Source organism: Peromyscus californicus, unplaced genomic scaffold (assembly GCF_007827085.1).
Source record: "Peromyscus californicus insignis strain IS unplaced genomic scaffold, ASM782708v3 Scaffold_11__1_contigs__length_118956290, whole genome shotgun sequence".
In the NCBI taxonomy this organism is placed as follows: domain Eukaryota; kingdom Metazoa; phylum Chordata; class Mammalia; order Rodentia; family Cricetidae; genus Peromyscus; species Peromyscus californicus.
This window is the reverse complement of record NW_026294402.1, coordinates 39,123,659-39,263,238: the sequence shown is the minus strand read 5'-3', so window position 1 is coordinate 39,263,238 and position 139,580 is coordinate 39,123,659. Positions and strand designations below refer to the sequence as shown.

Here is a 139,580-nt window from a genome sequence, read left to right as displayed (position 1 = left end):
CCTGGCTCCTTCACCAGCCTCTAGGTCTTTCTGAGCAGCCCAAACCGAAAACTCCGGGATGCTGAGTGGCCTTTACATGGTGGTAAAATGCAGTCTTTCCCGTATGTAGGTCAGAAGAAGTTAGCTCCTGGAACATGCTGGAGAAAAAAAGTTAAAGGAAACGTCATCTTGGTCGACGTTAAGCTTTGTGGAGAAACGCAGTTCCAGAAGGAGAGAGAGGAGCAGGCAGAGGTTAAGTTGACAGCAAATTGCAAAATTCAGTGGGAGGTGGAGTTAGCTGGAGGACGCAGAGGCACAGCAGGTGAGGAATCAGGGCAGGGCCACTGAACAGAATGGAAAGCCTGTTGTCCGAGCAGAGGAATCTCCCCAGCCGCCAGATGCCCTGAGAGCTGGCAGCCAGCCCCCGCTCTGAGGGGCACAGCTGCCCGGATCCCATTCCTCAGTTCAGGTCAAGTTCTTGGCGGTGTGCTTGGCAACGCCCAGTTCCTTCCAGTCAACAGGAGAGGCTCCAAGTCACTCACTGTTCCCCACCCTGGGTGAGGAAGGCGGCCAAGAACTGAATCTGTTATGAGAAACAAGTAAAAAAGACCATCGCCCCTCGGTATTCCAGAGATACCGGCGTGCAGGGCTTCAATCCAAACTAGAGGTACCTGAGAACAGCTGAGGAATAGTTTGCGTCTTGGCAAATGAAACAACAAACGAAAGAAAGAAAGAAAGAAAGAAAGAAAGAAAGAAAGAAAGAAAGAAAGAAAGAAAGAAAGAAAGAAAGAAAGAAAGAAAGAAAGAAAGAAAGAAATCCTGAAGAATACAAGGAAATATTCAAAGACCCTGCTTTTCCCCTTAAACTTATGCAGAGAAGAGTCTTGATTGACATTAAAATGTGTACCATAACCTCAGGGTACCATCTGTCCCAACTGTCTGCACAGGTAGCTGGAGGATATTAGACCTCCGCAGGCAGGAAACTCACCAGAGGCTCAGAAGACTTAAAGACACTGCTTGCACCAATTATTTGTAAAACTTGCATTTCCCAGCATCCTAGGCAAAAAAAAAAAAAAAAAAAGCACCTGCTATTTCCAACATTAGATGAAGTCAGCATTCTGTGCAGCAAGAAAAAACATAAAATTTAGCTTTTAGGGTTGTTCAAATAAAGCTTTTGTTTACTCGAAAGTTTCTGTCAGGGTCCTACTAAGAGGAAAAAATGTATTAGATGCTTTCTATGGACTAGGAATGTAGCTCAGGGATGCACTCACCACCGAGCATGCAGGAGGCCCTAGGCTCCATCCTCAGCACTGTGGAAAGCTGGGCATGGTAAGACACACCTATAATCCCAGCTCTCAGGAGGTGGGGGCCAGAAGAGCAGGTCAAAGTCAGCCTCAGCTTTGTATTTGAGGCTAAGCATTTTAAGAGAGCCTAGACTGTGTGAGAGCCTGTCCATACATAGAGAGGGAGGGCAAAGGGAGAGGGTAAGGGAAGAGAGCGTGTTAAAATGCTTCTCATATGCTGATCTAGACGTGCAAAGTAGAAAAAAACATTTGGATCTGGCACCATCTGAAGAGTATTCAGAGGGTCATCTGGGTTATCAATTACATTTGAATTTGATCCTTAAAAAAATAAGTAGGAATTCCGGGCTGGAGAGAGGGCTTAGCGGTTAAGAGCACTGACTGCTCTTCCAGAGGACCCGGGTTCAATTCCCAGCACCCACATGGCGGCTCATAACTGTCTGTAACTCCATGGGACCCTCACACAGACATACACACAGGCAAAACACCAATGCACATAAAATAAAAATAAATCAATTTTTTTTAAAAAAAAAAAAAGTAAGAATTCTGGGAAGAAACAGGGTTTTCCTGTCGGAACAGATGGAGAGGATGTGGCAGCTACAGAGATCAGGGGCCACCACCTCTCAAACCTTGACTGCTGGGAGGAGCAGTAGACCAGGTGAGAAGCTTAGACCTCCTTGGGCAGCATCCTCACTGGTCATCCAAGGAGTATGGGCTTGATACAGGCTAACCTGTAACTTAATAGCACAGCCAAAGAGAGCATGGGAGATCCCCAGGCCCTCCCATTCATCTTGCCATAGGCATCTCTTCATGACATCCTTTGTAGCATCCTTCACACTAAAGCAGTAGGGTGTGTGTGTGTGTGTGTGTGTGTGTGTGTTCAGAAGAGTCTCTCTAGGGTGGAATTACTTTGCTATTTCTCAGAACCATTAAAAATAAAAATATTGGGGGCTGGAGAGATGGCTCCGTGTTTAGGAGTGCTTGCTGCTCGTATAGAGGACTGGAGTTCTGTTCCTAGTGGCCCCATCAAACAGCTCACAACCACCTGCTACTGCAGGGATCCAACATCATCATCTTCTGGCTTCTGCAGGCACTGCACTCACGTGCACAAAACCACACAGAGACATATGTAGACATGTATATCATAATTTTAAAAGAAAAATTAAAAATCTTTAAAAAAAAAACAAAAACAAAAACCAGGCTTAGGCTGCAGCTCAGTGGTAAAGTACATGCCTCACATGCTTGACATCTTGGGTTCCCACCTCAGCTTGCAGTGAAAAAGGAAGAAGAATGGGCTGAGGAGGCCAAGGAAGAAGGAAACTGAAACACCAGCCAACACTGCGTCTCCTGGCTTTCTCGTGGACTCTGGCCTAGAAGCCAGGATGAAAGTATCTATTTTTAGAAGACTCGAAGATTCCCAGCCTTCCCAATAACTGCCAGCTGCAGCATCCTTTTTAACATTCCTCGGCTTTAGAGAGCACGTTCAAGGTAAGAAAGAGAGCTGAAGATGGCGACGTACCAGCTGAGAGGTGGCCTCCGTGTCCCAAAGAAGAGTGTGTTCCCTTTCGTCCTCTACTTTGCCTTGGATGTCCTAGACATAATCCAAATAGAGTCTGGGCCTGAGGGTGGGCTCTCTGTGTCCATGGAAACCAGAGGACGAGAACTCTATCCTATAACTTTGCCGCACATAGTTTATCCTCTCCGTAAAGCCTCGGGCTCCTCTTTTGATTATAGAGGAGAGACATAATTCCCTCATTAATCAGCACAAAGAAGAGACTTGGAAGTTTAACCTTTCACTTACTCCTGAGGGAAGCCAGATGCATGCACAGGGTGGAGAGAAAGGACATCTTTGAAGAGACTTGGAAGAGGCTCTCCGAGCACTTGTCCCCACACTGACAGCCATCCACACTACATTGAAACGATGAGGAAGAGTTTACTGTCATTTTACAGCTTCACTATTCTCTCTGTTAGTTACTGTATTACAGTTGGTTACTGTGATCAACTTTCATTCTTAAGAAACCCATTCATGGGGCTGGAGAGATGGCTCAGAGGTTAAGAGCACTGACTGCTCTTCCAGAGGTCCTGAGTTCAATTCCCAGCAACCACATGGTGGCTCACAACCATCTACAATGAGAGATCTGGCACCCTCTTCTGGCCTGCAGTCATACATGCTGTATACATAATAAATAAATAAATCTTTAAAAAAAAAAAAAAGAAACCCATTCATTCAACTACTTTCCCCCCTACTGAATTATGGGAGGCATGATCATCAAAGCTGGGGTCAAATGGAAGCTCAGTCACTTATTCACTGTGTGACTTCAAGCAGTCGTTTCATTCTCTGTTCCTCATTTATCTCAGGTAGACAATGGGGAGAAAAGAAAAAAAAAAACCAGTATGTGCCCACATAGGCAGATCTAAGAATAAACTGATACGTTCTATGCTCAGTGCACACAGAAAATATTCAGAAAATTTTAGCCATTTGTGGTTTTACTTAGGTAAGATGCTGAAAAACCATTCCACACAGCCTCTTTGGGGAAACGCCTAACTTATATAGATCTGCAACTACCCTAGCAATTCTATCCCAAGGTATTTATTTACCCAAGAGAAATGGAATCTTATACTAGAAGGAGATCTCCCAGGAGAATATTCATGGCAGCTTTGTTCATTAATATCCCAAGCCAGAAACACCCCAGGGGACCATCAACACAAGATAGCTAAGTATGTTATCAAATGTTCCTACAATAAATACTATTCAGCAATAAAAATACTACAACCATTTGGATGAATCTCAAAAATATGCTGAGCAAAATTAGCAAGATATACAGCAGTGTGTAACTCTTCGATTCCATTTATATGAGATTATAGAATAGTTCTAGAATCTTTGGTGAAAGTCAGAGTTGATGAGAAGAGGTCTGCAACTCCAGCACATGGAAAACAGAGGCAGGGGGGTCACAAGTTAGAGGCCTGCTTGGACTATAGAGCGTTCAAGGCCAACCTGGGTACATAGCAAGTTTAAGCCTAGACCAGATACATAGAAGAAGAAAAACAAAAAATGTTTTTGGTAGGGAAAATCCTGTGTCAAATATTTGTTCTTGGAGGAATGGGAGGTAAGGATTGATCGGAGAGGCAGGAAAGGCATGAGAACTTTCTAGAGTGATATTAATCTTCTATATTTTGATAAGCATTTGAGTTACTATACTGGTCACTTTTTTTTTTTTTTTTTTTTAGGTTTTTCGAGACAGGGTTTCTCTGTGCAGCTTTGCGCCTTTCCTGGATCTCGCTCATCTAGACCAGGCTGGCCTTGAACTCACAAAGATCCGCCTGCCTCTCCCTCCCAAGTGCTGGGATTAAAGGCGTGCGCCACCACCGCCCGGCACTGGTCACTTTTTATCACTTTTAGAAAACATCTGAGGAGAGCCAGGAAGATGGCTCAGCCAGTAAAAGCACTTGCCGCACAGCCCGATGACCTAAGTTCGAGCCCCAGAACCCACATAAGAAGCAGGATGCAGTAGTACAAATCTGTGATCCCAGAAAATCTGCAGGAACGTTGAAGGCAAAGACATGGTCAGAAGCTCACAGGTAGTCTGGAGTATGCTATACAGCAGCAGAAACAGGAGAGGCGGCCGGGCAGTGGTGGCACACACCTTTAATCCCAGCACTTGGGAGGCAGAGGCAGGCAGATCTCAGAGAGTTCGAGGCCAGCCTGGTCTACAAAGAAACAAGAGAAGCCTCGCCTCAAAAAAAAAAGATAGACAGTAAGAACTGACTCCCAAAAGCTGTCCTCTGACCTACACACACACACACACACACATACACACACACACACACACACACACACACACACACACACACACACACACACATACACACACAAATTAATTAATTAAGAAATACTAAGGAAAAAAAACCCTCAGGAAACAAAAGAGGGTTTTATTGGACTTGAAGTTTAAGAAGTTTCCGTTTATGATCACTCAGGCCAGTACCAGGCAGATACACCACAGTGAACAGGCATGGAAAGCCGCTCACCTCATAGCCAAGGAAACTGAGCATGCCCCCTTTCCTCTAACTAAATTCCACCTCCTGCTTTCTACCACCTCCCAACTATAGTACCCAGTTATGAATGCATCCACGGGTTAATCCACCAGGTAGGCCAGAAGCTCCGTGAGCTAGTCATCTCTCGTGGGGACCACAGCTGCAGCATTTATGCCTCCATGAGAAATGGGAGCACTTCTCATCAAAACCACAATAGCTACATAGCATTATACCCTTGTCAAAACTCTTTAAAAATCATGCATTTGGTTAAACATAAGGTTTACTGACATTCAAAAACAGATTATAACAGGGCATGATTGCACACACCTTTAGTTCCAGCACTCAGGAGGCAGAGGCAGGCGGATCTCTGAAAGTTCGAGGTCTGCCTGGTCTGCATAGTGAGTTCCAGGACGGCTAAGTTGACATAGAAAGACCCTGTTTTTAAAAAAACAGGATTATAAACAAACACAGAGTTCTCATTCATTCTGAATTATCTGGGGGGAACATGTTGATTTCTGTGAGTTAGTGCTAAAATGCATTCAAAGAAATGAGATAGATGGGTAAATCGATTTGTGGTAGCAAGCACAACAGAATGGTCTTTGAAGAACCTACGTGGGGTGAGCAGGTAGGTGTTCACTGTAAAATTTCTACTTTCGTGCTTGTTTGAAATTTTTTTCCACCATAAAATATTGATAAGCAATTGCCTTCATTCACTAAATTTTTTAGCATTAAGTAAATGTCTGAGGTTCTTTATCTTACATCATTCAAATTAGAATGCTGATAGTTTTTTTAACAAAAATTATCACTCACAATTGAAAACTACTAGTTAGAAAGCACTTACTATGCAGCCAGCTCCATGGGAAGCATTTTCAAACACTGTGTCTTGTGTCTTGAACTGTGAGGTGAGCAGGTCCTCTCCATTTTATAGACGAGAAAATCGAGGCTCAGAGAGATTTAGTCACTCCAGTTCCCACTATTGTCTGTCGCCAGGCACTGTGCTAGCTGTTGAACAAGAAGTTGGGTTCTGCCCTCAAGTTGAAAAACACAGTCAAATAAATAGTTACCACACAACGAGACTACTGAGTTGTGATGAGAGAAGTCCTTAGGCCTCGGAGGCCCAAGGAAGGCTTCGAAATGGAGAGTGTTTAAAGAAAAGAAAGGAGCGGGCGGTGCACGCCTTTAATCCCAGCACTCAGGAGGCAGAGCCCGGCGGATCTCTGTGAGTTCGAGGCCAGCCTGGTCTACAGAACGAGATCCAGGACAGGCACCAAAAACTACACAGAAAAACCCTGTCTCAAAAAAAAACAAAAAAAGCTACCGTGGCTGCGGCAGGGAAAAGCAGTGGCCAGGAAACCCTGACGAGGGAAGAGCAGACTACACAGGACCGTGTGGACCTCACAAAAGACTGCCTTAAAGTGGCCATGGCAGCACAAGCCTTCGATCCCAGCATTCAAGGGGCAGAGGCAGGATGATCTCTGTGAGTCTCAGGCCAGCCTGGTCTACATAGTGAGTTAGTTCCAGACCAACAAGGGCTATATAGTGAGATCCTGTTGAAAAAATAATAATAATAATAAATTTTTTTTAAAATGCCAGGCGGTGCCGGGCGGTTGGTGGCGCACGCCTTTAATCCCAGCACTCGGGAGGCAGAGCCAGGCGGATCTCTGTGAGTTTGAGGCCAGCCTGGGCTACCAAGTGAGTTCCAGGAAAGGTGCAAAGCTACACAGAGAAACCCTGTCTCGAAAAACCAAAAAAAATAAAAAATAAAAAATAAAAAAAATAAAAATAAAATAAAATGCCAGGCGGTGGTGGCGCATGCCTTTAATCCCAGCATGCGGGGTGGGAGGGCTGGGCAGAGGCAGGCAGATCTCTGTGAGTTTGAGGCCAGCATGGTCTTACAGAGTGAGTTCACGAAAGGCGCCAAAGCTACACAGAGAAACCATGTCAAAAAAAAAAAAGAAAGAAAGAAAGAAAAAGAAAAAAGACTGCCTTTATCTTAGGCAGCCATTTAAAGGCCATGAGAAATATGTACAAGCTACATTAAATAAATTACAAACAACAAAGAAATTTTATCCAAAATACACACACACACACACACACACAAAAAAAAAAAAAACTCCTGTGATTTGCAACAAAAGTGACTTTAAAATGGTCAGAGGACTGGAGTAGACATTTCTCCGAATCAAATATAAAACAGCTAATAAGCATAGGAAATCATCAGAGAAACGAAAACCAAGGCCTCAATTAAAGACCACACCCATTTACAGGGCTATTATTTTAAAAACAAAAAGCTACTATTAACAAAAAAGGTGAAGAAATTGGAATCCTTGTCCATATCTGATGGAAATGTAAAATCACTTCTGTCACTGTGGGAAGCAGTTTGGCAGTTCCTCAAAGCAACAACAACAACAAGGTACACAGAGGTCTGGAGGTTCCGTTGGTGAGAGCCTGTCATGTTAACATGAAGACCTGAGTTTCAGTTCTCAGGACCTCTATACAAAACGAGGTCCTATGGTGTTTGCCTGCGCTTGTAGCTCTGGGCAGAAACAGTCAGCTCCCTGGAGTTCCTGGCCAGCTCCTAACTCAGTTGTGAGCCCCACACTTAGCGAGAGTCCCTATCTAAAAAAAAAAAACAAAGGTGGAGTGTGCCTGAGGGAAACACCCAGTGTTGACCCCTGGCTTACACACACACACACACACACACACACACACACACACACACACACACACACACACACATAACCTGACCGTCACAAAAGAACAGACTGTTTGATTCCACTTGTCAGGGAGGCACACCAAGAATAATCAAATTCACTGAGGAGCTGGGGCGGGAGGAAAGCGCACGGTGAGTGTTTAATGCTTACAGAGCTTCCATTTAGGAATGTGAAACAGCCCAGAAAAGGTCAGAGTCTAGACAGTGACCGTTGCCAAGCAATGTAATTATGTTTACTGCATTTAAATACCATGTTATGTGATGGTGATAGTTGTTGTTTACGTTTATTTACTTATTTTGGGGCTGTGAGGGTGAGGGCGTACACATGGCACGGTGCCCATGTGGAGGTCAGAGGACAGCTTGCAGGGGTCAGTTCTCCCTGCCTAACTTGTGAGTCCCAGGTCATCAAGCTTGGTGACTCCTTTACCTGCTGAACCACGCTATAGATTTTTTTTTTTTTACCTCCTCTTTAAAAAAGAAAGGAAGCCGGGCGGTGGTGGCACACGCCTTTAATCCCAGCACTCGGGAGGCAGAGCCAGGCGGATCTCTGTGAGTTCGAGGCCAGCCTGGTCTCCAAAGCGAGTTCCAGGAAAGGCGCAAAACTACACAGAGAAACCCTGTCTCGAAAAACCAAAAAAAATAAAAAAAGAAAAAAAAGAAAAAAGAAAAAAGAAAGGAAAAAAGCAGACCAGGTAAAATCACCCCAACTCGTGTGTAAAACAATGGCTGTGACTGCTCCGTGGCCGCTGTGTCTTTTCAAGTATCAGCGAGAGTAGTGAAGGGTTCCTACGGGGTCAGGACGCCGAAGGAGAGTCATCATTCAGTCACTCGACACGTAACATCAGAAATCAGGGCAGCTGTCCCGGTGTCCAGTTCTGAAGACCTGCACAAGGTAAGCAGCGCGGGTGGGTGTGTGAGAAGGGATCCCAAGTCGGGAACAGAATAGTTCCCGAGCCCAGGGAAGACGAACAGCAGCTGAAAGGGTTGGATGTGGGTGGAGGAAAGGAGATAAAGGGAGAGGACGGAAATCGAATCGCGAGTTGACCCTAAAGGCCTCTGGTAAGGTTCAGGAACTTGGGATGCACCGAAAATGTTTAAGGGGTCAGATTCGTGCATTAAAAAGGTCACTCAGCTGTGGCTGGAGAAAGGCATCGGGAAAAGGGAAGGTAAGGCAAGAGCCTGCTTTCAGCAGGCGGGGGATGATTCCACCTGGACCAGGGAAGCTAAGAAACTGCAAGATACTAGGGAGCTAGGGTGAAAGGTATTGGTACTCAATTACAGAAGAGCATACGGGAAAGCAAGTGCTGGAGGCGGATCCCCCAGTTCACAGCACAGGCCAAGGGTAGCTACCTGCTGAAATAAAGACTCTGAAGGGCAGCTGCATTTGATGTTCCCGAGGGACAGCCAGACAGAGATGCTCAAACAAAGCTTACAGGAGGCCATTGCTTGGCCTAGTCTCCTCTACCAGGCCTGGTAGACCAGTAGACTAGACCAGACCAGAATGCAGCAGCCAGGCCTGGTAGACCAGTAGACTAGACCAGAACAGAATGCAGCAGCCAGGCCTGGTAGACCAGTAGACTAGACCAGACCAGAATGGAGCAGCCACCACAAACAGCATTTATCCAACCTCAGGTCTGCAGTGGGCCAATTTAAACCACTGCAACAGCCAGGAGTCATCAGAACCAATTTGAAGAAATGCAACTGACCTGAGTCAGAGGCACCAGGACATCCCCTTCATCCCTGCCCTACAAGGAAAGTACCTCTGAGTTGGATAGTCTAGCTTTCCTTTCCTGTTTCTAGTTCCTTCCACCACTTTCTGCCTATAAAGCCCCCTTTTCTCTTTCATGCGTGAAAGCCTCCAAAAGTTGACCTCCACATTGTAGACTAGTGATTACGAGAGATGGGGTACAGAAGGTGTCCAGCAGATCTTTAAGTTGCTGAGCTGGGGAGAAGCCATTTCACTAGAAAAGTCAGGCTGTCCAGGCCATCTGCAGGCAGACTGGGAAAGGACCGGCCTCCCAGAGCAGCCCAGAGAGGGAGGTAGATGGAAGGGGACATGAGCTAGAAAAGCCTCCAGTTTGGGGCTTATTTGTTAATTTTGAGAGTAAAAGACCATAAGGTAGGTGGACACACACACCTGAAAGTACTCAGGAAACTGGAGAACAGGAGGATGGCTGAGGACAGACAGAAAGAAAGTGGGGAGGAGAGGGAAGGGGACGGAGAGGAGAGAGGAGGGGAGGGGAGGAGAGGAGGAAAGGAAAGACCAGGATTTAGCTTGTCCAAATGTTCACCATGATAATCCAGCAGCAGGAGAAAATGTAACCCTTTCATTGAAAGCAGTAAAGACTGTTCTGGTCGCTTAGGCTGTCCCTGGCCTATGATCCCACTGTGATGACTGACAGGAACCCCTGTCACAGAGCAGAAGGCAATTCAGATGGTCATTGTAGATGAAAGAAAATCCCAGGATGGCTGTGAATATGGATAACTTAGAAAGCAGTGGTAGCTCACACCTTTAATCCCAGCAATAGGGAGGCAGAGGCAGGTAAATCTCTATAAATTTGAGGCCAGTCTGGTCTAAAGAGTGAGTTCCTGGATGGCCAGGACTGTTACACAGAGAAACCCTGTGTAATAGAGGGGAAAAGAAGGACAGAGAGAGAGAGAGAGAGAGAGAGAGAGAGAGAGAGAGAGAGAGAGAGAGAGAGAGAAGAAAAAAGAAAGCAAGAAGGCTGGGGGAAAAAAGTACATGTGCTCCTGTGTTTGGTGGGGAGGATGCATCCTCCTAATTTAAGAAGTTCTCATTTGGACCTGGCGGTGGTGGGGCACACCTTTAATCCCAGGGAGGCAGAGGCAGAGGCAGGCAGATCTCTGTGAGTTTGAGGCCAGCCTGGTCTACAGAGTGAGATCCAGGACAGGCTCCAAAGCTACACGGAGAAACCCTGTCTCGAAAAACCAAAAAACAAAAGCTCTCATTTAATGATTTCTGTTCTATTTGTATCACAGGGAAGAAAGGTCACTGTTCTCGAGTGAGGGAAGGAGACTGGGACAGACAAGCCTCTTCAGGACAGAGAGTCTAACACAGTTGCTAACTGGAAGGTGAGCAGAAGCTGGCCAAAGTAGAAAACCTGGAGATCAAGTAGTGTAACCATGGTAACATAACTAATGACCCAGTCAGATTCAAAACCAGGTCTGCCTGACTGGCAAGTCAGCTCCTGAGCCAACTTCGCTGTCTACCACACCAATCTCCCTTCTCCTTAGAGTCCTGTGTGCCGTGGAATTCCCCTCACCCCACCCCCCACCTCCTCTGCTCTCTGGAGGACTCTCGATACCTAGGTAAGTGAAATAACATCAGGCTCCCCCTTCTTAACACCTCTCCCCAAAGAAAAAAGGCTTTAGGAAAACTCTTGGAAATTTTTGTTCATTCCTCTTCCTGTTACAAAAAAAAAACAAGCAACAACAACAAAAACAGCTTCGGAGCACCCATGAGGAGCAGCCGCCAGGTGTCCTGCACTCTCCTAGGAATTCAAGCAGGAAAATGATAAGATCTTAGCCCCCAAGGAGCTCTCAAGCAAAAAAACCCTGAGAAGCCACACTTCCAGGTGCAGAAAGTCCACAGGCAGGTAACAGCGCAAGAACTTTGAGAGACTCTGAAAAGGTTAGAGACCTCGGAATCCTGGGAAATAAGGACCAGTAACCAAAAGAGCAGGGTCCATGGGCCAAAGCCCTGGATTAGGTGAAGGCAGCCAGGCCCGGTGAGCGATCCCTGTAGTAGGTCCTGAGAATAGTTATAACTACCCACGTTACATAAATTCCCTCACTATCTTCCCATCTCACAACCTTCGAAAGCACTTTATCGGTCTCCTCCTTCTACTGGTCAGGAAGCGAAATAAGGAAACTCAATGATCTGCCTGTGATTCCACTGCAACCATGGAGTCCAGAGCTTTAAGTCTGGGTTCCAAGATCTTTCCTCTATAGATGGAGCTCAAGGGTTAAAGACACAACTCAGTGGCAGAGCGCTTGCCCAGCAGGAGCAAAGCCCTGGGTTCAACCCTGGCACAGCCAACAAACACAAATAAAACCAAGCCCGACAAATGTGAGATATGGCAAGGACATATGGAAGTGAGCCTCTGACCCCACTGCGTTCAAAGCTTTCCCTCAAATTCTAGTTATGTCGGGGACAGTCTACCAAGCAGTTGGCGTTTTAGGTGAGAGTGACTTATCAGAGAGGTAATGGACCATGGTGCTTTGCACACAGAGAAGGATTCAAGCGGAGCCAAGCAGCGCAAGCCCATGGAGCATTCACTGAACCCAGACAGTAGGCGAGGTGAAGGAGAATGTGTTGGTGGATTACAAGTTGAACTCTCCTTAAGCGCCTCACCCGGCTAGGCAAAGTGGAAGAAAAGATGTGCCTTCGAGTCTCTCGCTCCATAAACACCACCGAGACGGCACAGCATTTACCTTTGAGAACAGACATCAGCTTTTGGAAGAAAGCGGGGCTTGCAATTAGAGGGCTCACAGAATCACAAATCACAGCGCAAAGCGAGCTGGAGACGCTCACGGCAAGTCAGGTCTTGCCCACTCATCAGCAAGTTGATGTCTGCATCATCCTTCCCACCCCAGGCTCAGCCTCAGCAGCTTTCTGCCTAGGTCCCTAACTTGCAGGAACTCCTCTGATGAATGATGATATGGGTGTGTGTGTGTGTGTGTGTGTGTGTGTGTGTGTGTGTGTGTATTTCTTCCATGTAATCATTTCTGGAGAGAAGGGGAATGCAGACACACTGGGTCACAAGTGTCACCAGCAAGTGGATCATGGGTGGGAGAAGTAGGTTTCTGTATCTCAAATGATAGGAAGGAGGCCTGTTCCCAGGGCACGGTCAGGGGTCACGCCTATAAATTGCAGGAACCCTAGGAGACCTACTCTGCACTCTGAGGCATGAGTAGAGATTACAGGGAAGAAAGCCTTAGCACCCTCACTGTGCTACCAGGAACCAGTTTCTTAACACCTTGCTGTAACCGGCCTGGCAGGAATGAAGGCATTCTGAAGAGACACTTGTGTCCCTCCCTCGGGCTACCCAGATGTCTGACTACTCCAACAATGGTCCCCAAGAACTAGAATTCCCCCAGGAATCTCCAGCGGAGAGAAGGCTGAAGTCTGGTGCCAGCCCAAGTGGGAACTCGTTACCAGGAAAGAGACTGCACGTATTTCTGACTACTTGTCAGTCCAATTTACAGGAGGAACGGGAGCCAAGGAAATGCTGGGTTAGTCAGGCAGTGATGGCGCACACCTTTAGTCCCTGCAGAGGCAGAGGCAGGCAGATCTCTGCGTTTGGGGTCAGCCTGGTCTACAGAACAGCCAGGGGTACAGAGAAACCCTGTATCGAAAAACATAACAAACAAAGGAGCTGGGGGAAGGCTCAGAGGATCCTGTGTCTCCCCCTCCTAAGCACTGGGAATACAGGCAAGCCCACACAGCAGCCACATCTAGGGGGTCGAACTCGGGGCTTCGTACTTGTGCCGTGTGTAAAGCAACACCCCCAGTTGTTGTTGTTGTATCTAGGTTTCGATTTTATTTCATTTTTAATGAGTGTTTTGCCTTCATGTGAGTCTCTGTACTACAGGCATGCTACAGTACACGTCCCATGTACCCACGGGGGCCAGAAGAGCCATCATATGGGTGCTGGGAATTGAAACTGGATCCTCTGGAAAAGCAAACAGTGCTCTTAGCCATGTCTTCGGCCCTTCAAAGCTGGATTTTTATGTGAAATAGCCTCCACTACAAACATTGGCAATGAATTCACACGGTTGAAAATTCTTTATTACATTCACTATTTGTTTATTTGGAGGTGGAGGGTGGGGCGTGCCGTGGGACACACACGGAGGCCAGAGCACAACTTTCAGAGGTTGGTTCTTTCCCACCATGTGGGGGGTGCGGGGAGGGGGTGGGTAGCCACATCTCTGTACGCCAAGCACCAGCTTGCCCGAGAGACTGCAGGACTAGGAAGCCACATCTGGCTCCTTGTCCAGAACTTTTCTTAGCTTTCTCAGGCCCTATGTTTGGATAGTCAAGCCTCCACATTGGATGCCATATGCAGTTGGACTTTTTTCTTTGGGCCACCAGCTCTCACAAAACAGGGAGACATTATTTATGAAAGCTCGTCCTATAGTTTAGGTTTGCTCCTAACTAACTCTTATAACTTAAATTAACCCATTTATATTAGCCTACATTCTATCATGCGGCATTACCTCTCTTCCATCTTGCACCTCCTGTTTCCTCTGGGTATCTCCTGGCATCTCTCAAACGCCTAGACTCCTCCTCCTCTTCCTTTCTCTCCCCAGAAATCCCACCTATACCTCCTGCCTAGCTATTGGATGTTCAGCTTTTTATTACACAACAATCTATCTTCATACAGTGTATAAATATCTCACAACACCCTAGTGTTGGGTTTAAAGGTGTGCACCACCACTGCTCTATTGGTGAAATCATTAAGGCCACTCCACGTAGTTAAAAGGGAGGTTTATTTTGTGGGGTAACTTACAAGTGAAGGGATAGGTTACAGGGTCTGGGAAAGGTGTAGTGCAGTCCGGCGGTGTTCTCTGGAGAACTCTGCTCGGTCTAGTTCCAGCGTCCAGGGTCCAGGAACCAAGAGAGCCTGCGCATCCGGATCTCGGGTCTTCAGGGTCCTCTCTCTCGGCCCTGCCTTGTAGGCGTGACCATTACCGAAGCCTCAATGGGGGTTGGAACTTCCAGGTCAAAGCTAAAATGGCTACCCACTACACTGCCTAGCTATTTTTATTATTTTAAATTATATATGTTTGTGTGTCAGGGGGAGGGATATGTGCACATGAGTGCAGGGTGTCTTAGGAGGACAGAGGCATCAGATTTCCCTGAAGCCGGAGTTATAGGTGGTTATGAGCTGCTGATATGGGTGTTGGGAGCCAAACTCAGGTCTTCAGCAGCAAGAGCAGTATGTATTTTATGTGTATGGGTGTTTTGTTTGCATGCATGCATGCCTGTGCACCGCATACATTCTTGGTGCCCACAGAGGTCAGAAGAGGGCATCAGATCCCCCAGGACTGGAGTGACAGACGCTTGTGAGCTTGTGAGCCACCATTTAGGTGGTGGGACTCAAACCTGGGTGCTAAGGAAGAGCAGGAGCGGCCAGAGCTCTTCTTACTCGCTGAGTCATCTCTCCAACCCCGGGATGTGACTTTCTTATAAAATATTTGAAATCATTCACAGAACCAGTTGGTGAGATGATGTAGTGGGTAGCCGTTCCAGCTTTGACCTGGAAATACCCACCACACTCTTTGAGGCTTCGGTAACTGTCACGCCTATAAGGCAGAGCCGAGAGAGGACCCTGAAGACCCGAGATCCGGATAGGGGAGCTTTCTTGGTTCCTGGATCCTGGACGCTGGAGCTAGACCGAGCAGAGTTCTCCAGAGAACACCGCTGGACTGCACTACACCTTTCCCCGGACCCTGTAGCCTATCCCTTCACTTGTAAGTTACCCCACAAAATAAACCTCCTTTTTAACTACGTGGAGTTGCCTTAATATTTAAACCAATAAGACACCCCCTTCCTATGGACTGAACACCATACCTGACAGTGGTTAGTGTCCAGTGAGTGTCCATGTGAGAGGAAATTGAGTCCCAGCCAGCAAAAGTGACAACTTTTAGGATCACGGTGTGAACACACACTCGGCCTAAAAAATCCCTTCCTCTGACAGCACAAAGTCAAATGGCTTCACTGAAAACCCGCTGCCATTTTGTTCTTCCCGGCTGTGCATTCTCAGCATTTCCACATAAGTGATCTGTGGCCATCTGTTCATAACAGCCAGACAGAATTTAAGCATAGCACCACAAATTAATGGGAAAAAATTTTGTTTTAATCAACCAAGATTTTAAAATGTATTACTTTCTATAGCAAAAACCTGTGAAGCAAAAATGGAACCTAGAAACAGAATCATCAAAACTGCAGTCTAATGTGCGAGATCCGTCCTGGTTTTCATCGTTTTTCATCTTTTCTCTGGTTCCTCCACTCCCCACTTCTCACAGATCCAGTGGTTTTGCTCCTTCTTTTTCCTTAAGATACGGTATGAATGACCATATAGTCTACTGTCCAGCCCAGGACACTTTGAAAAGTCAAGTAGCATTTCTGGTGTTTTATACTGAGAAAAAATAAGTGTGACCAGGGCTGTCACAGGCATGCTGGGGTGGCAAGTTAACCTCATGTAAACTCTTAGGTCCTCGGTTCCATTTTTGTGACATAATGGGATTGAACCCAGGGGCTTCTAAGAGCCTGTGGGTCCCTTATTTTCTAAGAGTCCCAACATTGTTCTGATTAAAAGCGTGTCATTGACTAGGAACCCTTAAATTACCTATCATCCTTTTGAAAATGATTTTAAATATTTGTTTATTTGTTGATATCTATTGTATATTTATGTATTGTGTGTGTGTGCCCACATGACACTTTACACGTGTGGAGGTCAGAGGACACTTGTGAGAGTTGGTTCTCTACTTCCATCATTTGGATCCCAGGTGTTGAACACAGGTCTTTGGTTCGGCAACAGGCACTTACCCTCTGAGCCACCTGGCCTGCCGCTCCCCCTCCCCCCCCACCACACACACACACACACACACACACACACACACTACCCTTAAAAGCCGGTCTTACTTGATGAGCTCTGCCCTGCTTCGTGGTGGATCTGCTGAAGGCAGCAGGAAGCACCCTTGCTACCTCAGCCTTGCATTTTGGCCCAGCAGGCTCCCCTCCACTTCCCTTGGAGGCCTGGGAGCAAGCAGGTTGGACTGGTCAGCTCAGAAGTGCTTCTGTGTGGAAAGGATGCCCGATGTTTGTCCAAGCAGAGGGGATGAGTCTTCACCGTGAATCAGGGCAGAGTGAAAGCCTCGTTCGTGCCAGATCAGCCGAGAGCCACCCAGAGGTTCCGGTCATCTCAGCAGTGTTACTCCTTCCTTCCCATCGATTCGATGATGGTGACACATGCCCCTGGAGACTAAATGTCTGCCGAGCTGTGCCAATGGTAACCAAGGGGCTCAGAGTCAAGTAAAGACATCTACCACCAAGCCTAAGGACCTGAGTTTGATCCCTAGGACCCTCCTAGGGAAGGCAAAACCCAACTCTCTAGAGTTGTCTTCTGATCTCCACACTCATGTAGACACACCACACACACACACACACACACTAAATACAAATGAATTTGTAAACATTTTGTAAAGGGTCAGGGCTAAATGTGTTATTTAAAGTGGCCACCTTGGGTCTATACTTCCATTCTTTTTGTTTTGGTTTTGTTTGGTTTTTCAGAGACAGGGTTTCTCTGTGAAGTTCTGGCTGTCCTGGAACTAGCCCTATAGACCAGACTGGCCTCGAACTCACAGAGATCCATCTGGCTCTGCCTCTGAGTGCTGGGATTAAAGGCGTGTGCCACTGCCACCCGGCTCCATGCTTTCATTCTAACAATGCTGACATTATTTCAAACATTTCTAAAGTGACTCTGTTGGAATTGACTTAGAAGCTTGAATCACTTTTTTCTTTCTTTTTAATCTTTCACAACAGCAAATGCTTGTGTCTGTGTGGGGAGAGCTTGATTTGTGGGGCATTTAAAGTTACACGAATCAAATCCAAAAGAAACAGAAAATGAATGCTGGAACCAGGCACCGACTACAGAATCAGGACGAAGAAGACTTTGAAGATCCCCAGGGGACGCTGTGAAAGATAAAGTCCCTAAAGCTTTGCCAGACACCAGGACACATACCAATAAGCCCAGCACCTGAAATTCTGAGTCCAAAGGATTGCCATGAGTTTAAAGACCACTTGAGCTATATCTTGAGAGCCTGTTTCAAAAGGAAAACACACACACACACACACACACACACACACACACACACACACCACACACACACCTGACTAGGTGGACACACACATACCCCTGACTAGGTGGGCAACTGTAAAGGCACCCTCCACCCCAGAGTGACTTGAAGGCCTCTCACTGTAGTAAGTTGGACTCACCAGCTCTTTGCATTTTCGAGACTAAGCCTTTCATGCTGTGGCTCCAGCCTCTCCCAACTTCTTCACGGGCTCTTTAGGGCTTCTTTTCACAAAATCAAACTACTTTCTTGTGCCTCCCTCCACTTGTCTGCACTTACTGCTCTGTCTGATAAACCTTTATTCTCTTTCACAGTGAAGTTCACATTCCCTGGAGTCTTCCCTGACCCCTGGAGCCAGAGTTAATAGTCCCTTAGCACCCTGTGACACTTGATTACAGCCCTTGCTGACACTACACCGTCATTATTGTTTATATGTCGGCCTGCACGCCAGGCTGAGTTTCTTAAGGACAGAGACCGTGTCCCATCCATTTCTGTACCTCTAGCACCAAAAATTGTCAGCCACGGAGTAGGTATTTGCGCAGTGAAGGTGTAGGTATCCCGGCTGTTCCTCACCAAACACCCACGGTGTAGAGCTCCCTCTGGTGGAACTTAGAAGAACTACATGGTGAATACCTTAGCGCCTGATATTCACTGGCCTTGTCTCAAAGGCTGAGATATCCATGTTGGACAAGAGTTCCACTGTTTTTTGCCTAGGAGCAGCCACTAAAGTAAGGACTAAGTAGAATCTATAAATTTATATATATATAAAAATAAATCATTTCTGAACACGTTAACTAATTAACATGCTAATTAATATAGCATGTATTATTAATTAAATAACAGATAGCTATTAAGAATTAGATAGCTAATTAATAATTATTATATATTAATAATTATTATTAATTGGATATCTATAATATAATAATTATTAATTAGATATCTCTTACTTTCATTCATTCGTTTAAAATTTTAATTATTGAATGAATAATCAACAAGCCTCGAATTTGGGACATGCCCATTCATCTATGTAATAAATACTGTTTTAATTAGATGAGAAAACTGTGTCTAAACACTTAAAGAATACTCGTTACATGTTCAATGCTATACCAACGTTGTGTGTGTGTGTGTGTGTGTGTGTGTGTGTGTGTGTGTGTGTGGTTTTTTGAGACAGGGTTTCTCTGTGTAGTTTTGGAGCCTGTCCTGGATCTCACTCTGTAGACCAGACCGGTCTTGAACTCACAGAGATCCGCCTGGCTCTGCCTCCTGAGTGCTGGGATTAAAGGCGTGCGCCACCACTGCCTGGCCTATACCAACTTTTTTTTAAAATACCAAATTTGATTTCAAGGAACTCAAGTCTGAGTGTCAGAACCTTCTAACTGCAGAGAATCCGAATACATGGTGTCTTTTAGTCCTTGCAGAGGGGAAACAAGGGCGGCAGAGATAGCAAGTTACCCAGCTACCCCGCTCATTCCTGCCCAATCCCCTGATCCCACTTCTAAATCCAAAGCTCTCTGCACGAATTCACACAGGCCCCACAAAGTGAGAGACAGCTCATTTTTAGCTTCTTACTATGGAAAATTATGAACATATACGGAAATAAAACAGACATTGTTTTGTTCTGGTCCTCCCTGACCTCTGACCTCTGAATCTTTCTGTGCCCCCTCCACCTTTCTGCACTGGTCCCTGAGCTGCATGGAGGCAACAAAGACATATATTTATTATATATGCAGTGTGTCTGGTTATTATTCTAGGCTGTGTCATCCATTGGCTGGGACAGTTTGGTTCTGGAAGGACAAGGATTCAAGCTGACGAAAGGTCTGGGAATAGAAATTTGAAAGACAGAAAAAGCAAGAGTAGTGTGTCTACATGTACATGCTAAAATACGTGCGAATTCGGTTCATACTTACTGGGAAATTAGCACTGGTTTTCCTTTTCTTTTAAAATACTTGTCCTTATTTATATAAGTAATACATATTCATCGTGGAAATTTTTGAACATGTAGAAAAATATAGGATGAAAATTCAGATTGCTCTATTTATACCCAGGGACCATCTTTGTAGGCATTTTGCTGGTTTTCCTCCAATCATTTTCCTAAATATGCATTCATATTTCACATGGTAAAGATTATACTATGAAATTCATCCTTTAAATGTTTATTTTTTTAACTTATGAGTCATGTCTATGTCTTGATTTCCTCTAGGTAATATTTTTTGCAGGATTATATTTTCAAAGAATCAGCCCTTAAAAACATATATAATCTTTAAAAAATAAAATCCAGCATCTAGGTTCTGAAAAGTGAATACCAGTTGGTACTCCCCGGTAGTCATCAAGCTCTCTCTTTCTTTGTCAGATTGAACTGGTTTGGGCATTTATTTAGATTTAACTTGTAAATTCCCTTTGGTTTTGTAATGATATAAAAGGATAAACACAATAAACTCATGCCTGGTTTTATGTGTTTATCATTTTAAAAAGAATTCCTATGATGTCTCGTCCCTTCCAGAGCTAACCTCTGCTCTCCTTTCTGCCAACACTTCTCAGAAGAGTGGTTTGTCTCCTCACTCTTGCCTCTCACCCTTTTGTTATGCTTGCTAGTCTTTAGTAAAGAAACAGACAGACAACGCTCTCTTTAGATTTACTTATTTTTATTTTATGTATATGAGTATTTGCCTGCATATATGTGTGTAAGCCACATGCAAGCAAAACCCACAGAGACCAGAAGAAGACGTTAGCTCCCCTGAACCCGGAGTTACATACAGCAGTTAACGACTGTTTGGGCAGCTGGGAACCAAACCCAGGTCCTCTGCAAAAGCAGCAAGTGCCCTTAAATGTTCCTCCTTCCAGCCCCAAAACCTCATTGTACGTGTGTGTGTGTGTGTGTGTGTGTGTGTGTATGTGTGTGTGTGTGTGCGTGTGCGTGTGCGTGTGCGTGTGTGTGTGTGTGTGTGTGTGTTAGTTACAGATTCTTTGAAAATGGAAGTCTTTCTCCAGTAAATAAATAAACATACAGACAGAGAGAAAACTGCCTGATATAGGTGCTGGGAACTGAATCCAGGTCTTCCTTAGGAGTAGTAAGTGCTCTTAACTGCTGAGCCGTGTCTCCAGCCCGAGGACAACTTTTAAAAACCAACTGATGAGAGCTGAGCATGAAAAACACAAAACAAATGAAAAGCCTGCCCTTTTTGTTCACTCTTTTACTTCAATATTGTTGGATAGTTTTACAGTTGTCTTCCTTTATATATATTTGTCTATGCTTGTACATTTCTTTCATGAAGTATATCTTACAAAGAAAAAATGCATCCATTTCAACTATATTGTTTCTGGAATTTTGGCAAATGTGTACACTACCACAATTAAGATGTTAGACATTCCCATTACCTGTAAAGTTCCCACAAGACTCTTTGTGACCAGCCTTCCACCTTGCTCCAGCCCCAAGTGACTAATGATCTCCTGCCTGCACTCTAAATGTTGCAGAATTCCACCTACAAAGAATCACATAGCATATACTCTTGTGTCTGGCTTCTTTTGCCTAAAACAGTCTTTGAGATTGATTCTTGTTGCATGCATCTGTAGTTCCTTGCATTTTATTGCTTCGTGGTATTTCTATATGAGTGTGCCATGATTTATTTATTCCTTAGTCTATTGTTGGACAGTTGTTTTTTTTTTTCAGGTTTAGGAAATGATGATAAATGCTGAGCCAACTCCCCAGCTGTCTCAGGGTTTCTATTGATGTGAAGAGACACTATGACCATGGCAAGTTTTATGAAGGAAAACATTTCATTGGGGCTGGCTTACAGTCAGAGTTTTAGTCCATTATCTTCATGACAGGTGGCATGCAGGCAGACGTGCTGGAGAAGGAGGTGATAGTTCTACATCTTGATCCACAGGCACCAGGGAGAGACTGTAACATGAATTGCTAAATGGTCCTTTTTATTTAAAAAAAACAAAAACGGAGCCTGATATTGGGGTGAATGCTGAAAGATCAGAGAGACAAAGGAACAAGCCACCTCTTACCTCTGGGACTCTTCAGCCTGAAAAAGCTTTCCTCAGCTGAAAGACTTTGTTCCTATGTCCTCACGCCTTATATACCTTTCTCTGCCCACTCATATAATTTCCTGTCTCAACTTTCCTAATGCTAGGATTAAAGGCATGTGACTCCCAAGTATTGGGATTAAAGTTGTGTGCCATCACTGCCTGGCTTCTCTGTTTAATCTAGTGGCTTGTTCTGTTCTCTGATCTTCAGGCAAATTTATTAGAATACACAACGTATCACCACAAGAGACTGTCACACTGGGCGTGGCTAGAGCATATATGAGAACTCAAAGCCAGCCTCCACAGTGATACACTTCCTCCAACAAGGTCACACTTCCTAATAGTGCCATTTCCTATGGGCCAAACATGCACACACTTGAGTCTATGGGGGTCATACCTATTTAAATCACCACTCCAGCCCTTTTTATTAAGTTTTAATAGTTCTATATTTAGGATATAAGTCCTTGGTCATTTTTGTGTGTTATAGATCCTTTCTCCCATTCTGTGACTTACCTTTTTATTTTCATAGTCTTCCAAAATGCTATAATTCTGATCAAGTCTAACTTATTCTTTGCTTTTACATTACTATTTTTGTCTCCTATGATAACTTTGCCTACACCAATGTTACAGAGATGTTATCTTACGTTTTGTTCTGAAAGCTTCATAACTTTAGCTTCCACGTTTATGTTTGACTCATCTCAAGCAAATTTTTACATAAGGTTTGAGAGATATATTTAGTATTTTTTTAAAGATTTATTTATTTTTGTTTTATGTCTATGAGTGTTTTCCCTACATGTATATCTGTGCATTACTTGCTATCAGGAGCCTGCAGAGGCCAGAAGATGGCATGGATCTCTTGGAACTGAAGTTAAGAGAGTTGTGAACTGCCATGTAGGTGCTGGGAACTGAACCTGGGTCCTCTGCAAAAGGCAAGTGCTGGGATTAAAGGGGTGCAGCACTGTGCCCAGCTTCTGTTTAGTGTCTCCGGGGCCGTGTGTTAGGTCGACTCTCCTTCTTCTGTATTGTCCTGACCCCTGCACCAAAAATCAGCTGACCCTGTGTTGGGGTGTATTTCTGAACCCTGCATTCTGTTCTACTGAATTAAACATCTTTTCTCATACTAATTCCAGCAATACATTTCAAAATATTCCATAGGTCAAAGATAAATCAGCAGAAATGACAATATATGGTAACTGAATAGGTAAAATATGGCAAGTTAAAATGCATGGATGGAATGCAGCCAAAGGAGTATGTATTTATCGGTGCAAATGCACATACAGATGCCTCTCAACTCATGTTCCCGTAAGCTTACTCTAATTTAAAATACTAGTCATTAAACACACATTTGAAAACATCTGAGCCACCGAATGTGCTGGCTTGCCCTCGCTGACCTTGAACGTGTTCAGAGCACTGCCTACAGTTGGCTGTAATCATTTAACACGAAACCTCTGCTAAAATGGTGTGTTGGACATCTTGTATGCATGCACAGATGGGCATCTTGGGTGCATGATGGGATGTGAAAACAAACCAGTCTCCCGAAAACACTGACAGCCCCATCCACCGTAGACTATCAGTTCTTGACTTCTTCATCCTGGGGCTGGCACTGCCTACTGCTGGCTCAGGAAAGGATCAAAACTGAGAACTAAAGTGTGGTTTCCGCTAAATATGAATGGCTCTTGGTACCAGAGGAGTTCTTCATGGTGATTCTCTGCCCAGAGGAAAGAGTCGCCAACAGTTGAAGCAGGAATGACTTGAGGGCAACGAAACAAAGCAAAAACTCCAGAGAGTAACAGAGCACGCTCATCCAAGGGGGTGTGGAAGTTCTGTGCTGTGGGTTAAGAAATTTTAATAAATATGAATGAGGTGGATGGCAGGGGGTAAGGTGACTCTTCTCCCCAAAACATAGTGGACAAGATCACCCTCTTAGGGTGTTTCTATGATCCTCTTGAAATCCCATGAGGCCTGGGGGTGGGGGGCTTCAAAACAGCGATACTGTAATGGAGCAGTGGGGGCTGGAGAGAGGGCTCAGTAACAAAGAGCACCTCAAGGTCATAGGTGGAACAGGTACCCCCTCAGGAAGTGTTGAAGCTGTTAGGAGAAGAGAGAGGTTAGAGTGGACCTGGGTGACACTATCCTGGAACCCCCTTCAGGACTGCTCACACCCCCAACTGATAGGATTAATGTCCCCTGAGAGTCACAAGCAGCCCAGCCACAGGTACCACCCCAGGAGAACCTGCTGCCTCACCCAAGTCCACACCCCCTCCTAGGAACAACTTATGTTCACACTGGGTGATGTGCCCTTCGCCTTATTCAGGACGACACTGGGCTCCTATGGTGAGAACACAGTGGAGTTGACTGAGGCTGCCTCTCTGAAGTCGACCTTCTCTCTCCTTCATGAGGCTTCCCTCCCTGCCTTGCAGGTGCCCTACATTCCCATGAGCACCTGCGCACAGACCTCCACCTCAAGGTTTGTTTCCCAGAGAACTCAAAGGATGACAGTGCACATTTAGAGATATGAAGATAAGCCCAGAGGGAAGGGGTCCGTTATCGTGGTCCCACCCCTCGGGGAAAGGCAGAGGGGTGGGAGGGGGTGGGGGATGATGGTCTTGTTTTATAGCCCTCCTGTGCTCTTCGTTGTTTTTAATATGCACGTGTATTACTTCCATAATTAAACCTTTTCATATAAAAATCTTAAAAAATCAGGTTGGTGAGATGGCACAGTAGAAAAAAGGAACCTGCCACCAAGCCTCACAACATAAGTTCAACTCCCCCAGGACCCAGGGAACGTCGAGGAAGAGAGGTCAGAAAGAATGTAGGAGCCACAGATAGGGAGGTGTGCTGTGAGATGCTGGGTTCTGGGCTCCGCACGGCCACTGCACTCATGCACTCACACTGCAGCTGTGGTTACCTGCACAAGGCAAAGCCAGCAAGGACAGACGGCATCCCAACAGGCAGCATTAGTCAGACTCAGTGAGTTACAGGGGCCGAAAAAGCGGGGAGAGATGAATTGGAGGTGTCTGAAGGGAGCAGAAGGGGGAAATCAAGGTGGACATGATCAGGACAGATTGATTGTATACATGTATGAAATTGTCAAAGAATGAATAAAAGGTCATCTTCTTGGGAAAAGGAGCAAGAGCCAGAGAGTGAGATAGCAAGGTGGGAAGGTGGGGGGGATCCTGACTGAGAAAGAAAACTCAGCATCAACCTCTGGCCTCCACAAGCACCTCCACACATGTCCCCACACTCAAACTCACACACACGAAAAGAATTTTTTAAAAAACTGATACTATTACTTATCTGGGGCAGGCGGTGGGCAAAAATAATGTAAAAGCAGGAAAACAGGGACAAGCGCTGTGAAAAGCTGTCTTCTGGCCCAGGCACAGCCCACGCAGTCATGACCTTATATTGCAGTAGCTGTGGCTGCCAGCAATTGATCTACATGTGACTGGGCCTATCAACAATCATGGACTGGGGAGGTACTTATGGGGCCCTCAGCCTTCCTGCTGAACAGTGGGCTACTGATGGATTCTGGAAGAGGGGCCGTCATTTTCTTTAGTCCTGTACCAACTGAGGAGCTCATCAGGCGCCAGTGGACTGCTCCAAACCCACTGTCACACTGTGATAATCCTGGTTAAACTCAGTAGATAGCATTAAAAAAAAAAAGCCAGAGAGATACCTCAGCAGATAAACTTTTTTGTGGTTAAAAACCTAAAGACCTGAATTGAAACCTGGGACTCACATGGTGGAAAGAGAGGACTGAGTCCCTCAAGCTGTCCTCTGACTGCCACACACATTGTGGCATGCATATGCCCACCCACATACACATACAACAGATAAATAAGTAAATAAATAATGTAAAAAATTAATAGAGAACATTAATGTAGGGAGACTTGTTGAGAAAGGGAAATTAATAATCAGAAGGCACGTTGTCCATGTATGAAATTATCAAAGAGCAGACTCAATAAAAACGTGTTTTCAAAGAAAGATCATTGTTTATAACTCAGAAAGTACCTTGCTAGATTTTAAATAATAATAATAATAGCAGCTTCCTTAGCGGGTGTATGAGTAAAGCCCTTAACATGATGTCAGGGCGCAGAAAGGAAGCTGTGCAAGTACTCAGTGTTCAGTACCAGCTCAGCGTGTGCCATGAAGGGCCAGGAGGAGCTGTATGGCAAAATCCTGTCTCGAAGAAAGAAAGAAAAACAAAGGTCCTCTCAGATCTTGTTACTAAGATGGCTCCATCCTGCTGCTCAGCACCAAGGGCACCATAAAAGAAGACAGAGTCTTCCACGTCTTCCTGCCTCAGCTGGTGGGGTTATGCGTTAGGAAGGCGCCCTCAGTGTGGAGACTCTTTGCACAGGGCACACACATAGGTATTTTTCACAGAACCCAGAGGACGTGCCAGAGTCCCCTTGCTCATCTTTGTGGGAAGGCTGCGAGGCCCAGATTTCCTCAGACAACCGAGGCGGATCGGGGCTTCTGCCTGGAACATTTCGAACATTGCCAAGTGACGTGGAGCAGGCGGGCCCCGCGGGCCCTCTACACTTCCTGTGTGGGGTCCAGACACCTGCCTCCCCTGCCTGCTTCTGGTGCTTCTTCAGAAATGGTAAGTCTCTCCTGGTAAAGCGCCCTGGTTTCCATCCTGTGATTGCAAGCAGTGATCCAGAGTCTTTACAGGCAGCCAGCACGTTGAGAACTTCCTCTGGCTTCCTTTTCAGAAGTAATGAGCAGGCTGTCTCCGCCATCTTAGTAGAGCGTGCGTTCTGAGAAGGATGCAGTGGAACGCTTTCTGCAGAATACTGCTCCTCGGCCTCCTCCTCGTAGGTGAGTAGGCGGGAATGGAGAAGGGTGGTGCTTTTCCCGGCCATTGCAAGGCTCTCAGCCTTGCCTGGTGCGGCTGGTGCTTCACGGACTAAAAGGTTCAAGGAACTGTTGGTGATGCCGTTAGGGAGGGGGGAAGAGGGCTGGAGAGGGAAAAAAATGTGGCCCCAGGTGCCCGGGAGACAGTTCAGGAGACAGGCAAAGGAAACCAGTTGGGTTGATCATATCTACTGAGGGAAGGGGTCTGTCTGTCATCCAGAATGAACCCATCTGTCTGATCTGAACTCAGCAGTGCTTAAGGGAAGGAGCAGGGGTAGCTCTGCTTGGTTTTGGGGAGAGGGGAAAGGTAGACCCGGGCCCTGCCCTGCTTAGTGTCTTTGAGACAATCCCTTTGTGATTTCCGGTCTTTTGAAGGTGACCATGAGATTCCAATTAGTTTAGTCCTTTTTTCTGAAGCAAGGTGGGATATAAGTTGATAAACAGCTGAGCGCTCTCATGTGAGATAAATAGCGCGAGCGTGTGTACAAAAGCCGTTTGCGAAGTGTGTGTGCACTGCGTGAAGAAAGGACTTTACACGGCTTGACCCATTTGATTCTTACTTCTTCCCTGGAAGAAAGGTGGTCCAGCCCCTGACTTACAGATGAAGTCGTCACTGCAGGATTGAATAATTATTCAATGATAAAGAGTAAACCCAGCAGCTGATCTGGGAAACCAGGATGTCTGTCTACAAGGCCTGTGCTTGGAAGGGTTGCACTTTGTGAGCCAAAATGGCTCATGAGAGTTTTCCGTCAAAGACCTAGAAAATACTGTGTTGCCAGAGCTGGGCTCCTCTCTCAGAGCCACAGCCATTGTGCCTCCATTTCCTGCTTCACCTTGGGTTTCTCAAGCATGAGTATACACACATCTTCACTGGGGGTGCTGAGTGAGGTGGCTGGCTGCTTCTAACACAGAGGCTCATGATGCAGTCTAGGTCGGCTCTTCTTAAACTCAACATCCTTCTGCCTTAGCCTCTCGAGTCCTGGGATTGCAAGCTTGTGCCATCATCTCCCTCAACATTCCATATTTCTAAAAAGCTTTTATGTTTATTAATCTGTGACAGGTCCAAGGAATACACTTTAAGTCTCAAGGGGCAGAATATGACTCTTGCGTGGAATGGCCAGGCCTTTTCTTAGAGGTGTATGGTATAAATTGTACTCTCTCTTAAATTAAAGAGATGATAGTGATAGATAGATAGATAGATAGATAGATAAAAACACATAAATTAAAAAAGAAAAGAGGAAAGCCTCCGAGAAGGTTCAGTGGGTGAAGGTGTCTCCCACCAAGGCTGACAACCTGGGTTTCATCCCTAGGTCCCACAAGTGAAAGGCGAGAACTAATTCTTTTTTTTTTTTTCTTTTTTGGTTTTTCGAGGCAGGGTTTCTCTGTGTAGTTTTGGTGCCTTTCCTGGATCTCGCGCTGTAGACCAGGCTGGCCTCGAACTCACAGAGATCTGCCTGCCTCTGCCTCCCGAGTGCTGGGATTAAAGGCGTGTGCCACCACCGCCCGGCTCGAGAACTAATTCTTATAAGCTGCCCTCTGACCTCCACACATGTGCTGTAACATGCATATGCTCACATACCTACACACAAAATAAGTAAATGTAAACAAATGTAATAAAAGGAAGAATAAAGAGAAAGGGGGAGGGAAGGAGAATACTAAAGACTTAAGCACCCTAGTAATGTGCCTTGTCTGCTCTGGGGATGGGAGAACACCTCACCCTACACAGAGGCTGTTCATAAACAAAACGCTCAGGCAGTGCAGGGGAAACTGGTCACCGTAACAGACACAAGTCAGTGTTGAGCGAGGGGACCCAGGAGAGCCCGGATGCACAGGCTCTAGCTGAGGAGTAGTCGGGTTTCAAATATTCCCACCCCTGTCTCAAGCAGAAAACAAATGGAAAATGTGAGCTGTCCGGCTCTCAGGAGCCAGAGGCAGAAAGAGTCCCAACACCTGTAGCCGCCAAGGGCTTGTTTTTCTTCTGAAGTCGGAGAACGGTTTTCACAGTGGAGAGTCTGCTGCCACGCTCATTTGCTGTCTCCTGGGCCACCCAGAAAGGAGCCTCAGCATGCTCGACTTCTGCTTGTCAGGGCCACGAGTGCACCTGTGCCTCATGCTGGTTGTCTCCTGCTGTGGGATGTTCTGTATGTCAAATGTGTTGCTGATTAGTCAATAATTAAAACACTGATTGGCCATTGGCTAGGCAGGAAGTGTAGGCGGGACAAGGAGGAGAATAAAGCTGGGAAGTGGAAGGCTGAGTCAGAGAGACACTGCCAGCCGCCATGATGAGAAACAGCATGTGAAGATGCCGGTAAGCCACGAGCCACGTGGCAAGGTATAGATTAATGGAAATGGGTTAATTTAAGCTGTAAGAACAGTTAGCAAGAAGCCTGCCACGGCCATACAGTTTGTAAGCAAAATAAGCCTCTGTGTTTACTTGGTTGGGTTTGAAAGGCTGTGGGACTGGCAGGTGAGAGAGATTTGTCCTGACTGTGGGCCAGGCAGGAAAACTCTACCTACAGTCTCCCTGTTCAGCATCCTCCCGAATTGGCTGGGAACCCCTGCCCAATACCCTGCAGTAAACATCCTTTACTGGTGTAGAGAAACGGCTGATCTGGGGGGGGGGGGGGGTGGAAAGGCCTTTAGGTGCCAGTGACAGGAAGACAGGAACACAACCTTTTGTTTAGCATTTCAGGCATCCACAGCCCTTACTAACTCATTTCTTTATTGTTTGTTTTCTAGTTGGCACTCGGCAGGACGGTAAGATATGATTCCTTTCTTTGCTATGAGATCATGCCGGTATTCTTGGTTCAGCCGTCACACTAAATAACAATGTTCCAGTCTGTAACTGATGGGCGATGTATACCACAGTAGACCCACGTGATCATAATGGGACTGGGTCACTGTGTCTTTTCTGTGTGTACATACACAGATACATACCATTGTGATTGCCTGTTCAGTGTAATTACATGCTGCAGAGGTTTGTAGGCTAGGCACAACACTCTACAATATATAGTCTAGGTGAACAATGATCACAACACTCTACAATATATAGTCTAGGTGAACAATGATCACAACACTCTGCACTATATAGTCTAGGTGAACAATGATCACAACACTCTACAATATATAGTCTAGGTGAACAATGATCACAACACTCTACAGTATATAGTCTAGGTGAACAGTGGGCACAATACTCTGCAGTGTATAGCCTCGGTGAACAGTGGGCACAACACTCTACTGTATATGGTCTAGGTGAACAATGATCACAGCACTCTGCACTATATAGTCTAGGTGAACAATGATCACAACACTCTACAGTACATAGTCTAGGTGAACAATGATCACAACACTCTACACTCTAGTCTCTTGAACAGTGGGCTCTGCTGTCTAGGTTTGTGTACGTGTGTGCTATGATGTTCACTCAGTGACCAAGTCACTTTAGAGTGCATTTCTCAGAATTAACTGTGTTTAGAGTGCAGTTTTCTCAAGGCTTCCCACAGACAAACCGCAGGCAACAGTGAAAGAGATTTTTCTCCTCCTTTGCCTCATAGATGTACCCCAGTTTAGGGAACAAGGAGACTGCAGAAAATGATGAACAACTTAGAACTGTTGAACAGTTTACAGTAGAGCTGGGAAGGTGACTCAGTTGGTAAAATGTTTGCCTGACAAGAATGAGGACCTGAGTTCAATTCCCAAAACACACATAAAAAAGCCAAACACGCCAGGCGGTGGTGGCGCACGCCTTTAATCCCAGCACTCGGGAGGCAGAGGCAGGCGGATCTCTGTGAGTTCCAGGACAGCCTGTCTACAGCACGAGATCCAGGACAGGCACCAAAGCTACACAGAGAAACCCTGTCTCAAAAAACAAACAAACAAACAAAAAACCAAGCGCAGTCCAAGCACTGGGGAGGCGGAGACAGGAGGATCCCTGGGGCTTATTGTCCAGTCAGTCTAGGCGAGTCATCAAGCTCCGGGTTCAGTGAGACACCTTGTCTCAAAAGCAAGGAGATGGTGAACTATGGCAGAAGGCACCCAATGTCTGCCTGTACACACACACGCACACACACACACACACACACGCACACCATGCACACATGCACACACACACACACACCCAGGAACACTAACATACACACATACACAAAAAGTTAAAAGTACCAATGGTTTTCATTCTTCTGCTTTTCCTATTTGATGTGGGGTTGATAGAGGATGTGAGGCTGGCCAGAATGCATGTATAGGGTGACCCTGGTTAAGTTTTGGAGTGGCATTTGGGTGCACATTCATAACCATGGGCTTGGATAGTCTGAATGGGGGTGTCTTTGTGTGCACTAGCCGGAACTTTACTTTCTCAGTCAGAGCAGTCGAGTCAAGACTGTCCCAATCCTGTTTAGTCAGTGCCTCCAAACTGAGAGACGCAACACTGTATTCAAAAGCAGCAGCCGTGGCAGGCTCCGTTCCCTTCAGTGTGTCGCCAGTGTCCATGGCAGTCATTTCGTGCATAGCCAACAGACACAGAATGCAGAATGTAAGACTCCAGACAGCTTGTCGTACACAGCCAAAGAAACTTCAAGTCCAGTTGTGCTCTTAAGACTGAGGGGAGGGTCCTCACCCATGGGAGCAGGCTGGATCTTAGTCGCTAAGAATATAACTAACAGCTCTTACTGCTTCCCTTTCAGATACCGAGAACTCTGGTAAGAGGATTCACTCTACACAGCCTCTTCTCAGATGTTGAACAAACTGATCAGATGACACCGTGAGAGTCGTAGTAACAATGGGAACTGGAGCTAGTACAGGGAGACTGGGGTCAACTGTCTGAAATGTGTCTGGTTTGGCTGCTAGCTCCCATGTCTGCTTAGAGCTATGCATGGATGCTTCCCTGTGCTCGGGAAAGGCTTTCGCACAGGTGGCTGTGGGTCAGACAGACCCTCCATTGGTTTTTGTGTGAGCCATAAGTTCCTTGAAGGCCGAGGCAGAATTTCATTTCCCTGTCCTTGGTGCCTGGCCCATAGTGGGTGCTCAATGAAGTGTGTTTGAGTGAATAGATAAACAGAATGTTAATATTTTGCTAGTTCTTTGTCCTCAAGAAGCCAATTGTCTTTAAGAGACACAAATAGTTGATGCTACAGTGTGCTGCATGCAATGGGTGGGTGCAAAGAAAGTATGAAGTATGAAAAGAAAGGCAAACTCCGCAAAGTGTAGCTGAGGAAGGCTGGGGGGTTGTTTCCTGAGCTGAGTTTTCAAAGGTTTCACTTGTACTTTAGCACGGAGGATGCTTGAGGCAGAGGAGACAAAATCTAATCCTGAGACTTGTTTAAATCCCGATTCAGTTCCCTACTTGGGTGTTAATGGATAGCTGCTTAATACCTCTGCTATTTGATCATTGTGTGTAAAATGGAAACAACCTGTAGCACTGATGTGTAGACTTCATGATTGATTCATTGAAGATACTCACAACAGTACCTGCCGGTCAGAAGTCAGTAGGTGGCATTTAGCTATTCCATAGAAACTCATTGTTTTTAGAGAGCAAACGCTGAAGGTCTGGGGTGGAGGTAGAGCCATGGCTCGGCAGTTAAGACCACTTGCTGCTCTTTCAAAGGACCAACGTTCGGTTCCCAGCACCCAGTTCCAGGGAATCCGGCCTTCTCTTCTGGCCTCTGTGAGCACCCACACGTATGTGTGCATACTAACAAGCAAACATACACATAGAGTTTCTTTTAAATCTTTTTAAAAGGGATTAAATGAGTGTGGTGGTACACACCTTTAATCCCAGCACTCTGGAGGCAGAGGCAGATGGAGCTCTGTGAGTTAGAAGCCAGCCTGGTCTACATAGCAAGTTTCAGGTCAGCCAAGGCTACATACATAGTGAGACCCTGCCTCAGGGAGAGAGAGGTTGGGGAGATATATATCTTGGAAAGTAGATGCAGACAGACCTAGCCAGTACTTGAATAGAAGAATAGATGTTAAAGTTTGTTGAGCATATATGTTCTAGCTGTTGACCTGAATTAGGGGGGAAAGGCTTAGAAACAAATAGTCTAATCAATGAGGGATAAATAATTTATAGGAAACTCAATTTCTTAACCATTGTGAAATGCCATGGATATGTGTAAGAATGGATGTGTACAAACTCTTCGTGAACACATCTGTCTCTAAACATGGACATCCAGCCCTTGTAAATCAACATTCTGATGTTGAATTTAGACCAATAAAGTTGTAAGCAATTTTTTACATGTTTTCAGACAAATCTCCTAAACATAGTATAATGTCTGTTTACTTTTAGTTTATCTTATTTAAGATTTCTGATTCACAGCCGGGCGGTGGTGGCGCACGCCTTTAATCCCAGCACTCGGGAGGCAGAGCCAGGCGGATCTTTGTGAGTTCGAGGCCAGCCTGGGCTACCAAGTGAGTTCCAGGAAAGGCACAAAGCTACACAGAGAAACCCTGTCTCGAAAAACCAAAGAAAAAAAAAAAAAAGAAAGAAAAAGAAAAAGATTTCTGATTCACATAAACTTTCTAGGAAACATCAATGGTAAAAAAAAAAAATTATTAAATCAAAGCAGCCCTCTGTTATGATTATACCCAGCTCCTGGCTGCTGCCTGGGGAGCAGGTCGTGTGAAGTCCCAGCCAGATGTCTGGTGAGCAGCTGGGTCAGAGCTCAGCCGTTTTCTATGTTAGCAGGATGGCAGGAAGGAAGGGCAGGAAGAAGGCAGCATCTTTCACGAGCATCCGCTATGTGCATCCACTTTCACCTTTAGGATCCTTTTGATTCTTTCAAATACCCTCTGAAGTGGCCATTTTATCTCCACTTCCCTGATGAAGAGGCTTGAGGCTGGGAGCCATGGTACATGCCTGTAATCCCAGCACTCAAGAGACTGAGGCAGGAAGGTTGGAAATGTGAGGCCAGACCAGCAAGACTTTGTCTTAAATAATAAAGACTTTTTAAAAAGAGGAACACTGGAGCTCGGAGAAGTCAAGGACTTGTTCCTGCTCATACAGCCTGGTCATCTGTGTCTTTCCCCAGGAACACCTGTGTCTCAGCACTAGCCACCACCACTTTCTCTCTTCCAGCTCAGATTCTGTCATGTCAGGACTCTGGCATATCCCAGTAGCATCCAGGATGCAGCCACAAGTCTTCCAGAAAGACCACCAGCCCACCTCTTAGGGCAACGATGCCTGTTATAGGGAGTGTGGGTTTTATGAGTGGATTTCTCTCGCCCACAGCTGTGGCTCCTCCCTCCAACCAAACAACAGAGAGTTCCTTATACTCAGAGATAATCTAAAGCCAAGTCTCTCCTTACAGAAAGAGCCAGCATCCTCTTAATGTGTGCAGAGAGTCTTGGGTCACTCAGAGGCAATATGGAGGAAAGTGTGTTGAGTAGGACATTTGATCTTGATTACAAGCAGCTCCATTAGCTTTAAGGGAGAACATCAGAGGCTGAGGATGTGGCTTAGTTGGCAGAGTGCCTGCCTGGCATGCACGAAGCCCTGGATTCAATTCCCAGCACCACATTAACAGTCCATGGCGGTGTGTACCTAGAATCCCAGAGCTCAGGAGTTAGAGGCAGGAGGATCAGAAGTTGAAGATCACCCTCAACTTCATAACAATTATGTGGCCAGCCTTGACTGCACAAGACTTGTCTCAAAACAAAAAGAGAAAAATCATGGGAAATATATAGGCCAAGAGTCAGTCACTCAAATGTGTGGAGGTCTTTATCGTAGGACCCTGTGACAGCTAGCCGTAAGATGATTCTGGCTGAATGAGGAGAACAGCCCAAGAGTTTTCTGTCCTTTGACTAACACTCCAGTGTCCATAGTTCTGGCTTGGGAGCACATGTGCCCGTATTTTGAATTTGAAGTATCTGGATTATACATGAGCATATTTTGGGGCCTGAATCCAGACCTCACCTCTAGGGTTTACAGGACTTGGGGTGTTGGTACTTACGACTGCTAGAATATTTTTATCTTAAATGGAAGTGTACACCAGGATTATTTTCTTACTATTCTTTCCCTTTTTTTTTGTTTGCAGATAATGAGGCACAAAACTGTGAGTCTACAGTGCTTTATTTATGCCCCGTCAGAAGACACAGGCAGTGGGTGGAGGGGAGGAGACAGATTGAGAGAGAACAGCACCAAGAACTGAGAGCCTCCTATTATGTTCCCAGTGTCTGTGTTAGAAAGATTTCAAATGAGGACTTTTGTGGGCTTTTCTTTACTTCCCCGTTCCAGCTCCCTATGTGACTGCCTCCACTCTGAAGCCACCTTCCAGAGGGTTCTCTGCCCCTCCATCTATACACACACACACCCTCTCCCAATTGATCTAGTCAGGATACCTCCCTCTGCCAAGCAAACCTCAACCCCGGTGATAAAAATCTCCTGTACCTGGCTGCCTCTTACAGGACCAACTTGCCATTTGTGAAATTATCTTGTATTTCCCTTCCAACCTCCTTCCCTTTCCCCCTTTTCCTCAGATTATAAAGTCTCCATCTCAGGAACCAGGATAGAACTGACATGCCCTCTAGAGAGTGAAGTCGTTTCTTGGAAGAAAAAGGATGAACAATTAGCTAATGAGAATGATAAGATTCTGGTGCTGGAGAACTTTTCGGAAGTCCAGGACAGTGACTACTATGCCTGCTACGCAGAAACCCCACCAAACGCTTACCTCTACCTGAAAGCAAGAGGTAACTCGGGCTCCTCTCCAAACAGCTTTCTCAAGAACCCCCCCAAGCCTGCCACAGTCCCTGTCATCCCAAATCTCCTCCTGCACTCTGTCCCTGGCTCCTGGGGGCCACACAGTATCGGTATTTTCTGAAAAAACAGATGAAACAGTGGCCTGGGATTGTCTGGGTAACTTCAGTTCGTACCAGGTATAAAATAGCAAGTTCCCTCAGAGGCAGGCTTGGGTCACTTGCCTTGTAACATACTCAGAATCAAGGTTCACCAGCACCAGAGACACATTTCATTAGGAGGACTTGCAGAGAGACTCAATGCCACTACCTAAAAGTCCTAAACCAAGGCACCACAATACAAAATAAGAGCTGCATTTATCTAGTACTGTTCTTGGTCTGGGGTGGGGGTGGGGGTTGTTGTTCATTGTTTTGGTTTTGTTGTTGTTGTTTATACTTGTTTGTTTTTGTTTTTCTGGGACAGGGTTTCTCTGTGTTGCCCTGGCTGTCCTGGAACTCACTCTGTAGACCAGGCTAGCCTTGTACTCACAGAGATCTACCTGCCTCTGCCTCCCGAGTGCTGAGATTAAAGGCATGTGCTATCACTACCCAGCTAAGTAGTGTATTTCTAATCCCAACACATGCCTCAATTATCCAAAGGCACACTAGGCAAGCTCTATACCACTGAACTCCGCCCCCAAGGTCCATACCATGGGATTCTTTCCTGCTATCCCCACATCAGCCATATAGGTGAAGCACATTTTTTAATTACCATTTAGTTGATGAGAAAACAAAGTGGGCTGAAAATCCCCGCAACTGGTGAGTGATGGAGCTAACACTGTTTGTCTCCAGAGCCTCTGACTGTGATCAGCCATGTTGCCTGTCATTCTCACTGGACACTATTGTAGCCAGGACTCTGATGCTGGCAGGCATGCAGGTGTTGAAGGAAGACTTGTCTTCCTTTGTTTCTTCCTCTTCTCCCGAGTCCAGCTGGTTTCCTTTTTGGGTCACGTCTCTCCCTCCCCCACCCCTGCCCCCTGCAGTGTGTGAGAACTGCATGGAGGTGGACCTGACAGCAGTAGCCATCATCATCGTCGTTGACGTCTGCATCACCCTGGGCTTGCTGATGGTGGTTTATTACTGGAGCAAGAATAGGAAGGCCAAGGCCAAGCCTGTGACCCGAGGAACCGGTGCTGCGGGCAGGCCCCGAGGTAAAACCACAAAGCTGGGTCAAGGGAGATTGGGCCTGGAACCAGGATGGGCAAGTCTATAGCAGATTCCAAACAGCTTCTCTAGCACATTCTCTGTGATACCAAGGTCCCTTCAGAGGGCTCCCGATTCATGATCATTACTCCCTTCCACCCTAAAAAAACCTCTGAAAACCAACACTGACCAACCAATGCAGTGGGCTTCCTCAGATGCCCAGCAGTACTCTGCAGGAAGCAGATTCCACCCCCAAACTGGGGGCAGCGAGATCTCAGGATGTTAGTCCCCACCTCTTCTTCTCCCTTCCTCCTGCAGAAAGAATGGGAGGACCTGAGCTAGAGCAAAGTCACAAATGAAGAGACCAGTGTGGAGGCCTTAGGGATGGGGTGAAGGAAAGAAAGAAGGAAGAGTTGCTGGATGGGGAAAGGAGATTAGAAGAAAGGACAGAGAGGATTGGCCTCCCTTAGGTTGGATCCCCTGGCAGCCATCTTTACTGCAGGACTGGTGTTCAGCTTGGAAACAATGTTTTCCCCCCTCCCTCCTCTGCAGGGCAAAACAAGGAGCGGCCACCACCTGTTCCCAACCCAGACTATGAGGTAATGGGATATAGTGGGTGGGAAGTTGGAGGGGCTGCTTCTAGAGAGAAGGAGACTGCACGGGACTGCCCATCTCATCTGCCCGACACTTCAAGCTGCTCATCGGGTCTCCCAGGACAGGCTACCCGTGTGCCTTCTCTGCCTTCTTCATGTTATAACAGGACTGTCTCAAAGGCTGGCTTGGCTTCCACAACCATGTAGAGGCAGGGGTTGACTGAGATTCTATGCAAATGCTAACCTGATAGATAAGAAGGGTGCTCCAGCAGCATGCCAGTGCAGTCAACCAGTCGTCAAAATAGGGCAGTGCTTGATTAGTAAATAGCCCCTAGTTTTCCTCCATCATGCACACTCACACACACATGCACATACACACCACACACACACACACACACACACACACACACACACACACACACACACACACACACACACCACATGCATGCACAGTTGGGCACCACAGCTCCCCTCCCACCAGGCTGCCATTTGATTTCCCAACCGAAGACTTAATACCTGGCACCAGGACTGCCTTCATTGTGACCATGCACTATCACACTGGACAAATTGAACAAAATCTGAGCATCAAGAATGGGGGATCTAGTGTTCCCTCGGTAACTCCAGCTAACCTTGACAGAAGTGCTAGAGGCAAATCTTTCCAGTCTCCCTTGCTGGGTTAGGGGAGCTGAGGCTTCCAGAAGGAGGTAGCTGGCTCAAATCTGTGCCAAGTCACAACTGGACTCCTCCTGACTCCAAGCCCAGAGGTCTTACCCTGCACTGCAGCCAACACTCCAATGCCTTTCTTCCTTCATAGCTCCTTCCTCCCACCCTCCTAACCACCTTCCTGTTCCACCCTTAGCCCATCCGCAAAGGCCAGCGGGACCTGTATTCTGGCCTGAACCAGAGAGCAGTCTGACAGATGGGAGAGACACCGGCCCCCATGGACCCAGATCCAGCCCCCTGAGCACCGTGCTGTTCCTTGTCCTCTGGACAAATTGTGGACCCCAGAGGACTGATCTTCAGTCTTCTGGTGAACACACCTCCTGGAACCTTGCCTCTGCTTCCTCTCCTGCCACCTCTGCTAGTCTCCAGTACTAGAACATTACTATCTCAATATCCTCTGAAACATCATGAATGGTCCAGCCCTCAGCCAGCCATCTTGTCAGGATGCTTATTCCAGCCACTCACTCCCTGCCAGCTCCTTCCTTCTGCACAGATGTTATCTTTGCTGTCAATCCCCTCCTTTCCCTGCATATAAATTGGCCCTCTTCCCCAGCCCTTTCCTATAGCTTTCTGTTTTCCCACCTCTGTGTTTTACACCCTTCCCTGGGGATGGGCTCAGTGATCATTGGCAGAGGTCCTGGCCTGGCACCTGCTGCGAGTCCCTCTCCACGTTTCATCTTAAATCCTTGGATAGTCATCTGCATCTCCGTGAATATACCAGACTCCTCTCTGCTAATGGAAAAGCAATAAAGTATATTGGCTAGAAAAGTTACTGTCCCTTTTTTTCTGGAAGGTCCTCAGAAGCAGCCTGTGTCCTAAGGCGATTCAGACTCTCCCCAGGGACTCAATGCAGCACTTGCCTATTGGAGGGAGTGGGCACTAGCATCAAATCATCACATGCATCAAATCATCAAAGGTGCTGAGTGATGGCTGGTCCCTGATGGAGTGGTCGGTCCATAAAATGAATGAGACAAATGGGACCCGACAGGCAGGTGGTGATACCAGAAAAGAAGGGAGGAAACAGAGGGGGTTGGTGCTGAGACAAGGCTTCCACCAGCTGCCAGGAAACTGCTGAACAGAACAGCGGGAAGTGGAAAAAAGCCTCACAGTGCAGCTTGCTCCTGCCTGGGAGGCAGCTGCCTGAAGCCCCAGATGTGGTGGTTATGCAGCAGGATGTGGGCTGTGCTGGGAGTGAGGACGAGAGAGATACAGTGGCGGCCAGAAACCAGACATGGGAGGCCATCGGTGAGAGGGTTCAGTTCTCCGTCTCGCACACACTCAGCTTGCAGGAGAGAGGAATCCAGAGCCCAAGCAAGCTGTCCTAAGCCAGCTCAAACCAGCAGGCTCTCTTCTGTCCCTTTCTGCCCTCAGACACATCCCTGCGACATACTGTTCATGCTCAGCATCGGACTTGTGGCTACAGCTACTATTTGTTGGTCTCCACTAATATGTCACTTTTTTCTCTCTGGGCATCAAGTTTACATTAAAAGGAACCTTGGGGATTTTGCCCATCACCAATGGCTATTAAGCAGGCTGGCTCGGAGATGGCAGATTTTGTCCAGCATATATTTGATTGTGTTCAGTCATGGACATTCATAGTTCAGCATGGCATAAGCATTAGCAGTTGGTGTTTACTGAGTATTTACTATGCTCCACAAATTGTTATTAGCCCTGTATGTGTTATCTCCCTTAATCCTCATAGAGACTCCACAAGGTAGACAGATGTTTTCATCTTCCATCTACATGGGCTCAGAGAGGTTAAGTCATCTGTCCTCAAACTCACAGAGATCCTCGTGCCTCTGCCTCCCGAGTGCTGGGATTGGAAGTGTGCACTGCCAGCCAGGTGGTGGTGGTGCACGCCTTTAGTCCCAGCACTCAGGAGGCACAGACAGATGGATCTCTGAGTTTGAGGCTAGCCTGGTCTACAGAGTGAATTCCAGGATAGCAGAGAGGATTACACAGAGAAACCCTGTCTTGAAAAACAAAACAAAACAAAGCTACATCTGAAACCTGGTTATCCTTTACTATGAAACCTGTTAGCAGGCAAACCTGGGAGTTCTAAAGATAGAAAGACCTGACTTTTATATATGGAATGAACTAACAAGGGAGCTGCAGCCTTGAGGAAGGAGCTGGTTGCCCATTGCTGCCAAACTGACAATACTACAGTTAGCCACCAACGACATCAGAGATCTGAGAAGGATAAATTATAGCAGAGAGTATGGCACCCGTATCCATTAAAATGACAGAGACTTACAAGCTACCTGGATGATTACCCTAGTAGGCTTCCATAGTCTCGATAGCTTCGTTGGGGGACAGAAGTCATAGGTCTTTGGCTAGCACATAGAACAGCATTATATATTCATCTGCTGCACAGGACAGCATAGGCCTTCAGCTGCCAGACACAGAATGTCTGAGAGATTTTCCTGTGGATGAGGAACTTGGGAAAATTGTCCTGCCTTGACTTGGGCAGAGTAGGGCAGTAAACCGAATGCTGTCCACAGTGTGTGCAGGGCCCTGGAAACAGGTGAGGCATGGGGCAGTTCCGTCCAGTGGTTAGTGTCACCACAATCTAGGTCTGTGCCCCATCTGTCTTCCTTGGAGATCTTAGGGTCACTGCTAGGAGCTAGCATTTCTGTCCACCACAGGAAGCTTTTTCCATTAAACATTTTAGATGCCATATTCAGCAGATCTCTGAAGAGTGTGAGGACCATTAAGTATTTTAAACAAACTTTCCTTGTTTTTAGTTGTTTGCTTTAGGCTTAGCCTTGAAAACATATATAGGAGGCTAATGCATTTAGTTACATTAGTACTTAGTGTGACTACAAATATAGTTCTGAATACATGAAAGAATTTGATCATTTATAAGGTGACTGAGTATTAACTTCCATGTCTTAATCATCTCTAATAGTTTATAGTAAGTTAATAGCTTTTGTAACTAGATCTGCATTTTTATCCTGGTTAGGTTTAGCCTTAAAAAATAATAATTTTTTTTTTTTTTTTTTTTTTTTGGTTTTTCGAGACAGGGTTTCTCTGTGTAGCTTTGCGCCTCTCCTGGAACTCACTTGGTAGCCCAGGCTGGCCTCAAACTCACAGAGATCCGCCTGGCTCTGCCTCCCGAGTGCTGGGATTAAAGGCGTGCGCCACCACCGCCCGGCAAAAATAATAATTTTTTAATTGAAGCTCTTCTAGTATCAAAATAAAACTTTAAATCATAAATATAGTCAATAAAGAGACTGGCAACTTTACTTTCCTGGTCCTTTCATGATGCACCATTACAGAATATCAGAGTTTCTTATATGATTCAGTTTATCAAAGTATCTAAAGCTTAACAAAGTTAGCAAAGACAAGGAGGCTAGACATACTTTCTTAAGTCAGTCTCTATTAGCTAAGGAGAGACATTCCATAGGTCTTTGGCAGGCTGCTTAGGTCTGTCTTGCTGCATCATAAGATAGGAATACTCCAGCTTCTGATGTTTAGTGTTTGGTGTTCATAGCTATGGCCCTCTCTTTAGCCTTTTATTTACTTATTTTTTTAAGATTACACATCAATAAATACATCATAATATAAAATTTTATAAACTTAAAATGTCCCATAGCCTTAAAATTTAAATATCCAATTTTTAAAATTTAAATTTTTTTAAAACTCTAAAATATCATTTAAAAAAGTCTAAAATCTCTCAACTGTGGACTCCTACAATATCAAAAAATAAATCAAGTACCTTTTTTACTTCGAGAGGGAAGAAACAGGGTGCAACCACAATCTGAACAAAGCAAAATCAAAGTCCAACAGTGCAAACAATTCAATGCTCAGTATCTGGAATTCATTCACCATCCTCTGGACTTCCCCAAGAGGCCCAGGCCTCTCTGTCTCTACCCTTGGCAGCACATATAGCGTGTCTTCTAGGCTCCAGCCAGCTCCATTTCATTTTGGCTGTTGTTTCTGGAGGCCATCACATGACACAGGCGTCTCCAAAACTGCTGGGTCCCCCATTGCAGCTGAGTTGCGTTTTCACCAAGAGCCTCTCCTGGGCTCTTTTTAGGAACTCTGACCCTGACACATAGTGCCAGAACTCAGCTTCTCTCCATGACCCCTTCGTGCCTTTATAACCAATACCACCTGGGTAACTCTTACATTACAAAGTTTGGCTGCCAGCATGAGGTACATTCTTGTATATGAATGCATGAAGGTACAGCTTTAATATCTTATTAAAAAGTGTTATTTTTAAATCCTATCTTTCATAAACCTTGTTTTTATGACTTTGTTTCCAGGATAAGAATGACCATACAAACTCCATCCTAATCCAAAATATCTTGGAGACCCCCTGTCGCCCCCTCGGTTGGTTTATACCATGTGGTCACATTTAATCAAGGTATCAGGGAAGTCACATGTCAATCACCCTCTCCAGTCCTAGCAAAGATGACTGCTAGTGATGTAGCTGCCTCCATCCCAATGGTGGACAGCAACTAAGATGTCAAGTCACATATTGCTTCTATCGTAAGGTGGCACTGTGCCACGTGGTTCCTTTTAGAATACCTATGTAGCCAGGCGGTGGTGGCACACGCCTTTAACACCAGCATTTGGAAGGCAGAGGCAGGCAGATCTCTGTGAATACAAGGCCAGCCTGGTCTACAGAGTGAGTTCTAGGACAGCCAGGACTACACAGTGAAATCCTGTCTCAAAAAACCAAAACCAAAACCCAAATTTAAAAAAAAATAGATTATCTACGTACAGATTTTTAACTATCAATTCCCTTTGTTATGAGGTTTTTTGGTTTCTTTGGTTTGTAGGTTGTTTGGTTGGTTGGTTTGGTTTGGCTTAGTTTGGTTTTTCAAGACAGGGTTTCTCTGTGTAGCCTTGGTTGTTGTGGTAGTTTGAAAGAAAATGGCCCCCAAAGGGAGTGGCACTATTAGGAGGTGTGGCCTTGTTGGAGTAGGTGTGGTCTTGTTGGAGGAAGTATGTCACTGTGGAGGCAGGCTTTTGAGGTCTCAAGCCATGCCCAGTGTCCCAGACCACTTCCTATTGCCTGTAAGATGTAGAACTCTCAGCTACTTCTCCAGCACCATGTCCCACCATGATGATAATGGAATAAACCTCTGAACTGTAAGTGAGCCACTCCAATTAAATGTTTTCCTTTATAAGTGTTGCCATGGTGATGATATCTCTTCACAGCAATAGAAACCTTAACTAAGACAGCTGGCTATCCTAGATCTGGCTCCATAGACCAGGCTGGCCTCAAATTCAGACCCACCTGCCTCTGCCTCCCAAGTACTGGGATTAAAGCTGTGTGTCACCACCACCCATCTAGTTTTAAATTAACTTTTTTGTTACAGATTTTTACCAATTTTTAACTATACCAAGTAAACCTACAAATCTTGAAGTAAAAAAAGTTCACATAATAGTCTTACAAATCTTGAGATAAGGTTTTTTTTTGTTTGTTTGGTTTTTTTTTTTTTTTTTTTTTGGTTTTTCGAGACAGGGTTTCTCTGTGCAGCTTTGCGCCTTTCCTGGGACTCACTTGATAGCCCAGGCTGGCCTCGAACTCACAGAGATCCTCCTGGCTCTGCCTCCCGAGTGCTGGGATTAAAGGCGTGCGCCACCACCGCCCGGCGAGATAAGGTTTTTATCTTAGAAAAAGTTTTAGGCAGTTAAATGAAACCAATAGTCTAATTTTTTGGTTGTTGTGCTTTGCTCTCTTTTCCCTGTCACAAAATCAGTTGGCTTGCCTGACATAGGACAGAGAGGAAACTTTTAAATAAGCATACTTGGGTCTAGAAAAGGGAGAGCCTTAACCCAACTCCAGAGTCAACTTTTCAACGAAGTAGAATAACATCAAACAACTTTAATATTATCCACATCAAAAGACTTTTGAATTCCTGCTAAATTGAATCCACTGGCCAGAAGACTCAGAGATAAGGAATACTGAGCCCTGGCCATCAAAGCAGCCATGGCAAGCAGCAACAGTGGAGGCCAGTGGCTGGTGGTGGCAGAAACAGTCAGAAAAGCCAAAAAACATAGAACACAGAAAGCTCACACACTCAGGGGGACATAGAGATCATGATGGGGAAACGTGCAGAGATGACCGGCCACACTAGTGGAAGCCCATGAACTGTAGACTAGTGGCTGTGGAGCCCCCATGGGACTGGACTAGGCCCTCTGGATACGGAAGACGGTTGTTTGGCTTGAGCTGTTTTGGGGGCACCCAGGCAGGGGGATCAGGATCTGTCCCTGGTGCATGGGCAGGCTTTTGGGAGCCCAGTGCCGGTGGTGTGACGCCTTGCGTAGCCTTGGTGCAGTGGGAAGGGGCTTGGACCTGCCTAGGCTCAGTGTGCCGGGCTCTGCTGACTCCCCATGGGAGACCTTGATTTGGGAGATGTGGGGATGTGGGGTGGCTTAGGAGAGAGGGCTGGGGGGGAGGAAGGAGGTGGCATCTGTGGGTGGTATGTAGAGTGAGTAGAAAATTTCTTAAAGAAAAATGAAAAAAAATTAAATTAAAAAAAAAAGCTCACACACTCAAAGGAGACAAGTCAGAAACAAAACATGCGGTCCCACCGTCATTCACACATTCAACTGAGCCTGACTCATTCCCAGCTCAAGTCCCGTGTTTGCAACAAAGACCAGACAGACAAGACACAGAACCAGACCAAGAACCTCAGGTGGGGAGATGCGATGTCTCACTTTTTGCCCTGGATGGGAGAGTATTTGGATCCCATAGAATCCCTTCTTATCCCAAATCGGGATCCCGACAGAACCAGATGTCACAGAATGTTGCTATGACCTACCAGGGGGAGGCCTCTGTAGATCCTTGCTGCTTTTCTCAGCGTGGCAGTTCGTGATGATAGTCTGTAAAACCAAAAGCACACCTCGGAGCCTTGGAATGTCTCAAGGTGCCCACTTTCTGAGGTGGCCCTTCAGCCCTGGAGTCCCAGAGCAAGGGTCCAGCTTTAGCATTTGGATGAGTGGTTTGATCTCACTGGGGTTTCAAGAAAATGTTAATCCCACTAGGTGACAATAAAACCACTACCATAATTTTTAAGCCAAATTTGAAGCAAGTTTTATTAAATATTGGCCAGGTCCATACTCAGGATTCCTAGAATGTGGCCCCAAATTACATTAGTCAGGGACTTAAAACGCAAAACCCACAAGGCTACATACTTCCTACTCTCATCCAATCAAGGGCAAGCATACATCCTGACTACTTCCTGCCTATGTACCGCCTGCCTACGTGTCATCAAGTACATCTTGTACAGTTGGGCAACCATGCTTGTTTACAGAAGCAAAAACACAGGACTTGTTATCTTACATGAACAACATCCCCCAGCATTCCAGGAAGTTATCTGTCCTAGGGCAAGTGGGACTTACAGGTTGGACAAATTTTTGTTTTATAGATCTCTTAAGCACAGTAACTTAAACTTACAACATAATGTTAGCCCTTACATGACTCCCACATGTGTACCATGAAGTTCATTCATACACATGCACACACACACACACACACACACACACACACACACACACACACACACACAATTTCTTAAAATGGAAAGAAAATAAAAGGAGTGGACCTGGAGAGACAGCTTAGTAGTAAAGAGTACTTGCTGCTCTATCAGGGTATCTGAAGCCTATCCCAGCATCCTGTGAAGTCTCTCGCAACCACCTGAAACTTGCTCCAAAGGATCTGAAACCCCCTTCTGCCTCCTTGGGCACCTACACACATGCAGCATACACACCCGCTTCTGGGGCCCTGCACAAACTGTTCACACTGTTGGGTTGACTGCCCTACTCTGCCTAAGTCAAGGTAGGCCAATTTTTCCAAGTTCCCCATTCACAGGAAAATCTCTCAGACCTCTTTTAAAATGAAAATAAAAAATAAAAATAAAAGAGAAATCACTTATCCTGATCCAAATATGAGTGCCTCACCTGCAAACCCTGATCCAAGTTGCCCTGCACGTCATGTTCCACTCTGGAAACTGTGTGTGGGTGGGTATGTGCATTCATGGCATGAAGGCCGGAGCAGGACATCAAGTGTCTTCCTCTCTCACCCACCACCTAACTGCCTTCAGAGAGGCTGGCCAGACAGCTCTTGGGGTCCACCTGTCTCTGTCATAGCCATGCTCAGCTTTTCAAACTGATGCTAGGGATTTGAACTCAGGTTCTCAGGCTTGCAGAGCACACCATCTCCCCAACCCCTGGTAGTTGTTATTATTCCTTTGTAGTCACAAAACAAAAGAGTCATAAATGAATGCATTTACCAAATGCATTGGTGGGATCAGCAGGTAAGCAAGCTACAACAAAGGAATTTCTAGAATTCTGACCCAATCTGATGACATTCTTAGCTTTGGGGTTGGAGGAAGCTACTGGGCTATTGATAACCGTGATGCTAGTTCTGCAACATTCCAACTCTCCACAGTCACAGAGCACTAATCAGTCTGCCCAGTCTTCACCACAGATATGCCTTCTTCAGGGTATGCCTCTTCACAAGGATATCAGGCTGTAGATTAAGTGGGATTCAGGAGACAGGAAGAACGCACCTGACCTTACAGGGGACCAGAGAATTACAGTAGGTGCAATGTGTAGGTGGGACACAGTGGAAAGGAGGAATGTGGACTAAAGGAAAGACAAGAAGAGGGTGAGTAACAAGAATTGAATTTGCCCTCCTGTTTGGGACATACACACACACACACACACACACACACACACACACACACACACACACACACACAGATTAAAACTATAACGTGTAAGAAGTTGGGCAGTAGGCAATAATAGACAGTGTCCCTGAGATAGGAAACAAAGTGAACCCTGAGAAAGAGCTTCCCTGCTGTGGCACAGGGAGAGAGAACAAAGGCCAGAGTCCAGAGACCTCTGTGAAGGAAGTGGACAGAGACAGAAGGCAAGGCTTGTCGTGTTTTAGGAGAGCATAGGCGTCCAAAGACCTGAAGAGGAGCCCCCCCCCCACGCCATCTTTAGTTGAAGACTGAGCACCAGACACAGAGCACAGAGGAGTTACTTGGAAGGATCTGGTGGAAGGTTTGTGGCCACCAGGGCTGGAAATAGTTGCTACAACTTCACACGACAAGGCCCTGGGAAGAGCTGGAGGCTACATGGCAGAAGAGGCCAGCACTAACTCAGAAGCCTCTCTGGTGCCTAAGGCACCAATCCCATTTGGGAGGGCTCTGTCATCAACACCTAAGGCTCTTACAAAGGCTTCACCTGCTAATGCCATCGTCTGAACTGGGGGACAACCAAAGATGAAATGAGGCTGTGTGCAAGCAGTACGTTCTAGTAATCTCCATATTCAGGAGGGAGAGGCAGGAGGATTGCTGTAAGTTTAAGGCCAGCTTAGACCATGGGCAAGTTTCAAACCAGCCACAGAAAGAGAACTTGTCTCAAACAAATAAATAAACAAATAATGGGAGGGGCACAGATATGCAAGTCCATAACAGTATGACAACTTCGAGGTCAATAAATTTCACAGCCTAGATTAAACTGATACATTCCTTGAATAATATAATATAATGAAAAGAATATTTCAGGGCTTCTTGCATTTTTTTCTGCTTAAGGCCAATTTTTGCTTAAGAATTTTTTTTTTTTTTTGGTTTTTCCGAGACAGGGTCTCTCTGTGTAGCTTTGAGCCTTTGCTGGATCTCGCTCTGTAGACCAGACTGGCTTCGAACTCACAAAGATCCACCTGCCTCTGCCTCCTGAGTGCTGGGATTAAAGGCGTGCGCCACTACCACCACCTGGCTACTTAAGAATTTTTTACATGACTCTGCTAAATAGATATATAAAATAGGAGTACAAATCGAATATTTACCAACAATAAATCATGAGCGTTTTTATTTTAAAACAAGTTTTGGGAGCCAACTGGATGACTCAGCTTGTAAAATAGTGTACTACCGAGTCTGAAGATAGATTCTCCCAGAGCCCACATGATGGAAGGGAAGAACCAACTCCTGAAAGTTGTCCTCTGACCTCTACATGTGCACATGGCATGTGCAATTATTTTTTTAATTACAAAAATTAAAACAATTCTTTGGTCTGTGTGTCTGTGTGTGTGTGTTTACCATTTATTGAGGTGAAAGATGGGGGTCTGGAGAGATGAGTCAGTGATTAAGAACACTTATTGCTTTTATAGAGAAACTGAGTTTGGCTCCCAGCACCCTCTTCAAGCAACCCATTAACTCCAGTCTGGGAGATCAAACACCCTCTTCTGACCCCTGATGGTACTGCATTCATGTACACAAACCCCACACACACACTTAATTAAAAATAAAGATGTCTTTATCTTAAGATGAAAGATGAATATGCTTGTTTATTTCTGAATAAAGAACTAAATCTTGGTTGAATTTTTTGTTTGAGACAGGGTTTCTCTGTGTAGCTTTGGAGCCTTTCCTGGAACTCACTCTATAGCCCAGGCTGGACTCGAACTCACAGAGATCCGCCTGGCTCTGCCTCCCGGGTGCTGGGATTAAAGGCGAGCACCACCACCGCCCAGCTTTGGCTGAATATTTTATATCAAAGGACATAGAGTATTGTCAGTGTGTTTTAGAGTTGATCAGTATTTTTATTTTTCAGGGCTGGGCGTGTAGCTCAATTGGTAGAGTGCTTGACTAGCATGCATGAGGTCCTGTGTTTGATCCACACCATCGCAAAAACCAGATGTGGTGGTGTGTGCCTATGACCCCAACGCTTGAGAAGAGAAAGCTGCAGGTCACTCTTAGCTACATCATAGGTTTGAGACTACCCTGGGCTACATGAAACTCAATCTCCAATTTTTAAAAATGTTATTATTGTCAATGCTGAGAACACCACTTTACATACATATGTACTATAAACTAGCAAAATATGCTTAGGGTCATTCCAAAATGTGTTGGAAATTCTGTCCTGCTCTCAAGCCAAAATTCATTTACCTTGTCTTTTTGAAACTCAACCAGCAGCTCAAACAACTTGGAAATTAAGCATTCTAACACAGTGCTGATATGTGCTCATTTGATAGTTACATGCTGAGGGATGACAGTGGGAAAATATTAGAAGTGTTTGTTTCCATATGAGACCACTGTGTTTCTACAATGGCAGGAAACTGTATGCACAATAAGTACAGTGCATTCATAACATACAAGAGTCTCCCACTTGAGCCAAGGAGTTTCAGGAAATGTTTGTTGGTGCTGAGTAGTCTGACAGTGGACCAATGCCTAGTGCAAACGTTGTGTGTTCAGGACCAGAGCTGAATGAATTTGCACAGCGCAAGACAGACAAACACTGCCAGAAATAACCTGGATGCATTATGTTCTTTATTTTGAATTAATTTGGGTTTGCAGGTCTGGTAAGATAGCTCAGCAGTTAAAGGTGCTTGCCTGATAACGCTCTCTCGCTCGCTCTCCACCCCCCCTTGCTCACTCGCATGCACACACACTCACACACACACACACACACCCTCTGAGTCCCAGTACTCTTTGGTGTTCTGCCACCACCCCCACTCACGATGTCATGGAAACTTTTGTGGCTCAGCTTCTAAACACAGCAGCCTGCCCTCAGCTGTGGTAAGGCAGTAAAACCCCAAAGAGTTGTTATGACAGGGACTGGAACCAACATGCAGCTGAAGAAGAGTGGCTAGGCTGACCCTCCCCACAGGAAACTCTCAGGGTTAGAAACACCAGTGGGCCAGGATGGACCGGAAGCTGTCCATCGCACTGCCTGTGTGGGACTGAGGAAAGGAAACGCCAAAGGGAGACCACAGGTAGGCAAGATCCCAGCCAAGCGAGGACAACCGCCAACCCATGTCTTGTAAAACACAGGCAACTGCTGACTGAAAGAACACACCTTTATTGGTTGAGCACAGAGGGAAGGTACACTTGATAATAACACTCGGAGAAGCCCCAGTCTCGGGATCATTTGTTCCGGGGCCAGTTCCCTCCAAGACGACTGTACTGGGCATCATCACGATCTCGGAGAGGCTGGAATGAGAAGCATGACACCAAGTCAGCATCTGAGCCCTTCTCAGCACCCATGCCTGACTTCTCCAAACATCCAAGGATGAGCTACTGCCCTCCCCACCACCCAGGACTCTCCACACATCGCACACCCATCCTGTCAGGTCCCTTAGTTCTCACACCCTTCTCCCATTCTCGACTCCTCCCTCAGGGCTTACCTGATACAGCTGCTCGTTCTTCAACAGGGCTTGAATGTCAGAAACTAGAAGCAAGGAAAGAGGGTTACTGCAAGCTGGGGAAGATGAGACAATGAGACCTCAGCAGTCTGAGGAGTTCCTTTGAACACTGCGGGGGGACTCTGACCCAGTCACACCCTCCCTCAGTCTCAGAAGTCTGCATGAGTATCACAGGCAGATATGTTCTTTCAGCACCCTGTGGTACCCCTAGGGACTAGATGAAGCCAACCCTACCACCATCACCATCTTTCAGCCAGTTCATGAACTCATAGAGAGAGAGAGAGAGAGAGAGAGAGAGAGAGAGAGAGAGAGAGAGAGAGAGAGCCCTTCCACTAACCCCCAGAGAGCCTTCCAGTCTCATGTCCTGCAAAGCAGTAGACTCCCAAAGCCAGGAGCAGAGTGGCAATGAGGTCAGTGATGATGATGCCAGCCACGGTGGCTGAGTCCAGCTCCACACAGTTCTGGCACACTGTGGGGGAGAAGAGAAAGAAAAATTTCAAGGTCAGGGAACCATCGCCGATCCTAGAAAGACTCTAGGTTTCCCATTCCAAGACTCACACTTCAGTGAGATGGTGATGACCTTGCTACTTCCATCCCCACCCTCATCCCAAGGAACTGCTGAAGAGAAACATGACATAACTTCAACTTGATGGGGCCTTACCTGAGGAAAGGACTAAGCCCCTCTCCAAGCCAGCCCCTGCCTCCTGTCTGTCTTAGTCAAACCCTCTCCCATTCTAAAACACTCCCTGACAAATCTGGTCCATACCACCATGAGTGCCCTTGGTTTGTTTAGAGAATAAATCAGTTCACCACAGTCTGCTTTTAGACAGAATGTTCTCACATCCAGAGGGCCCATGATCTCATCCCAGTGGGTCCAGGAGGCACATACTTCGGTAATATACTTGTAAGGTAGACAGCTTCCCTGTCCCATTACACTTATAGATCCCTCGTGGGTCCAGGATGCCTTTTCCCAAGTTCAGTGTTGTATTTTTTGCAAGCCACACTTCTGCCGATCCCTCTAGATGCATGATGCTGGTATTGCAACTCACAAATACTTGATCCTCATATTCGGTCACTGAAACATTGAAGGAGCTCCCTAAGAGGGAAAACACCATAATCAGAGGCAGCTCTCTGCTGTGTGGCCGACCCGTCATTCAACTGAAGTGAATACTTATGGACCGACCACGTGTGTAGTAAGGGATACGATTCCTAGTGAAAGGAAGGGGCAGAATAGACTAGAGGAAGACTTCAGGAAGTTATCCAGAAACTGCAGAGCCATGAAGGACATGAGGCTGTAGTCCAAGCAGAAGACAGATTGTCCAAATTGACTTTAACTGCCAGCTTAACTCAGCCTAGAGTCACCGGAAAAGAGAGTCTCTAATTGATGGATCACCTACATCAAATTGGCCCTGTGCACATGTCTAGTATAAGGGATTGTCTCGATTGCCTTACTGATGCAGGAGAGTCCAGACCAGTGTGGGTGGCACCATTCCCTGGGCAGGTGGGTCTGGGCTGTATAAGAAAGCTAGCTGTACAAGCAAAGGAGCCAGAAAGAGCAATCTTCCATGGTTTCTACTTTGAGCTCCTGCTTGAGTTTCTGCCCTGACTTCCCTTAAAGATAGACTGACCTGGACTTGTAAGCCAAGTAAATCCTTCCCTCCCTTAAGTTGCTTTTGGTCAAAGAATTTTATTACATTAGAATTCAAACTAGGACACGGGTCCTGAGTGACTTGGGGCAAAAGAGAAAACCATGAAGCTGGGTTGATCCAAGAACCTTCCCGAAAATTAAGTTCAGACCACCGTTTAGACCGCTGGGGTTCCCCAAGAGACCTGGGAAGCAGAAGGATGTTCTTAGCCTGGAGACTGTTCCTTTTATACTAAAGACTTCTAATTCCTCTTCCTAGCCAATAATCTTCTCTCTTCAACTTCTCATCCTTTCCCTTCTCTGCTATCTCCACTCCAGTATCTGCCAGAGTACTGAGAGGCTCAGTGTGAAAGCCTTTTCCAAGGCCATTGACCTCTGGGACAGAGAGGAGCTGTGAACTACCAGCCCAGTGATCCAGATTTCCCAGGGCAAAGCCCATGTAAGAACATTCCCTGGGAACATAGCTCAATGGCAGAGGCATGTGCAATGCCCTAGATTCGATCTCCAGTACTGCCAATATACACTCTGGCACAGTGACTTGAATCTGTAATCTCAACACTCGGAAAGCTGAGAAAGGAGAAAGCCTGAGACAGCAAGGCCAGCCTGGGCTACAGAGTAAGTGAGATCCCATTAAAAAAAAAAAAGTAGTTCTATTAGTGTGTTAGTGGCAGCTGGGACCGAGACATAGGCACTGTCATCTGCAGCAGCCTGAGGAGTTCCTTTAATCTTGGAGGAAATTTAACTCAAGTAAAACCCAAATCTTCTCCTCCTTCAACAGAAAATTTTTAGGATGAACCAGTAATGAAGCAATTTTGGGTTTATCTTAATATAATTTCCTTATATTAATATAAGGACATTTTAATATAGATCTTAAACATGCATGTTAAGAGAAAGAGAGGCACACTCCTGAAGGTTTCCCAGAGAGAGATGTGCCGTGTCTTTGCAACAGCTGTGTACACCGTTCGGGTGGGTTTTGAAGTTCTTATCCACAGAGTTGCTAAGAAACCTAAATGAGTTCACAGAGTGGTTGGTACGGGCATCTGACAGGATTACAATTGCTTAAATAAAAGTCTAGATTTGGGGATGCCAGAAGGCACCTCACTATAAACAAAGTAAGCAGTCTTATTTGTGAGGGTCCTAGAAAATATTCTAGAGAGAAATGAGGCCCTACTCCCAAAGCCATATACACGCAGGCATTAAGCCTGTCTTGTTGCTATTTTAACACAAAACGCCTGTATAGGAAAAGACTAGCACACGGGCAACTTTCACAGCAAGTGTTAACGGTGCTGAAATTCTCAAGTCTCAGCTTAAGAGGCTTCAACTAGCTTCTGGGGTGAGAGGGTCCTTTCCCTTCTGTGTCTCTGTAATTTTTCCTGTCTTTCTAGCCTACCTCAGGGCCACACTTGCTTAAGGAGAAATGGCCACAAATAATAATAATAATATCAAATCAGTTTCTGAGGCTCCGTGTAGGGGGTGTAGGAGCCAGAGATGCGCACAGCGGGCCTTCCCAGACAGCCGGAGAACATCTCTCAGCCCACAGGGTACTGCAATGTCCACTGCCAGCAGCAGCAAAGATGGAGTCTGTGTGTCTCCAATGTGAACACAGGAGCGTCCTCCAGAAAGCTCCAAAATGGCTGCCCCTCCTGCCTCTGAAGCAGGAGTGTATGTGAGCATGCTAGAGAAGACATGGATGTGTACAGTTCTTCTCCTCTTGTAGACCTATCTTCTTTGGAGTTATTTGCAGCAGAAACCTCTGGTGGCCAGGACAGCTTTTAGAGTGGCCATTTGGCGGAGTTTTCCGGAGACTGCTGAGTTCCTGAGATGTGAGCTCTCCAGGGTTGTTTGGGGGTTAGTTTGGTTTGTACTCTTGTACTCTTAGAGATCTACCCCTGAGCTATATCCCCAGCCCAATTTTCTGTTTTAAAAGTGAACAAACTGAGAAGAGCTGCTACCTACTAACTTTAATAGAATATATCCCCATCTGTCCTTCCCACCCAGCTAAAGCTAACTTTTCCCAAGATGACTCCTGAATTCTGAACGGTGGCTCTGGGTGGTTACGTAACAATGGCCGATGCCCAAGAATCCTACTCCAGGAGGCCGTTTGCCTTAGAAGATGCAATGGGTGTAACTTCTTCCATTGCCAGCCTTAGGCCCAGGCACATGCAGTGTGAAACCGCTTCCTACAGACGTCTGGTCCAAGGCCGTGGATACCATTAAGACCAATGTGAGCCTTGACTGGAGGAGGTCAAAGCCAAAGGCTTGTTCCTATACCCCAACCCCGCCCTTCTGACCTGCCTGATGATAAACTGGAGCCAGCACTGAGATGCACTTCCCAGTAAATTTCTTCCAGTGATGATGTCCCTCTCAGGTCCCTTCCTCCACACAGCTGAAGAGGCCTCACTTACCTTGAGGGAAAAAAGCGGCCAGTATCAGACCAGCCAGAATCCCGCTATGTTCCATCTTCCGGAGGAATTCATCCAACAGACAGAGGCAAGCCACAGAACGATCGGCCAGGGTGGCACTCCCCTCCGCCAACGGACTCATGGGTATTCAGAAAAAGGAAGAGTGGGGGAGGAGCCAGAAGAAATCTGCCTCTCTGCCTTTGGTGATGGGGGGCTGTCAAGGCAAGAGTAGGTTAGGGATGGGGTAAGAAGGAACAGGTGCAAACCGCTCTTTCTGGGGCAGAGCTTGGGAGTAAAGGCAGAAGGCAGAGGAGAGACTATGAGGGAGGTTCATTCTGGCTTCTACGAGGTGAGAGGAGATTGAGAATAGCTTTTCCTGGGTCACTGGTAACAAATGAAGAAAACTTCGGGCGTCCTATTGACAACACGACTACATTTACTTACAAACAAGAGTCAACTCTTCAAATCCATTGAGAGAAGCTATGAGCCCCATTAGACAGGCCACATTAACAGTTCCTCCCATTTGTTTCTGGTCAGTTTCAGGACCCTTCCCAGGGCAGTCTGGGCACTACATCAAGCTGCTTCTAGCCAGATGGACTTCAGAAACACCCCAAGTCAGACATCTGAATCCTAGATCCAGTGTGTAGTACCCATGGCACCAAGCATGGAGTGTTTCAGAGCTTGTCTCCCTTGGTATCACCATAAGGATTTGGAGAGGGGTGTTTACATGGTGCCGCCACATCAAGTCTTCTCAGTATGAGATTCTACTTAACCATATAACCCACTCACTGTATAATCGAGCCTCCCCAGCAGACAATAGACTTTCTCTACCACAGGCTGTGGGGATCTGAAACTTTCCACACTGCCACAGTTAGAAGGTCATCTGCCTGGGGCCGAACTATAGGCTTGTGCCTGGTGTCACGTAGGAGGTCTGTGAATTTCTGTTACCCATTGACTGACTGAATGAGACAATGGCCTGAGACCCTGGAAGTAGCCCGGGGGTTGTGTGCCGAGAAATATGCTAGCTGTCCTGTTGGGATGGGCCTACCTATTTTCAGGTAGGTACCACTTTGATGTTCTCAAAAGAACAGGGACAAAATCGCTCAATGAAGGTCTACACTAAGATGCTTTTCCATTCTGAACTCCAGCCCTAGCCACCTAAAAGTCCTACCTAAATCCTTGCATTCTGGGGTCCAGTGAGAAACAAGTCTAGTCCTAGCAACAACTACAGACAGTCCTCGACCCATTATGCAAAGAGGTTCTAAGGATAAGGGGGTTTCCAAATGGGAGTCTAGACCCCTCACTCTCACTCCCCGCTACCTGACAAATGCAAGCCTCAGCAACAACAACAGGAGATATGCCTGCACAGAAGCATCCCTGCTGGGGCCCCTGCTGCCCACACTTTAAGGAGAGGGTGGGGACACTGGGTTTTGCCTCTGCTCAGAGCCCCAGCTCAAAGGATGCTGGGCGGAGCCAGGCTAGCTGTTGCACAGGCTGGCTGGCTGGCTGGCTGGCTGGCTGGCTGGCTGCTAGGGGACCTCCACAGCTCTGCGAGAGAAGGAAAGAGACTGACATGGAACAGGAGAAGGGTCTGACTGGCCTCGTCCTGGTGATCTTGCTTCTTCAAGGTAAGAGTTTACTTGAGGGTCTGACAGCCAGGGGAAGGCTCATGAGAAGAGGCCATGACCAGGAAGGCAGGGTTACTGGAATCCTAATTAACCTTGAGCCAACTTCATCTGTCATCTCAGAATTCAAAGAAGGAGAGGCAAAAATGAGGGCCCCAGCCGTCCTCTGCTGGAAAGAAGCACAGGGACCAGAGGGCTAAACTGGCTAGAGAGAGGACGGCACTACCGCCATCTTAGGCGTGAATGCAGTTCAGAAGGACCGTGCAGCCGGGTAATGACTCAGTCAGTAAGGTGCTTACCATGCAAGCATGGGAATCTGAATTCAACCCCCAGAACTCACTAAAAATGAGGGTGTGGTAGCACATTCTGGTCATCACAGTGCTGGGAAGGCAGAGACTGATGGATCCCTGGGGCTTTCTAGGAGGCCAGCCAGCCTTGACAAATCACCACCTTCAGGTCAGTTAGACAGACAGACAGACACACACACACACACACACACACACACACACACACACACACACACACACACATACACAGCTCAGATAAGGAAACTGAGAGAAAAGGGTATATTCAGTGGACCTATGGAACATTTGTCTACAAAGCTGTTTAACTAGTCAACAAGCATGGCAAGGTCCAGACATGTGAGACTCCAGAGAATAAAAAGATGAATAAAAACCTTCTGTTCTCAAGAGTTTAGAGCGTCATTAGAGAGATTGGTTTCACCAGACACACTGAGTACAAGGTGCAGCATGGGGACGCCTGTGTGAAATATCCAATAGGAAGTAGGTGAATTAGGCTGACACCTGGGTACCCCGGGGGGAAGCTAAAGTCATGAAAATTATCTTTTTATTTGTTTGTGTGATTGTCTGTTTTGTGTTTGAGTGTGAGGGTGTCTGCATGCCGTCATACATATATGGCAGTCAGAGGAGAACCCGAAGGAGCTGGTTCTCTCTCTACTGTGTGGGGCCTAGAATCACACTCAGGCCACCAGGCTGGACTTCGAGTCCTTTTACTTGCTGATCCATCACAGAGTCCCTCCCTCCTTTCCTTTTTAAGAGGGTTCTACTATGTAGCCCAGGTTGGCCTCCAACTCATAGACATTCCTCTTGCCTCAGCCTCCTGAGTGCTGGTGTTATAGGCATAAGCCACCACACCCAGCTAAAGGCCTGAAAATTCTTGAAACTACAAAACCTTCTTGTGATGTGTCAAAAACAAAGAACTGAAGATGGAGCTCTAAGGAAGCAAGAGGGTATGAAATATTTGCTGGATGTAGTGGCATCTAAACTCAGTACTCTGGAGGCAGAGGCAGGAAAACCAGGAGTTCCAGGGCAACCTGGGCTATACAGCAAACTCTAGGTCAGCCTAGACTGTGCAAAACCCTGTCTCAAAACAGCAACAACAGACAGGGTATAAAAGGTTGAACATAATCCACTACTGTAAGAATATATTTAAATTTTTAGTTTGTGGGATTTGATGAAATGAAGATCATGGCTGATTGGAACAGTTTCAGTAGGGTTGGTTTGAGTGGCTGCCAGACCGGTTTAAAAAAAAAAAAAGGTGGAGGGGGTGATAAAGAGTAACAAAGGTGGAGCTGTGCCGGGGCGGGATTTGAGTGAGAGGCAGAAGAGATGGCGCACGCCTTTAATCCCAGCACTCGGGAGGCAGAGGCTGGCGGATCTCTGTGAGCTGGAGGCCAGCCTGGTCTACAGAGTGACTTCTAGGACAGCCAGGACTGTTACACAGAGAAACCCCCGTCTTGAGAGAGGAAAAAAAAAAGAATTAAAAGATGGGCGAACACGTGGTTTAGCTAAAGGAGAAGGCGATGCGCGTAATGAAGGTCTAGAGTAGATATCGGAAAGACAGAGCTGAGGGCAGAGTCCAGGGCACGCGGGAAGGCAGCAGTACAGGTAAGAGGAGCAGGAAGCAGGTGCGGGGCTCTCAAGAGGCGGGCTCAGACAGGAAGCAGGACCCAGCAGCACCGCTGCTCTCCACACGGGGAGGGAGGGAGTCACTGTGGTGACACTATGTAGACCACAGCCGAGTGGGAGCCGTGGAGAAGCTGGCGAGAGTGGAGAAGCCTCCCTGAGAGAAAATGGAGGAAGCCACAGACAACACGGGCTAAAAGACAATACTGAGAGCCCGAGGGAGGCTTCTGGAAGGAATACCAGGTTAAGCAACAGAAAAGCTAAGCCCTGAGTCCAGCTCAGTCACCAGGAAGTTGTGGACACTTGAACACCACTGCCCTCTGAACTCGGTTCTCACACCGGTCAGTTGGATATTTGGCTACCGGGGTTCTTGAGTCTCAGGAGACCACACTTAGATATGCAAATGTCAACAATGTCAGCAGTCACTGCCATCTCCTTTCCTGTTGACTCTGAGTAGCATGGAGAGTCTCCTTGCTCTCCTATGATACAGCCAGGTGATTAGAGATCAGGGCCAGTAAAAATATTTTTAGGGGCCATAGAGATGGCTCAGCGTTTAAGAGCACGCTTACTGCTCTGGTAGAGGACCAGGGTTCGAGTCCCAGCACCCACAAGGTGGCTCACAACTGTCTGTAGCTCCAGTTCCGGGAGATTGGGACATTCTCTTCTGGCTTCCACCAGCACCAGGCATGCACCCAGTACACATGTACACACCAAGCAAAACACTCATACACATAAAGTAAATCTTTAGAATAATAATATATTCAACTGTTGTGTCCATTTACCCCATTCACTCCCATAACCACTCATCTGAAAAGTAGGCTCCTCCCATGTTCTAGGCACTGCGCTGGTGTCATTCATAAACAGCATCAGCCTGCAGAAGTTGTAAGGCAGTTGATGCTTCCAGCTGCTTCTGTTAAACTTGGACTAATGACTAGCTCCCCCATCACTAACTCTACATCTAGCCCCACCTCTTCCAAATCTGTATCTTTAATGAGCTATTTATTTTCCTATCCAAAATGCCTTTCCCTATTCAGTGAGCTTTTCCTTGTTCTTCAATATAGGCCAAATGTCATTTCCTTCACTAAGCTTTTTTCTTGAGCAGAATTAATTATTTCTCTTTTCCTCTCCTCTCCTCTTCTTTCCACCGCTCTGTTTTTCTCTCCTATCTCTCTCTCTCTTTCTCTCTCTCTCTCCCTCATTTTTTAAGACAGGGTATCACTATGAATCATTGCATCCTGGAACTCAATATGTAGACTTTCAGAAATCTGTGCACCTTGCCTCCCAAGTGTTAGGATTAAAGGTGTGCACCATCACACCCCTCTCTCTGTCATATTTTATGTTTTATTAATTTTTTTTTGGTTTTTCGAGACAGGATTTCTCTGCGTAGCCACTGCTGTTCTAGAACTCGCTCTGTAGACTAGGTTGGTCTCACAGAGATCCACCTGCCTCTGCCTCCCGAGTGCTGGGATTAAAGGTGTGGGCCACCACCGCCTGGCTGAGTTTTATTAAATCCTTAAGACAGCCATCCCAGGATATGCCCTGTTGACAGTCTACTCTCTGATGGTCCAGTCTTAGTTATGTCTTACTATCTGTAGTAAGGTCCATGAAACTGCCACCATAGTAAAAATGGCATATCACTCTATTCCACATGGGGGAAGGGACAGCCATATTGGAATGGTTTCCATGATGCCCCATCTTCAGATGGCTTAGCCTCAGTTGCATACCTTGCTACCCAAAGCAAGAGCCATGAAATTATTCCTCCCGAGACCTTTGGTTCTGCCATGCCCATGTTTGAGCACCAATTTGTTATGCTAACTTTTTCCTGGAGAGACATGAACATCTATTCACTTCAGGTAGGACACTGATGCAGATCAAAGTAATAATTCTACCAAAGTCCAGCTTAGTGAATTCCTTTAGTTGGCTTACTTACAGAGAAAGGGTGAGGGGTTAAGTGCAGGATTGTGGGTAGCCTCAAAACAGCTACATCGCTGCAAAGTTCCGCCCCATTACAGATAACAAACTTATAGAAACTGCAGCGTGGAGTCTTCTATTATCTTTCATATACATTTGTAGAAGCACCGGAGTTAGAAGCAGCTTCAAAATCCTCATTCTCTAGAAAGTAAAACTTGACCAGCCCCATCTCAAATCATCTCTTTAGCATAAAGTCAGGATAGCCAAGAGTCTACTATGAACAACAAAGGCACACTTATCATTCAAGAAATCCCAAAGATTTAGAAACTCCCACCCAGAGGGGCCAGAAAGATGGCTAAGTGGTTAAGAGCATGCTGTTCTTGCAGAGGACCAGAGTTTGGTTCCCAGCATCTACCCCAGGCAGCTCACAACTGCCTATAACTCCAGCTCCAGATATCTGATGCCTCTGGCCTCCAGAAGCAGCTGAACTCTCATGCATATATGGACTTGTTCTGATGTTCATATTCAGCTACACACAACTAAAAATAAGATAAATATTAGAGAAAGAAAGAAAGTCCGACCCAAAAAGGTAGAGCAAAGACCAAACACAGTAATGTTTAATTCAGTTTGGTGATTTAGGCTACAGCCAGTAAAGAAACACAGATACAGCCATTGCCGTGGACTAGTATCTCTCTTGATCTTGACCGCAAGTAACCATGCAAATACCTTGGCACGTCAGAACCAGCCCATGCCCAACTGATTCTTTATCTTTCTTTTGTCTTGCCAGGTACTGTGACCCAGGCAAAACAAGGTAAGAGAAATGATTTCTCTCTATTCTCAAATTCTGAGGCACTCCATAGAAGTATGGCTTCCTACAACAGTAGTCTCAGGGGTTGAGGAGATAGCTCAGCAGTCAAGAGGACGTCCAGAGGACATAAGTCCAGCTTCTAGCACCCACATGGGATGGCTCACAACTGTCTGTAACTCCAGCTCTAGGACACCCAACACCCTCTTCTTGCCTCTGTGAGTACCTGTACATACATGACATATACTCATACACACACATACACACACACACACACACACACACACACACACACACACACACACACACTCGTTTTTTAAAAACCAGTAGTCTCATAATTTAGAAAGGGAATAGTTTTGAACAGATGAGGTGGTAAAAATCAGAGAGCTGACATTTCTGTTATCAACCAAATCAGTGTGTCCTGCTGGGACCCATTCTGGGCAGTTTCCCTAGACCCAAGCAATTAATTGTCTGATTCTTGCAGTAGAAACAAGATCCTAGTAACTAAGCATGTCTTGAAATATGACTGAATCAGCAGCATTAGCATCATCTAGGAGCATGTTAGTAACAGATCTCACCTCCACAGAACTACTAAATAAGACCAGAAATTCTAACATGATCCACATGTGATTTGCATGCACTGTAACAAGGTAGAGAGAGTGTTGGAATGGTCTTCTGGTTCAATTACAAAGACCTTTCACAGAACTATGACTTTTTCCTTTCCAGAAAACCAAGACCATTTGATAAAAGTGGATGACAATCGAGGGGATGGCTCTGTATTTCTGACATGTGGCTTGAAAGACCAGACCATCATGTGGCTTAAAGACGGGCACACAATAAGTCCGAATGTAACTAAACACACGTGGAATCTAGGAAGTAGTGCCAAAGACCCCCGGGGCATGTATTGGTGTCAAGGACCAACGGGCAAGTCAAAGCCACTCCAAGTGTATTACAGAAGTATGTAACCCCTTCACAATGTCTGTTGGGAATTCAGCAGTACTTACTGTTCTGGTGGGTTTACCATCTAGGACGAGGTGTGAATGGATGCTAAGCAGTGATTTATGGTAATAATAATAGCTAGTTCTCTTTGTCTGGGGTTACTACTCTTTAAATTGACACTTCCCATGGCTTCTTGAGAAAGCACAGCCCTGTACAACCTGTTTAACCTTTGGGTGGACCTCATGGATAAAGCAGTTCAGCAAATAAATCAGTTGGGAGGAGGGAACCTGGGATTGGTGTGCAGTGGTGAGGAGAGGAGGGTCGTTGAGACTGGAGACCAGGTCCTCCTTCTTCTTCACCTAGTTCCTGATTGTAGGACTGGTTAGACTTCCCTGGCACTTCTCAGAGAGGAACACTGAGAAGCAACAGTTCTTGGGGCGAGGGTCCTCCATTGCCATACCACACATAAAGGGAGGAGCCTGCTGCCTAGGGCAGAGGCATTGGTGCTGGTGGGCAGGAGAAAAGAAAAATGCAAGAATGCCTTATGTCCTGAAAGAGGTCTGTCGCTCCCTTTGTCTTGTTCCCCACAGTGTGTGAGAACTGCATTGAGCTGAATACAGGCACCGTATTCGGTTTTATCTTGGCGGAAATCATCAGCATTTTCTTCCTGGCTGTTGGTGTATACTTCATTGCCGGGCAGGATGGAGTTCGACAGTCAAGAGGTAAAAGAAACGAGATGTGGTGGTGCATGCTTGTAATCCTAGGTACTTAGGAGGCTGAGACCGGAGGGCCCTGAGTTCAAGGCCTGCCAGGGCAACAGAGCAATACCCTGTCTTAAAATAAAATTTGTAAAGGGCTCAGGGGTGGGAGATAAACCTCAGTTAGTAGACTGCTTACCTAGTTTGCACAATGCCTAAGGTTCAGCCCCTAGAATACACAGACCAGATGTGGTAGCATGTGCCTATGATCCCACTCAGAGATGGAGGCTAGAGAATTTTCATTTTCAGCTACATAGAGTTTGAGGCCAGCCTGGTCTACATAAGACCCTGTCTCAAAATGAAGAGGGAGCAGCTGGAGATACGGTTCAGTTAGTAGAGCACCTGCTTAGCTTACTTCAAACTCTGAATTGATTCAGTCTCTATCACTGCATAAAACTGGGTATGGTGACACAAGCCTGTAATCCCAGTATTTAGGAGGTAGAGACAGGAGGATCCAAAGGTCAAGGCTACATAGTGAGTTCAAGGCCAGTCTAGGCTACATGAGACCCTGTCTCAAAACAAAACAAACAAAACACATAAATAAATAATTGAGGGATGTAGCTCAGTATAAAACACTTATGCAGCATGTGTGAAGTCCTGAGATCATTCCTATGTTCCGGAAGGAAAAAGAAGTAAAAGAGCCAGGCAGTGGTGGTGCACACCTTTGATCCCAGAGCTAAGGAGTCAGAGGCAGGTGGATCTCTGTAAGTTCGAGGCCAGCCTGGTCTACAGAGTGAGTTCCAGGACAGCCAGTACTGCTATACAGAGAAATTCTGTCTCACCGGGGAGGGGAGGGGGAAAGAAGTAAAAGAATGTCCTGAGTTAAGAGATGGGACCAACTAAGACCCTGGACTTCCCTCTTATCAAAATAGACCCAGCGGGGAGACCAAGTTGGTGCATATTACTAATGTGCATAACTGGTGACCCTATGTCTCTGTGGGGCAGGGAAGAATGACATTTCTTATTATCCCAGCATATTTGACCAGCCTAAGATTTGGCCTCTTTTTTTTTCCTTTCTTTTTTTTTTTTCTGTTGTTGTTTTATTAAGGCAGGGTCTTGTATGGTAGCTCTGGCTGGAACTCATTATGTAGCTCAGGCTAGCTCAAATCCCTGGAGTTCCTCACAAGGAGTGAGATTACAGGCATCAGTTACCATGCTTGATCTCTCTCTCTCTCTCTCTCTCTCTCTCTCTCTCTCTCTCTCTCTCTCTCTCTGTTTTAATACTTTATTGAAGACAGGTATAATGGCACATGCCTTTAATCCCAGCACTCCAGAGGTAGAGGCATGTGAATCTCTATAAGTTTAAGCCTAGTGTCTATATATCGAGCTCCAGGCTAGCTAAGGGTTATTGCATAGTGAGATGCTGTCACACACACACACACACACACACACACACACACACACACACACACACAGAATTAATTATTGAAGCCAAGTGTAGTGGCTCACATCTGCAGTCCTAGCATGAAGGAAGCTGAGATAGGGGGATCACCTCAAGTTTGAGGTTAGCCTGGTCTACATAGAGAGCTCTAGGCCAGCCAGAGCTACATTGTGAAATCCTGTCCTGAAGGAAGAAAAAAGAAAGGAAAGAAAACATTCTTTAAAAAAAAAAAAGTCTTATGTAACTGTACCTTGTGCTTCTGGTCCGCTTGCTTCTACCTCCCAAGTGTTGGAATCATGGCATATGCTGCAACACCTGGTACATGCAGTGTTGGAGATCAAACTCACCGCCTCACACATGCTAAGCACTCAACCAACCGAGCTACAACCCCAGTCCCTCAAGAAGAAGCCTTTTATTGAAGTAAAACCAACATATAGAAAAGTGAATCACAAGAATACAACTAAAAAAAAGTTAACAAAACAAACATATTTGTGCATCGGGCACTCAGTTTAAGAAACAGAGTATTACCAACCCCATAAAAGCCCTACTGATGGTTACTTCTGGCCACTCCCTGTGCCTAAGCATGAGCACTATCCTGACCTCTGACCATAGAGATGTTTTGCTTGGTTCTAGTTTTGTAGAAATGTACTTGTGCGGTACACAGTCTTGTGTGTAGCATTTTTGCTCACTAATGTGCTTTGAGAAGGATCCATATTCTTCTGTGCTGATGATTCTTATACTACTTAGAATTCCATTATGTGAATAATTGAATTTATCATTCTGTCTTTGAATGTATTTTTTGTCTATTTTTTTTTGTGCAGCTTCAGACAAGCAGACTCTGTTGCCAAATGAACAGCTCTACCAGGTAAAGTGCCAGGGATGAGGACAAACAGTGCTACATTTGGTTGGGGTGGACCTTCAGGATTGGGGGCAAGTTCTTTGGAAGCTACTGTAGGGATAAAGAGCTACTTATGGCATGCCCCCATAATGGAATGGTTGCTGTGTTGGATAGCATGGAAAACATAAAGGAAAAGACTAAGATAGACCAAGGTAAAGATCTGGTCAGAAAAAGCTGAAGAACACACTGACTGAGACACACGAAGAAACTCCACAGGGACCTTCCGTCTCCTCATTCTCTTTTGGCTCCTAGAGCTGTGAAGCACTGAAGTTCTGTTCATAAAAATAGCCAATGAATGTGCTTCATGTTAATTAATAAAAGATAGAAACATGAGTTGATGATGCTGTCCTCTTCAGCCCCTCAAGGATCGGGACGATGATCAATACAGCCATCTCCAAGGAAATCAACGGAGGAAGAAGTGAGCTCAACAAGACTCGAGCAGGTGGGTCCCTCACCATTCATCCTGGGGCCGTGCCTCTGCATGGTTGGCATGCTTCCTAGCCCCTGCTGAACCCCTTTTTCCAATGAGGATGAGAAATGGGGTGTGCATGGTTGACGATGGAGTCTCTTTTCTAAAGTCACTAGTACCAGGACTGATTGACTGCATGGGTGACAGAAGCATCTGTAAATCCTCTGAGAGCAGAGTCTCAAGCCACAGAGATGCTGAACATTAACCTTAGCCTCATTAAATTTTCTCAACAGCCACAGTTTTTCTTTGTGATGAGGGACTTCCTAGCCATTACAGGAACATCCTTGGCCTCTATCTGCCTGATGGCACTGGTACCCCCTCTCCCACGCTGTATGATGAGCAAAAATGTGTTAGACACTACCTAGTGTCCCCTCTAAGGCAAAATTGCTGTTAAGACCCAAAGACCAGGGCTGGAGAGATGGCTCAGGGGTTAAGAGCACTGGCTGCTCTTCCAGAGGTCCCGAGTTCAATTCCCAGCACCCACATGATGGCTCCCAACCATCTCTAATGATATCCGGTTCCTTCTTCTGGTGTACAGGCATACTATATATGTGGTAAATAAATAAATCTTTTAAAAAAAAAAAAAAGACCAAACTGGGCCTGGTGATGTATGCCTTTAATCCCCAGTCCTCCAAAAACCGATTGTCTGTGAGTTCCTAGCTATCTTGGTCTAGTAAAATTAATTGATTGATTGATTGATTAATTAATTGATTAATTAAATGGAGAAAGGAGAGGGAGAGAGAGGGAAAAAAACAAAACCTAAAAACCTTTATTAACTTTTTAAATAAGCCTAGCAACCAAGCCCTTCCCCAGTGTCAATCAAGAAGACAGATTTGAGACACATCAGTTGGTTTTCTGACCAGTTGCAAATTTTCTTTCTCATTGCAGGTGTTGCCCCTCCCATCTAGAACCCAGGATCGAAGCAATGTGTTTCAGAGAGGGCCCAGTACAGAGTTTTCCAGCCCTGCCGTTAATCTGCAGAGGTGGCAAGCAGAGAGGACGAACCATCTGAGAAAGTTTGGGTTTTTCTCAAAATAAAATAAAAGTCCAAGCTTGGGGGAGCTGGTGATGTAACTCGGTAGTGGAGCATTTGTCCAGCTTGCTTGAGGTTCTGTGTTAGATTCTCGGCACCCTACCCTCAGACCCCCCAAAAAACAGTGAAGGGAGAACAAGCAGTGTGGTGTCTGCAGAGCGCCACCTACTGGGGAAAATCGTAAAAGACAAAATTAAAAGATCAGGCATAACCCACATCTCTGTCCAAATAGACATTTCCTTCTTTTTAATTTTCATCAGGTTCTTACATCATTCATAATTCAGTGGACCAATATGGCAGTGTGGTGGCTCATCAGGTAAAAGTGTTTGCCACACAAGCCTAAAGGCTTGAGCTCAATCCTCCAAAAAGTCAAAAAAGAGAACCACGTCGTTCTCAGATCTCCACACACATGTGAAGCGTACACACATCCCATACATACATATCACACCCACTTTAATAATAAATAAAAACATAATAATAATAATAATAACTCAGTGAATTATATATGTAGTATGTAGTGAAAGGTCTCCTTCCCCTGGATCCTTAGCCACAGGGTAACCTTCCCCACTGGCAAGTGAGCTTCTTACACATGCTCTTGGGTATACTCTAAGCATGTAAGAGCAAGTTCTCAAGTATGCTTTATTCTCCCCTCCCCTATTCTTCACACCAATGATATAGCACTACATAGCTTGCATTTTCTCCTAATCCAACCTGAAGATTATGAAGCAGAATAAGGTAGAAAAGATCAATTACTGGCCATTGACTTATTTAGTGACTTACTTACTACTTGTACTGCCTATTTGCCAAACACGATTTCACTTGCTCCCTGGAACAGAATAACATGGAGAAATAGCTAAAAGAATGAGTCGTTGCCCCTAACAACCTGTTGCTGGCTGCCACATAAGCCTCTGTCAGAAGTTGCTTGCTTGCCCACCCCACCTTGTGGTTCTCAAGTATAAGATGAGAATACAAACTGGACCCAGGATCGAAGCCACTCAGGAGCTGTCCTGGCTTCAATCCACTGGTGACATCACCTCTCTTCCATTGTGTTCTCATTGCTGTTGGAGTGCTCACTCCAGAAAGATATCAGCAACATTTCTGGAGGTCCCCTGGTGAGATCTCCTTCACCTTGACCCCAGTTGGTCCAGAAAGTGGCTACTCTTGGGTCTCTGAGCCCACCAAAAGTCTCTGGAACTGGGAAGCATGCACCCCTGATGGGATTCTAGGGTCCCATTCCAGTGGCCAAGGGGACTGAGAGACCCAGGACTGGAGTCTCCAAGTGGGAGAAGGTTGAGATTAGGTGGGACATCCAGACCCCAGGGAGACAGGCAGGAAAGCCAGCGTGGGGTTGATCACCCCATGGATTTTGCATCCATAGCCTTGATGGGATACTAAGGTGGCACTGGTCTCTAAGGAAAAGTTAGATTGGTCTCCAGGGAAATGGATAGACTGAGAATTTGAAATGAGAATGTATAATTTCTGAATGAATGATGAATGCTTGTAATGGTCCTGCAGCTCTGTGGCTATGGGGTCTGATTGATCCCCAACGTGCGGTTTCACCTGAACGGGCTCTCACCTCCAGTAATAAGAGGTGACAGGGACATAGGTGTGGCCCCTAGTAAGACCTTAAGCTGTCCCGCATCCAGCACAGGGCTATAAAGTCCCCCAGCTCCTGGTTAGGGGACTCTTCTCATCATGGGGTCTGCAGTCCCTCTGTGAGACCCCACAGTCGTGCGAAAACTGTTAAGCCTGAAGAAGGAAGGAAGTGCTCCCACTAGGTTCTCCAGAGGATGAAATTTTGCCCATGTTGCTGCCTCCCTACCGAATCCAAGGCAAGACCACCTGATGCCCCCCTGTAGTGGTATCTGCCCTGGCACAATGCTCACCAACCTCGTCTGGTGGCAGCTCGGTCAGACTCTGGACCACTGTGTTCCAGGGATGAGCCCATTCCAGTGTGCCAGCTAAGGGAAGTCCTAGGTCCTCCCCTCATCCCGGATGATGGCGTCTGTATAACCCAGCCTCATACTTGCCTGAAGAGGAGGGAGAGCCCCTCCATGGTCGCAGAGAAATTATACAAGATATTTTCTCCTCACGGCCAGACTTTAGAGGTCCAGCTGCTCCCCAATTTAGATACAGAACCTTTACAAATAGAACTGAATCCTACAACAGGGGGATGCCCCTCACGTCAAGAGACTCAAAATAACAATATATAGAGAAGGGGGGCTGTTTACCTCAGGGGGCAAAGAAGTTTAAAACAGAGACGGAATCCCCCAGCTCCTGGAAGCAGTTTGGGCCCCCAACTGTGGCAGTGGTCACTGTCAGGCTTACATAAGAAGTCAAGGTTGAGCCAGTTGGAGAAACCAGCTGGCAGATGAAGCAGCTAAAGAGGCTGCCCTCCTGGGTCTAGACACAGCCCTGTCTCCCTTCTCTTTATCCCCCAGAAGGTATGTTTACACTCCCTGTGCTCCCAGAGCCCTCCTCATGTACCAAAGGGAGAAAATTGATTAAGGGGCTACTGAAAATTAGGAGATCTGGCTGGTTACTGCTACAAACAGAAAAGTACTAATTCCTGAGATGACTGCCCCCACCTAGTCAGGCAAGCTCATAAAGCAACCCTCCTGGAAAAACTGCTCTGCAAGAATTGTTGCAAAGATATTTGATGGTCACAAGGTTGCCAACATTGATCCAACAAGCTAGCAAAGCCTATCTGCAGTGCGCTTGAAAGGGACCCAAATGCTCAAGCAGGGACCCAAGGCACCCCACGCTGACACAAAACCAGGAGTTTTATCCATTGAAACATGTAAAGGTGGGCTTTACTGACGATCAATCCAGCAGAGGGTACCCATATTTGCTGATTATAGTGTGTGCTTTTTCAGGCTGGGTAGAAGTTCTTTCTACCTGCACAGAGAATTAACTTGGACCTTGCACATTCAGTACCGCCCTCAATTATCAGACCTCATTGAGAGAATGAATAGAACTTTTAAAATGGCACAGGCCAAACATTACCAAGAAACAAACCTCCCTGGCCAGAAATTCTGCCACTTGTATTATTTAGGGTGTTCTTCAAGGTTACTCTCCTTTTGATATCATATTTGAGCCTCATGGTGGTGGCACACAACTTTAATTCTGCACTTTAATTTCAGAGGCAGAGGCAGAGGCAGGCTGATCTCTTATTCAAGGCCAGCCTGGTCTACAGAGCAAGTTCCAGGATAACTAGGACTACACAGAGAAACCCCATCTTGAAAAACCAAAATATGAAATTTAAAAAAGAGCAGAAATTATGTTTGGCCACCCACCTCTACTGCTCCTAAAGGTCTCAAAGGACCTCCAAGAGTATGGATACACTTGCCTTCAATGTCTCTTGAAAGATTTGGCTGACACTGCGCAAAAATTGTTCACCTCCTCAGCTCTTGAAGTTGCAGGTGTCAAGTTGTGGATACATCAAGCCAGAATACACCAAGGCTTCAGTGAACCCAAGCCAGAATGCACTGTGAGAGGTGACCCAGACTAGCTTCTGAAATTGACCAGCCCAAACAATCTCAGAGTGGAGGCAACAACTCAGCTCCTACTCTGCCTCTCTACGCCCTTCCCAATCCCATGGACATACATCCAAGCCAACCCTACTCAGCCTCCGACCCTGTCACATAAATTACTCTGGAGAGCAACCCTTAGTGCCGTAGGGCGGTGCTTCTACTAGGAGTAGACTAGGTGTGGATCATCCCTCTGACCTCACCAGGCTGTGATGGAACTGCCCACACCAGTAAAACAGACTGTGATTCCTCGTGGAGATGTCCCCAGCCAGCGACAGTCTATGGACGAGTGGCCAGAGGACAAAAGAACACTTGTGGATTGTTGTGGAGGGGGACCTATTGGTCTTGTCATCTTCAATACTGGTTGTGACATTCATGAGTGGACTTTACCATGCAAGGGGCCTGCAAGACAGTTCCCATAGAGGAACAAAGGAGTCAAGGTCATAACAGGCCTTTGTTTGGAGGGAACCAGGGAAGAATAATGTGGAAACTGACCATAGGAAAACCCTTCATCTGAGAAAGACATGTCTTAAAATGCTGGCTTTAATAAATGCCAGTCATGAGCTCCTTTACCTAAGGCATGGCTGCTGGATATTCTACATGGAAGCCAAGTTACTCATACTGGAGTAGGAATCACTAACCAAAGCCTGACTAGCAACACAAAAGGGGTGTGTTTAACTGGGCCACCTGAGCAGGTCATAAGAAAAGCCCGATGTGTGGGAAATCAAAAGGGCTATACCAGACCAGTTAAAAGAACAGTAGATCTGCCTGCAGTGAGGGCGCACACCTTTAATCCCAGCACTCGGGAGGCAGAGGCAGGCGGACCTCTGAGTTCGAGGCCAACCTGGTCTACAGAGCAAGATCCAGGACAGCCAGAACTACACAGAGAAACCCTGTCTCAAAAAACAAAACAAAGAACAGCAGTCCTTACAGCAAATACTTGACCTGCCCGAAAAATGTTTACACCTGTTGCCAGACAGACAGGTGCAGATTCATACTCTTGGCCTCTGACTTGGATGTGTTCCCAGGAAGCAAGGCTCCAAAAGAGGTTCCGCAATACTTACACCCTTAGATTCTTTTACTAGTCCTGCTAGAAATGGCCCTGACAGGGTCAGTGACCACCGGTGCCACTGCAATAGGCAACCAACAAATTCAACATAGCCAGCTCTCTCTTCAGACCAAGAAACAGGTTAACTATTGTTCAGGAAAACACAGTCACTCTTCAGGATGAAATAGATTCATGGACAGCAACAGTTCTCCAAAGTCCTAGAATATTAGACTTGATTGCCACTAAAAAAATTTTTAAGGTATATACATGGTTTTAAATGAGAAAGTCTGTTTTTAATACTAATCGGTCAGGAATAGTACAAAAAAATGCAGAAAAGCTATTAAAAAGGATTAAGGCTAAAGGTACAAATGAGAGCCACTGGAGCACAATACAATCATGAGATTGTCACCTAGGTCTTGTGTTTTGTAGTTTTTAGGGCTTTGTTGTTTTAGCTTTAATAATAAATTTCATTTTAAACATGTGTAAAGTATTAGTTACAAATAGGAATAAAAAGTATAGTTGGAAAATATCTGCACCTGTAATTTTATTCAAGTAAAATTCACTCCATAGTAGTTGTATCAATGTATACTACCAATCACAGCAGACCAGTGCCTGCTGCTCCTGTGCACGTGGGTTACCACCTTATTGCTGATGTTTGAGCTGTGCCAATTGGAGTTGGTTTGGGGGGTTTGTTTGTTTTTTGTTTTTCTCTTTTGGGGGCCTGCCATCCAGCTCCCAAATAAATATACAGAGACTTATTCTCACTTATGAATGCCTGGCCTGACGCAACATAAAAGAATGCAACACGCCGGGCGGTGGTGGCACACGCCTTTAATCCCAGCACTCGGGAGGCAGAGGCAGGCAGATCTCTGTGAGTTCGAGGCCAGCCTGGGCTACCAAGTGAGTTCTAGGAAAGGCGCAAAGCTACACAGAGAAACCCTGTCTCGAAAAACCAAAAAAAAAAAAAAAAAAAAAAGAATGCAACACATCTTTGCATCATTAAACAGATATTTCGCAGCACAAACAAATATAACACATCTTCAACTAATATTCCACAAGAGTCAATATGATTTTTAAGGGAGCATCTCAGTGTAGGGTGGGTTTTCTGTTTATGTGTTTGTTGGTTGGTTTGAAGTAGCCTAGATTAGCCTCAAACTCACTGTCTAGCAAAGGCTGACCTTGACTGCTCGAACTTCCCGCCTCCATGTGCCAAGTGCTGGGGTTACAGCATGCTCCACCATGCCCCACGCAATATAGCTTTAATTTTAATTTTCCTTATAAAACTAGGAGTCAACCATTTGTTTTTTTTATATCAAATTAGAGGGTTTTTTTCCTTATTGGCTTGTATCATCCCTGTACATACCTGGGAAAACTATATCTTTTGTGATATTTGTAAATATTTTTAAATTTTCCTTATGTTTTATGTACATTTTCAAATATTCACATGTAATAGATTTCATTTGTCTTTTGTAACTTTTAGGTTGTATTTTTATTTATAAATATTAAGATATATATATATATATATATATATATATATATATATATTTACATTACATATATACTTAAGACAGGGTCTCACTGTGTGGCCTTAACTGACCTGTAACTCTATTGATAGAACAGGCTGGCCTTGAACTCACAGAGATCTATCTGTCTCTGCCTTCTGAGAGTGGATATTAATGGCATTGTGCCACCACACTCTGCAAGATTTATATTTAAAATTTCTAACCATTGAAATTTTTGTTGAGACAAGGTGTTGATATACAGTTCAGACTGCCCTTGAATTTTCCTGTGTTGTTCGGCTAGCCTCCAATTCATAATTCATAATCTCTAACACCAATTTTCTTTTTAGATTTTTTTGAGACAGGGTTTCCCTGTGTAGCCCTGGCTGTTCTGGAACTGGCTCTATAGACCACACTGGGCCTTGAACTCAGAGATCTGCCTGCCTCTGCCTCCTGACTACTGACTACTGAAATTAAAGGTGTGCACCGCCATGCTACGCTTCTAACACCAAGTCTGTAATTGTATGTATGCATGTTGTACACCTGTGCACGTGTGTGACATAGCACACACTTGGAGGTCAGGAGACAACTGCTTTCCTCTTACCTTTACATGTGTTCCAGGGATTGAACTCTAGGCATCAGCCTTTTGCAGCAAGTACCGTGAACTGCTGAGCCATCGCTCCTGCCCTGAAACATTTAATTTTTAAAACTAAACTTCAACTCTCAAAGGTTGTCTTTGATCTACACACATTTGCACACCTGCACTCACACGCACACATCACAAAGGCACACTCATGTACACACCTGAATTTTTTCCCTATACGATGTCTTTAGGAGGTAGAACAGCAGTAGATACTCAAACAGTGCACAGTGCTTTTATGTATGTGATAAAAATGTGCATGACACAAAAGTTGTTATTTTATAGTCTTTTGTTATTTTGATTTGGTGTTTTAGGGGTAAGGTCTTGCTTTGTGGCTCAGGCTGGTCTTGAACTTAATCAGAATCCTCCTGGCTCAGTCTCCCAAGTGCTAGGATTATGGGCATATTGCATGTGCCTGACTAAAGTTACCATTTTAGCAATCCTGGTGATTATTAAAGCACACTTGTTGATGTGTGACTTGCTCTGGATGAACCATCCAGTGGCCCCGGAGCTCAAATTTGACAACACAGGGAGGAAGAAGCCCACTACCAACAGCACTCCCTGCCTCTTGCTGTCAAGGGTAAGCAGCCTCTGCCACGAGCTCTTACCGCCATATTTTCCTTTGCCTTGACTGACCTTAGGTGAAAAGGTCTGAAACTGGGAGCCAAAACCAATCCTTGCCTCTTGGCGTTGTTTCTGAGGGTATTTTATCACACCACGGAAACCACGGTCATGTTTGAATGTGCCGTTCCACAGCGTTAAAAGTGCTTTCCAGCTGTCGGGCAGCTGTCACCGCTGTCCATTTCCAGAACGTCTTCATCACCATGAACAGAGACTCTGAGTCGGTTCCCTACTCATCCCTAACCCTTAGCGACATTTTCCTGCTTCCTAGCTCTATAAACTTGCCTATTCTAGGTACTACATATAAGTGGACTCACACAGCATGTGTCCCTTTGTGTCCAGCCTACTTCATGTAGCAGGTTTCCAAGGTCTGTCCAGTTTTAGTATGTATTAGAGCGCTATTCCTTTTTAACACCATAAGCTTGTGTTAGGCTTATGTAATCTATGTTAATATCTATTTACCCATTAATGGACATTCGGAGTTGTTTCTACCTTTTGACTACTATGAATACAGCTGTACTCTAGTGGACAAATTCCTATTTAAACCCTACTTTCAGTTTGTAAGGGACATCATAAAATTTAGGTTACTGGATCATGTGATTTGTGTAATAATGCTATGTTTAACATTTTCAGAAATCACCAAACTTTTTTCTAAAAAGGCTGCACTATTTTAAATTTCCATAATCAAAAGATAAGGGTTCTGCTGGGCAGTGGTGGTGCACGCCTTTAATCCCAGCACTTGGGAGGCAGAGGCAGGTGGATCTCTGTGAGTTTGAGGCCAGCCGGGGCTACAGAGTGAGTTCCAGGAAAGGCTCCAAAGCTACACAAGAGAAACCCTGTCTCAACAACAACAACAACAAAAGATAAGGGTTCCAATCTCCACCCCCCCCCCCCATCGCCCCTCTCTTCTTGAGAATTTTGCCACATAACCCAGAAAAGGCTGGAATCTGTGTATCCCAGGAGTTCCTAACTTGTGAGTCGAGACCTCTTTTGGGGGGGGGGGGTTGGTGGTGGAGCATATCAGATATTTCCATTATGATTTGTAACAGTAGCAAAATTGCAGTTATGAAGTAGCAATGAAAATAATTTTATGGTTGGGGTCTTAAAGGGTTAAATCATTTGGAAGGTTGAGAACCACTGTGTAACCCATACTGGCATGAACTTCCTGATCTTCTTCTGTAACCTCCCTCCCCAGGGCTTGGATTTCAGGTATGGACTACCACACTCAGTGAGTTGTAGTTCTTTATATATATATTCTTAATATTAATCTTTGATTGCTTATGACATGCAATTTTTTCCTCATTTTCTCATTTTGTGAACAGTACTCTTGCTGCTTTCATTAATTTTGTGTACCTCAAAACAGACTAGTAGGATGTATACTGTTACCATTGCATATATAAAACTAAGTCCAACCCAAAATAGCACACTGCTTGGCACCAATACCTGCTCAAAACTTCTTAGACATTGTCTTTGTTGGTATTGTTAACTACAAAGAGAAAGTGGGTCGGCTCCAAAAGGCCACAGGACAGGTGGGAGCGAAAAAAGCAGAAAGCCGCAGTCTGTGAGCAGAGCCAGAGGTCACAATAATGCATCTGCCCTCAAGAGATGGATTTCCAAGGTCCAGCTTAACATTCCACTGAACTCGGAACCAGCCCCGCCCCACCCCGCCCCGCCCCGCCCCGCCCCGCCGCCTCGCCCAATCCCAAGGCCGCTTCCGGCCCGCCCCCCTGCCAGCCGCCAGCTAGTGTGCGCGTGCGCCCTGCCGGTGTTTTGCCTGCCATTAGTGGGCGAGGACCGACAACGCCCCTACTTCCGGCGCAGGGTAGAGACCAGACAGGCGCGGCGCTCATCGATGATGTCAGCTCCGGTTGCCTTGCTGAGTCGGAAGTGGGAACCTTTTGGTCGCTGTGGCTGTGAGGTGTCGTCGTTGCTGCCCTTTCAGGCTCTGGTAAGACAGAAGGTATCTTCAGGGGAGGAAAGTGTTGGGACTGCGGCCGGGGTTCTCAGCTAAGCAATTGCCAGTGCAGGCCTCTGCACACTTGCTGCTCTCCCTTACCTGACCTGGGTCCCTCTTCTTGAACTTCGACCCTGTCTGATCTGGAAACCCTTATGGTGCTCCCGCGTCGGGTGTCTCTGCACATGTTCTTCTTTGCCAAACCCTGCTAGAAAGGACCCGAATGTCGGCTGTGGCTGTCTTTCGACTTCTTTTATCTAGGACCTGCTCACGGTGGGTGGGTCTCCCTCCTGCCCACGAATCTCTTGCCAAACCCCAAGATAAAATATAAAGAGTGGACGACAGAAAGCCAGATGCAGAAGGGACGAAATGAAGCTAGAGTCATAGTAATCAACCCAGTTGAGTGCATGTAGCAAGATGTTGATGTTTAAGGCGAGTGATGGGCTTGTCGCTGTAACTCTTCTGAGATTATGCTCGAGTTTTTCTTGGACTGAGAAAACATTCTCAGATTGAGTGACCACAACTCAGAAGCTTTGTATTTAGTGGTGTTCCCTTTAGGATCCGTTTTTGTCTCCTAGAGCAAGAATGAGTTTTGTCTCGCCGTCATTGACTTTTTTGATTCCAGAGAGAAAACTATAAAATGCGCCCCAAGACAGGATGCTAGGTTTTGGTGGAGTTTGGGTTTTTTTCTTTTTTTTTATTTGTTTTTTGTTTTGTTTTGTTTTGCTTTTGGTTGGGGTGAGTATGTGTTTCACTTGATGAGGTCCTTCTAGCTTGCAAATAAATGTGTTACAAGGATTTTTGTTGCGATACCGCAGGTAGCACTAAAGGTATTTCTAGGTAGAGCATGTTAGCCTGTAAACATTTTTTTATTCCAAAATAGAGACTTTATGGAGTACGATTTGGTACAGCTTAATTGGGCTGGGGGCAGGAAGTTGCTGGGATTGGAACACAAGCGCTGGTATGTATGTGTGTGTGTGTGTGTGTGTGTGTGTGTGTGTGTGTGTGTGTGTATATATATATGTTATATATATATATACACAAATACTAAATGCTCTAGCATTGAACTATACCCCACCCCACCCAACCCTATCCATAGAGCTTGGTTTCGACAGTCTCCGTTTTAAAGTGCTACTGGTAGTTCTACTTTAAAACCAGATCAGACATGATCTTAAAATATCTGTACGCTCACAGGAGCCAATAGTTGCCTTAAAGGATTAACATTACTCTACATAAGTGAAAGTTTAAATCAGGAGAGGATGGAAGAAATTTATGGGACCAATGGTAGACACTTCTTATAGATGTAGACTTTTGCAGTAGGTATGCAGAGTGAAATTTGTTATCAAGGAAGACTTATTAAAAACATATCAAATCCAAAAGGCTTATTAAAAACAAATCAAATACAAAGGCTTTGAAGGGCTAGTGGTTGTACCATCCCAAAAGCTAACAACGGAATGGGTGTGTTTCTGTCTGGCAGCTGAAAACAAGAGATTTGGGTTTTTTTTTTTTTGTTTTGTTTTGTTTTTTTTTGGTTTTTCGAGACAGGGTTTCTCTGTGTAGCTTTGCGCCTTTCCTGGAACTCACTCTGTAGACCAGGCTGGCCTCGAACTTACAGAGATCCGCCTGGCTCTGCCTCCCAAGTGCTGGGATTAAAGGTGTCCGCCACCACCGCCCAGCGAGATTTGTTTATTTTTATTACTGTTATTGTTAACTGTTTTTTCTAAAAGGATATTTTACTTATGTGTACATGTGTGTTTCTGTATGTGTGTATGCCACATGTGCAGATGCCCCCAGAAGTAAAGAAGGACATTGCATCCCCAAGAGCGGGAGTTGCAGGAAGTTATGAACTGCCCCACATGGGTGCTGGAAACTAACTCTGGTCTTGTAGAAGAGCAGCAAGTGCTCTTAACTGCTAAGCCACTTCTCCAAGCTTTTGTTTCTTTCTTTCTTTCTTGTAAAGATGTTTTTTTAACTTTATTTATGGATGTGTATCTGTAAGAGTGTGTGGATACCTCCAGAGAACAGAAGTGGTTGCGAGATCCCTCGGAGTTGGAGTTGCAGGCGGCTGTGAGCTGCCCAGTTATGGGTACTGGGGTCCAGGCGCTGGTCCTCGAATAGAGCTGTAAATCATCCTAAAGGAGCCATCTCTTCAACCCTTCATTTATTCCTGAGTCAGGGTCTCACTGTGTAGCCTAGACTGGCCTCTTGCTTCCACTTCCCAAGTGCAAGGATTACAGGTGTGCACCACGGTACTCAAACTGAGAAATTTAAAACAAACAAAATACCAAGGTTCCATTTTATGAGACTTTTCTTTTCTTTCTAGGTACTTTAATTTACATGTGTAAGCTCAATGACTATATCTAAACTGGAATCTCCACAGAGATTTTCATCAGATTATCAGCCCTCCTTTTCCCTGTAAGTTATTACACCATTTAGCCTTGTTTCTAGAGAAAGAAATTCTCTGTACTGGTTTTAAGAAAATACAAAAAAGATGAGTTTAGTAGGGTAGGCAAAAACCGTTGTGGTGGTGGTTGTTGTTTGTTTTGTTTTGTTTTCTCAAGACACGATTTCTCGTTTGTGTGACTAGCTGTCCTGGAACTCATTTTGTAGACCAGGCTGGCCTTGAACTCACAGAGATTCACCTGGGTCTGCCTCCCTAGTGCTGAGATTAAAGGCGTGTGCCATCACCGCTCATCTCAATTATATTTTTAAAAATTACTCAAGCCAGGCATGGTAATTCATGCCTTTAATCTTAGCACTTGGAGACTGAGGCAGAGAATCATTACAAGTTCAAGGCCAGCCTGGGCTACACAGTGAGACCCTGCTTCATTCAGTAACAGCAAAGGCCTGGAGATGACTCAGTGGGTCAGAGCTATTGATGCCCTAGCATGAGAACCTGAGTTTAAATCCTCAGCACCTACATAAAGAGCTAGATGTGTCCACATGTACACCTGCAACCCCAGCACTATGGGCAATGGAGACAGGTAGTGCTTGCTGGCTCTCATCTTAGCTCCAGGTTCAGTAAGAGAGCCTGTCTCCAGTGAGAAAGGAGAGTGATGAAATAGGAACCCAATATCCTCAACTGGCCTCTATAGCTGTATACATATATGCCTCACACCTGTATCACACACACATACACACTTAAAACTGACTTATACAGTTACGGACTTTGCCTGCATACCTGTGTGCCTCCCCCCCCCCCCCCTCTCTCTCTCTCTCTCTCTTCAAGCTAATTTTTGCAATTAGTTAGTCTGGAAGGTGGCAACCCTAGGCTTGTGTTTTACTAGTCTAGCAACCAAAGAAGAAAGAGTTCCCTTCTTAATCGATTCAGCCAGAAGTCCAAAGACAATGTTCACTGATTCCTATAAGCCTTGATAGGGTCTTTTGCTCATTCTTAGATCAGTCACTTTGTCATCTACCCCGCTTCTTGGAACCGGTGGATGAGATCAATGCATCTGGATATATGTCTTGAGTGGAATTGATACTCAGAGGAAAAAACTATGGTAATATTGAGGAAAAAGATGCTATTTTGTCTCCGGAATATTGCCAAGAGTTCATTATACGTTTTGCCATCTTTGGAGTTCAGGATACCTTGGGGTAGGGGAACGGTGGTAGGGAGCCAACAATGAGAGGACAGTTGAGTGTGGCATCACATGAATTAGAGGAGAACTAAGCTTATCCAGTGGTTATATGGGAGAAAGTCTCTCAAGGACTGTTAATTCCAACATAAAATATGATACTTTTTATTAAGTTCAACTGAATATACATGGCAAAAAAAAAAAAAAGTAAAGCAGCATCTAAGAGTTCATTTCCTTAGAGTAGGAAAGCCATGCACCATCCTCGAGGAGACTAGAATGACTGGCAGTCACTATGGCTAATTAGCTTTTAGCTCTGATGCAGGAAAAATAGCAGAGGCCATAAAGCAACTGACCGAAATATCTCAGAAGTGCCAAGAAGTGATATAAACTCTCTTCCTCTAGTAATTAAGGGTAACTTTTCCAATTTGTAGTAGCTTTTGTTAATACCATTTTGTAAGGAACCTTACTTCCATGAACTGAAGGTAAGCTAAGCGTGGTGATTTGTTCCTATAATCTCAACACTGGGGTGGCTGAAACAAAGAGGGTCATGCACTCAGGCCAGCCTTGGCAAGACCATATAATGGTGATGCACTCCTGTAATTCTAGCACTCAGGAGGCAGAGACAGGAGGAGCATAAGTTTCAAGCTAGCCATCGAGTTCCAGGGAAGCTTCGGCTTTATAGTGGGGCTCTGTCTGTCTAATTAACTAATTAACGAATGGTGATCAAATGTTCTTCCTCCTCCCTATCCTATCCCCTCATCTTTGAGGTGTTTTATCTCTATCATGTTAGTCTACCTGACAGTTGAATTTGTCTTTTGAATATAGAAAAATAGATAAGCAGTAAAAATTAGTATAGAATCAAAAAAGACTAGTCGAGCATAATGAATGCCAGTAACTCCAGTACTCTAAAGGCTGAGGCAGGAGGATCATGAGTTCAGGGCCAGCCTCGGCTATATAAAAAGATCCTATCCCATTTTAACAGAAAAAAAAAAGAATGTTTAGACTTTAGTTGAAGAGTGATCTGTAGTTTTGTTTTTGTTTTTATTTGTTTGTTTTATGTGAGGAGATGTTTTGCCTGCCCATATGTCTGTGTACCATGTGCATGCTTGGTGACTGTGGAGGCCAGAAGAGGGCATCAGATGCCCTGGGATTGGAGTTACAGACAGTAGTGAGCTGCCATGTGGGTGCTGAGAATTGAACCTACGTCTTCTAGAAAAGCAGCTGGCACTCTTAATTGATGAGCCATCTCTCCAGCTCCAGATCTGTAGTTTTAAACCTATGAGTAGAATTAGGTTACTTAATATACATGAGAGACCTACAAACATACAGCTAATCTGATTCTGTCCTTGATCCAGCATTCATATCTGATTCAGCATTCCAAATCTGAGTATCAAGCCAGGCATGGTGGTGCATGCATGTAATCCTATCACTTAGGTGTATGCAGAAGAATTAGGAGTTCAAGGTCCTCCTGAGCTACATAGTGAATTTGAGCACCCCCTCCCCTCTCCATGTAAGAAAACCTGCCTTTTAGAAAAAGAAGAAATCAGTTCCTGTATAGCTAAGGAATTCCCAGCTTCAGCCCTGCATTGTAGCGGTCTGGGCAGGTGCCACCTTGTCCTCTGCATGTGAATGAAAACTAGTCTGCCAGCTTAAAAACTTGCGGGAAGTTCATAATTCTCGTGGTACGTCTCAGTGCTGTGGTTACAGTTAGTGGGAACGGCAGCCGCTGACTGTTTGAGCTGTGTCCAGTTGGTAGGTTTGTAACCATCTTGCCAAATATGTCTTGAGTTTGGGAACAGGAATTGGCATGTCTTACTCCAGAGCATTTTCAAATGCGTGGTGCTCAAGAAATGGGAAAAGAACAAGGGCGGGTCCACTCCAGTGCTTGTGTTATCTGTGCTTCTGAATCTAATTCTTGTCCTTTGCCTAGCCCCGCCCCCTAGGCTGGATGGAGGAGACCCTGAAGTGAAATGACAGACCAGGAGAATAACAACAACATCTCAAGTAACCCCTTTGCTGCTCTTTTCGGCTCCCTGGCTGATGCCAAGCAGTTTGCAGCAATCCAAAAAGAGCAGCTGAAGCAGCAATCTGGTGAGTAGAGGAGCCAGTGGCAGCAGATGCCACGACCCAGAGCCGGGCCTTCCCAGGGGAAGGGCTCCTTAGGAAATTAACTGCTGTTAGAACTTAAGTTTGGGGCAGAAGTTGTTTTGCTTTTATTTTCTGTCTGTCTGTCTTGTTTTGAAGACAAATGTTGGTTTGTTGTTGGCTTTCACGGCTTGCTTTGTCTGAGGGGCCTCCCCTATGCTGTCCTTCCTCACATAAAAAGAGGTTGGCTAGCAGGTGGTTCCAGGGGGGCAGGTGACAGACGTGACCCCGAAGCTGTTGGGTTGCTTCAGTAAAGGGAAAACTTGTCTAGTAGTACTTTGTAGCACAGGGACACCAAGGTGCTGTGGGAAGCATGCTGCATGCAGGTGTAGAAACCAGATGTAAGAGAGTCATAAAAGCTTTCTGATCTCTTTACAAAAAAAGAGTTGTTCTTAAGCCAGCACTTGGGAAGACCTCTCAGGTGAAGTCTATCTTTGGTTCTGCTGAGTGGCCCCCTTTGTAGCTCACTGCTGTTTAGGACAGACTGCTAAGAATCTAATCTTAGCTTTAATACGAAAAAAACGAAACTCAGAATAATCTCTCAATAGCCAGAAAAGTGTCTTTCCTCATTTGGAACTGAATTTAAGATTGAGTACAGCTCCTTTCTATCTGGAGACAGACCGGAGAGATTAGAATATATTTGTCCCCTGGGACAAATTGTCCCCTGGGAGAGTCACAACATTCAAACTAGAAATGACCACCCCCCCTCTCCAAAAAAAAATAGTGGTTTTTTTTTTCCTTTTGATAAAAGGAGAAGTGGTTTACGTTTTCCCTTCATTTATTTAAAAAGGTATATAGTTGAGGTGCGCTGCTGAGTTTGGCCTTGCTTTATGACTAGGATTGACCAGACAGGAGGGAAGGTGATAGGGGAAGAGGAGGTTGTGGGGGGAGGAAGAGAAAGGAAGTGCGAGGCTTTCGAACTGGCTGTGAACGGGCTGAGAGCATCGTAAGCCGCAAGCTGCAGGAATAGAGCAAGGACATGCTTTCTGGCACAGGCTTGGTACCTCATCACTTAGTTTGTTCACACTGAGCTCCTCATGCCACCAGGTCCAACCTGTTTGTCACCAGCAATTAGTATTCCGCCAGAACCCTTGGCCTCCTGTGCTGAGCTTCAGGTCTATGAACTCATACAGGGAAGCATATCTTACTTCTGAGAGTTTGGTCCAGATTTTCAGAATACCACTTCGTCAAGAAAGAAAAGAAGTCGGGGGGCTGGAGAGATGGCTCAGCGGTTCAGAGCACTGGCTGCTCTTCCAGAGGTCCTGAGTTCAATTCCCAGCAACCACATGGTGGCTCACAACCATCTATAATGAGATCTGGCACCCTCTTCTGGCATGCAGTCATACATGCAGGCAGAACACTGTATACATAATAAATAAATAAAGGAATGAATGAATAAATAAATAAATCTTTAAAAAAAAAAAAGAAGAAGAAGTCGGCCAGGGAGTGGTGGTGCACACCTTTAATCCCAGCACTGAGGAGGCAGAGGCAGGCAGATCTCTGAGTTCAAGGCCAGCCTGGTCTACAGAGTGAGTTCTAGGACAGCCAGGGCCACACAGAGAAACCCTGTCTTGAAAAAGCAAAAAAAGAGAAAGAAAAGAAGTCGTCCGCCCTCATAGTGTCTTCTAACTGGCAGGGACTACTTTTCCAAGGACATCCCTGTGAGTGCCCTTCGGAGAGGCAATCTTTGAGTTGCTCTATAAAACATTAAAGGAATTCAGTTAATAAAGGTAGGAAAAACTAGAAGACAAGATGTGACAGCAATTTAAATAGCAAATGATGAAAATCCCAGTCTCACTAATCTATAGGAAAATGCCTGTTGAGACTACAGTTCGGGGCTGTTGAGATGGCCCAGTGGCTCAAGGCTCCTGTTTCCAAGACTGATGAGTTCAGTCCCTGGGATCCTCGTGGTGGAAAAAAAGAAAAGACTCCAACAAGTTGTCCTCTGACCTTGCATGTGCTCTGTAGCAAGCATACAGCCAACCACACATACACACTCTAAAGAAATGTAATAAAAAAATTAAACAATTAGGTTTTTATTTGTTTGTTTAAAATGTCAAATTCTCGTCTTTATTTTTGGTCATGAGCATGTTTTAACAGCCTTGGTTTATGCATGCAACTATAACATCAGAAGCAATGCAATTAAAAAAAATACAACTTTTTAGAAAACTCCTCAATGTTCACTTCACTTTATAAATAGCTGGGTGGAACAGTGTGTTTCTACATACACTGACAGTTATAATCAAGGTCTGTATACAGAAACACATTGTTCTACCCTACATACATGTCATAAACACACAACAATAATAAGTAATTTTTTTAAGCCTATAACAGTGGTACCAGCCCCTAGGACTTGAAAAGCAAAATCTCTTCATACACACATGATATGAAGTGTCCACCTAGGAGAATGCATACAGCAGGATTAGAGAGGTACTAAGAGTATGTGATGTGGCATTTTCCTCAAATTAAGTAACTTGAGCATTTGGGACATGTTAACTGTTTGACTGCATCACATTAACTAGTCCTAAGTGGCAGGCACTACCTGTCCAACATTTCATACAGAGCAGGTACTCAAAACATGTTGGCAAGTTGCTCAGATTGTATGGTACACTTACTGAGTAGACCCGTGTTTAAGAGTATAATCTCAGGGTCCAATAAAGAAACATCAACTTGACTTAAAATAGTTCACATAACTTTACATCTCCCTAAAGAAAGCTTGTATGTGTCTGGTGGATGTTGAATTGATGGTATAATGTTAAAAACTGGCCAAAAATGACCTAGCACCCAAGGCTCCCAAAGTGTAATGCTAAAACATCTCCACTGGAGGGATTTCAGTAATCTGAAACTTTCAAACCTGAGTGGCCAAACTGGTCTCCCTCAAAGGAGTGCAAGGAGCTTCCAAGCTCAGGAATCATGTGAGTGTTCAGCTTTCCTCAAATGAAACGGTGAATGCTACAGAGGTAGCATGGTTTACCAAGTTAACTTCAAAGCCCCAAAACAAAAGAACAAGGTTATTTTTCAGTTGTATTAATAGAACTGTCTAAAGTTTACAGTTCGGGCTCGCTCTTGGATACCTTGTCAATCTCATCTCCTTTTGTATCATGAGGGCATTCATGAGTCCACGCTCCCCTTGGCCCAGTGGCATCTATTGCCACATCGATGACAGAATCGGGAGTCATCCATCTCAGGAACATGAGGAAGAGATAGCTGAAGACAGCCAGCAAAGCGAAAATGTGGCCTGTAAGTGGGCCACAGTGGGAGGTGAGCCTGGTCAGCCTCTCGTGCATCGGCAGCACAGTTTCCTTCGCCACCCTCTCGTACACCTTCTCAGTCCTCTCGGCCACGTTCCGCCAGGTGTAGAAAGCCTTCACTACGTTGTGGATATTTTCTGCATCTGGGAACATCCCCGACTTCACTTGGAAAATAGCTTTTTCCAGCCCTTCACACAAAGATTTTACCGAAGGTTCACATAAAATAATAAGATTCTCCGGAAGCACTTCAGGGATCCCACCAACCTTGGTGCTAACAACCCGTAGACCACAGCTGGCGGCTTCCAGGATCGCCATGCAGAAGGCTTCGGTCAGGGAGGTGTTAAGAAAAATATGTCCTTGAATTAAGACATTTCTGACATCCTTGTGTTCTAAAGCTCCCAAAAGATGCACTCTGTCATGTAGTTGGTATCTTTCCCGTACTTCTTCCAAAACGATGCTCTTTGGTCCCTCTCCCCCAATTAGGAAATTTAACTTGGGATATTTCTGACAGAGTTCGGGTATTATACCACTAAGCAAGTCGATCCCCTTTCTGTAAACCAGTCTGCTCACGACAACAATGGTTATTACACCGCCATGCCTCCTAAGTGGTCCTGGGGTGAAGTCAGTAGGATCTACAGCGTTAGGGATGACGGACACTCTTTCAGGGTTTAGTGCTGCCCGCAGTACAGTGTTTTCCTTACTTGTGTAAGAGACACAAATGATGTGGTTTGTGTCACAGAGAGACACAGTTAGAAGCTTGTTTGTAAGCACAGAGCTGACATCAGCAAATCCAAAAAGGGAATGGTCTGTGAAAACTGTGTGAAGCCTCATTGTCTTGGCGTGGAAGAGAGCGTCATGGGCCATGGCAGAAAAAGAACTGTGGGAATGGATTATGGTAACTCTCTCCCGGACAAATATGTACCTGAGCAATGGCAGACTGTGGAAGAGAGTCGTGGCTGTAGATTGGTTGTACATGACTCTGAGAGGCAAGTAATAAACTTTGAGGCCATTGGTGAGGTAACGGATGCCCTTTCGATTTCCATAAGCATGGGTGATAATTATGACCTTATGCCCCCTCTCAATGAGGCACTGAGAGAGCTGGTAAATGTGGCTTTCCACACCTCCCATGTTTGGGTAGAAAAAGTCAGAGACCATGCATATATTATGTGTGCGGGTGCTGTTGGTGGACGGCATCACTGAGGGGCGCTGCCCATGCCCACCTCCTCCTCTATAGGCCATGCTGAGTTGGTGCAGGAATCAGTTCTCAGTGCAAGCCAGTTAAGAAATGTGTCTTCTGTCACCTGAAGTTCACAATGCAATGATTTTTCTCCTTACTGAAGGGTAGTAGTGCTCAAACAGTCCCCTTCACATTTTTTCTTGACCTTTCTTGTAGTCATGTGGGCCTTTCCTCCATAAGTGCTTTCTTTTTAGTAGGCTCCTCTGTTTCCATGGCACCTCTGTAATTAGATCAAATTTATTAAAATTAAGACATATTTTCTCATACTCCTAGCTAGTTATGTAGATGAAAGCAGTCTCTTTAAGAATAACTTGTTAACTTTTAAAATACTTAAGTGCTTTAAAAGATTTTGTATTATGTTCATTTGATGGGTGTATGTGGAGGTCAGAGGATAACTTGCTTTGTTCAGTTCTCTCCTTCCACCATGTGGGTTCCAAGGATTGAACCCGGGCACCAAGCTTGGCAGCAAGTGCCTTTATCTGCTGAGCAATCTCACCCACCCTAAAGTTTTCAAGCTCTTTGAGCCAACAATTCTACTTCCTAGATTTTTTTTTAAGGTTTATTTATTATATATACAATGTTCTTCCTGCATGTGTCCCTGCAGGCCAGAAGATCTCATTATAGGTGGTTGTGAGCCACCATGTGATTGCTGGGAATTGAACTCAGGACTTCCGGGAGAGCAGTCAAGTGCTCTTAACCGCTGAGGCATCTCTCCAGGCTCCTTCCTAGATTTTTGTCTTACACAAATGCTCACCCACATAAACAAAAACAATTAGATTACATTCAGTGCTGTATTACTTAAGGTCATGAAACCCTGGAACAGTTCTCATGTTTACTTAATAAATAAACATGGAGTTTAAGTGACTACATAAGTCACAGTAAAGGCAAAAATTACATCACAAAGCAACTATTAAAAGGTATGAGATGGACTGGGCCTGCTAATGCAGGCTGATGACCCAGCTACTCAGGAACCTAAGGCAGGAGGACCAGAGTTCAAGCTGTCCTCCCCTGCAGAGTTTAAGGCTGGCCTGGGCAATAGAAGACACTGTCTCAAAAAATCAAAAAATAAGGCTGGGGATAGAGTTCAGTTGGTAAAGTGCTTGCTTGCCCTGGGTTTAATCCCTGGTACCACATAAAAGCAGATGTGGTATGCATCCCTTTGATTTGGGGAATTTGGTGGTAGAGACAGGAGAATTAGAGGTTCAGGATCATCCTTATAGGGAGTGTGAGGACAAGAGGAGGCCTGTTTCAAACACACACAACACACAGGATTAATCCATGGAATGAAGAAGGTCTCTAAATGACTTCCAGGGAATAGTGTTGGTGTTGATAAGGCCTAATGAAGGGCTGGTGAGATGGCTCAGCAGTTAAAGAGCATGTGATGCTCTTGCAGAGGACCCGGGTTTGGTTCCCAGCACCAACATGGTGGCTCAACCATCAGTAACTCCAGTTCTAAGGCTTGAAAGCCCTCTTCTGACCTCTTCAGCCATAAGGCACACACACATTGCACATATATACATCCAGACAAAACACCTATAACAAACAAAAATAAATAATTTTTTAAAGCCAGTTGAGAAGCTAGAGATGACCCAGTGGTTAAGAGCACTGGCTTCTCTTCCAGAGGTCCTGAGTTCAATTCCTAGCACCCGCATGGCAGCTCACAATCATCTGTGACTAGTACCATGGGATCTGATGCTTTCTGGTGTGCAAGCCTACATATAGACAAAATACATGTGTGTGTGTGTGTGTGTGTGTGTGTGTGTGTGTGTGTGTGTGTGAAGCCAGTTAAGACGGCTCAGTGGTAAAGGCACTTGCTTCCAGTTCTGATGACCTGAGTTCAGTCCTTGGAATCCACATGGTGGATGGAGAAAAAGGACTTCCCCAGGTTGTTCTGTGATCTCCAAATGCATGTCATGGCACATAAACATACACACATACAAAAATAAGTAAATGGTAAAAAAAAAAAAAAAATGTTTTAAAGTGTGGTACAGATCTGTCATTAAACAACAACAAAAAAAGATGGAGAGATGGCTCAGCATGCACATTCCCACACAGAGTGCATACGTACACATCATTTTACACACATCTTTAAAACAGTGATCCTCATGAGATGGCTCAGCAGGTAAAGGTGCCTGCCACCTGGTCTGATGACCTGAGTTCAGTGCCCAAGACCCACAAAGAAGGAGGAGAAAATTGGTGTTGCTACAGGCTGTCCTCTGACCTCCAAGTGCACACTGACACACGTTCCCCGCACACAAAAACCAACATCAAAGAGACAAGGAAAGAAAGGCAGCTGAAAAGCACATCCGTTTTTTAAATAAGAAACAATGGTAATGAACATTAGCACAGGAGTCTGGAGCACTGCAGATTAAGCAGCTATCTATAGGGTACTGGTTTGAGCAGCCCTTCTACAGGATAGATTCCTGAGTGTAAAATTACCACAACTACTGTATTCTCCAGGGAAAGGCCATACATTTAAAATAATTACTGTCATTCGATCTATTTGGTAGTTATTTTTTCTCTAAGGAAGTTAGGTAATGTTGCTAATTTTGTCACAGTGGGGTACGATTATGGGTGGAAGTGATGAAGCTTACTGTATAGAAGACAAGATTTATAGCCGGATTTCAGACTCCTGCACTTCACTTGCCTGGCTTGAGTTGCTCACTAATGAGATGGATGATTTGTTCCACACCTGCACTTGTCCTCCTGGTGGTTACACTCATTCTAGGTGGTGTGTTTTGTTCTAAGGGAGGAGCACACTGTGTAACGGCTTATGTGTTCCGGCAGATGAGCTCCCAGGAAGCCCAGATGACTCCGATAATAGTGTGTCAGAGAGCCTGGACGAATTTGACTACTCTGTGTCTGAGATTAGCCGCTCCTTCCGGTCACAGCAAGAAATATGTGAGCAACTCAACATCAATCACATGATCCAAAGGATCTTCCTCATTACTCTGGACAACAGTGAGTTGCAGACTTGCACCCTCCAATTGGTTGTCTGTTCTTCCATCCTGGCTTAGGCGAGGGACTCCTTGGGCTCTTAGAAAACTGCTGTGTCTAATGGAGCACAGGGTTTATTTCAGTAAGTTTAAAAAATAAAAACAGTATTTTAAAAGCTTAAAAACAGTATTTCAGCCAGGCAATGGTGGCACACACTTTTCATCCCAGCACTCGGGAGGCAGGTGGATCTCTGAGTTCAAGGCCAGCCTGAGCTACAGAGTGAGTTCCAGGATAGCCAGGGCTACACAGGGAAACCTTATCTCAAAAAACAAACAAACAGTATTTCTACAAATCTAACCTCTGTTGCCATTTTGGTGCTGACTGGGCTGTGTAACTACATGTCTGTACTACTTTTAAAAGGAAGTAAAAAGAGTAGCTAACTCCATTTCTTCTTACATGGATGCTGAGAGGTTCAGACATGTCTTACCTGTGTGCCCTATCCGTAATTCAACCCTAAAGTTAATGCTGGTATCTGGAATTTTCTTCCGAAATGTCGTACTGAGGGTTCATAACAGTCCATGCTCTCTAACTACTTTATGTATCAAGATCACTCTAGTATTCCTGAGTTCAAGAGACTTGCTATCAGGATCAGTTGTTGTAAGCTGAGCACAGCTGTACACGCCTTTGGTCTCCAGTACTGGCGAGGCGGAGGCAGGAGGGACCGCTTGAGCCTAGAAGTTAAGGGCTAGCCTAGGCAACATAGCAAGACCCGGTCTCAGAAAAGGAAAACAAGACAAAGCAGTGTCATGGGGACAGAGACATTACCCTTAACCTATCAGATGAAAAACTGTTTCACAGGTGATCCAAACTTGAAAAGCGGGAATGGCATCCCCAGCCGGTGTGTGTACTTGGAAGAAATGGCAGTAGAGCTGGAAGATCAAGACTGGCTTGATATGAGCAATGTTGAGCAGGTACCACTCCTGATTATGTGCAGACCACAGCCGCGCTGCTAAATCCCGGTCATTCTCCAGACACGACTTGGCTTGCTTCCACCTCTTCCACTGTGTGTGTATTCCTCTCTGGCCACACATCAGGATCCACACATTGTTTAAGAACCAGTTAAAGCCGGGCGGCGGTGGCGCGTGCCTTTAATCCCAGCACTCTGGAGGCAGAGACAGGCGGATCTCTCTGAGTTCGAGGCCAGCCTGGTCTACAGAGTGAGATCCAAGACAGGCACCAAAACTACACAGAGAAACCTTGTCTCGAAAAACAAAAACAAAAACAAACAAAAAAAAAAGAACCAGTTAAAATGCCTTCATAGTTGCCAGAAAAGAGTTATCATTCCCTCCTCCGAGTTCCTTATCTTATCCATTTCTTATGGGAACTGTCACTGTCTCTTGTGGCTTTTTATTGAACCTGTCCTATCACTCCTATTAGACAAGGCCCATCTCTTTCTTACATACTTTCACTCTCAAAAAAATCAAAATCAGGTTAGGGAGATGGTTCACAAGCAGGTCTGACTCCCCAGCACCCACATGAGACTGACTGGCCATGTGGGACAACAAAGGAGAGGGGTAGAGAGAAGAGGACCTCTGGGGACTTGTTGGCCATCCAGCTGAGCTGAAAAATGGTGAGCTCCAGGTTTAGTGAGAGCTCGGGAATGAGGTGGAGAGCGACAGAGCAGGACACCCAGTGCCCTCCCCTAGCCTCATTCTAGCCCTCAGGAGATCAAGTCCAGAAAGCCATCGTCCATTAGGTAGAACTGTTTCCCAGGGTATCAGAGCCCATAATAAGCGTACTGTGCCTTTGAAAAACTGATTAACAGCTGGGCATGATGGCAGATACGTTTAATCCCGGCTTTGAGAGTCAGAGGCAGGCAGAGCTCTGAATTGAAGGCCAGCCTGGCCTACATAATGAGTTTCAGGACAGCCAGGGTTACAGGAGAAACCCTGTTTCAAAAAACAATAAGGAGCCTAGAGAGATGGCTCAGCTGTTAAGAGCATGCACTGCTCTTAGAGGACCCAAGTTCAGTTCCCAGTACCCACATCATATGGCTCACAGCTGCCTGTAACTCCAGTTCCTGGGGAACCAATGCCTCTGACTACGATGAGTGCCTTCAGTCATGTGCATATATCCACACAGATACACATAATTAAAAATAATAATAAATGTTTAAAAAAATTGAGTGGTCTGCAGAGCAAGTCTGTCTGCAGAGAGGCTACACAGAGAAACCCTGTCTCAAAAAAAACAGTACAATTGAGAGGGAAGACTGATAACTTGGCATTTACCTTTCACAGTTAAAGCAATCAGAAAAGTAGATTTCACATGTTTTGTCCCTGGTTCTTCCCCCCACATACACACCCTGTCGTCCCCCCCCACCCCACCCCCGCCCCGGAGCTGAGGACCGAACCCAAGCGCTCTACCACTGAGCTAAATCCCCGACCCCTCATCCCTGGTTCTTAACACCATTCAATAAGTGACAATTTGCTGACTATCCCAGACACCTGAGTCTTGCTTTATAATAACTATGTATATAATATCTTAATGTTCTAGGATGTACCTTGCAATGGATTGTATTTGTGTTGATTTTTGTTAATAGGCCATCTTTGCCCGGTTATTGCTTCAAGATCCAGGAAACCACTTGATCAGCATGACTTCTTCTACAACGTTAAATCTCTCTGCTGATCGAGATGCAGGGGAAAGGCACATCTTTTGTTACCTTTACTCCTGCTTCCAAAGAGCCAAGGAAGAGGTAAAGGAATAAGCCCCATGGAGTTTTAGATTATCCTCTTGAGTAACTTTAGCATGTGAGTGAGGGTTGGATCAATGTCTTTCATGTCATAATATATATGTATATCATGGCATATCTGGAACAGAGTATTCATAGCACTATGAGATTGCCATAAAGCCTTAGTCTTTCTGTGGCTTGGGTTCCATCTCTCTTCCCAGTTAACCAGTGCCTCTTATTCTCTCTATAACTCTCTAGAAATCACACCCTTAAAAAAAAAAAAAGACTAGCCGGGCGGTGGTGGCGCACGCCTTTAATCCCAGCACTCGGGAGGCAGAGCCAGGCGGATCTCTGTGAGTTCGAGGCCAGCCTGGACTACCAAGTGAGTTCCAGGAAAGGCGCAAAGCTACACAGAGAAACCCTGTCTCGAAAAAACCAAAAAAAAAAAAAAAAAGACTAAACACCTGATCAGTCACATACCTGATCAGGCACAGGCACAAATATTGCTACAAGTTCAGAGCCAGCCTGGTCTCCATGTCTACACAGTGAGTTCCAGGCCAGCCTACAGTACATAGTGAGACTGAAATAAAACAACATAAACCAAGCAAAACCCTTCTCTGCTAACAGCATTTCCAGTGAATGAAAATCCTGAATTGGGCTAAACTTGACATCTTCAGGATTAGAATTTTATCAGGTGATCTTTTAAGCCAAAGAACAAGTCCGTCATGAATTTCCAGTCCCCAAGAAACCAATACTGCCAGACAGTGGTGGCATACACCTTTAATCCCAGGCATAGGCAGGTGAGTCTCTGAATTTCAGGCCAGCCTGATCTACAGAGCAGGACAGCCAGAACTACACAGAGAAATCCTGTCTCAAAAAAACAAAAACAAAAACAAAAAAAGAAGAAAGAAATCAATACTGTTTGGGGACGTGATGTGTGTTCCATTCTCTTTACTGTACCCACCCTTGCTCCATGTTATAGAAAACTGTGTGCTTTTCTCTCTGTGTTGTAGATTACCAAAGTTCCAGAGAACCTGCTCCCTTTTGCAGTACAGTGCAGGAACCTCACTGTGTCCAACACTCGAACAGTTCTCCTCACCCCAGAGATCTATGTTGACCAAAACATCCACGAGCAACTGGTAGATTTGATGTTAGAAGCCATTCAGGGAGCCCGTGAGTATAAAAGGAAGGTCTTTCAACATCTACATTTAGAATACCAATTTAAAACTCCTTAAAACACCGCTAAGCTGGGCACCTTCAATCCCAGCACTCGGGAGGCAGAGCCAGGCGGATCTCTGTGAGTTTGAGGCCAGCCTGGGCTACAGAGGGAGTTCCAGGACAGGAACCAAAACTACAAAGACAAACCGTGTCTCAAAAAACCGAAAATAAAGAAAAACTCCTCTAATGGTTTTAGAGTCTTAGAGCCATTATGATTCTGATAGAAATTAAGGAAGACAGCTTACACCTTGATCTTTAGGCCTCAAACCATCAGAATTCTAAAAAATATCATAGAGGGGCTGGAGAGATGCCTCAAAAGTTAAGAGCACTTCTAGCTGCTTTTCCAGAGGACCCAGGTTCAATTCTCAGCACCCACATGGTGGCTCACAACTATGTGTAACTCCAGTTCCAGGCAGATCCACTGCCCTCTTCTGGCCTCCACAGGCACTGCATGCACTTGGCACACAGGCATACAGGCAGGCAGAACACCCACACACATAAGTAAAAGTAAGTAAATCATAGAGAGCCAGTGTTTGGAAGTGGGTACACAGCTCATTGGTCAAGCGCTAGTGGAACACTTGCCTGACATTCACCAGGCCTTTGATTCATTTCCTGTACCACAACAGAGACAGACAGACGGAGAGAACGTGAAACAGTGTATACAGACATAAAAACTGACATGGCCTCCTTCCTTTCTCATCTGTCTTCTGTTAGATTTTGAAGATGTAACTGAGTTTTTAGAAGAAGTCATCGAAGCCTTGCTGTTGGATGAGGAAGTTCGAACATTTCCTGAAGTCATGATTCCAGTGTTTGATATTTTACTAGGCCGAATAAAAGATCTGGAGCTCTGCCAGACCCTACTATATGCATATCTGGATATTCTTCTCTATTTCACTAGGCAAAAGGATATGGCCAAGGTAGGTCTCAAAGGCACCCTCTGCTCATAGTGCTGACAACGTGGTACTTGGTGCTTCCTGTCCTGACAGCACTCTCACATTGCCCAGAGAAAGCCAGATATGGTATCATGTGCCTGGAATCCTAGCACTTAGGAAGTGGAGGCAGGAGGATCAACGTTATCCTCAGCTACAGTGTGAATCTGAGGCCCTCAGGACAGGGCTGGTGGGATGGCTCAGTGGGTAAAGCCACTTGCTAGAAAGCCTGAAGACCTACACTGGATCCCCAGAACCCACATGGGGAAAGAAGCAAAGAAGAGAACCAACTCCCACACACAAGTTGTCCTCTGACCTCCACACTGTGCCTGTGGTACGCACATACAGGCACACAAATAAATTAAAGTTTACATTTTTTTCTTGTAATTTGAGGCTGGCCTGGCTTTTATAACACCTGGCCTTTAGAAAGAAAAAAGAGGCCGGGCGGTGGTGGCGCACGCCTTTAATCCCAGCACTCAGGAGGCAGAGCCAGGCGGATCTCTGTGAGTTCGAGGCCAGCCTGGACTACCAAGTGAGTTCCAGGAAAGGCACAAAGCTACACAGAGAAACCCTGTCTCAAAAAACCAAAAAAAAAAAAAAAAAAAAAGAAAGAAAAAAGAGAAGGAAAAAAGAGAGGCAGGCAGTGGTGGCACATGCCTTTAATCCCAGCACTCAGGAGGCAGAGGTAGGTGGATCTCAAAGTTCGAAGCCAGCCTGGTCTACAGAGCAAGTTTCAGGACAGCCAGGGCTACACAAAGAAATCCTGTCTTGGGGAAAAAGAAAAAAGAAAACAGAAGGGCTGTAGAGGTGGCTAAGTGGTTAAGCCCACTGGCTGCTCTTCCAGAGGTCCTGAGTTCAATTCTGAGCACCCACATGGAGGCTCACAACCATCTATAATGGGATCTGATGGCCTCTTCTGTCTAATGCTCTCCGTGTCATGCAGACATACATGCAAATAGAACACTGATATACATAAACTAAATAAATAAATCTTTATAAAGAAAAAAGTATGTGTATGTATACATATACATACGTACATACATGTATGTATATGTATATGGGTTGATTGTATTGAGACCCTTGCAGCTCATCCCCTTTATCTCACCATACAGATGAATAAGTAGGTTTTGTCCTTTCCTACAGGTTTTTTTAGAATACATTCAGCCCAAGGATCCTAGCAATGGGCAGATGTATCAGAAGACCTTGCTGGGAGTAATTCTGAATATCTCGTGCTTGTTAAAGACTCCGGGTGTAGTAGAAAATCATGGCTACTTTCTGAATCCATCTCGTTCCAGTCCTCAGGAGATCAAAGTACAAGAGGCCAACATTCATCAGGTGGAACTGTTTCCCAGGGTGTTACAGCCCCCAGATTTGAGATGAGCATTTCCTCAGGAACCATGTAGGATAAGGCTGCTTCAGCCTCTTTGGGAAAGCAAATTGGTTGGCTTTTGTCATAATAACACGACGAAATTGCCGCCTTATTGGGAGGGATAGGGTGGCTTGTAATCCTAGCACTTATGAAATAGAGTCTGAGGATTAGGAGTTCAGAACCATCCTGAGCTACATAGTAAGTACTAGACAAACCTGCACTATAGAAGAGCCTATCTCAAAATGAAGGAAGCCAAGAAATCACTCTTGGTGCACACACCTTTAATCCCAGCACTCGGGAGGCAGAGGCAGGTGGGTCTCTGAGTTTAAGGCCAGCCTGGGCTACAGAGCGAGTTCTAGGATAGCCAGGGCTACCCAGAGAAACCCTGTCTCAAAAAACAAAACAAAGCCGGGCGGTGGTGGCGCACGCCTTTAATCCCAGCACTCGGGAGGCAGAGCCAGGCGGATCTCTGTGAGTTCGAGGCCAGCCTGGGCTACCAAGTGAGTTCCAGGAAAAGGCGCAAAGCTACACAGAGAAACCCTGTCTCAAAAAACCAAAAAAAAAAAAAAAAAAAAACAAAACAAAATCTCCCTCTTCATACCCTTCACTTTTTTTTTTAAAGATTTATTTGTTTATTATGTACACAGAAGAGGGCGCCAGATCTCATTACAGGTGGTTGTGAGCCACCATGTGGGTGCTGGGAATTGAACTCAGGACCTCTGGAAGAGCAGTCAGTGCTCTTAACCTCTGAGCCACCCTAAACGCACCCCATACCCTTCACTTTGAGGAGAGGATGGGCTTCAGTGTTGGGTGAGAATAAAATTGTAGATTATATAGAACCTGCCATATGTGACAGTACTGTCACATCCCCTTCAGTCCTTGCCCTTCTTGCCAAGACAGTTATTGTCACTTGACTCATGAAACCTTTCCATCTTATAAATCTCTTTGTCCCTTGTCCTTCTCTTTATGTATAGACCTCTTAACATAAAACTTAGCAAAGTCTGACTTTGTGGGGTATTAGATGGCTGGCTGTGGGGCATTGGATGGCTGACTGGGCAGTTTAAGTGTTCCATTTACTATCTAATCCTCACGATGCTGTCAGGCAGGTGTTCAGCAGGTGACAGTAGCCAAATCCAGCTGCCCATGTTTTTTTGTTTTGTTTTGTGTAAGATTTACTGTGGCCAATGAGATCCCTCAGTGGCTCAGTAAAGATGCCTGTCATCCAGCCTGATGATTTGAGTACAGCTCCCAGGACCCACATAGTGGAAAGAGAACCTGCTCCCAAACATCCTCACACGTGATGCTCAATTGCATGCCCCTCCCACATACTAAATACGTTAACACTAAATAAATATAATATAAAAATTAAAAATACTTATTGATTGTAACCATGTCTATTTGTATTGTTTATGGCTCAGTTTCATTCTACAGCAGAGTTGAATAATTGCTATGAGAACTATGACAAACAGAGCCAGAGAATTTATCATTAACACCTTACAGAAAGATCCCAAATGTAAAACCTATACAACTTTCTGCAATTTGGCAGCTGACCAGAAAATGTCTCAAAAGTACCCAAAAATACATATATTTTTAAAAATCAGAATCAGAAAATAAGGTTGGAAAAGAGTGAAGGAAAAGATTAAGATTAGCATATTTTTAGAAATTTGTATTTGCTAGGGTTTAGGAGTGAAAAAAGAAAATACCAGGATTGTGAAATTGGAATGTTCTGTGGTTGTGTTTTCTGGTTAAACAGTTCATGGCTCAGTTCCATGAAAAGATCTACCAGATGCTGAAGAACTTGCTCCAGCTCTCTCCAGAAACCAAGCACTGTATCTTGTTCTGGCTTGGAAACTGTTTGCATGCAAATGCAGGCCGCACCAAGATCTGGGCCAATCAGATGCCCGAAATCTTCTTCCAAATGTATGCCTCAGATGCCTTCTTTCTGAATCTGGGTGCTGCTCTCCTGAAGCTGTGCCAGCCATTCTGCAAACCCAGGTCCTCTCGGCTCCTCACTTTTAATCCCTCATACTGTGTCCTGAAAGAGTTGAATGATGAAGAACGAAAAATGAAAAATGTACACATGAGAGGTAGGCGGGGACTGGGCTTTTCAAAACAGTGAATGTGTGCGTCACCTCTAAAGCATTTGCTCCCTTAGCCTTTGAGAAAGTGCCTCTTGTTCAAAACAGATGAGGCACACTGGCGAGCTAGTGAAATGATTTTAAACACGGGTTTTTAAAAACAACTGTCATCTTTTAAAAGTCAGGCCTTGGTGAGACCTTCTGTCTGTTTTGACAACCGTGGATACTCACTCCCTCATCTTTTATAGAAATCCAGTAGACCACAGCTGCCATAGTTTTTGAACTCAGAGGACAGACAGGTTGACATGGTGACAGCAGAGCAGGAAGGAGGGAGGGACCAGCTCTGCAGAAGCTGCTGGGGCCTTCTTCATGGCTGCGTCTTGCAAGACACCTCAGGGCACCTCAGGGCTTAGCAGGCAAAGGAGCAGGAGTGTCTGGCAGGACACGAACAGGGGAAAGTCTGGAAGAAGCAGTGGGGCGTGATGGTGCATGCCTTTGATCCGAGCACTTGAGAGGCAGAGGCAGGCAGGTCTCTGACTTGGAAGTTGTCTAGAAAAAAAAATCTGTGGAAGGTCTTTATTGAGGAATAGTAAGAAGTTCCATGTAGTTAGAGCAAGGGGAATGAAGAGTAAGAGGTGGGAAGTGGGAAGGAAGAAAGTTGACACCAGGCTGGAGAAAACTTGAATAACACAGAGAAGTGAAAATGAAGAAAATGAATCAGCCCTGATTCTGTCACTCAGAATGAATCTCTCCTCAGTTTTGATGGATTTCCTTCTAGGCTTTTTTTTAAATCCTCTTATAATTATAAAACTAAGATCTGCACCAAAGTCATTCAGCTTGAACACAGAAAAACATAGAATAAGTAGAAATGGTCCATTGCCTATCACCTTGAAAAAATACAGTATTACCACTCGTTTTAGTGTTTGCTGATTTCGTTGGTTCAGCGAGAGATTTAACTATTTCTGTGGATAGCAAGAAGCCAGAAAGTGTTTTTAGACAAGGAAGTCGTAGGAGATGTGTTGTGAGGAAGATAGCATTGTAGCAGTATGGGCGCTGAGCAAAAGTCAGGGGAGGCTGAAGACCACGACAGACGAGTGTCGAGCCATCACCGTCTTTCTTTCCACTTCCTCGAGGTTTGGACAGAGAGACCTGTTTGATCCCAGCTGTGCAGGAGCCAGTGTTCCCTCAGAGCTACAACCTTGTGACGGAGAACCTGGCCCTGACAGAGTATACCTTGTTCTTGGGATTTCACAGGTAACTCCTTTGATGTTATTGGGAAGGAACTGTTTGGAAAGAACTAGGAATTGTGTTGACAGCTCAAAGTTGACAGTGAGTCTAAGACTCATGTTAGCATGGCAGAAGGAAAGAACTCGTGTGTGTTGCTTTAAATTTACCTGAGGCCACTTTGTACAGATTACTTTGTACAGTTTTTAATCTATTTTTAAAAATTAACAACGTGCTACTATTTTTCTCCACATTTTGCCAAATTTTCAATTCCTATCTTTCTGTTATCTAGGAAAATCAAATTATTTTCATTTTACATTTCACGTTCTATTCTTGAATTCTTATTACTTGTGATACCAAAAGACCAAGAGACAAAACTGAAAAAAATTGAGAGAATGATGATAAGGAATTCCAGTAAGACCAATATGACCACAAAAGAGCTGTGAGCCTAAGAGAAAGGATTCTAAAAATGGGAAGGTTGAGAACTTGTGTATAGAAGTTCCAAGAGGGTCCATTTCTAGCAAGCCAGCTACATGTCACTCTACCGTTTCCCCCTTACTTAGCTGAGAATGATTGCCAGTATAAGGGGGGAGAGATGACAGCTTACTCGTATTTCTGATCTATAGAAAGAGTATTATGAATACCGATTTTGTTTTTACTTGGAGTGGGGGACAGAATACACATGCTCATGTGTGATGTAGACGCCAGGGGTTGGTGCTAGGCGGCTTTCTCAGTCACTCCCCACCATATCTTTTTGAGGAACGATCTTTCACTGAACCTGGAACTCACTGACTCAGCAAGACTCCAGGCGTCCTCCTGTCTCTGTGTGCCCAGCATTAGGACTGCAGGAGCATACCACCAGACTCAGCTTTTACATGGGATCTGGGGATCTGAATTCAGTTCTCATACTTTCACTACAAGCACTTTCCCAACTGAGCCAGCTCCCCAAATCCCAGTAACACTAATTTTTGTTTCTTTGTTTGTTTGTTTTTTCAAGACAGGGTTTCTCTGTGTAGCCCTGGCTGTCCTGGAATTTGCTCTGTAGACCAAGCTGGCCTCAGACTCAGAGATCCACCTGCCTTTGCCTCCTGAGTGCTGGGATTAAAGGCGTGCATCACACGCCTGGCCTGGAATACTGATTTTTTTTTTAATGCCTTCTCAGTACTTAAGGCATTTTTTTTTTTTTTCAAAACTCCAGCAACAAATTACTGGAGGAAAAAAAAGAAAATATATCTTGGTTAGATAGTTTTTCTAACCTGATGTTGACATTTTAAATGTGATGACAGAAGTTGAGCATGTGTTGAGCTACTCAATCTGCTTGACAGTCTAGATTCAGTCTAGATGCCAAGCATCTAGTTTCCAGTCAGTAACACTAGTCACTGTCCACAAGAGCAAAGGGAGTGAGGCAGGAGGGTGGTGGTGCACACCTTTAATCCCAGCCCTTGGGAGGCAGAGGCAGGTGGATCTCTGAGTTTGAGCCCATCCTGGTCTGCAGAGTGAGTTCCAATGGCCTGTCTTGAAAAAAACAAAAACAAATAACAACAGAAGCAGCACGGGGCTGATTTAGGACTGTAGATGTAGAAGCAGTTATCAGTAGCTTTTCTAGGTCTTCCTTTCAAGTGATGGATGCTTTATGTGTGGTCGTTATAATCAAGACTTGTTTTTTGTCTGCTCAGTTTTCTAACTGTGCAAAGATCACCCACTGGCCCCACCTGTGTCCCCTAAAGCTTATGCCGGGCTGCTCATACTCTGCCTTGTTAAAATGACTGTCTTCAGTAATAACAGCTCACTCTGCACCCTGCTCATTCAGAGTACATAGTAACATTTTCCCAGAGCAGTGCACCTTGCTTCTGTCCAGTCAGTGACTTTTGTGAGTGCCTTCCGTGTCATTGTGCCTACAACTGTCCACAACCTTAGAATACTAGAATAACCAAACGAGGATTTGCTTGCCAGCGTAGTCTATACTACACTGCCCCACATGAGCCTCCCTGACCGGTCTCTTCTGCTTTCTTGGGGGCAGGTTGCATGATCAGATGGTAAAAATCAACCAAAATCTGCATCGGCTGCAGGTTGCCTGGCGGGATGCTCAGCAGAGTTCCAGCCCTGCTGCTGACAGTCTCCGTGAGCAGTTTGAACGCCTGATGACCATCTATCTTTCTACCAAGACTGCTATGACTGAGCCCCAGATGCTGCAAAACTGCCTGAATTTGCAGGTGTCCATGGCTGTTCTGTTGGTTCAACTGGCCATAGGCAATGAGGGCTCACAGCCAATAGAGCTAAGTTTTCCTTTGCCAGATGGCTACAACTCTTTGGCTTATGTGCCAGGTAAGCAGCCTGTCCCTTGGGAACATACTATTAATAGTCACCTAAGTTTAACTGGGTCACCTTGGAAGCTTAATCCTCAAAATACCCGTCCTTAGTTATCATCCCATTGTTTTTAGAGAAAGTACTCAAACTCGCAAATAACATCTCCTGTCCAAAGCATGGGGGCACTAACGTTGTTTCCCCTGCTGTGTGTCTGTCTCCAGTGTTGTGACAGTCAGAAAACAACCTTCAAAAGATGAGCTGTAGTCAGTTTTCACGGCTCTTAGATTCTGACATTAATATTGTTTGTCTTTCAAACTTAGAATTTGTCTGTCTAACTCTCCCTGAGCTCTTTTAGAAAAAAAATAAACCACCTCTTGTTAGTTAACTCAGAAGGGGGATTGTATGTATGTATGTCAGTGAGGGGTCAGTAGATATTGCTCACTAATCAAATTAAATGTTCTTGAATACTGTACTGGTCTTGCATGGCTATGTAACAAGTTACTTCCCCCCAAACATAGCAATTTAAGACAACAGACATTATCACACATAGCTCTCTGGATCAGAAATCCAGGAACACTTGACTGTGTGATCCTAGCTCAGAGTACTAATGAGTTTGTGACCAGCTGTCAGTCAGAGCCACAGGACTCTGAGCACCCAACAGGAGCTGGAGGATCCACTTACAAGTCCAGTCATGTGGCTGTCAACAGGCCTCAGCTACTTGCCAGTGGCCCCACACACCCCTTAGTACTACTCATGGTGTGCCAGCACAGGTGACCAAAACAAAAGCTGCAAGGTGATAATTAACCTTGAAAATGATGTACTCTAATCAGGGCATCTCCTAGAATAATGCAGAAAGGGACTTTGCCAAAGTATGAGTGCCAGAAGGGGGGGGATGCTTGGAGGACCACCCTGGAGCTCCTTGCTGCAGTCACCTGGTGTAATTAGCCACACCTAAAGTGTGGCTTAAATTGTGACTGGCCTTTGGGGCACAGCATGCTAGTGTTAGCAATATTTTGTGTCACTACTGTTCATGTTTCTACTCAGATAAAAATAAAGCTTGATGCACATGTAAGAGATCCCACAGTTAGTAACTTACCACCATCTCTGGTATTTAGATGGTGATAAAAGTCCAAAAGACTTTTGGGTTTTTTAAACCTTCGTTAATTAATGTGAAGGGAGGGACTGGGATGTTGTTTGGGACCAATGAACAGCTATTTGGCTAATTCTAGCAAATCTTTTTCAGAATTTTTTGCAGATAACCTGGGTGATTTCCTCATTTTTCTCCGGCGCTTTGCTGAGGACATCTTGGAGACATCAGCAGATTCCCTGGAGCATGTCCTTCACTTTATCACCATTTTCACTGGAAGCGTAGAAAGGTGATGTGCTGGAAGTTTGCCCCATCAGTATTAGAGCTACAAAATATTCTGCCTGCCGTGGTGAGACTTAATAAGCAGAGGACTCTGCCTACAGAGAATTTGAACCTGAATATAAAGTGCCTGGTGGGAATTCCACTGCTGGTCCCTGGTTAAAATAGTTAACCAGAATACCAGAGGCCATACCAGTGGCAGCCAAGTGCTAAATTCTTCACTAATTATGTGAACCAAAGCTTGCTCCGGCACCTTGAGTTGCATAAGTGGTAAACCTAGGTTCATGTTACTTCTAGCCTTTGCTCTGACACAGGGATACTATGGTTTTTAGAACTGCTTCCCTGATATTTTTATCTGGGGTTGGGTTGGGGGTTGGGGTTATGTATGTAGGCCAAAGGAAACAATTTCTGTGTACAAAAGGGCACATTTGCTGCAAAATAAAAAGTCCACAATTCTCTAAGGGACATCAGATTATAGAAGCCAACCTTCACTGAGCTGGGCAGACCCAAAGGGAAGTCAGAAGCCAACAAGCATTGATTAGACACACAGGTTGGGAGTATGGGTGCTATACGATAATTATAACCTAACCTTTGCCTTCAGTAAGCTTGGGAAGGCAAATTTATTCAAGATGAATCGGTCAGAGAATAGTACATAGTAGATAGTACGTTGATGTAGAGAAGAAAATCGAATGTCTAAGCTTTACATGGAAACCAAAGTGCTCCCTCATACATGGTAAGCTGTCCCCTCAAGAGTCAAAAGTGCATAATAGTGCTCTTCTATAATCCCAGCACTCAGGAGGCGGAGATAGGAAGACTGCCACCGGTTCAAGGCCAGCCTAGTCTCAATAGGGAGTTCCAGGACAGCCAGGACTACATGCATAGTAAAACCATCTCAGACAACATGTTAAATGGTGTAGCCTGCATCCGCCAAGTACTGACAGACTTGAAACAGGGTGACTTTTTATGTATGTGATATGATAGAGCATGGCCTGGCTCCTTGTGTGGAATGGGATCATACTGGGGAATCAAATTCTCTTGCTCATCTTGCTTCCTGCCCTCTGCAGAATGAAGAATCCCCACCTAAGGGCCAAACTAGCGGAGGTGCTGGAAGCCGTGATGCCTCACTTGGATCAGACCCCAAATCCCTTGGTGTCCAGTGTGTTTCACCGGAAACGTGTGTTCTGCAACTTTACATATGCTCCCCAGCTTTCAGAAGCCCTAATCAAGGTTTTCGTGGACATTGAATTTACAGGTAAAGAAGTCCTGTGACCAGCTCTACAGCTGAGAACTAAGTTTCACAGCTTGGTCACTTTTGAATGTCACAGAAATGTCAGCCAGCGTTTCTTGAATACTTTCTGTGCACTAGGCTTGATCCAGAGTGCTTTATGTTTTCCTGTATCATTACCTTGTCTATCTGAAGGTTTATCTTTATTGTTCTCATTTTATATGTGAGAATATAGATGCTCAAAAAGTTTTAATTATTTGTATCATACAACTAAAAGACATAGCACCAGCTCTGTCTCACAAAAACACAAACAACAAGAACAGAAAAAAAAAAAATCCACCTGCACAGTGTTGGCAAGCACGGTAATCGTGAGGACCTGAGATCGGGCTCTAGGACCCGGATAAAAAAGCCAGATGCAGCAACATGCACCCAGTCCATGCCTGGGGCTCGCTGGCCATCCAATCTGGCCAATCAGTGAGCTCTGATTTTAGTGAAAGACTCTGTCTCAAAAACAAAAAACACGGTGGAGAGCAATTGAAGAAGACACTTGGGGTCGACCTTTAGCCTCCATATGTCCATGTGCAAATGCACACACATACACATATATGGACACACACACAAACATGTATGAACACACACCCACAATGTGTCTATATGTATCAAAAAAATTAAAGAAAGCATTGCCAGGAGACAACACTGTCTTTCTATTCAGTCCTGAGCCCCTGGGTTTGATTAAGCAGAACTTTGTCTGAATTAGTAGGCAAGATATGTTCAACAGTTGTATAAGAGTCTTTTTAAAGGGGACTTCTGCCGTCTGGCGACACATGCAGTTGACATTTAAAGAGGCATTTAGCATTTTATTAACTAACTCTCCATATTTGTCAAAGCCAGGCACACCTTTAATCCCAGCACTCGGGAGGCAGAGAGAGGCAGGTGGATCTCTTAGTTCAAGGCCAGCCCAGTCTATAGAGTGAGTTCCAGGAGATCCAGGACTACCCAGAGAAACCTTGTCTCAGGGTGGGGGTGGATTCTTAGAGAAGGCTGGGGATGTAGCTCAGTGGTAGCACATTTGCTTAATGTGTGCAAGGCCTATGTTTTGTGTGTTGTGTGTGTGTTTTTAATACAATATCTTTATCCCTTAGCAGTTTCATACATGTAAAGAATGCTTCATCATAGCCACTCTCAATCCCCCCCCCCCCCCCACACACACACACACACACACACTCTGTCCGGTACTCCCTACATGTTCCCTTTCCCCTTTCACGTCTGCACCTTTTTTTATCCACAACCCACTGAATCCAATTAGTGCTGCCTGTTGGAATGTTACTAGTCTTATTGATGTGATCTTGTGCAAGTAATTATAGCTACAGCCTAGGTTTCATCCCCGGCACCACAGGGGTATGGGCTGGGGGAACTCCTGGAGAAGATTTGGCAGCAGCCTTGACGTTCAGAGTGAAGAAAATGCATGTGCATAAGTTCCTGCTCCTTCTCTATTAGACTACCCTTCTGATTTCTCCTTCTTGCCTTACTCTAGGGGACCCCCATCAATTTGAACAGAAGTTTAATTACCGCCGCCCTATGTATCCCATCCTAAGATACATGTGGGGGACAGATAGCTACCGGGAGAGCATTAAGGTAAAAGAGGTTTTCATGAAACCAGTTGCTTCAGGTCAGCCTCAGTAAAGTGGTAATTTGGTACTAAAATTTCTTCTTCTTCTTGGGCTGGGACTTACAGGATTTGGCTGACTATGCCTCTAAGAATTTAGAAGCTATGAATCCCCCACTGTTCCTCCGATTTCTTAACCTGTTAATGAATGATGCTATCTTCCTTTTGGATGAAGCCATACAGGTAAAAAAGAAAGAACTGTATGTGTTCCTATACCATCTGTAGTGGTGTCAATGAGGAAGGCTTCAGATCATCAGCATTGGTGATAGTAGGGTGATGATAATAGTGTTTGATTTGGTTTGGGTGTGTGTGTGTGTGTGTGTGTGTGTGTGTGTGTGTGTGTGTGTTTAGACAAGTTTTCTCTCACTCTTTATCCCAAGCTGACCTCAAACTCATAGGAATCCTTTCACCTTAGCCTCTGAGAGTTTTGGGGTTTCAGACATGAACCAGTACACGTGGCAGAGAGTATATTCTTTTGACCGTTTAATTATAATAGAGTAATCCTTGCCTTAGAACAGTCTCGCACACCAAAAATGTCTGTGTAATTGTGTGCCCCATTCTTGCCAGTACGCCGCTTTCTAGGCTTATCATTTCATTAGAGACAAGGTCAAGAGTCATTGTTGAAGCTTCATGGGCTTGGGTGGTTATTTGGTTGAGAGTTTAAAAGATGGTATTGGGGCTGGAGAAATGGCTTAGTGGTTAAGAGCACTTATTATTATTGCAGAGGACCTGTTCCCAGCACCCACATGGCAGCTCACAACCACTTGTAACTCCAGTTCCAGAGCATCCAACACCATCTACTGACCTCCACAGGCTCCTGCACACATGTGGTGAACATACATACACATAAATCATTTTTTAAAGTGTAATAAAGCCAAACTAAGGTGTACCAACAGGCCAGCAATGTGAAAAGAAATCATAGGATCTTAATTTAGTCAGCAACTGTCAGATTTTCATTGCAGAGTACCCGAGAAGAACAGCCTAAAGAAGGAAGGATTGCTTTTGCTCACAGTTGCGATGGTTTTAGTGTAGGCTTAACTGTGTGTGTGAAGGCCCTGTAGCTGGACAGGATCTCCTGGTGGAGGCAGAAGCATCAGTATGACCAGGCAGTGACCTCCAGGAGGAGGTTCAACTTAGTTTGAGGGTAGCCTACTGGACAGTCAGGAGCTCTCGTTGATAACCCACTAAGTAACTTGGGTTTAGTTTGTGAGAGGGATCTGGCCTCCTGCTCTTTTCATAATCCTGCATCTGACACTTACGTAGGTTCTCTGAGGAAATGAGAGCGGTTCCTATGATAAACACATCCAGTAAGTAGGGACAGTATGATTCAGGGAGTGAAACAAATGGCATTCTCCTGAAATTGGATAACTCATTGTTTGCTGCAATTGTAGGATGATGAGAGGTGAGGGCTTTAGTAATTATGACATTCTAAGTAATTTTAGACATCAGGCATGTTTGTAGACTTTGGTTTTTCGTGAGCAAGTTTTGAACATTTTGTGTTTTTGTTTTAGGAAGGATTTCTTTTTCCTGGTAGCCTGGTGTTTTAGCCTGGGCTCCATATGCTGCTCCACTGGTCCTCCCTCCCCTCCAGACAGTGTCCTAGTTCCAGACAGTTACCTACCAGTCTACTCAGGCTGAGACAAATCTCTATGAGGACTTTAAGATTTAATGTGTGCGTGTGTACATGCATGTACACTTGTTAGAATGCACACATGGAGGTCAGAGGACAGCTTGAGGGAGGCTGTTTTCTCCTTTCACCAGGAGGGTTCTGGGCATCAAACTCAGGTCATCATTCAGCCTTGGTAACAGTGCCTTAACCCACTGACCCATCACGCTGGCCCTCCAAAAGGTCTTAAGCTCCAGCCTTGTATTGACAAAGGCTTAGGACCTTTACATGGTGTCTGATTTTCCCAGCTTAGTTGACTGGGTTTTGTTTTGTTTTAAGATTTATGTGTATGGGGTTTTAGTTTGCATGTATGTAAGTGCGCTATATGCATGCAGGTGTCTAGGGAGGCTAGAAGAAGCCATTGCATCTCCTGGAGCTAAATTACAGGTGGATGTAGGCTGCCATGTGCAAGAGCAAGTCCTCTTAACCTCTGAACCACTTCTGCAGCTCTGGGGTTTTTTGTTTGTTTGTTTGTTTGTTTGTTTGTTTTGTTTCTTTTGTTTTGTTTTTTGAGACAGGGTTTCTCTGTGTAGCTTTGTGCCTTTTCTGGAACTCACTCTGTAGACCAGGCTGGCCTCAAACTTACAGAGATCCGCCTGCCTCTGCCTCCCAAGTCCTGGGATTAAAGGCATGCATCACCACCACCTGGCTTTTTTTTTTTTTTTTTTTTTTTTTTTTAAGTGTATTAGTGTTTTGCTTGAATGTATGCAAATGCATACAGTGCCCATGAAGGCCAGAAGAGGGCATCAGACCACCCTGGAACTGCAGTTCCAGGTAGTTATGAGCCACAGTGTTGGTGCTAGGAGTCAAACCCTGATCCTCTGCAAGAGCAGCGAGAGTTTGTAACCATTGAGCCACCGTTCTAAACCCAGTTGACTGGATTTTAATTAAGCCCTCTTAAATGTCATGGCCCTTCAATTGCATTTTCTTATCTGTTGTATCACGTTTCTGGTTTCCATAGTATTTGAGCAAGATAAAGATTCAGCAGATCGAGAAAGACCGAGGAGAATGGGAAAGTCTGACGCCAGAAGCCCGCCGAGAGAAAGAAGCTGGCCTGCAGATGTTTGGACAGCTGGCACGTTTCCATAACATCATGTCCAACGAAACAATCGGTACCCTTTCCTTCCTGACATCAGGTAAGAACATGATGGTCTGTTTCCTCAAAATTCAGGGGTCAAGGTCTATTTCACTTACGGGATCAGCTCAACTAAATGCTAAAAGAGAATCTGGGACTGGACTGCAGCTCAGATGGTAGAGTGCCTGCCTAGCCCACATGAAACCCTGCATGGTGGCACACACCTGTAATCCCAGCACTTTGGATGTTGAGGCAGGAGGATCAGAAGTTCGAGGTTACCCGAATCTACATAATAAGTTCCAGAACACTTTGGGATGCACAAGACCCTATCCAAAAGAAAACTGGACTCTGGTGACGCTAACTCCACATCTGAGAGTGAAACAAATCAGAGAAACTTCAAAATGAATGATGGCGCCCATTACTGACATGCCAGAAAATAGAAGCTAGTAACACAGTTGGTTTCTTGAAGGAGCTTGGAGTGCAGCTTAGTGGTAGAGTACATGCTTAGTGTGTGCAAAGCCCTAAATTCAATCCCTGATACCCAAAAAACTTTGTTAGGATGAGTTAGTCATTAACTCTGTGTGTGTGTGTGTGTGTGTGTGTGTACCATATACACTGTTCATTATATATGTTCATGTATGTGTACATATATTCTGGAAAATATCTCCATCCAGATTAAACGAAGTAGATTTCAAAAAGACACTTATTTCCACTCTCATTACAGCAACACCGTCCTGTTCAGTAACCACTTGCCAAGTGGAGCTATCAAACATTTACAATATGGGTAGTCAGAATTAAAGTGTGCTCTATTTGTCAAATCCATATTGTAAAATTGTGTGTGTGTGTGTGTGTGTGTGTGTGTGTGTTATAAAAACATAAATCTAGGCATGGTTTTGCATCCTCTTGGGAGATGGAAACAGAAGGACTGTGAGTCCTGGGCCAGCCTGAGCTACATAGTGACAGCCTGGGGCAAATAACAACAAATGAGGGAGGGAAGAGGACCGATAATTTTCATTCAGTGAATAAATGTAGTGTGATATAACAGCCAGTGAGCAGGAGTAAAAGGGAACTGTCTAATGAGAATCACAGAAATAGATTTTAAAAACTTTGTTGTTTGTTTTTTGGTGTTTTGGGGTTTTTTGTTTTGTTTTTTTCATGGTTTTTTCATGGTTTTTTTTTTTTTTTTTTTTGAGACAGGGTTTCTCTCCTGGCTGTCCTGGAACTCACTCTGTAGTCCAGGCTGGCCTCAGACTCACAGATCTGCCTGCCTCTGCCTCCCAGGCGCTGGGATTAAAGGTGTGCACCACCACCTGGCTACAATTTTAAAATTTTTTAAAGCTTCTTTTAAAAACTATCAGGTCAGAGAAATCAGAGAAGATAAGGCAGCCACAAAGCAAGAACAAAAGCCACAAAGGACAGGGAAGACATTTTGAATATTGAAAATATAGCTTTAAAACTTTAGATAGGGGCTGGAAAGATGGCTCAGTGGCTAAGAGCACTGGCTGCTCTTCCTGAGGACCTGGGTTCAATTCTCAGCACCCATATGGCAGCTCACAACTGTCTGTAACTCCAGTTCCAGGGGATCTGACACTCTCACACAGACACAAATGTAGGCAAAACACCAATGCACATAAAAATAAACAAACAAACTTTAAATATTCAATGAAAGGATTAAAAAAATGAATTTGAGGAGTTCTCCCATTAAAATGGAGCAGAAAGGGCTGGAGAGATGGCTCAGAGATTAAGAGCACTGACTGCTCTTCCAGAGGTCCTGAGTTTGGAGAGATGGCTCAGAGGTTAAGAGCACTGACTGCTCTTCCAGAGGTCCTGAGTTCAATTCCCAGCAACCACATGGTGGCTCACAACCATCTGTAATGAGATCTGGTGCCCTCTTCTGGCCTGCAGTCATATATGCTGTATACATAATAAATAAATAAATAAATAAATAAATAAATAAATAAATAAATAAATAAATAAATAAGTAAGTAAGTAAGTAAGTAAGTAAATAAATAAATAAGTAAGTAAGTAAGTAAGTAAGTAAGTAAGTAAGTAAGTAAGTAAGTAAGTAAATAAGTAAGTAAATAAGTAAGTAAGTAAGTAAGTAAGTAAGTAAGTAAATAAGTAAGTAAGTAAGTAAATAAGTAAATAAATAAGTAAATAAATAAGTAAATAAATAAGTAAATAAATAAGTAAATAAATAAGTAAATAAATAAGTAAATAAATAAGTAAATAAATAAATAAAATCTTTTTTTAAAAATGGAGCAGAAAGAAAATGAGATGGAGATTAAGAGAGAAAAGGATGAAGAAATGAATGGTAGATTTAGGAATTCTGAAATACTAGTAAAATGCGGGGTTCCTGGATGTGGGCATCTGCCACCAAGCCTTACAGCCTGAGTTGGAGCCCTGGGACCCACATGGTGGCAGGAGAGCACTGACTCCACAGCTGTCCTCTGACTTCACACCCTCGCTGTAACACATGCAGGTGCACACAAAATATATTTTTCTAATGTTTTAACAGTGTTCATGTGTGGGTAGTAGCTTTTGTTTCCTTCTTGTTTGATTTTGGTTTTGCTGGTCTATGATTTCTCCACTGAAAATGTATTATGTAATTTAAAATCCTCAGAGGTTTCTGATGAAATGAGATATAAGGGGGAAAATTACTGATGGGTTGAGTTTTGAGACTTTGGCTTTTTTCCAGAGATCAAGTCACTGTTCGTGCACCCCTTCCTGGCCGAACGCATTATCTCCATGCTGAACTACTTCCTACAGCACCTGGTTGGCCCCAAGATGGGCGCTCTCAAAGTCAAGGACTTCAGCGAATTTGACTTCAAACCTCAGCAGCTTGTATCAGACATCTGCACTATCTACTTAAATCTTGGGTATCTGAGATTGGCATTGAGCAAGCTGTGGGGGGTGCTAATGTTGTGATAGCAGAATGGCTGGCTAGCTATTGTGTGAAAACAGTGAGGGAAGGAAGGCTCATTTCTAGCTGATAAATGGAAGAGAGATTTTATCTGGTCCATGGGACATGGTTCAGGATTTCCAACATTCTCTCTTGATCTGTGTAAAGATAAACTTTACTGGTTATGCTATTTGTTAAAACATTTTTTAGGACCATAGAACACTTCGTAGAGACATCCTTGTAGAAAATTAGATGTGGTGGCACACACCTTTAGTCTCAATACTTAGCTGCCAGAGGCATGCAGATCTCTGAATTCTGTGCTAGTCAGATCTATAGAATGAGTTCCAGGACAGCCAGCCCTACACAGAGAAACTCTGTCTCCAAAAAAACAAACAAAAAAGAAGAAGAAAGAAAATTAGATGTCAAACCAGGGAGATAGATATTTTAGTCAGTAAAATGCTTGCCACACTAACATGAGCGTCTGAGTTCAGATCCCCAGCACTCACTTTCTAAAAAGCTACATGTGGTAGCATGCACCTGTAATTCCAATACTGGGTAAGCAAAAACAGAAGGATCCCTGGAGCTCACTGGCTATCTAGCCTAGGCAAGCTGATGAATTCTGGGATCAGTGAAAGGCCATATCTCAAAAAATACAGTGTGGGGAGTAATTGAGGAAGACACCCAACATTGACCTCTGTCCTCCATACACATACTTATACATGCACATACATATACACCACATACAGAGATACACGTATACACAGCAGAAATAAAATGTCTTTCTAGTTGAAAAGAGCACTTGTGGCCTATACGTGATGGAATGATTGTTCTGTAGCCCATCTGCTGTCTACACATTGACCTGTGCTCTGATGCTCCGTTTCTTTCTAATGCTGACCTCCTAGGGATGAGGAGAATTTCTGTGCCACTGTGCCCAAGGATGGCCGTTCCTATTCCCCTACTCTCTTTGCACAGACAGTCCGAGTCCTGAAGAAAATCAATAAGCCTGGGAATATGATCGTGGCTTTCAGTAACTTGGCAGAGAGAATCAAGGTAAGGTCGAGGACAGTTTGTTTTCTCATATATTCAGTAAGAAATGCCACACTGTCACCTCAACTCTGCTGCTTTTGCCCTATTTCAGGGAGAAAGGGGTTACTGCCTAGAGGCATTGGAAACAGGTCCTTCCTCCTAGTCAGTCAATAACTGGGAACAGCCATCTTACTAAATAGTACCCCTTCCAAGGGAGAGTAATAACAGAATTGAAGATGTGTCTAACAGATGAAAAGAAAGTGCATTTGTGAAGTCTTTAGACTAACTTTTATGTCCCAGTATTAGGAAAGATTTGAAAACCTAGTGTTAATGCAAAAGAACTTTTTGGAATAAAATTCAGGAAGAAGGGCAAGGCTTGCCGAGACACAGCTATAAGCCAGCATTCACCCAGCTGAAGCAAGAAGATTGCAAATTCAAGGCTAGCTTGGGCAACATAATGAGCTCCCAACTCAAAATAAATAACAACAGAGCCAAGAGGAGTAGTTCACAAACACTGTTTATACTGCTTTTCCCTGTTCTCCACATTCCTATTGGTGGCTGGGTTATACTGAAATGCATTTTAGAGATTAAGATACTCTATTGTCCTCAGCTAATCCTTCCAGTTGGACAGTAGGAGAGCTCCATTAGAAATGGGGGGAAAGGAAAAGTACATGGCACAGAAGTCTCATAGAAAACCTTCCAGAACGTGCAGTGGTGGCTCACACCTTTAATCCCAGCACTTGGGAGGCAGAGGCAGGTGGATCTCTTGAGTTCAAGGCCAGCCTGGTCTACAGAGTGAGTTCCAGGACAGCCATGGCTACACAGAGAAACCGTGTCTCCAAAAAAGAAAAGAAAAACAGAACCTTCAAACCTTCTTTACTGGTGTCTGCCTTTTTTTTTTTTTTTTTTTTTTTTTTTTTTTTTTTGAGCTGAGCTTGATTGGCTCAACCAGACACAGACCTAGGGAAGTGAGTTACAGGATCAGCTATTGGAGGCAATCAAATTTCTGTACCTGCTTATATCAGAAACTGCTCTTCAAACAGGCTGCGTGAGTAGCTCAGTAATTATGCAACTACCAGCCTCTGCCCTTTCCCCTTTCAAGTCCTAGCATCCAGAGCAGAACGCTGCCAGAAAGAGGTATTCCTTCTTTCTCCTGCTGACACTTGCATCCACTTCCAGCCATGACTCCCAGCAGCTGAGCCAACCTGCAGCAGAACTACCTCTGCTTCTAAAACATGGGTCTTGGGCTTGTTCTTGAAAAAAAAACAAAGTGTAGCTCTGTCGTCTCTGTGGAGGGTTATTGATGACCAAAATTAAGGTGTAGTTACTGAGCAGTTTGGGAGCTGCACTGAGTTCGCTTTAGAAACCAGCTGTTGTCGCCTCAGTCTCTTGCAGACCTCCAGCAGCAGGAGGAGGAGACATATGCAGATGCCTGTGACGAGTTCCTGGATCCCATCATGAGTACACTGATGTCTGACCCTGTGGTGCTTCCATCTTCCAGAGTCACCGTGGACAGGTCCACCATTGCCAGGCATTTACTCAGGTATACCCGTCCACAGACCTGCCTCAGGAACACAGCTGTGTTAGCTTCCTGTGTGCTTGCCAGCCACTTAACACAGTACCGTGTACAGTACATACGGAGTCATTGGGGTAGTACTTCTTATCACCTGTTTAAGATTTAGAGATTCACAAGATAACTCTATTGAGAGGTACTAGCTCTTACCTTACCTCTTTCCTCCTTAGCCAGGTGTGGTGGCAGGAGCCTGGAATTCCAGCACTTGAGAGACAAGCAGGAGGATTGCCCTAACTTTGAAGCTAGTATGGTCTACATTGCAAGTTATATAGGCCAGGAGAGCTGCATAGTGAGACCCTATCTCAAAATACAAAAGAAAATAATTTTTGTTTTGGATTTTTTGTTTGTTTGTTTTTGTTTTTGTTTTCAGACAGGGTTTCCCTGTGTAGCCCTGGCTGTCCTGGAACTCACTCTGTAGACCAGGCTAGCTTCAGACTCACAGAGATCCACCTGCCTCTGCCTCCCAAGTGCTAGGATTAAAGGCGTGTGCCACCACTGTCCAGCAATAATTTTATCCACATTATGAAATATGTCAACATGAAATATATTCTGGCCTGAAATTGTTTTAATTTTATTTAAATTGTAAAAATGTCCAAAGTGGGGAGGTGTTGGTGTTTTTAACTGGGATTTTATATTCCCTTCAGTTACTATATTTGTACTCGGGTATGGTAGCTTGTGGTGACATAAACTTCACCAGGCTGAGTGCTGTTTGGACAGTCACCGTGCAGATAGATGTCCATAGGAACGACAGGCAGGCAAAGAGAAATTGAAGCCAACCAGTGCCCACGCAGCCCCTGCCTTCTCTCTTTAGAATAGTATCCTGTAGGTTAGGGAGGGGATGCTAGGAACTGGAGTTTTATTCTGTGACCCCTGCAGCCAGCTGTTTTGTTTTGTCTTCTATGTGTTTGAGTATCTTGCCTACATGTATGTATCTTATGTGCAGTTCATGTATGCCTAGTGTCTGCAGAAGTCAGTGGGTGTTGGATCCCCTACAGTTGGAGTTATGGATGGTTGCGAGTCACCATGTGGGTGCTGGGAACCAAGCCTGGGTTCCCTATAAGAGCAGCGTGTGCTCCCAACTGCTGATCTAACTCTACAGTCCCCAACTTTTTTATTCATTTATTTTTGAGATAGGGTCATGCTGTGGTGCCCAGGCTGGCCTCAAACTCCTGAGCTCAAGCAATCTCCCTGCCTCAGCTTCCTGAATAACTAGGAAAACAACACTGTATCCAGCTTGCCCCCCTCCTTTAAGACAGGATGTCATGTAGTTCCCAGGCTGTCCTTAATTCACTTTGTAGCTGGAATGACCTTGAAATCGTGATCCTCCTGCAAATCAATCAAGTGCCACCATTGCTTGACTTGACCCCTTACCCTTGTTAAGTGTAAGGTGAGATAGGAAGGGGTACTGAGAGACCGTGATACCCATTTAAAATCCTGTTCTGTAAGTCAACTCAAATTTAAGGAACAGGATATTGAAAAATGAATTTTCTGTTTCATTTTGTATTATGCTTTTTGCTATATGATGCTATGCTAAGTAATATCAGTGAAAAATCATGGTGCTCTCAGATCTATCGATTTGGGGTTTTTTGTTTGTTTGTTTGTTTGACTTTTCCTGGAGACAGGGTTTCTCTGTGTAGCCCTGGCTGTCCTGGAACTTGCTTTGTAGACCAGGCTGACCTCAAACTCACTGAGATCCTCCTGCCTCTGCCTCCCAAATGCTGGGATTAAAGATGTGCACAATCACCACTCAGCAGATCTATCAATCTTTAAAGTATATCATGAATCTTCTTTTGTTTTGGAATCAGATTCATGTAGCCCAGGCTTGAACTTGCTATGTAGGTGAGGATGACTGATCATCCTGTCTCCCCTCCTAAATGCTGAAATCACAGACGTGCACCACCATGCATGACTTACGTGGTACTGAAGATCCAACTTAGGGCTATGTCCATATGAGAAGGCATTCTACTAGCTGAGCTACATCACTAGCCAGTCTTGGAGCTTGCTTTGTTTCTTTTGCTATATTTTTTTAAAATAACATTATTTATTTATTTGTTTATTTGTGTGTGTGGTTTGCAAGTGTGGAGGTAAGAAGACAACTTACAGGAGTTAGTTCTTTTCTTCCACCGTGTGGGTCCTGGGGATCAAACTCAGATCTTCAGCCTTAGCAGCAAGCTATATCACGAAATGAGCCATATTGCTGGTCCCAACTTTGGTTTTTATTGTAGTGCTTCAAATCAAACCTAGAACCTTGCGTGTGCTAAGCAAGCACTCTGCCACTGATCTATACTCTTCAGCACTGAACGATAGTCTGCATTGACTTCCATAGCAATCAGCTAATTTAATCAAATGTCAGTTACAAGGGCCTTATCTCGTAACAGCTTATACTGTTCCAAGATCTGTCACTCAAATTACAAGTAGTGAACCTGGTTCAGTAATGCTCATCTGTAGTCCCAGCTACCTGGGAGATTTAGGCAAGAGGTTATTGGTGCCCGGGAATTGGAAGCCAACTTGGGCAACATAACAAAATCCTATTTCAGAAAGGGGGCGGGGGGGCCAGAGGGTGGTGGCAGCGCATGCCTTTAATCCCAACACTTGGGAGGCAGAGGCATGTTGAGTTCGAGGCTAGCCTGTTCTACAGAGTGAATTCTAGGACAGCCAGGGCTACACAGAGAAACTCTGTCTGGAAAAACAATAACAAAAAAAACACCTACAAATGGTGATTTATGATAACACAAGTGACTAGGATCTCTGACTTGAAATCTAAAAGCTGATGACAAAGATAGCATTTCTTTTCTTCTTCTTCTTCTTCTTCTTCTTCTTCTTCTTCTTCTTCTTCTTCTTCTTCTTCTTCTTCTTCTTCTTCTTCTTTTTTTTCTTGGTTTTTCAAGACAGGGTTTTTCTGTGTAGTTTTGGTGCCTGTCCTGGATCTCGCTCTGTAGACCAGGCTGGCCTCGAACTCACAGAGATCCACCTGGCTCTGCCTCCCAAGTGCTGGGACTAAAGGTGTGCACCACCACCGCCCTGCTCGAAGATAGCATTTCTTTAAGAAATTTTTTTTATTTATTTATTTTACTTATGTGTATGAGTATTTTGCTTATCATGTGTGTGCCTGGTGTCCATAGAGGTCAGAAAAGGACATTGCCTCCCTTGGAACTGGTGTTACAGATGGTTGTGAAAATCCATGTAGGTACTGGAAATTGAATCCAGACCCTCTGGAAGATCAGTGAATGCTCTTACCACTAAGGCATCTCTCTAGCCCCCAATAGCATCAATATCTCAGTGGCAGTGTTGGATAAAGTTTATTACGGGCAGAGAGACAGGGTAGCTGAGGAAGCTGAGAACATACCTCTCATTTCCTTCTTTCTAACCCCAGGTCAGTACCTGACTCAGTCACAGTGCGCCATGCTCGAGACTCGGCAGCGAGATGCTTAGATGTTCTCTATCGGACTTTCCAGAGTAACTCACTCTCCATTCTTTTCTTGTCCTAGTGACCAAACAGATCCTTTTAACCGTAGTCCCCTTACCATGGACCAGATCCGGCCAAACACAGAACTCAAAGAAAAAATCCAGCAGTGGCTCGCAGAGAGGAAGCAACAGAAGGAGAGACTTGAATAAATACTGTGAACTGAACAACCCAAACCAGCCCCAGGATGTAAACAGTTGTTTGTGGGTTCTCTTTCTGGCTCTGGTCCTTCCTTCCTTCCTTCCTTCCTTCCTTCCTTCCTTCCTTCCTTCCTTCCTTCCTTCCTTCCTTTCTTCCTCTTTGTTTTGTTTTTGTGTTTTGGTTTATTTCATTCATTGTTGTTGTTTTACTAAATTAGAAAATTGTTCTTGTGCAAATTATGATAATTAAGATTCTTAAGACCATGTTGTCTCCCTGACTTTCATGAAATTCTCCTTCTCACAACATCTTCATAAATCATCACTAATTTTCTGCCTTGGTTTTCCTATTCCTCTTGTTTCCTTTTCTACCCTAAATTATATTAAGTCCAACTACAAAAGTGTCCTGCCACTTTTTTCTTTCCCTTCTCAAGTACCGCTCAGACATATTTTAGTGAACACTGCTTTTAAGTCTGTGATGTCAGCTACTTCAGTGACAGCTGGTAGTATCCAGAAACCCTGTTACCCTGTGTATCTTCTAGCCGGTGAGGGCTGGACTTAAGCCCCTGTCTTTACTATAGCTCTGTAATATTACAGAGCAACTTTTCAGATAAATGCAAATACCTTAGTGTGTGTAGACTTTTGGCTGATGGATAAGATTGGGAGAACCTTATACAACTTCTGTCGGTTATCTCTTAATTTTGTATTATCTTGTAACTTAAAGATACTATCACAAACACTCCCATGAGGTTGTCGCCACCAAAAGCTTAGCTGCACAGTCTTTTAATGGGTGACAGTAATGGGTGAAACTTCCAGTAAGAGAATAAGTAAGAAGCTATTGGTGCCCTTTTCTATTTTGTGCCCCAAGGACTAGGCCTGGGTAAAATAGGCAATAAATAGTGTATCTATGGAGATGTTATTTTAGGACGCCAATGCAGTGTCTCAGTGTGTGTGTGTGTTATACACACAGATACTGTGTCCTGTTTTTATTGGTCTCATATGAATTGAGTACCACATTGTATTGTGTCCTCCGTGGTAAAATGTATGTGGTATGTGGCAGTGTCTTCTCGCATATCCATTCTAGTCGGGTAAAATTGTAAGACTATAAATATAAAATGTTTATCAATTAACGAAGTAGAACTTGGAGCAAAATCTGGTCCACAAGCCATTTTAAATATCCACTTAGCTCTGGGTACTTAATAAGTGGTTTGACCCCACTTCTCCAACCGTTTTGCTTAACATGCCAGGAGAGGCTCAGTCCTCTATGGGACATTTTTATATCAGTATCAATCTCAGCCCAGAGGTGTAAAAGATAAGAAAATGGAATTAAATGTCCTTTAAAGAACATTAGTGTTAGCCACGACTTTTCATAGACAGAAGCAGTGTTTCAGTATTCCAACACAAGTTGCTATTAGTCCTTTGTGTATTTTCTGATGGTGTCAACTAGAAAACCTCTGATCAGAGAGGGCCTCTCACTCTGGCTGTTAAATAAATGCCAGCTGTTGCTGTGCTTGTCTGTGCACAGGGAAGCCCAGGACACACTCACAAATGCCAGATTGTTAAGATAGACGCCATGTGCCCCGTCGACAGGATTGCTTTTCTTTAAATGAATTTGATTTCCTGTGTGTGTATTATTCTCTTTCCCTCTCTGGGAATGAACTGCATTTGAACTAAGCTTCTGCCTACTGCATTTATTTTCCCAAAGCTAGTGTGGTAGGATGTTTTTATTTGAAAAGGAGAAAAGACCAGAATTTTGCAGGTGAAAATTGGAGGAAAATGGGTACAGAACCTCAGAAGACAACTGTTCCCAGCAGCTTTCTAGCTAATGGCCTCTATGCTGCCTCTCCTGTCTATCTGTACTCTACTTCTGAACTGAACCTTCAGCTTGTAAGCCTTTTTTGGCGAGTTTATGCTGTTTTGTTTTTAAGCCCTTCTGATACTTTCTCTGAATGGCTGTGCACCACTGATGCTGCTGAACCCTTTTACCACAAAAGCAAGTGTGTAGCTTAAGGCCACTATTGGTGAGGAAACCAAGTGTCCTCTGTGCCTTCTTTCTTTCTGTGAACTCATTTAAAGACCTCCAGAAAAAGGAACTCTGGAGACTGCTGTCTTATACAACAAGAAGCATGTGTGCATTAGCAGAGGTAAGGGGTCTTGTCTGAAACTCAGCAGCAGCTGTCAGTCTGCTAAGACCTCCTGACAGACCTAGTTTTCTGTGATGAGTACAAAAGGAAAGTGAAAACTTCAGTCAGCTCTGGTATTGCTGATAGCTCACCCAAAGGCTAATACTAAACTTGGAAAATTATTTAGGGTTCAAGCAGTTGTTTGTTTGTGTGTTTTATATGGCTTTCCATGGGTATGTGAAAATTGAAGGAAACTTGAGAAGTAGTCTAATGGTGTAGGTGAAGATGCCATTTGCTGTTCAGTACCACACTCTACACAAGTTTCATTACATTTTTTTGATTCTGATTGCTGAGCAGCGATTGGGCAAAGCCTGAGACTACTGGGTACCTTTATAAGCCAGGCTGATGCTGTACCATTGTCATGTGAGGAAACAGTGCATATGTCCTAACTGCTAAACTGGAAAAGAACCTAGAGACAGAAAATTAAGAACAAAACAACAGAATGGTTGGCTGAAATCAAACTCGATCACTATAACTATGTTTAACATTCCAGGAAGGTTACTTCTTGTCAAACTTGCCTGGGGATGTTGTTTGTTCAAAACTTGTATTTAATAAATAAGCACCTGACTTACCACTCTGTTAGTCCTTTATTACAGTATTAAAAGCTAGCAGCCTGGTGTGGTGGTGTGTGCCTGTAATCCCAGCTATTAGCCAATAGGAGGAAGGAAGGGCAAGGCCTGCTTGGGCTACCTAGTGAGTTCAAGACTAGCCCAACTTAAAAAAAATTTTTTTTTTCTTTTGGTTTTTTGAGACAGGGTTTCTCTGTGTAGCTCTGGCTGTCCTGGAACTTACTCTGTAGACCAGGCTGGCTTCAAACTCACAGAGATCTGCCTGGGGTGCTCCACCACTGCCTGGCTCAAACTAAAATTTAAAAGGGATGTAGCTCAATGGTAGAGATCTTGCCTAGCTAAATTCATTTCTAGTACCACCACCACAGAAAGAAAAAGAAAAAGCTAATGACATTTCAAAAGTCCTTCTGAAAACCTAGAGGGTTTTGCCACTTTCTCTAAGCAAGTACTACAACCACAAATTTGTGGACTCTACTACTGCCCAGCAACTCTTCTATGTGTCCTTAAGATATTCTAAATTGGACTGGAGAGATGGCTCAGCCAGAGGACCCGGGTTCAATTCCCAGCACCCACATGGCAGCACTTCTGTTCCAGGGGATGTGACACAGACATACCTGTAGGCAAAAACGCTAATGCTCATAAAATACAAATAAAAGTTGTTTTTTTTTTAAGTTTCTAAAATTTAGACTCTCACCTGAAATTCTCTCTCCTTTCACACTCAGGTGGCATCCATCAGATTCCTCACTTTGAAACTTTGCTCCCATCACCCCATTCAAGGAAAGGTCCCACCATTCCCAAACTAATTCCTCTATCTTCTTCGCTGTCTCCCTGTTCTTGACAATTCCCCTTCTCTAACTTCAGTTTCTCTTGAGCTCCACATTTCCCTTGAGTTGTCTGACTTACGGTCTCTACCATATTTCCTCACTGATGCAATCTGGTTTCTGTGATTTTGAAACTATTTCTAGTTAATATCACAGATGTTCATACTGATAATTAGCTTGCCTTTCCCCAAAAATAAATGTTCTTATCCTGTAGTCCAGACTGGCCTGAAATTCCCAATCCTCAGGCTCCTGTATGCTGAGATAACATGGGTTTCACCCAGTTATCTTTCCTGCCTTAATTTGACATCAATATCTAAGGCAGTTTATCCCTCCCTTGTTAAAATGCTCTTGACTCCTTAATCCCACTTCTAATCTGTCTTTCTAACTAACCATCCCATCAGTTTCACTTCCAACACTTCTTCTGGCTTCTCCAGAACTTCTTGTCCTCATAAAATACCACTTTCCTACTTTTTTTTTTTTTTTTGTCATGTCAAAGTTTCAACCCTTTGGAATTTGTATGTTTTCTTACACATCAAGTCTTCCCAGATCAGCACCATGCCTAATCTTATGTTCCTCTCTGAGTTTACCTTACAATTCTGATACTTACTCCTTATATGACCATTTAGGAATCTCGGTCTCTAAGGGAACAATACCCAAAACGTTCACTGAATTACAAAATGCCTGGCATAGTATACACCCTCAACACACACACACGTGACCTTCTTCCTCCTGTCCGAATTGCTCCATGTGGTTTGATTGGAAAACCGGGATTGGATTCCAATTCTAATAGTAGCTGCGGAGGAAAATAGGATTATAAAAGGGCAATTAAAGAAGTGGTTGATTGGGTGAGTCTGGTGACTTGCGTTATGTGACGTCTACATGGCCCCTTAAAGCTCCTATTCGGCCTCGGACCTGCTATTTCTCTAAAACAAACATATCGGCCCACAAGCATCCTACGATTCCCTCCAGCCTCGATTTCCACGTTCTCTGAAAAACTACGAAAGTGCCACAAGCAAAAGAGGAGATCAAGCTAAGAAAATCAACGACGCACGCGCATTTCCTCACCTCAACGGTCTTCCGGGCCGCCATGAATGGCTGCCCCAAGCAATGCCTGTTTCCCGAGGAATCTCATTATTCTCCACATGTTCTCTTACCTCATATTTTCATATCCACATTTTATTTGTGCCTAACAAAATAAGCTGACCAACTATGTTCCACAAACAGGGAAGGGATACCTATATATTTTGAACAGGCACAGAGAGGGACAGCCTGACCTTGGAAGTCGGGCAGGGGGCCTGCCACGGGTCCTTCCGAGGGTGACATTCAGCCGGCGGTTCGAGGAGACGGACCTTCCACCCTAGACGATGGCCAAGTTCGTCCGTAACTTCGCGGAGAAGGCCCCGGGGCTAGTAGCCGGTGAGCGCGGCCCGGGGGAGGCTCGCGAGGGGCAGGAGTGTGCTGTGGGCACCAAGGGGCCCGCGGGCGTCGGGAGGGCCGCCGGGAGGCAGCTGGAAGGCTGCAGCCTCTCCTAGCCTGCACCCGGCTTCTTAGGTCGCACACGCTGCTGGGCCCCGGCCGCCACCGCGGAGAGGGTCGTGTGAAGAAGCCCGGTTTCACTCCGCCGCGAACGCCATGAGGCCCCCTAACCGTGCCTTGGAGAACTGGGAAGGGAGGACGGAAACGGTAAAGGTCGCACGTCAGGCCTCACTGGGTGGTCTGGCGGAGTACTAGAAAGTCATCAGAAATTCTTAAAAGACCCGTAAGGCCTCTGGAAGTTGTGTTTGCTTACCGTCTTGGTCAGATCCTAGAGGAGTCTGCATCCGGCGAAGGGAAGTAGGAACGTAGGGATGACTATCCCTGTCTCGGTCCGCCTAGAAAGCGATGCCCGTCCACAGTCGTCTTTATCATGGTGGCTTGGTATTCGCTTTGGGGTTGCTTTGTTAGAAAGTCTGCTAGAGTGCCGTATCTCAGATGAACACTTGAGTAGTCACAAGCCTGAATAATATATTCTGTCGGTACGGTTCTCTTCTGAGTAACAGATTACTCGTTTTATTTCTGAAGCGGAAGGTGAAATTTACATTTCTTTCTCTTCTGTATTGTAGTAAATGTTTGAAGGTCAGATTTCTAAATACCTGAATTTCTGTATGTTCAGATTCGGTTATAAAATGTGAATATAAAGCGAATTTTAAAAACATGTAGTGCTTTTGAGCTTGTTTTGCTGTGTTTGGATGCTTAGTAATTCGTTTTCTCCTCTCCTTCATCACCAGCCAAACAATGATGAGCTTAGAGTGCCAGACTCAATAAATACTAGATTCCCTCCTACAGAACACTTAACTAGTCTGCTAGTAAGCCGTTTTCCTCATTTTTCCAAAGGATTTCTTGTTTTCAGCTTTTCCTTTACTATGATCATCTGGCTGTGTTGCAAACTGCTAGGATTTTACATCAATACAACCAGAAGGCTTGACGCTTGGACTTTGGTGGTTTGAGGTGCAACCTTTAATATTTCATATGGAATTTTTTTCCTAGCAGTATGATTTTTGCATAATTTAGGTAGCTTGTATTCAGGAATTTAAAACTGGTGTTATTGATGAAATCCCAAAAGAAAAACATTACCAAGGTAAACTTTGGTCATGTTAACACTTAACTCTTTCCACTATTGTGAGTAATTGAAAGGTGATTTGTTCTTCCAGAAGTACTGAAAGGGAGGGGGCTCTGGTGGGGTTGGAATGTCAGGTGGATTTTGCTCTACAGCATAGGCTGGTGTATTAAGTGTGAATGTTAAAGTATTTGACAACTGACACTAATCTCTCAGTTCCCTAGGGTATGTAGCTTTATCATCAGACCTCCCCAGGAAGGTCAGAGTCTTTCTGTTTTTTCTCCCCTTAACTAAGCTAAAGATTTTATTTGGGTTTCACCAGTTTTTCCATTAATATCTTTCACTTCTAGGTCCCAGTCCTCATGGTATTCTCTTTTTTTGTTTGTTTGTTTTTGTTTTTTGAGACAGGGTTTCTCCATGTAGTTTTGCTTCCTGTCCTGGATCTTGCTCTGTAGACCAGGCTGGCCTTGAACTCACAGAGATCCGCCTGTCTCTGCCTCCTGAGTGCTGGGATTAAAGGCGTGCTCCACTACTGCCTGGCCAGGGTATTATCTTACAATTAGTTGTCAGTCTCTCCAGTGTCCCCTTTCTTATGTCTGATCTTTCAAGATTTGGCCACTTTGAGGTATCTTGTCTAGATATCCTGAAGAGTGTTCCCCAAACTGGTTAATTTTGGTTTCTCTGATAATTAGTCTGGAATAAGAACAAGAACTACAGATGAATCACCCTGATCACATATTAAGAGGTTCATGATATTCATACCCATCTTTTTGGGGTATTTTTTGGGGGGGGGACAGGGTTTCTCTGTGTAGCCCTGGCTGTCCTGGAACTGGCTGCAGAGACCAGGCTGGCCTTGATCCTCCTACCTCTGCCTCCCAAGTGCTGGGATTAAAGACGTGCAACACCACTACCCAACCCATACCCATCTCTTGATCTAATAAGATCTTCCACTATAAAACTATTGATTTCACTTTCTGTGCCTGTTTTTATTTTTATTTATTTTTTATTTTTTGACAGATTTTAGTCCTTTTCACACACACACCATTCTCCCTCCCTCTCCTGGACCTCAGCAAGTCCACCTCCTACCTTCACCTCTACCCCAAAAAGAATGTGATTTTACTATGACATGATGGTGGTGACCGACCAGCCTTATGTCTTTTGTGTCTACACCCATCTTTAGAAGCAAGTAACCAGAGCAGGAGGGTTTTCTGTTAAAGTGTTGGGTGGGTCTAGCTTCTACATAGATCAAGTGGAATTCTGTGAGAAAGATCTGTCTTGTTTCCATTTCCTTTTTTTCTTTTTTCTTTCCCATTTCTTTTTTCCGTTCTAAATTATACTGGCACATTTTAATTTATTTCATGCTTTCATATCTAATTCTGTGTCATTTATTGCTGAGATTGTGCCAGCCTTGGCCATCTGTAGATCTTTTAAGTTGGCACCTCTGCCCCCTTTAACATGCCTCCTTATTTTTTGGTACCACATGATGAATATCTTTTTATTTTCTCTGTCCAGCCTTAGACTTGGCCATTTCTCCAAGAAGCTCTACTTCCTTTTATTAAACAATGGAATTTACAAGTTGTCATCTAGATACTGGGTTTTTTCTTGCTACTAGAGTCCATTTTAAATTTCTCTCATTGGACAGTTTCTTTTGCTGTGATAAAATACCATGGCCAAAAGCAAATTAGGAAGGAAAGGGTTTATTTCATCTTCCCAGTATGAAATCCATTATCCAGGGAAATCAGGGCAGGAACCTGGAGCCAGGAACTGAAGGAGAGATTTTGGAGGAGTGCTGTTTACTGGCTTGCTCCCCATGGCTTGTTCAGCCTGCTTTTTTTATAGCTCCCAGGGGTGGCAGCATCCTGAGTGAGCTGGACCCTCTTCACATCAATCACCAGTTAAAAAAATGCACCACAGGCCGAACTAGTAGGGGCATTTTCTCAGTTGAGGTTCCTTCTTACCAAATGACTCTAACTTGGGTCAGGTTAACACAAAACTTGCCCACACAAGCATTCAAACACATGCTGTATTTTATGTTAGTCTGTATAGATAAGTAATTGTTTCTGGGACTGCAGAGATGGTTCAGTAGTTAAGAGCACTTGTTGCTCTTGCAGTTTCTTTGTTTGTTTTTGTTTTTCTAGACAGGGTTTCTCTGTGTAGTCCTGGCTCTCCTGGAACTTACTCTGTAGACCAGGCTGACCTCTAACTCAGAGATTGACCTGTCTGTGACTCCCAAGTGCTGTGATTAAAGGCCTGCGCCACTAATGCCCGGCTGCTCTTGCAGTTTCTATATGTGTTTCTCTCCTCAGTTTGTGTGTCTGTGTCCCTCTCTCTCACAACTTCAGCCCAGGACTTTGCATGTGCTCTACCACTGAGCTACATCTCCAGACCTTATGCTGATTTTGTGATTATTTCTCCTTCTAAATTCATTGATTTGAAATAGTGAATAAATAAATCAAGGAATTTTAGGGGTTTGTTTGGTTGGTTTTTGTTTTTCAAGACAGGGTTTCTCTGTAGTTTTGGCTGTCCTGGAACTCACTTTGTAGACCTGGCTGGCCTAGAACTCACAGATCTGCCTGCCTCTGTCTTGAGTGCTGGGATCAAAGGTGTGCACCACCACCCAGTGCAGTCTAGTTTCAATTGTTCTTACCAATACATGTAAGTTTTATTTGTATTATGAGTGCAGTTTTTGAAAGGGGATGCAGCTATGCATGGTGAGAGATTTAATGAAGCACGTATTGCTAAGGATACCAAAAATGGATACTTACTGGTATAATTTCCTCTGGACTTGTGGTCAATATTGTGATGAACTCTGATCTTACTGATAAAAGGATGCTATCTACATAGCTTCTTTCCCTTCTGGACTCCTCTTCAAAATATGGTGTTTCTACAAAGAAAAATGAATAAATTGCTTGTCTTTGTTTTCCAATTAGGGACTAGTAACTTTAGAGTTAATTAGATTTGCCATTCAGAGGTGAATAAGTACTAGCTGGCCACTAGTGAGTCCTGGCATAATTGACTGCTTAGAGCTTCCTGTCGGTTGAGTATCCCTGTGACACAGGTGTTCTGCATCTTTAAAAGCCTCTTGTTACCAGGGAGCAGCAGCTCTGACTTTTCACACCGGCTGCACATTCAGTCCAAGCAGTGAGTGGATGTGATAGATGAATAAATATTTGTGTCCAGCCCACACATCTGCTTCTTTCGATCTCTAGTGAGTTCATCCTGGGTTTTTGTTTTGTTTTGTTTTCCAGCTGCGGTGACTTACTCGAAGCCTCGATTGGCTACATTTTGGCGGTACGCCAAGGTTGAGCTGGTTCCCCCAACCCCTGCTGAACTCCCTGCAGCTATTCAGAGTGCGAGAAAAATAATTCAAAGTGCTAAAACTCGTAGCTTCAAACAGCTTACAGTTAAGGTAACTATGGGCTGTGAAAAAGTATGTTTGTGATAGAAAATGTCTTCCCTGGGGGTTTTTCAGGTTCTTTTACTATATGTATTTTCCAATAAAGCAGAATCCAACATAATGAGAGATAATCTCTTTTGACTGCCAAGAAAAGACATTTTTTTCTCACTTTGTAATCTGGATAGAACTAACTCAGCTCCTCTTTGTCTTGGTCTAGTTGTGGTCTTAGAACAAAAAGGTGAGCATCTTGACTGGCAGCCTTGATTTTCTTCCTAATCTTAGCTAGTATATTATAATCTGATAGCTGCCTTTGCTGAGTTTTTGTTTTGTTTTTGTCCTGGAATTATCCCCATTTCAGCTAAAGACCTCTAGAATTATTAGGCAGAACAAAAATACCAAAATCTGGGTTTTCAAATTGCGTGTAGACTAAAGGCCACAAGAATTGGAACTCGGAGCCAGGTGGTGGTAGTGCGTGCCTTTAATCCCAGCACTCTGGAGGCAGAGGCAGGCAGATCTCTGAGTTTGAGGCTAGCCTGCTCTAAAGAGCAAGTTCCAGGACAGACTACAAAGCTACACAGAGAAACCCTGTCTCAAAAAAAAAAAACAACAAACAAAAAAGAATTGGAACTTGACTTTTAATATCCAATTCAAGTAACTGCTGTGTTCGAGCCTTCACCTGGGTAGTGGTGACAGGAGACTTCTAATGGCCCCTGGTGTGACTGAAGGGGCAATGACCTCCAGAAACACTCTTAGTAGAAGTAAAGGCGTCCAGTTTGTTTATGGAAAGATATTTTTTTCCAACTAGAGTTTTTAGATACAAGTTTGTGCTTAAATGAAACAATGCTTTCAAGAACCATGTGTGGGTTTGTTTGTTTGTTTTTTTCCCTTTTTGGGGGGTGGGGGGGTCAGAAACATAAAATGGATATTGAACAATTGGAAAGAATTAAACCAAATGATAGTAAATAAAAATGAAGTCCATGGGGTGGGTGTAAGGGAAGAACACAGACTTATCCAACTTTGACGGACAGAAGTGTCTATTAAGAGACAAGCCCTCCCATGAATGCCCTGTCTAATGTGGAGCCATTTCCAGGATGTGGGTTGTTTTAGAGCCCAGAAAGTGTCTCATAAACTAATAATGAAAGGGTTAAGTCAGTCAGGTCTTTAAAAATTCCTTTGAAAGAATTTATAAGCTCAGGCCCATTTGCCTTACAAAATTGAAAGTTCAAGGTTTTCAGGAGTTGAACATTGAACATTAGTAATTCCTGACTTTGGCTAAAACTGTTCTGTAGTTTTGAATAACATCCCTATATTCTCTGAGAGAGAATAATTTCAAATATGTGTTGGGTTTTTTATTTGTTTTTTAAAGTACCTTAAAAATTGTGCTTTTTCTTTTCCAGGAAGCTGTGCTGAATGGTTTGGTGGCCACTGAGGTATGGATGTGGTTTTATGTCGGAGAGATCATAGGCAAACGTGGCATCGTTGGCTATGATGTTTGAAGACTGATCTTTAACATCTGATTTTATTTGAGTTCCTATTTGAATGTTCTTGGACCACATGTAATGAGACTGCTATTGAATAAAATATTAGCTGTCGAATAGCAGTGTTTTCTCTGTCAAATACTGCATAGACGGTCACAGTTTTTCCTGATAGTAAGTTGAGTTGTCTTTGTCCTTGTCACATTGATACTTATTTAGTGTGTGTCTGTTTAACCATCAATTAGAAAAGATGGATGTGAATATATATATTCACATGATACATAATACATGATGGTAAAATTTTAATTCAAAGGTTTAAAACATTATTAGCCAAGTGTAGTGGCCCACATCTGTAAGCCTAGCATTTGGCAGGTAGAGTTGGGAGATGACAACAGATTTGAAATTTGTCTACGTAGTTCCAGGTAGCCATGGTTATAGAATGAAACTATCTTTAGAGAGAGAGAGAAAGGCACATCAAAAATTTAGGCAGATGTAGTGGCATACACCCAGCAATTTAAAAGACTGATGTAAGATCACTTGAATCAAGGAGTTCAAGACCAGCCTGAGCATATAATATAATGAAACCTTGTCTCAGAAGGACATATGGGGGAGGGGCAGGAGTTTAAGGTCATCTTGAGCTACATGAGACCTCGTCTCAAAAAAAGTTATTACAGAAAAGAAAATTGGATTATTTTTCTCAACAATTCTGTAAAAATGTTGGGGGTACTTGTCAATTTGAGTATTGCCTCAAGAAAGAATAGTAGGCGGTGGTATTCTTAGATGTATGTTTATAATATCTTTGACAGTAGAGCAGGGTGAAAGAGCCATGTAACTGGGATGCTCTGGTGTGGCGGCACACTCCTCTTATCCCAGCACTTGTGAGGCAGAAGCAGGCAAATCTTTTAATTCAAAGCAGTCCTGGTCTACATACCAAGTTCCAGAACAGCCAAGACTACTTAGATCTTGTCCCTCTCTATTTAAATAAAAAAAAAAATTTTTTTTTAATTGGGATGTATTATATGAATCTAGTTTTATCACTTTTTTGTAGCTTTGCAAGATCCAGTAGATAACAGTTATGTTAGTATCACCCAAGGGTCTAAGTGGTGTGTTATGGCCTGAAGTAAACAGTGATTAGCATCATTTTGTCTTGTGGATATAAGAGATACTGATCCAACATTGCCTTTTGCTGTAGCCTTACAGTCTCTGGTTGGCTAAGGGGTGTTTCTAACCCATTCTTAATTTTTGCAGCTGCTGTAAGCAAGTTATTGTACATTTCTTACTGTAAAAGTATATGGTCTACAGTACAATATTGATCGTTAGTGTTCGGCTTTTGTCTTTTTAATCCCACTTTTACACCCTGCATTTGGAACACTGCTCCTATACCCTAATGAAGAAATGGCACAGCTTTTCTAGAGATAAACAATAAGGTCTCTATGGAGACTGCTACTCTTCCAAAATAAGAAGTAATGTTCAACAGCTTCCGCAGGAACACAATTGATCAAAACTAAAACCACCCTGTTGACAGAAGTATTCCGTCGTATAAATTGCATCAAAGTGAAGGGCTGCAGAGGACTTCCACAGTGATTTAGATGAATTTCTTTTCCATGTAGTGCATGACTAGTAAAATTCACCAGGAGCAAAACACAGCAAACTGTGAAGTCAGCCAGTGCCTGCTGTAGCTCACAGAAGTTCGTAGTATGTAATGCTCCTTTTTAAAGCAGCAGTCACACCAGAAGGCCCTCAAACAGTTTCTACTCCACTACTTCCTCCTTTACCCTACAACACACCTCTATCTATGACTCACACTGTGTGTCTAGATTTTCTTAGATTAAAATAGCAGTGGGCTGCTTGTAGTCATTGCTGGGTTTCACCAGGCTTCTTGCCCTCAATGCTTCCATGTACCTTGCCTCCTAGCAGAGAACTGTGTGGAGTTTCATAAAAGTTGTGAATGCTGAATGCTTTTTTTCATTGTAGTTCAGTTGTTTTATGTGTGTCATCTAAGTTCCGAGTACTTTCTAGACATAGAAACCTGCTCAAGACTGTTCCCTGTTCTAAGAGCTCGGTCTGCTTTTCAGATGAGGACAGGAATGTGCACTTGAAAGAGGCTAACCCAGACTATTTTGAGAAGTTGGACCAAGAGAGGTTGTCTGGAGATAACCTAAAATAAACTAGGGAGGCACACTTGCTCTTACTTACATCGCTCAAGACTGAGGCAGGAGGTTCAAGAGTACAAGGCCAGTCTAGGATACTTAGAGCCCCTGTCTCAAACCAGAAGACATGAGGAATGGAGCAAGGTATGGAATAACCACAAAGCTATTCTGCGGAGAAAAACAAGCATGCATCTGTAATGCCAACAGGGAAGTGGAACAGGATGATGGGAAGGTCAAGATCAGGGCCTGAAGAGAAGGCTCATTAGGAGCACTGGCTGCTCTTCCAGAGGACTTAGGTTCAATTCCCTGCACCCATCTCTAACTCAGGGTCCAGGGCATCGATTGCCATCTTCTGACCTCTGCACCAGGCGTGCACATAGTGAACAGAATACATACAATGTAGGCAAAACACCCATACACAAAAGAATTTTTACTGGGGAGATACAACACACACATCTACTCACCCCAGACAGGAATCCCGTGACAGACCCAAATAAGATACCACCGAAGTTTAACTTGGTGAACCAATGAATTTTATTGGGGTTACTTAGAGAAGCAGAAATGACTCAGCACACTGCACAGCCTGAAGGCAGCTCAACAGACTGGAGAGTGTCAACAGAGTTGTACACACCAGCAAGATATGCTGAAGAGCCATAGGCAGAAGAATCATGAGTTTGAGGCCAGCCTGAGCTATTCCATTGAGCCTACAAGATGACTCAGTGGGTAAAGGTACTTGCCACCAAACCTGATACCTAAATTCAATCCCTGGACCACACATGGTTAAAGTAGAGAACCAGCTGGGCGGCGGTGGCGCATGCCTTTAATCCCAGCACTCAGGAGGCAGAGCCAGGCAGATCTCTCTGAGTTCAAGGCCAGCCTGGTCTACAGAGCGAGATCCAGGACAGGCTCCAAAACTACACAGAGAAACCCTTCTCGGGGAAAAAAAAAGAGAGAGAGAGAGAGAGAACTAACTCCGGTAAGGTGTCCACTGACCTCCACATGTGCTCAGTCATAGCCATCTGCCAATACAATTTCTTTTTAGGAAAAGGATTGAATTTGGACTGGAGATGTGTGGCTCTGTTGGCAGATTTCTTGCATAGCACACCCAAGGCCTTGGGCTCGATTCCCAGCATTGCATAAACCAGGCCTGTGGCACATGGCCTGTAATCCCAGCACTTAAGAGGTTGAGGGAAGAATATCGGCAGTTTAAAGTCCTGCTTGGCTACAAGGAAGTTCGAGAACAACTTGGGATGCATGTCTCGAAACAGTGAATTCAGCCAGGTGGATAGCACACGGCCCAGGACGCAAGGCTGAGGAAGAAGGATCAAGAATTTGAGCCCAGTTTAGGTTACCCACTGGCTCAAGGCTAGTCTGAGCTACATAGTGAGACCCTTTCTCAGAGAAAAAACAGCTGTAGTACTGGGCAGATAATGTAGCTTAGTGATAGTGCTTACCTAGCATACGAAAGGCCCTGAGTTTGGTCCACACACCAGAAAAAGAAAATCATAGTATTTGAAGAACAGAAAAGGAAAAATTATTTGGAAAAAAAGATTTTAACAAGCTGGCATGGTGGTGCATGCCTCTTGGAAGGCAGAGACAAGTAGATCCCTGTGTGTTTGAGGCAATCCTGGTCTACAAGTTGAGTTCCAGGACAGCCAGAGCTACATTGTAAGATCCTGTCTCAAAAAAAGAGTTATGGATGACACTATTTGCAAGCGGCAATTTCAATCCCCTGTGACAAAAGCTAGGGTAGAAATGCATAGGGTGCATGTCCTGCATTTCTGCAGTCTGCAAAGGTTCCAAGAAGAGTGAACACAAAAGGGAAGATGGTAGCCTCCGCAGTGCAGCCAACGCCAGTTACATTGGTGACAGTCACTGTGGCCCATAGATCATCCTGCTTTCTTATGTCTCAACTCTGTTTTGCTCTACTCTCAAGCTAGGCCAAGATTTATTGCCTCAAGATTTATTGCCTCTTAGATCTTCCTTACCCTAAATACTAGATAGCTTTGTGGGACTTCTTATCCCCTAATGAGTTTGGTTTTGATTTCTGCCAGGACATGCACTGCCCTGACTGTGATCACTCTTGTGATGAGGACCGATGCAGTGCCCCAGGGACATGCCGTAGTGGTGCACTTACCTGCACCTGCTCCACACAGAAGGCCCCCACACTAATTGGAACACTGGCAGCCAGGGCCCTTGACAATCTGTCTTTGACCTTGCCTTAATCCCATTTTGGGCTACCAAATATTGTTTAGCCACACCGTTTCTAATCAATTCAAATAAAAACCCAGCTTTTAAATATTAGGTCATGTGATCGTCTACTACTGCCTCTGGTTGCCTTCTGATCATCAGGTCACTCCCTTTTATCTCTTGGCCTTTTTGTCTCCTGGTTCATTATTACTCTATAACACAGTAGTTCTCAACCTTCCTAACACTGTGACCCTTTAATATAGTTCCTCATGTTGTGGTGACCCCAACCATAAAGTTACTTCATTGCTATTTTATAACTGTAATTGTACTACTGTTATGAATGGTAATGTAAATATCTGATGTGTAGGATATCTGATATATAACACACTTCCCACGAGGGGTCACGACCCACAGGTTAAGAACCACTATTATAACACTACTTAGCAATTTCAACATACATGTGGGTCATTGGTTTCCAAAAAAAATAGTCCCTGGACAACAGTAGCATCACTATTACCAAGGATCTTTTTAAAAAATTATTTATTTTGTATGTTTGTGGAACATTTGTGGGGTGATCAGAGGACATGTGGAAGTTGATTCTCTCCTAAGATGTGGTTTCCAGGGATCAAACTCAGGTCTTCAGACTTGGAGGCAAGCACCCTTAACTGCTGAGCCATCTTGCCAGCCCTCACCAAGGATCTCAGAAATGAAAGTTCCCAGGCTCTATCCCAGAAACCCTGGGAGTAGAAACTTGCAGTCTGCATTTCGTTGGCTTTCCATGGAATTCTGAACCATGCTTAACTTTGAGAAAGATCCACATAAATGATCCAACAGCCTGAACTCTCAGTTCGTCTCCAAACTCCCCAACAATTAGCCTTTCACCTTCCTTTAGCACTGCTTCCCATGTCCTTACAAAACACAGCATCCCTTTCTAACCACCTACCATCCCATTCCTTGAAATACTCAGCTACATTTATCTGAAGACACTTTGACCATGAGCAAATTGATCCTCATAACCCTGACATTTCCCTCACTTTCCAACTTTATTTATAGTCTGTAATCTGTGGTTATCATTCTTCAGAACACACCTTCAATTTCCTTGCCTCTCACCATGGAACTCATTTGCCAAAACCACATCCTTGGCTTAATCCAACCATCTAACTACTCTGTGCTTCACCCATGAAGCTAAGTGAAGTTGGAGAAAACAATCGCGATGACTAGCTTCCTTTATACTCACAATCAGAACCTTAAGACAGCACTTCATAAGACCTGCCAATCATATTGTATTTCTTTTCCTTAGGCCATGATTATTTCCATCAACAGATAATCTTGCTTCCCACTTGACTAAGAAAATGTAAGCAGTTGGAGAGCTTCCACTTCCGAGACATCTACACACCTACCACTGTTTGCACCCATATAAATATAGATGCAGGAGTGACTCAGCTGGCCCCAGCTCTGGAGCAGTCTCAGCCTGCAGGCCTTCAGGAAGTCAGTCCCCGAGGCCTGCATCTCTCCTACTGTGGCAGCCTGCCACCAAACCCTGCTGTGTATCAGCGCAGGACCAAACACAGCAAGTGGTACATTTTGCTCGAACTAGGTCCAGCAGATTGCAAGCTCCAACCACACAGAACTCACTTGTACAAATTGTGATGGGTAGAATTAACATACCCATTCAGGATCCATGCTTTATAAACACTTCTCCCTCTGCCGCTGGTCCTGGCACATCAGAGTTCCCACTTCTTCAGTTCATCACCTCTTTTGAGAAGTCTCCAGATTTGTCCAAACTGTCCCCCTTGCCCTCCCATGGATGCCTTGTACAGCCCACATCATTGTACTCTAGTGCTATATTTACGTTTATTTCCCTCGCTAAGCTGTGAGCTTCTTAAGGAAGACATGGCATCCAAGTCTCCTTTGCAATCCCAGCCTATCACATTATTTGGCTTGTATATAGTAGGGTTTCAAAATATGAGAAAAGCAGACTCTACTTGCTGTGTTTGGTCCCGGGCTGATACACAGCAGGCTTTGGTGGCAGGCTGCCACAGGGAGAGATGCAGGCCCCGGGGACTGACTTCCTGAAGGCCTGCGGGCTGAGACTGCTCCAGAGCTGGTGCCAGCTGAGTCACTCCCGAATCTCAACCTCCTGCGTTCAAACAGATTTGGATCCTGATTCACTGTGTTGCTTGCCTGGCTGTTCATGCAGGGATGCTTCTGCCGGAGGGCTAGGAAGGAGGAGCCAGGAGGTGGGCAGCTGAAGAGCCTCTACAGAGGGAGGACTTATGCAATAGACTCCTGAAAATCCCTGAACGCCTCCGAAACTTACCATCTAAACACCTCTTTGCTAAGCCTGCATTTCAGGGTCATCCTCAGTGCAACTGAAGGAACGTCATAAATAGCGTGCTTTTTTTTTTTTTTTTACAGGATTTTCAACATGCAACCTATAGATGGGCATTGATGAGAATTATATCTGGGACTTCTTTGGTGAAGCAAGAAAGGTTATCTTCAGAAACTCCAATGCCAGAGTTGTCAAATCCAAAAGCAATTAAAACACTGTTGTGTGGTTTGGAATTATAGCTTACATGTTAAAATAGCTACCATTTCCCCTAAGGATAGCCTGCATTTTTACCCTGATGTCATCTCACTCTGGGTCTCAAGAGGGTAGAGAACTCTAAAGCAAGTTATTTAAGCCAAGTATGGCAGCACATACCTATAATGCCAGCACTCTTAAAGCAGAGACAAGAGGACTGCTCTAAGTTCAGTTCCAGCCGGTAAAGATAGTGAGTTCTAGGCCAACAGAGCTGCAAAGGAAGATCCTGTCTCAAACAAAAATAAACAGGTAAATGTTCTAACACACCAGCAATTAGAACACCATGGGAGCGTGGCTATCAAGTCTAGTGAGACTCAGAGTCACAGAGAGAAAGCCATGTAATCCAGGACTGGTGGGAAAAATGAAAGCACCAACAATCAAGTAAACAATTAGATGGGGGTTTACTCATCGCTTACCTTGAACCTCGATGCAGTTTTGTCTACCTCCTCGATGCAGTTTTGTCTACCTCATATACTCTGGCTTGTTATAAGCTCTCCAAGTCACTACCACAGCCTACAACAGCAAACCGATTTTCTTCCTTTCTTTTTGTTTTTTGTTTGTTTGTTTTGAGACAGGGTTGCTCTGTGTAGCCCTAGCTGTCCTGGAACTCACTCTGTAGACCAGGCTGGCCTCAAACTCACAGAGATCCACCAGCCTCTGTCTCCCGAGTGCTGGGATTAAAGGTGTGTACCACCACTGCCCTGCTTAATTTTTGACTTTTTTCTTTTTAAAAAATTGCTTTAACTTTTTTACATTTATTTATTTATTTACTTACTTAGTATAGATATATGAATATGTTTGAGTAGTGTGGTGTGTGTGTATATGTGTATATGCACAAGTGTGTGGGTGTCTGCACTTGTGGTCATTTGAAGAACCTGGAAGAGGACATTAGAGTCCACTCTGTCACTCTCCACTTCATTCCCTTCAGACAGGATCTCTCATTGTACCTGGAGCTAGCCCAGCAGCCAGCAGGCTCCAGCAATCCCCCTGGCTCTGCCCCTTCTCCTCTGCCCTCTTCTCCCAGAGTTGAGGTTACAGGTGTATGGGAACACGCCCAGCCTTTTACATGGGTTCTGGGTGTTCTAACTCAGGGTCTCATGCTTGCATAGTTACCCACTGAACTATCTCCACAGCCTTTCAATTTAGATTTACTTCTTAAAAGAAAAAAAAGTATTTATTTCAGTTTTTTTGAGACAGGGTTTCATTCTATCTCAAGCTGTAGCTCTCTGTGTAGCCCAAGCTGGCCTCCAACTGACAGTGATTCTCCTGCCTCTGCTTCACACGTGCTGAGTTTACAAGCACATGCTACTACATACACTCAGCTTTTTTTAAACATAATTTTTATTGACTCTTTGGGAATTTCACATCATGCACCCCAATCCCGCTCATTTCCCAGTCCTTCCATATCGGACCCTAACCCCCATAGCATCCCCCCTCAAAGAAAATTCCAAAAATATTAATTGAAAACAAAAACAAAAACCATTTTGTTCCTCCGTCTTTCCCTCCTCTCCAACACCTCTTCATTCATCTTAGTGGCATTGGGAGCTTCCGTGTGTCATGAGTAGTAACCCTTGTATCAGCAATGAGTTGTTGGTCAGGTTCAAGGCCTCTGGCTTCTGATGCACCATCATCACTGGACCCTCACTGAAACGCCTCTCGAATATCCTGTTATGTGGATCTGGGTGGTAGCTGATTTGGTCAGTCTGGGCCACTGGGGCTGCCCCCCCCAAGGTGGTGGGGGCATCTCTCCCAAGTGTGGGGCCAACTCTTCTGTGGCAGTCCCCACTGAAGGGGAGGGCCAGCTCTCCCAGGGCCAGTGAAGGGCAGGGCCAGCTCAGCATAGCCTGCAGATTTCAACACACATGGTTCCAATGGGCCCCTGTGAAAACATGGGTCATGGAGATCAACGCAGACCTCAGTTGCAGCAGACTATGGACCCAGACATGGCCCTCGGCAGCAGCTTAGGCCCAAGTGTCATCATGGCCCCAGGTGGCAGCTCAGACCACTCAGATCTACATGGCCCTTGTGGCGGCATGGAGTTCAGACACCAACATGGCCACAGGTGGCAGCCCATACTTCAGATATCCACGTGGCCTTTGGTGGCAACACGGGCCACAGACATCAACACAGACCCCGCTGTAGTAAGACCATGGATTCAGACGTGGTCCTCAGCAGTAGCCAGGGCCCAGATGTCACCATGGCCACAGGTGGCAGGGCAGGCCACTCGGGTCAGCATGGCCCTAGCAGCAGCATGGCCCTGGGACACCAACATGGCCCCAGATGTGGCCCAGACTCTGGGCATCTACATGACCTTCGGTAGTAACAGGAGCCATAGACATCAACACAGACCCTGGCTGCAGTAGAACCATGGACCCAGACATGGCCCTCAGCTGCAGCTTGGGCCCAGATGGCACTATGGCCCCAGGTGGCAGAGCAGGCCACTCAGATAGGCATGGCCCCTGCAGCAGCACAGCCCTTGGACACCAACATGGCCATAGATGGCAGCCTAGACCCCAGGCATTCATGTGGCCTTAGGTGGCAATAGGGCCACAATGTCAACACAGACCCTGGCTGGGGTAGGACCACAGACTCAGACATGACCCTTAGCAGCAGCCCAGGCCCAGATGTCACCATGGCCCCACATGGCAAGCAGGCCACCCACATCAGCCTGTTCCTCACTGCCTTTGCTTCTTCATTCTGCTTCTTTCCACAGCACATTAACCGGTTCTTTCCTCTTTCTCCCTCATTTCTACACCATATATTTGCTCATCATCAGCCAGCCTGGGCCATGAAGCCCCAGGTGGGCCTGTGGATGTCTTCAGCCAGCCCGGGCCGTGAAGACCCAGGTGACCTGAGGATGTCTTCAGCCAGCCCGGGCCTTCCACACTAAGCTTTTTGTTGTCATTTGCCTTGGGGTTTCTATTACTGCGACAAAACACTATGACCAAAAGCAACTTGGGAAAGAGTTTGTCTTACACTTCGAGATCATAGTCCATCACTGGAGGAAGTCAGGACAGGAACTCAAGCAGGGCTGGAACCTGGAGGCAGACGCTGAGGAAGAGGCCATGGAGGGGTGCTGCTTACGGGCTTGCTTAACATGGTTTGCTCACCTTGCTTTCTTATAGCACCCAGGACCACCAGCCCAGAGATAGCACCAGCCACTATGGGCTGGGCCCTCCTTATCAATCACTAAGAAAATGCCTTACAGCTGGATCCTAAGGAGGCATTTTCTCAATCGAGGTTCCCTCCTTTCAGATGACTCCAGCGGTGTCAAGTTGACATGATATACCCATAAGCCAGCTCATCGTTGTTTGGTTGGTTTGGTTTATAGAGATGGGGTCTCAATGTGTATCCAGGCTGGCCTCACAGCAATCCTCCTGCCTCAGACTCCTCTGAGATTACAGAAGCTCCATACCTGGTTTAGGCTTACATTTTTGTGTTAGAGTGTGAAGTCTTAGAGGTAGGGAGACAGCTCCATCAGTGAAGTGATAAATTCCATCCTAGCACCCATATTCAAAAGCCAAGGATACCAGGAGTAGTGGCACACACTTTTAACCACAGCACTAGAGGGGCAGAGGCAGGCAGTCCTCTGTGAATTTGAATTCCAGGCCAGCCTGATCTACACAGAGTTTCGGGCCAGCTAGTGCTACATAGACCTGGTCTGAAAAAACAAACAGAAACACAACATGATGACATGTATTTTTAATCCCACCACTGGTGCAAGCTGTGATAATGTACATCTTTAATCCCAGCAGTCAGGAGGCAGAGGCAGGCAGATCTCTTGTGAGTAGAGGGCCAGCCTGGTCTACAGAGCTATTTCCAGGAGAGCCAAGGCTACACAAAGAAGCCTTGTCTTGAAAAAGACAATACAAACAACAACGATAATCCCAGCACGAGGAAGACAAAACCAGACAGATCCTGTGGCTCTCACAGCCAGCCTAGCCTACTTGGTTAGGTCAAGACCAGTGAGACATTCTGTCTCAAATAAAAAGTGGACTACTCCTAAGGGAAACCCCCAAGGTTGACCTCTGACTTCCATATGTATGCACATACACATGTGTACACACAGAGCACTAAGCCTTTGATCTGTGCCATAGTAGCCATTTCTCATGGTTTTGTTTTTCTGTTTTCCACTGTCACCTCACAAAAGGTAAGTAGTGAGTATTATTTTTTTGTTTGTTTTCTTGTTGTTGTTTGTTTGTTTTTTTCTGAGACAGGGTGTCTCTGTGTCACCCTGGCTGTCCTGGAACTTGATTTGTAGACTAGGCTGAACTCGAACCTGCCTCCTGAGTGCTGGGACTAAAGGTGTCCCCTATCATGTCCTGCCATAAGTATGTTTTTATACAATTGTCCACTGCTGTATTTGTAAATTAAATTATTTTGAACTGATACTTAAAAACATAAAAATTTTGCCAGGCATTGGTGTGTACACCTTTAATCCCAGCACTCAGGAAGCAGAGGCAGGCGAATCTCTGTAAGTTAGAGGCCAGCCTGGTCTACAGGGCAAGTTCCGGGACAGCCAGGGCCACACAGAGAAACCCTGATTTGAAAAAAAAAAAAAACAACCACAACAAAACTATAGTTATTTTGGAGTGCCATGTGATAGTTAAATACATGTGTACTTTGTGCAGAGGTAGTAATTTTTTTATTTTATTTTTATTCTATGTATATGGGTATTTTGCCCACATGTATGTCTATGCATCACATGAATGCTTGGTGCCTGCAGAGGCCAGAAGAGGGCAATGGGTCTCCTGGAGCTGGCGTTACAGATGATTATAAGCTGCCATGTGGGTGCTGTGAATCGAATTTCAGTCCTCTGGAAAACATCACGTGCTCTTAACCATTGAGCCAACTCTCCAACCAGGCAATAATTTTTGTTTGTTTGTTTTTCAAGACAAAGTTTCTCTGTATAGTCCTGGCTGTCCTGGAACTCACTCTGTAGACCAGGCTGGCCTCAAACTCACAGAGATCCACCTGCCTCTGGCTCCTGAGTGCTGGGATTAAAGGTGTGCGCCACCACTGCCTGGCTGGCAATTATTATTTAAAGTCCAAAAAATCAAATAAATACGATGGGGGCCAGTAATGTGGCTCATCAGCTGAAGGAGATAGCCCCAAGCCTGGAGTTCCATTCCTGGAACCCACACAATGGAAAGAGAGAACTGACTCTCAGAAATTGTCCTCTGACCTCCACATGCACACACATTATGGCACTCTCGTACACATACAGACATGAGACGTAAAAATGTTTTTTAAAATATGCATTATTATATATATATTCAAAAACATGTCAAGG

The 139,580-nt window shown here is 44.8% G+C and overlaps 6 protein-coding genes across 8 annotated transcripts; 4 read left to right on the top strand and 2 right to left on the bottom strand.

Annotated features, from left to right (window-relative positions):
* The first annotated feature begins 26,594 nt into the window (after positions 1-26,594).
* LOC128104036 (T-cell surface glycoprotein CD3 epsilon chain) lies at positions 26,595-38,704 on the top strand. The gene is made up of 8 exons (XM_052728785.1): positions 26,595-26,757; positions 29,533-29,550; positions 31,470-31,484; positions 34,818-34,835; positions 35,260-35,469; positions 36,498-36,665; positions 37,210-37,256; positions 38,110-38,704. Exons 1-8 carry the CDS (start codon positions 26,706-26,708, stop codon positions 38,164-38,166), a joined length of 585 nt encoding a protein of 194 aa, XP_052584745.1. The 5' UTR covers positions 26,595-26,705; the 3' UTR covers positions 38,167-38,704.
* An 11,116-nt stretch (positions 38,705-49,820) lies between these two features.
* Positions 49,821-54,294, bottom strand: LOC128104025 (T-cell surface glycoprotein CD3 delta chain). The gene is made up of 5 exons (XM_052728778.1): positions 54,190-54,294; positions 51,029-51,235; positions 50,477-50,608; positions 50,122-50,165; positions 49,821-49,927 (listed from the first exon to the last, which is right to left on the bottom strand). The coding sequence occupies exons 1-5, from the start codon at positions 54,242-54,244 to the stop codon at positions 49,862-49,864; spliced, it is 504 nt and encodes a 167-aa protein (XP_052584738.1). The 5' UTR covers positions 54,245-54,294; the 3' UTR covers positions 49,821-49,861.
* A 1,420-nt stretch (positions 54,295-55,714) lies between these two features.
* LOC128104019 (T-cell surface glycoprotein CD3 gamma chain) lies at positions 55,715-66,020 on the top strand. The gene is made up of 7 exons (XM_052728770.1): positions 55,715-55,814; positions 60,435-60,458; positions 61,179-61,409; positions 61,982-62,113; positions 64,352-64,395; positions 64,785-64,870; positions 65,786-66,020. The coding sequence occupies exons 1-6, from the start codon at positions 55,760-55,762 to the stop codon at positions 64,848-64,850; spliced, it is 552 nt and encodes a 183-aa protein (XP_052584730.1). The 5' UTR covers positions 55,715-55,759; the 3' UTR covers positions 64,851-64,870; positions 65,786-66,020.
* Positions 66,021-75,089: 9,069 nt separating this feature from the next.
* On the top strand, positions 75,090-127,483 carry Ube4a (ubiquitination factor E4A). Of its 3 annotated transcripts, XM_052758617.1 has the most exons (22): positions 75,096-75,216; positions 77,546-77,637; positions 80,731-80,891; positions 88,221-88,394; positions 89,229-89,341; positions 90,970-91,122; positions 92,112-92,271; positions 93,031-93,233; positions 94,389-94,580; positions 96,368-96,701; positions 97,826-97,946; positions 99,937-100,241; positions 101,467-101,599; positions 102,654-102,841; positions 104,349-104,449; positions 104,550-104,663; positions 107,108-107,282; positions 109,920-110,100; positions 111,026-111,173; positions 112,535-112,692; positions 116,211-121,311; positions 127,286-127,483. In XM_052758617.1, the coding sequence occupies exons 3-21, from the start codon at positions 80,771-80,773 to the stop codon at positions 116,335-116,337; spliced, it is 3,201 nt and encodes a 1,066-aa protein (XP_052614577.1). In that variant the 5' UTR covers positions 75,096-75,216; positions 77,546-77,637; positions 80,731-80,770; the 3' UTR covers positions 116,338-121,311; positions 127,286-127,483. The 3 variants fall into 3 exon arrangements, with proteins under 3 accessions (XP_052614569.1, XP_052614577.1, XP_052614586.1); XM_052758609.1 differs by lacking the exon at positions 77,546-77,637 and having other exon boundaries at positions 75,090-75,216; XM_052758626.1 differs by lacking the exon at positions 77,546-77,637 and having other exon boundaries at positions 75,205-75,228.
* LOC128122860 (phosphatidylinositol N-acetylglucosaminyltransferase subunit A-like) lies at positions 82,383-121,279 on the bottom strand. The gene is made up of 2 exons (XM_052758640.1): positions 121,170-121,279; positions 82,383-85,653 (listed from the first exon to the last, which is right to left on the bottom strand). The coding sequence occupies exon 2, from the start codon at positions 85,433-85,435 to the stop codon at positions 83,993-83,995; it is 1,443 nt and encodes a 480-aa protein (XP_052614600.1). The 5' UTR covers positions 85,436-85,653; positions 121,170-121,279; the 3' UTR covers positions 82,383-83,992.
* Atp5mg (ATP synthase membrane subunit g) lies at positions 121,177-127,483 on the top strand. Its single transcript, XM_052758655.1, has 3 exons — positions 121,177-121,311; positions 125,740-125,900; positions 127,286-127,483. The coding sequence occupies exons 1-3, from the start codon at positions 121,260-121,262 to the stop codon at positions 127,382-127,384; spliced, it is 312 nt and encodes a 103-aa protein (XP_052614615.1). The 5' UTR covers positions 121,177-121,259; the 3' UTR covers positions 127,385-127,483.
* Positions 127,484-139,580: the final 12,097 nt, after the last annotated feature.

Bases quoted from the DNA above. Each gene is read 5' to 3' on its own strand.
- LOC128104036 (XM_052728785.1), top strand. From the start codon at position 26,706: ATGCAGTGGAACGCTTTCTGCAGAATACTGCTCCTCGGCCTCCTCCTC. The intron at 35,470-36,497 runs GTAACTCGGGCT...TGCCCCCTGCAG, and splicing joins CCTCTACCTGAAAGCAAGAG to TGTGTGAGAACTGCATGGAG. The intron at 37,257-38,109 runs GTAATGGGATAT...TTCCACCCTTAG, and splicing joins TTCCCAACCCAGACTATGAG to CCCATCCGCAAAGGCCAGCG.
- LOC128104025 (XM_052728778.1), bottom strand. From the start codon at position 54,244: ATGGAACATAGCGGGATTCTGGCTGGTCTGATACTGGCCGCTTTTTTC. The intron at 51,236-54,189 runs GTAAGTGAGGCC...TTTCCCTCTTAG, and splicing joins GGCCGCTTTTTTCCCTCAAG to GGAGCTCCTTCAATGTTTCA. The intron at 50,166-50,476 runs GTTAGTGGAAGG...CCTTGCTTCTAG, and splicing joins GACTGGAAGGCTCTCTGGGG to TTTCTGACATTCAAGCCCTG.
- LOC128104019 (XM_052728770.1), top strand. From the start codon at position 55,760: ATGGAACAGGAGAAGGGTCTGACTGGCCTCGTCCTGGTGATCTTGCTT. The intron at 62,114-64,351 runs GTAAAAGAAACG...TTTTTTGTGCAG, and splicing joins TGGAGTTCGACAGTCAAGAG to CTTCAGACAAGCAGACTCTG. The intron at 64,396-64,784 runs GTAAAGTGCCAG...TGTCCTCTTCAG, and splicing joins CAAATGAACAGCTCTACCAG to CCCCTCAAGGATCGGGACGA.
- Ube4a (XM_052758609.1), top strand. From the start codon at position 80,771: ATGACAGACCAGGAGAATAACAACAACATCTCAAGTAACCCCTTTGCT. The intron at 94,581-96,367 runs GTGGAACTGTTT...CTGGTTAAACAG, and splicing joins AAGAGGCCAACATTCATCAG to TTCATGGCTCAGTTCCATGA. The intron at 97,947-99,936 runs GTAACTCCTTTG...TCTTGGGGGCAG, and splicing joins TTGTTCTTGGGATTTCACAG to GTTGCATGATCAGATGGTAA.
- LOC128122860 (XM_052758640.1), bottom strand. From the start codon at position 85,435: ATGGCCTATAGAGGAGGAGGTGGGCATGGGCAGCGCCCCTCAGTGATG.
- Atp5mg (XM_052758655.1), top strand. From the start codon at position 121,260: ATGGCCAAGTTCGTCCGTAACTTCGCGGAGAAGGCCCCGGGGCTAGTA. The intron at 121,312-125,739 runs GTGAGCGCGGCC...TTTGTTTTCCAG, and splicing joins GGCCCCGGGGCTAGTAGCCG to CTGCGGTGACTTACTCGAAG. The intron at 125,901-127,285 runs GTAACTATGGGC...TTTCTTTTCCAG, and splicing joins TCAAACAGCTTACAGTTAAG to GAAGCTGTGCTGAATGGTTT.